Raw genomic sequence first — 144179 nt, forward strand, 5'->3', positions numbered from 1 at the left:
AACTCTTCGTCGTCTGAGTCATCTTCTTCCATCCAGGACCTCTTAGTCTCTTTAGGCTTATTAGAGTCTCTGTCTGTCTTGCAGGTGGCTTTCTTTCCCTGTGTCTCGTCTCCCTGTGTTATTGCTGGGAACAATTTAAGTCCGTCGACTATCCCCCTTCTCCACATTTTGCTCTCATTGTCCCATTTAGCCTCAGCTAAGGTCTTTTCTGACCTTCTCATTCTCCTCTCAAATGTTTGCTGTCTCTGTTTAATAGCCATTAAATCCCAGACTGCTAATGCCTCGTACTGAGCCGGCCTTGGAGGTGGCTTTTGTACACTTAACATCCACCTCAAATTTTCTAAAATCCTTGTATTGAACGTTCCGTGTTCCTGAAACACCAAACATCCCTCCTTTTCTGTTAATTTGCACCACTGTTTCATCCATAAGCAAGGCGCGACTCCCTTTTCCTCCATTACTATGTAAGCTGGAGTGCCCTCGGGCGGTGTAGGCTCCCCTTCACTCGCCAAAAAGTATCCGTCTCCTTTCAGAGCGCTCCTAAAAGCCTTGAGAAAGTTCAACTTTGCGTTTTTACTTTGTTTTGTATTTAATCAGGAAGTGACTTTAATTCCCAGGACACTCTTCACCCACCTTTCTCAACCTATTGCCTCTCACGGACGGCTGCCAATCCGTGCGCGACCCCTCTCGGCTACTGACCTATCTCAGCGCGGCACCACTGACATCACACTCACACACTGCAGCTGACAAAGTCTTGCGGCTTGTCCGCCCCTCACTGGATTCACACCAAACTAATGCAAAATTACTGCGAGCACTTTTATCACAACAACAACTCAAATCTGCCGGTTTACTACAAGAAGGGTACACAATTGCTTCAGAACTTTACAGAGATTTCACTTGAAGCCTCGGCCGCTACTTTCTCCTTGTCAGTTCCCGCATACGCAAGCAGAATTCGACCTGCAAATCCTACTCTCGACTTGTCAACGGTTCGTTCTAGTGCACTATAGAACTTGCCAAATCTCCATTGAAGGTTTCACTCACACATTTAGACTTAAACTCGACTTGTCAACCACGCCCGATTGACCTATTAAACCGCACAAATTACAACATAAACCCAAGTGTCTCCTACACTTCATCAATATACTCCGGAGTCTTAGACCACGACGGGACCGTACATTAACAACCAACCACGTGGATAATTTTTTAGCACAAAGCGCCACACTCACATGAAGTACGCCAACTTCCCTACTCTCATACTGTGGAGTACGCACACTCCTACTAAAACAACATTTACCTGGCCTAAACACACACAATTTCACAAATCACCTGCAAAATGCATAAGCTGAGCAAGTGCAAAGCCTACACCACATATGCTAAGATGCCGAGAACATTCCCAACTCATTTAAGCAGGCTCCGAGATCCCAGGAAAGTCATGGGGAATTTAGAAACACATCATATCTCCAATTTGCATTATCTCAGAAAACAATCTAAACAATAATTCTTCGTCCTAGGGCCCCAAAGGGCCTAACCGTCGCTCTGCTACCAGAACTGATAACGCGTCCCTTCATGATAATTTATTACACATCTGGACTCGTTTTAGGCCAATTAATCTTTTGACCCAGTTGAGAGACACCTTAGGACGAGATAACTAATCAATGTGTCAATCAATACGTCAATAATGTCATCAATATTTATCACAACAATACATTTCACTTTAGTCAAAGACATTAATCAATTCAAGACACCACCGTGACCTGACAGTCATGAATAATCACACCAGTTTAGTAGAATTTTATGAGTTTTATTCCCTATTTGTTACAATTCTAAAAGCAGATGTGTTAATCTGAAAACCAAGAAACACAATAACATAGTCACAATATGGCAACTCTGATAAGATTTCATTAAGGTAAGAATCGCGAACATCAGAACATAACACGGCGTGTACATAAATCAACTTTAGCAGAGTGTCATCAACACGTCAGTTCAACAAAGCATAGATTCAGTCATTTGTCTATTTACGTCAGTTTAGTGAACACCTGTCCTAACCACTGATTAGCATTGGCATGTTGGGCTTCATGCAAAACAATTTAGAACACCAATTTGGAAAACATCTAGCTATGGTCTCTGTCAAAAGTAAGCAGTTGGTACCTAGAAAGGAAAAGCAAACAGACAAATCACAATTTCATTGTCATAGTTACCCTCCAAGGTTGAGGTCAGCACTCAGGGCCGGCCTTCGTCTTCAGGACATCCGTTGATTCGCCATCAGTCAAAATCTCAGCTCCGGGGAAAAAGGGGCACTTCCCTCATAAGGAGGTAAAGTGTAAATGGGCAATCTAAGGAAGAGGATGGTTTTAATAAACCAATCAGTCACCAAACAGAGTGACCGAGTTTCTGGATAAAATCAATAGCATTCCCTAACACCTCCAAATGGCTCCCTGTGTCATGGGGTTTTATCCCTTTTTCGTTGTACATTCCCCTAAAATTTCATTGGTCCATGGTTATACCCCACTATCTTTATCCAGTTAGAAAATAGATTATGTCATTAATCTTTCACCCCATATTAGTTTACAGACATGTTATTGGTCCATATGATTGACGTCTTCAGAGGTAGCACGTCCGGTATGATTTCATCCTTCTGTAATTCTTTGCACATCTTTTGGTCAGTAGCTCCATTGTCTTCACTGGTTCAAACGACCTTGTACATTATGTTAGTCTACACTGTTGCCTTTTGATTAAACATTTCTACAAGCAGTATGAATTTCATGAGAACGGATCCACTATGGTTACATTCAGCTTCTAGTTTGAAGAAAACAAGAGGTCATGTCCTTTTGCGAGTCAGCACACTGCACGTTAGAAAAACACATTTAATATGAAAGTCAGGCAGATAAGCTTCGGCTCATGCTAACTTAAGGCCTACAAGATTTATTTAGCATAACTTTAATAACGTAGGGGGTCATTCTGACCCTGGCGGTAAATACCGCCATGGCGGAGGTTGGCGGTAGCACCGCCAACAGGCTGGCGGTGCTCCGCCGGGCATTCTGACCGCGGCGGTACAGCCGCGGCCAGAAGCGGAAAGCCGGCGGTGTACCGCCGACTTTACGCTGCCCATGGGAATCCGCCATGGCGGCGCAGCTTGCTGCGCCGCCATGGGGATTCTGACACCCCATACCGCCATCCTGTTCCTGGCGGTTCGCCCGCCAGGAACAGGATGGCGGTATGGGGTGTCGTGGGGCCCCTGGGGGCCCCTGCAGTGCCCATGCCAATGGCATGGGCACTGCAGGGGCCCCCGTAAGAGGGCCCCACAAAGAATTTCAGTGTCTGCTTTGCAGACACTGAAATTCGCGACGGGTGCAACTGCACCCGTCGCACCTTCCCACTCCGCCTGCTCCATTCTGAGCCGGCTTCCTCGTGGGAAGGGTGTTTCCCGCTGGGCTGGCGGGCGGACTTTCGGCGGTCGCCCGCCAGCCCAGTGGGAAACCCAGAATGACTGCCGCGGTCTTTTGACCGCGGTACGGTCTTCTGGCGGTTCCCGCTTGGCGGCCGGCTACTGCCGCCCGCCAAGCTTAGAATCAGGGCCATAATCATTAATAATTAGTGCAAATCATTCATTAATTTGAATATTCATAGGCATTAGTCAATTTTTAATAATCAGCGTATACAATGGCGGCCACTCCCCGTGGTCACATTTCAAGTGCACGTTTTAGAAAAACAGGTTAATACAACTTCTATATGGCATTACCACACATTAGTTCATAAACATTTCATGTTAATATAGATTTTATAAGCTACGCTCTCTCAAATATACTTGAGATATGGTAGATTCACAGGCCCATCATCACATTCTAGAGGGGGGCCCCATCATTTTGCGTTACTCCACTGACTGATGTCTCCCCAACAAATTACATTTATATTGGGGAAATACCTATGGAGTTTAGATGTGTTTAACTGCCAGTCATGTACCACTCGCTAGTGAGCTCCTCTTCCTTGTATACTAGTCATGTGCCTTATAATATCTTGCCATGGAATACCACCTGGTTGTCTCCCTAGGATTTCACCTGTGCTGGTATTTTTAATCCATTTTAGCATATTAAAAGTGAAACCACAAGTCCTATGATGCAAACAATGCACCCTCCTGAAGGTGTCACCTATGGTACATGGTAAGTAGGGGCTTGGCCTGGCCAGTGGGTGTTTCTCCTTCAAGCGCCAGCAACCTGAACACAATACAACTTTAGTTTAAAGCAAACTGCAGCTGCAGCTTCTCCACGAGGACTGGGGGGCATTGTACCCACCCCACCGGTGTGAGCCACACGTTAAAAAATAAAATGGCTATTAAATGATTTCATTGTCATTTTATTTTTTACCGATGTGTGCGTCACGGTGCCCCTCGCAACCTCCCCAGCGAAGAAACATGGGGCTTGTCCTCTGTTACAGATGGGCAGCATGCAGGACTAGAGTAGTGGCTGGCCCGACGCTCCAAAGTAAGCATGTCAGTTTGGCCAGCTGTCTTGCGATGGCCAGCCTAACATGCGCACTTTGAAACTCTACATCCTGAGCTGTGTTAGACAACTGGGTGGAGAGCAAGCACAGGCCTCCATGGAGGAACATCCGGCAAACCGGCTCCTGCCAATTTTGACACTTCTCTCAAACTGGTAAATAGAATGAGAGCAGCATCTGGATTGGTTAGGCGAGCTCCACACCAGACTGTAGTTTCTGAACACTGGGGAGGACGGGCTGCAGTGGGTAAGGACCATTTACTTTAATTTTATTTATTTTAAATATTAGTGTAGTTTTATTTTGGGCTTTTGGAAGGAGGGATTTTTATGCGCTTTTGGAACGAGTGGGTGTTTTATTTTGGGCTTTTAGAGGGAAGGGGTGTTTTAATATGGGCTTTTGGAGGGAGAGGGTACTTTATTTTGTTTTTGGAATCGATGTGGCACTTCGCTCACCTCACCATTTTGAAAGGTTACCTGCCAGCCCTTGGCAAACTGTGATATGAGCTCATGTTACTTCGGTTCACCTTTTGAAATGATTAAAAAAAATCTGGGTTTCCCCGAGACCACGTGAGCGAGGTAGGGCGTTATGGTTTGTTTGTAGTTCATGTGGGAAAACGGCTTGTGCGTACACAGCTCACTTTGTGACTCAGGGAATAAATGCAGCATCCGTTGCCTGGGCGAGGTGATGTTTCCCCTCGCATCTTCGATCGCACATAACTCTTCCAAGCGGCCTCTTTACTGTCTCGTGGAAAACTTCCCACAGACAACCGAGACTTAACGCCTGTCTCCGCCATCGCTTGCGGATAATAACTCACTGTGGCAGTCATCCCGAAAGTTTGGAAAGAATGAAAAAACTATTCAAGAAAAACAAAAGCTATGGGACTGCGAGTGAAAACACGAGCCTTCTCATGTCCGCGAAAATGCAAACCACAGATAAAAAGGTGCAGGCAAAACTGAAGCAATGTGGACGCAAAATCGTCAAAACGATATGCCCTGAGAAAATGCGAAGTACTAGACCGCGCAACCCACAGACCCCTCCAGGTAAGGGTGTTAATTGATTGTGCGAAAGTGGGGGCACAGAGGGAAGCTGAGGTGCTTAACTATCTGTAGCTCACATCACTGCAACTCCAATTTCGAAAAATCACTTATTAGAGCATAACTTACAGTTGCCACACGTCTGCCGGCGATTTGTGCGGAGAGGCTAAGGATTGAATGAGTATGTAGTGTGAATGCTTGTAAGACCCGATGACAGTCACTGTGAGAATAGCCAACACTTCAAAGCTCATGTGTGCACATCCTGCGTAACCATCCACAACCTGAGCTCACCTCGACGACAAGGGACGTCCCAGTTCATATTACACACGGATATAAAGAGTCACATGCAAGGTAGAAAAACACTACAAAAACACAGCTTGTTGAAAAGTAAACGAAGGCTCAGGCTGCAGTGCTGACATTGGGTTTACAGTCACTTTTCAAAATATCAGGGCTATGTTGGTTAAATTCCTGCTGCAGTCTGGAATTCAGCACTCCTTTTTATAAGAATTTCATGAGCCCAGAATTAGTTACTCTGCCAGCCAGAGTCAATCCTTCTCTGGCCCTGCTCACACTGTCTGGGGCACTTTAAAATATCAGGTGCACTATGCCTGGGTTACACAAGCAGTGCTGAGATCAAAGTAGAACCCTGCCAAGTGCCACGCATCTCAACTTGAGCACCTTGAGCAATGAAGAAGAGTTAAATATGCGTGACATTGCATTCTAGTGCTGTGATGCGGGGAAACACACTAAAATACGTTATATCACCTGTCAAGTTTCCCAGGTCCATGCGTGAAGTGCTGCTCCAGCCCAGATGTTTTCTTTTGAATTCTGGGACTTGTAGTTCTGTTCTATAATGGACAAACAAGACTCCAAGTCTCAAAATTCAAAGAAAAAACCTGGACTGGAGCAATACATCAGGCATTGATCTGGGAAACATGGAAGGACTGTTAGTCACAGATGTCTGGCACTTGGCAGGGCTGTTGGAGTTGGACTAGCCGCTGAAAGCTCGAGCCGGGCTCGAGCCTAAAGCCTGGCTCTGGCTCAGCTCAAGGCCCTATAGGAACCTCGAGCCCATAATGATCAGAGTTTTCTTTAGGTTCTGCTTGCCACCATCACTCTACCTGGGATGTGGTGTTGCGGCCAGAACTGCCGACTTTAGGGCTGGAAATCATGTTCGAGTCTTGGCTCAACATCTTGTGATTCTAAATAAATCACTTAATCTTCCCAGTACCTAAGAAACAAAATTAATGTGATCTTGTGTAGTGTAACTGGTGTTCATGTGAACCACTCCAATATTTTTGGGTTGAGTCTGCACTATATTTAAACTGTAGAAAAATGCACAAAGAGGTAAAAACAAAGCATTTACAAAGAAATGGAGACATATAGATACCCAGTCAGTGTCTGATTTGTACAAAATTAAACCAGAAAACTTGGATAAGTCACAGTGTCCTGCCTTACATTGTGTGATTTTAAGCAAATATTTTATTTCATCCAAACTCTTTTTCCTTCATAATCGTATGAGGAAGCACTTTCAAATGCATGACTTGAGAATACTAGCTGTACAAAACCCTTTGTGTTTGGTTTAAGAGACTATAATGTTTCTTTATAATAATCTAGGCTACATAAATGGTTCACATGATAATTGTCTTGCCTCTTGGTTCATTAATGGCACTGTTGCTAGTGTGGTGACCGAGGCAGGAATGGTTTTAAGTTCATGGTTAAAAACAATCACATTTAATAAGTACTTCTCAGTGCAGTGCTATAATGTGATATATTAATATCAAAACTTCCACATGTTAAATAAATACACTTTTTGGAATTTTGAAGAGACCTTATCAGATTTGACTTGATATTTGTTGTATGATTTGCATAGGAAATATTTTCAAGACTTGGCTTGTATATCGGCTCTAAGAGCTAAGCTAATTGACTTGGCTCTGACTCAGTTCAGCCTGTTAATATCTTGGCTTGCCCACTTCTACTGTTAATATTTTGCAGCACAGTACCAATAAACACATGGTGTGATAGCAACAAGAACTCATAAAGTGATTTTGAAGTCTAGGTTGCAAGTATGCTTCTGAAAAAGTACCATTCTAGATGTGTTTTCACTGTGATTTCCAGTCAGATTCAAATCATGTTTATAATAGAGAATTTAACAAATTATTACAATATATTTAGTCTGGCTGCAGAGGCTTACTGCAAGATCTCATACCACCAGTTCTTTAAAAAAGTGCAATAAGAAGTGCAGAGAAAGCATGTTTTGAGACAAGCCTATTCAACTATTGCATGCATGTGTTTCTCGTGGTTTGCTATTGTATTATATTGTAACAGTTACATACCATTTACTACCCTGAAGAGGGGTGCTGAAGCACTAACCTACACAAGTAGCATACACTAGAGGTGGGAGAGCAACTGAAAGCTCGAGCAAGATTCGAGTCAGATGCTTGGCTGTGGATAAGCTTGAGGCCCTCTTGGCGCCCACTGAGCTGGAGAGTGGTAAAGTTGTGGTATGTAACCAGTGGCACATTTTGGAGTACACTGTTGCAAATATATTACAAAAACATGGTGGCTTAACACACTGTCATTTACTGACACACAAAAAATTCACACTGATATACAGTTTTACAGATAAAATTATACAGCGCTCAAAAGATAATGGCCCTCATTTTGACATTGGTGGTAAACCCCACTTACCGCCATGCCGACTGCTGCCAACATAACGCCGCTGTGGCGGATATCCGCTAACCATATTATGACACACACATAGCAATCCGTCACTATACAGCCACACACACAAGTCAGCCAGCCCAAAGGTCAGTGAGAAACTGGTGGTATCAAAACCCACACCGTTACGCCAACAGAACTACGCCCACAACATTATGACACACGAATCACCACGGCGGACATTCAATGGCGGTAAACCATTGGCGGTACATACCGCCACGCTCAAAATACACATGCAATAACAAAACAACATCACATTTGACAATTCAAACAACACACACCTGACACCCATACACACACCACACCCACACCACTATAAAACACACACCCACATCACCCACAACCCTTTACGAATACAAACCATTGGCACGAGACAGACACCACGACCACAGACAAGACCAGAGCCACACAGCACCTACACCTATACACCACCCACACACCCCACATCACACACCCCAACACATCACCCTACACACCCTCACCCACATCACTCACACCACACTCATGGCACCACAACGACACCCCAGGTTCTCTGAGGAGGAGCTAAGGGTCATGGTGGAGGAAATCATCTGGGTAGAGACAAAGCTAATTGGATCACAGGTGCAGCAGATATCCATTGTTAAGAAGATGGAGCTATGGCGGAGAATCATGGACAGGGTCAATGCCATGGGACAGCACCCCAGAACAAGGGATGATAATCAGGAAGGCACCAGCTCGCTGTGCAGAGGACTGGCGGTGGACCCCCACCTCCTCCCCCACAACTAACAACATGGGAGGAGCAAGTCTTGGCAATCATGCATCCTGTGGGCCTGGCAGGAGTAGCAGGAGGACTGGACTCTGGTAAGTCAATTCTCTATTACTGTCACCCCCCTACATGCATGCCATCACATACCACGACCCTCACCCTCACTCCCACCACTCCACCACCTCCCACACACCCCACCATCACAAGCCACTCATCCCAATGCCAAGCCCTGCATGCAACACCAATGCATGGACACCCCTCACAGAACTGCATGGACACCTATCACCACAGCATGCACACTAGATAGAATCACCTAGCCCACCAAATAACAACTCACATATGGCAAAGCTACCAGGGCAATAACAACCACAGAGGGCAACACACCCATGCACAATATGTCACACGCAGAAACAATAACACTGCATTTACATCCCCATCGGTAACCCAGCCAATGTCACTGGGAATAGGTGCCAGCAAAATCCACTTCCCCCACCAGAAGAGGCCCACAGTGATGACAGCAGCTCTGCTCGTCTGGATCTGGATGACCAACCTGGCCCATCAAAGACCTCCGGACAGTCGGTTACCCAGGCACACTCTCGCACCACCACAGAGCCTCCCCCCTCAGGAAACACCAACACAGCACCCACCCAGCGGGCTCATACCTCTGTCCCCAGGACACGTCAATCAGCAGTGTATCCATCACTTCAGAGACCCCAGGCCACACCACAAACACAGGACAATCAGGGACCTGGGGTCAGTGGCAGTGGACACACGGTTCAGGGGACAGAGGCACAGGACAACGGGGAAGATGGGAGGACTGCTGTGCGACAGGGGGAGGACAGGCCCAGGGAACTGACCTTCCAGGAGGCACTCACCGTGATCCTGGGAGCATACCAACATTTCCAGGATACGCTTGGTCAGATCATGGACAAGATGCAGGATAATATGTGGCTGCAGGCGGGACAGTACCTGGGGATCAGGGAGGACTTGAAGGCCATTAACACTACCCTGGTCTCCATTGCAAGGGTGCTGGCAGACATGGCCAACAGTATGAGGGAGGCAGTGGCATACCAGCGGGCCCCTGACACTAGCCAGGCTACTGAGCAGCCCTCCACCTCTGCTGCTGCTAGTGGACAGGAGGCCTGCCACACGACCAACAGGCCACCTGCACCCCTCCCCCTGCAGAAGGAGAACCACCCTGCAAACGTTCCCTGCAATTGAGGCAGAAGCCAGAGACTATTGCGAAGACCCGCCAGGAAATAAGACTCTCCTGATTGTCACTTTTGTGTCCCACTCTGTCAACCTGTCCACCTTGAACTGCCATTGCTCCCCTTCCTATGTCCACCCGGACACTGCACCTGTGATACAAATAGACTGGAATCTAACCTGGACTTTCCTCCATCATCACCCCATCCCATTGCACTACCCCCTCTGATTCAGAGCACTGCAATAAGCCCACTTTGATAAAATACAAGTATGTCGAATGTTTTAAAAAAGTATTCGTTTAACCAGGTTCAAACATTGCAATTCAACTGTATAGTAATGTTTACATAGGAAAGACCTGCAGTTGGCTGCACAGAACACACCAGGAGCAATAGTGGGGCACCAACATTTGCAAAAAGAGATGCCAAAGGGTACAGTGAGTGGGCATAGGAGTAGGAATTCACAACCTGCCAGTGACAATGTCACACATCTAACTGTCAATTATATGTGAAATAACACTGTCTTACCTGTGTCTCATTGGAAGTATTGACAAATAACTGCACTTCTGTTGTCCTCATCCTCATCCTCTGCCTCCCTATCTTCACTGTCCACAGGGTCCACTGCTGCCACACCGCCATCTCCAGCCTCCTCGTCCTGCAGAAAAGACACGTGGCGTCGCAAGGCAAGGTTGTGCAACATACAGCATGCCACGATGATCTGGCAGACCATCTTGGGTGAGTAGCACAGGGATCCACCTATTAGATGGAGGCACTGAAACCTGGCCTTCAGGAGGCCGAAGGTCCTTTCTATAATCCTTCTTGTTCGCCCATGTGCCTCATTGTAATGTTCCTCTGCCCTTGTCCTGGCATTCCTCACAGGGGTCAGTAGCCATGAGAGGTTGGGGTAACCACAGTCACCTGCAAATATCGAGGGACAACTGTTAGCCACACACTCACCCTTAGGGCTCACAACATACCCATACACCAACATCCACTGGGTGGTAACCAGGGCTCACCTATTAGCCACACCCTGTGCCTCTGGAGTTGGGCCATCACATTGGGGAATCTGCCATTCCTCAGGATAAAGGAATCATGCTCAGACCCAGGATACTTTGCATTGATGTGGGAGATGTACTGGTCTGCCAGGCACACCATCTGGACATTCGTGGAGTGAAAACTCTTTCGATTTCTGAACACCTGTTCATTTCGCCGGGAGGGGACAAATACAATATGTGTTCCATCAATTGCCCCAATGATTTTGGGGATATGTCCCATTGCATAGAAGTCAGCTTTCACTGTGGCCAAATCCTCCACCTGGGGGAAAACGATGTAGCTGCACATGTGTTTAATCAGGGCAGACAACACTCTGGTCAGCACTATTGAGAACATTGGATGTGACATTCCTGCTGCCAAGCCCACTGTCACTTGGAAAAAACCAGTTGCCAGGAAATGTAGCACCGATAGGACTTGCACAAGAGGGGGGATCTCGGTGTGGTGACGGATACCAGATATTAGGTCAGGCTCCAATTGAGCACACAGCTCAGTGATTGTGGCCCTGTCAAGTCTATAGGTGAGGATAATGTGCCTGTCCTCCATTGTTGCCAAGTCCACCAGTGGTCTGTACACGGGGATGTCTCCATCGCCTATTAATTTGCAGCGGTTGCAATCTATGGGGCAAAAGAGTGAGCAGCTGGTCATTATCTGTACATTCTAACCACTACAGTTCAATGCATGTTGTGACTATAACATTATTTTGGTGGGATATGCCCAAAATGTGAATTTGTGCACTGTGATGCAGTTAGGATCCAAGGCCTGCAACCCCCCCGCTGAAATGACATCCGGCTGTCCTGTATGGAGGGACAGGTGGAAATGAGGTAATTCCGCTGATGTTGTGCGCCATTGCGGGAGGCAGTCGAGAACCGCTGTGCAACTCCTCATTGGTTATCATTGGGCCCTATGGGTTACAGTGGCCAATGGTGATGTATGCCAGCGGTGACGGTACGCACCGCCGCAGACATGACCGCCATTTTCTATCTGTTCACTCACTTACTTCCTGACATTCAATAGGAGAGGACCTACACTGCATGTGCTGCTGTGACCTGTGTCTGGAACCAAGCATGGCTAGTGTTACTAGGGAAAGGGCACCTGCCTTCACCTCAGCGGAGTTGGAGCGGCTGGTGGATGGGGTCCTACCCCAGTACCAACTGCTGTTTGGACCTCCAGACCAACAGGTGAGTACACCGTGAGTACGATGCATGGGGCGTAAAGGCATGGAGTGCTGTGTATGAAGGCCTCATGTAGGGGAGGTTGGTGGATGGGCCCTGGGCAGTGTGCAGCATGTATGCTGGGCCATGTCTGTGCTAATGGGGATGGGAAGGAGCATGGAGGGCCATATGTGTAACAGGCAGGACGGCCGGACTAATACTTTTCCCTGTGTCTATTTCCCTGCAGGTCAGCACCCATCAAAAGAAGGGTATATGGCGTGCCTTTGCCAAGGACATGTGGGCCCTGGGGGTCTACGGCAGGTGGAGCACCCACTGTCGGAAACAGTGGGAGAACCTGAGATGCTGGGCACGGAAGACGGCGGAGGCCCAGCTGGGGATGGCCTCCCACCGAGGAAGGGGTGCCTGTCGAACCCTGACTCCCCTGATAGCCAGCATACTGGCGGTGGCCTATCCTGAGCTAGATGGGCGCTTGGGGGCATCACAGCAGCAACAAGGAAGTGAGTACAGTGCCCTACATTACAACTTACGCCTAGTGGGGTGGTATCCGGGTGGGGGTGTGGGCCCTGTGGGTACCCCTAGGCCAGGCCTGACATTGCAGAGTAGGTCCCATGTTGGGCAGGTTTCTGATGTGAAAGTCCTCCAACCAAGCTAGTAGGCATCCACTGCTGGGCAGGGGTCTATGGGTCTCAGGTATACTGCAATTTGCGTTAGGTGTCCCTATCTATGGGCTGGTGACTAGCATTGTGACTGGTAGTGCATTGCCTAATGCGTAGGCCTGTTCCCTGTGTGTGAGTGTGTTGTGTATGCCAACGGTGGTGTTGGTGCCGCCATTGACCAAGTCTATCCTTGTCTCTTCCCCCCCTTTTTGTTTTGTCACCCTGTCCTTATGTGCAGTAGCATCATCTGGCGGAGTAGCAGAGGCACCGGTGACGAAGGCAGCTGCATCCCACAGGATCCAGGAGGCCGAATCCACCGATGGTGAGGGCACCAGTGGGACGGAGGGTGAGGAGAGCACCACGGCGGAGATAGGAGGGGACAGTACTGACAGCGACTCCTCCTCCGATGGAAGCTCCCTGGCAGTGGAGGACTCCTCTGTGCCCACCCCAACTATAGGTAGAGCCGCCACCCCCGCACCAGCACCACCCTCCCAGCAGCCCCTCAGCGAGTTTCCCCTGCCCGCTCACCCAAGAGGGTGGACATCTCCTTCGCCCCAGGCACAGCAGGCCCTGCCCCAGTTGGCCCTGAGTGAGGAGGCTATTGACCTCCTGAGATCCATCTCTGTGGGGTAGTCAACCATTGTGAATGCCATCCAGGGGCAGGCAGCCCAAATGCAATGCAATCCAATGCATTTCTGGAGGGCATTCACACTGGCTTGGCGGCCCAACAGAGCTCAATCCAGGCTCTGGCCTCCTCTCTGATGGCAGCGATTATCCCTGTTTACACCCTCCCCTCCAATTTCCTCTTCCCAATCCCATTCCCCTCAACCCCAACCTATCCCAAGCACACAGTGAGACGAGCAGACACCCAGAACAACACACAAGAGTGGACATGGCAAACACAAGCACCACACTTCATCCCACAGGCACTCACACAAACACCATCCAGAAGCAGACATAACAACATCCACTGCCTTCACTGTGGCCCCCTCCTCCTCGTCGTCCACCTCCCTCCCAGTAGCATCTCCACTCACACCTGCATTCACTACATCCTCATCCACTTCCAACATCACCAGCACACCTATCAGTACACACCCCTCACTGGCAGTCACCACCCGCACACCCATGCACACGTCCCCTGTGTCCTCTCACACTGTGTCTGTGCCCCCTCCTCCCAAAGTACACAAACGCAAGCACTCAGACACCCAACAGCCATCCACCTCACAACAGCATCCAGCCCATGCACCTGCACCCAAACACAGCAGACTGACACCTCCTACCACCACTCCCTCTTCGTCCACTCCCAAACCATCTCCCTCTTCCCACCCCAATGTCCCTAAGAAGCTTTTACTCGCCACCATTGACTTCTTCCCCAGCCCTCCCCCCGTCCCTCACATCAGGCCAGGGTGGTCAAAACCCAGGCCAGCACCTCTTCCACCCAGTCCACGGGCACAGTAGTGTCCCCAGCAACTCCAGGTGGGAAAGGATCCCGGCCACCAACCAGCCAGACGGAAAGGGTGCCTGCCCCAAGTGCTTCAAGGAAGGGCAAGGAGCCAGCCCCTGCTGCATGAAGGAAGGGCAAGGAGCCAGCCCCAGCTGCAGGAAGGAAGGGCAAAGAGCCAGCCCCAGCTGCAGGAAGGAAGGGCAGGGGGCCTGCAACAGCAGGCAGTAGAGACAAGGGGCCTGGTGCTGGGACTCAGTTGGAGCCACCACCACCAACCATGGTGGTGCAGCTGTCCGAGGCTGCAGGGGATGGGCTTAAGCCTCCCCCACCACTACCAGCTCCACCAGCAGCACCACCACCAGCACCTCCACCTGCCCCAGTGGGCAGCCGTCCAAGGCTGCAGGGGATGGGCTGGAGCCTCCCCCCACCACTATCAGCCCCACCAGCAGCACCGCCAGCAGCAGCCCCAATGGGCAGCCGTCCGAGGCTGCAGGGGATGTGCTGGAGCCTCCCCCCACCACTACCAGCAGCAACAGCAGCACCAATGGGCAGGCGTCCGAGGCTGCAGGGGATGGGCTGGGGCCTCCCCACCACCACTACCAGCAGAAGCAGCAGCACCACCACTGCACAGCTGTCACCGCTGGCGGAAAGTGTGTAGTCATGCATCCATGGGCTGTTGTGCGGCCTGACTCCTGCAAATCCTGTGGGTATGACACCCAGCTGACAGACTGTGACCTTGCACTCCCCAAGATCTGCATCACAGGGCACAATGCCCCCTCCAGAACAAGTGGAGAAGGCATCCACTCACCACATCCTCCACAGGATGAAGCTCACTGGGCACGATGACCCCTCCAGAACCAGTGGAGAAGACATCCACTCATCTCATCCTCCACAGGATGAAGATCTCACGGCACAATGCCCCATCCAGAACCAGTGGAGAAGACATCCACTCACCCCATCCTCCACAGGATGAAGCTCACTGGGCACAATGCCCCCCCCCAGAGCATGTGGGCAAGTCACCCACTTGAGAGACTGTGACCTTACACTCCCCAGGACCAAGCACAGGGCATGTTGCCCCCTCCAGAGAATGTGGGAAAGTTACCCACTTGAAAGACTGTGGCCTAGCACTCCCCAGGACCAAGCACAGGGCACGTTGCCCCCTCCAGAGCATGTGAACAAATCACCCACTTGAGAGACTGTGGCCTTACACTCCCCAGGACCAAGCACAGGGCATGTTGCCCCCTCCAGAGAATGTGGGAAAGTTACCCACTTGAAAGACTGTGGCCTAGCACTCCCCAGGACCAAGCACAGGGCACGTTGCCCCCTCCAGAGCATGTGAACAAATCACCCACTTGAGAGACTGTGGCCTTGCACTCCCCAGGACAGAGTGATGGGCATGTTGCCCCCTCCAGGACCAGTGCGTTGTACCATCTTCCTGCTGAGGTGCCCCCCGTTCCCCATCCCCCTGAGGTGCCTGGCTATTTTGGACCTGATGCCCTTGCAGTGTTCTCTCCGTGTTGTTGCAGGAGTGAGGTGGGGCCTTGGACTTTGTGATGTGGCCCTGTGGCCCACGAACATTGAGGACCGGGCAGTGTCCCTTGATTTGTAAAATGTATATACTTTTTTATTTGGATGCACGTATTACTGCTATATTTATCTTATTACACTCTTTTTACTCTATTGTAGTTGTCCTTGCATTATTCACGAGGGATACGGGGTCAATATGTTATGTTACTGCATCTGCTTGTGTGTATGGTGTTGGGGGTGTTGCATGTTGCGTGTGTGTGTCACTCTCCCCCCACCTCCCCTGTGTGCTAGGTGGCAGTACTCACCATGGTCGTCTTCCCCATTGTTGGTGTTCGTAGTGGAGCAGCACATAGAAGAGCATGGGGAAGACATGCAACTCGCGCTCCATGGCGGCGTGGTTGTTCACTGAGTCTCCATAGGTGAGTCGCTTCCCTTCTGTGCAGTGTTTCCGCCAGGCTTTTGATGTCGTCGGTACCGCCCCGGAAAAGGTGGTGGTTTCCTGTCTCATGATACAGTGGGCGGAACATTGTCTTCCACCTGGCTGTAGGCAGTTACCCCCGTGGTGCCTGTTGATTCTGCACTGGCGGTCGGTGTGTTAAAGTAGCTGTCTGTCTGAGATGTTTCTGCCGTGGTCATAGCGGTCGGTGTGTTAAAGTAGCTGTCTGTTTGAGATGTTTCTGCCGTGGTCATAATTTCGCAGTTAATACCGCCACCTTGTTAGCGGTATTACCACCACTTTATCACTGACTGACAGGGTTGTAATGATGGCCAATGTGTGAAAAATCGTTTTTCTGCAAATATTTATCATTTGCACATCACCAAGTAAAGTGTCTTATATTCTTTTGATCCTCTTGAAATCTTTGTTTCATCACACTTCAGAATTGCAAAAAAAGTCCTTCATTTTTGCCTTCCTAACTACATTTTTGTACAGTTCATTTACAGTTATTAACATTTTGTTGAGCTTTAGAAAAAAGTGACATCCTACAGCATTTCCTCTTACACTTCCTGTGCCCAAGCAAGTTTGTCAGATAGTTCACTTTACAAATTCCTTTAACTTTGCAGTTAGAGAAAGAGAAGTAAACGCTAATCTCCGTGTTAAAAGAATAAGCAGTAATTTGTCAGAAGGTACAGCCTGACATTTGACCTCTGGCTTTAAATGTACAGCAAATGTGGTAAGATAAAAACAAAATTTAAAATAAACCTTTTTGCTCATTCATCTTCTGAACTCCAACACGGTTATTTTGGGGATGTTGCACCACCCTACACCGCTACTTCCAGCAGCTATATATTCTGGCCCCTTTTCTTTACTAATTGCTGGTTTAAAGTTCACCAAGCTGCTATCTTATTAGGCTAGACAGGAATTAGAAGGCGAGTCATTCGTATCAGAGTATATATCTAGTTGGACATGCAGTTTTGGAATGTTAGAGTCCTCAGCTGGCCAGCATTGGTTGGCAATTCTTTCTATAGTATGCCTACTTTGCAGTCAGCTTTTCCAGTTGCTGTAGGGTGATTAGTTGCAGAGGTCTGGAGTATATATAATGGAGCCATTCTGAAAGCATTTCATCTCATGTTTGTCTGTGCTAAAATAAGATTTGGGTTTATCATGAATCCTTACTTGGTTAGAAGCAGCTAAAAGACCCAGTAGTGTTTAACTGGGTAGCAAGCTAGAAGAGGGTTAGATGTTCTGGGGGGAAATGCCCAGAACAACAATTACGTTGTTAACGCAAGCAGAGCCACACTTGCGTTAACAACGACTCCCTTTTTCTCTGCCTTAACCACGCATGTGCTGAACAACGCACATGTGTGGTTAAGGCAGAGAAAAAGGGAGAATGCATCGGGAGATGACGCAGTCAGGTAAGTAAGGCTAGGGCAGGGTTGGAGGGTAGTTTTTAAGGGTGTAGGAGTGGATAAAGGGGTTGGGTAGGGTGTTGGGATAGTATTTTTTTTTAGGGTAGGGGTGGGGGGATCGGAGTAGTTCTGGTTTTTAGGGGTGGGGGATCGGGGCAGTTCTGTTTTTAGGGGGAGGGGTTGGGGTAGTTTTGTTTTGGGGGTTGGGGTACTTTTGTTTTTGGGGGTGGGGCGGGGTAGTTTGTTTTTGGGGGTTAGGGGGAATCAGGGTAGTTAGGTTTTCGGGGTGGGAGGTGGGGGGGTCAGGGTAGCTTGGTTTTTGGGGATGGGGTAGTTTGGTTTTTGGGGTGGGGGATCGGGGTAGTTAGGTTTTTGGGGGTGGATGGGTCGGTGTACTTTTGTTTTTGGGGGTGGGGTCAAGGTAGTTTTGTTTTGGGGTGGGGGGTCTGGGTACTTTTGTGTTTGGGGGTGGGGGCAGGGTAGTTTGTTTTTTGGGGCTGGGGATCTAGGTATATAGGATTTTGGGGGTGGGGGTACGGGGGTCAGGGTAGTTTTGGTTTTGGGGGTGGGGGATTGGGGTAGTTAGGTTTTTAGGTGCGGGTGGGGGGTCAGGTTTGGTTTTTGGGGGTCAGGGTAGTTTGGTTTCTGTGGGGGGTAGTTTGGTTTTTGGGGGTGTGGGTTGGGGGATCGGGGTAGATAGGTTTTTAGGGGCTGGGTGGGGTAAACGGGGTACTTCTGTTAGGGGCGGGGTCGGGGGATTGGGGTAGTTTGTTTTTTGCGGGTGAAGGATCGGGTAGTTTTGTTTTTTGGAGTGGGTGGGGAGGTTGGGGAAGGGTTTAGGGCTCAGGTTGGATGGGATGTATACGGGGTAGTTTTGTTTTAGGGGTGGGGGTCGGGGTAGTTTTAGTATTAGGGGTGGAGTACTTCTGGACCTTAGGGCAGGTGGGGGTCACATGCTACAACCACGCATGCCGTTACCATACATGCTTTTACTAGACATGCTTTTACAATGAAAAATTGTTGTAAAGGCATGCGTGGTAAAGGCATTTGTGGTAACAACGCGGTTGTTATTCCGACCGTGCTGTTCAGGGATGCATGGTTCCAGCATTCGTTGTTCCTTGGTACATTCGTTCTGGGGTGAGCATCCCGTTTTGGGAGGTGAGAAACTTACCTGGTGTTCTGGGGTAGGAGGGGTAAAGTTGCCAACCGTAAGCCACTTTGGGAAATAGCCTTGTCTTCTCCGCCTTTTGATACAATTTTTGAATGAGACCACACAGGGGCACTGTTAAGTACTAGGTTGTGATGGATGCAGGGTGAGGGTTGTGAAAACATAAAATAAGGGGAAAAAGAGGGTAGCAGGAGGGAAGGGATGGCAACCAATCAGACACACTTTCACAAACCAGTGAAACAGCCTGCCTTTATGGTGTAGCTTCAAGATGTGGTAGTCTAGACAAACCATGCAGCACACATTACCAATCACGTTCACTTCCTTGATGAAGTTCTTTCCTCTTGAACCTGCTTTCAATGGCTACTCGTTAAGCAGTGATAACCAGATCGTATCAGTCACATGAGCTCAAGAAGAAGAAGGGGAGACATTTACTACTAAAAACTTCCAGCAAAGGGGCTATAGGCTTTCTGCTAATGCACAAAGTTAAGCTATAAATGAAACCAATAGCACTGGTGAAATCTTTGGGCTGTTTTGTTCTTACAGGAGCCCCAGTTGCCCTTAGCATCAAAACCACCCCCAGATACGAAAGCTCCTGAGTAGAGGAAGCCTGAGTATAGTGGCCTTGGAGATAAACACTTGTTTGTTTCATGGATATGGAGCCATAGACATGATGTAAGTTTCAGAGTAATTGGTGGTTAGGCCCAGAGATTCCATAAAGCTCACAAATTTCTGAAAGAGGGTGTTTAAACTCACATATGTTCTGCCCATTAGGCCAGCGTCATTCGCATAAAGTAATGCAGGGATGTCATAAGGACTCTTGCAAAGTAACAAGACTGCTGGATTTGGGGCTGCAGCACCTCTGGATTGTAGGCGACTGAGTCACTCCTACACCAGATGGCAGCTGCCGGCCCAACCCCCCCGGCTCACTAGCAGTACCTCACCAAAACCCAAACGGTAAAGGTGATTTGTGGCAGCCTTGCATGGACTGCAATGATTAGGACAATGAGGAGTAACAAAATTAGGATTGTGAAAATCAGAGATGTGACTATAAACAACCCCAACATATTTGTAATAACATGAATACACAATTCCTACCTAAAAGCCTAATGTCTAACAGCATGGCGATCTGAGCCAAATCTGCTCGTACAGTGTCTATAAGAAGCACACCTCACCCCCTTACCTTGGTACAAGGTCAGGCTGCCAGTCTCCAAATCAGGATCCATGGAGACACAAAGGCTAAGGTTGGCTGAAAACCGGTATGCAGCATACGTGAAAATTCTGCCTGGAACACCCTCTAATGACATTTGTTCAACAAGATGTTTTATAGGGGACATGTTTATATTCATGCATAGAAGACTGATGCTGGTATGTACTTAAGCACTGGACTGTTTACTCAGTTTTGGGGCCGGCAATACAAAATATTATTCTGTGTGTTTCGCATGTCGGGGACTATGTTTCCCACCCACCATCAGTACATCAACCCCACAGGCGGACAGGGTTTCCTGAAGGGCATTTAAAGGCCTCCTTTTTGCCCTTGTCACCCCCATACTTTTTGACGGATACTGGTGGTTGCTGACTCTGACTGTGCCCTGTGCCCTGGGCACTGCTAACCAGTCCCAGGGCCAGTACTGTGTGTAAAATGGATTATGCAAATTAGGCTAATTATAATTGGCTGTACCAACCTACCTATACAGCCCTAGTATATGGTAGGGCATGTAGGTTCAGAGGCCCCAGTGCAGATAGTACACCCATAGGGGCACTGCTGTGGTACCCAGTGTCATTTTAAAAGCAAGCCTGTCTTGCTGGCTGCTTTTAAAGTAAAGTTAATCCCAAATTCCACTTTGGAATTAAAAGTACTTCCAAAGTCCTAAAATACCTTATTTTTTCACACAAGTCACCCCTAAGGTATGCCATAAGTGCCCCCAGGGTTGGATGCAGTTTAGCTATAAGCAGGAACCTTTTTAAAATCTGTTTTATAAGCCCTGCGGAGGGAAAAATAGCCAAATTAGTTTGTCCCAATTGTAGTGAATGGGCTCCATAGGCTAACATGGAGAGACTTTATTTTAAAATAATAAAGTCTTATTTTCCATAGGAAGGAGCTGCAAATAGTATGTTTGGTATCAAATTAATAGTTATAATAAATCCAACAATTTGCCACTGCTGCATTTAGTATAACTTGAACAGTGAAAGTGTTTCAGAACTCTTGCTAAAAGTTACCAACTTCTGCCCTGTAGTGCCCTTCTCTCATTGGTCAGCCTCTGGCAGCCTAAGCCAGGCTGCCTTAATGAGGTGTGAAGTGGCTTGGGCTGAGACAAAGGAAGCATCTGGTGGGAGGAGAGGGTAGAACAGGATGGGGGGAGAGCAGCCAAACTGGACTTCAAAGGAGGGAAGGACATTTAGAACAGCAACTGGACCTCCCCCATTTCCTGCAGGCCCAGACAACCAGATGCCCTCTGATTAGATTAAGAGAAGGCTGGAAATGGGTGAGTTAATGGAAACTTAGCCACACCAGTGGGTGGGCTCAGTCAGATCTAAACTCTAAGATTGAATTTTTGCCATCTTGGATTTTGGAGGAATGTTGCTCTCCCAAGATTGATTTTTGCCACAATTCCCAGTAAGTGGTCACTCAAGAAAGTGGTGGCCTGCACTTGATTGAACAGGAGCACAGCCTTGCTTGCCACCCCAGGAGCTAGGATAAATATAACAGAGCTGCCGCAAACTTCCGATCCGTACTAAAAAAAGACAAGAAAAAGAAGGACTGCCCTGCTGGACCCCTGGCCTACACCTGGATACTGCACTCAGAAGGACTGCACCAGCTGCACACTTTGGCCTTCATCAAGAAAAGGACTTTGCCTTACTTCTACAACTCCAGGAATGGACACCCTGAGAGCTAGAGGTAGAAAGGAGCTGACCAGAGTCCGCTTCCTCAAGTCCTGCAAAAAAAGCCCAGCTGACCAGTGACCAATGGTCATTTAAGGATTTGGACCAGGTGCATTCTGGGAGTTGAAGTTCTAACCCACAAGGAGCAACTCAGAGCTTCTGGTACCTTGGGGTGAGTTGTGGACACTTGAAGGACTTTTAAAGATACTTCTGGAAGAAAATCCAGAAGTTTTGAGAAGCTCTAAAAGTGGACCAACCCGACAGTGGGAGTAAATCCGGCCAACGTCGACCGCGACCCAGCCTGACTTGCTGGTATATCCAGGTGAAACTCTCCGGAGCCCTAGACTTTCAGGATTTGACTGGGGGCTCGTTGAAAGGCAGTCTGATGACATTGCATTAAAATCTGCTTGCTGAGGAGGGCCGTCAAACGTCGGGGAAGAAAATCTCAAAGAAAGTTTCTAAGTATGAAGGTAAAATCTTGACCAGGGCCTCCTGTGCAGGGTATCCGTGGAGAGCTCCATCGTGGTCAGCCTCAACTTTGAATTTGCCCCAGACAAATTATTTTGTCCTGAGAAGTTTCTAAGTCCAAACATAGAAGACCTGACTGAGGCGTCCTGCGAGGTTGGCCTCAACTTGTGACTTCGCCCCAGTCAGACAGAAATTTTCTAAGTGTGAAAGTAAAACTTTACCCGAGGCCTCCTGCTCAGTGTAGGCAAGCAGGGCTCCATCACATCCTGCCTCAAATTTTCACTTGCCCGTGATCAAGTGCAACAAGATGTCCAGAGCGGCTCTTTTGATTTGTAGGTGCTAATCTTTAAAAATGTGTATCTCCGGTTCCCTATATTGGATTTTTGTCGTCGTGGTGTCATTTTAGAAAATAAGAAAATAAAAATATAACCTATTTTTATAAATTGGTTTTGGATTTCTATTGTGTTTTGTGTTTTACAGATTTACTGTTTTGTTGATAAAAAACTGCTGTACACACCTGTCTCGTAAGTTAAGCCTAACAACTCGTGACCAAGCTACCATGGATTGGCAAGGATTAATTTACTGAGACCTTGACTGAACCTAGTGGTGGTTTATGGCCTATTGCTAAGTGTAAGTACCTACCTTCCCTTACCAATCAGCTACTTTCCAGCAACACTGATATACAGCAGGAAAAGTATGGGGGCCAGTGTGCACCCCTGGCGGATGCCATTGCCAAGTGGAAAGCTCTGGGTACGTTCACCAGTGGGGCTGTACCTAACAGACACTGATAGATCAAAGTAAAGTGCATGCAGGAATTGAACTAGGGTGGGGTCCACCCCCAGATCACTTAGCATGTCCCACAATTTCACACTGTCACAGGAACCAGATAGGTCCATGAAGGCCAGGCAGATGGAACCCTGCTTAGCGATAGTGTACTTGCTAATAAATAGGTGTAAATTAAAACACTGCTCCACTGTGCCCAGCCCCTCATGGAAACAGTACTAAACCTCCAACAGTGTGTTAGACGGCCGAGGACAACAAACGGTCAAATATGACCATCCCAGCAACAAAGAAATTGAACGATAACAGCAGGGGGACTGCGTGTCGCCTTTTTTAAAAAATTGGGACAATGGTGGCCATATGCCATGACTCTGGGTCACCACAATAGGAAAAGGCATTATACCCATTACAGTGTAATGGGGCCCACAGTCCTGGGGCAGATTTATACATGTCCACAGGGACCCCATCTAGGACCTTATTAGAAGGGGACTTAATAATGGCCTCACAAATCTCTTCCAGGCTAAATCTAATTAAAATTGGGTAGGCCACCTCTGCCTCCTGAGAATCCTGTGGCATAGCAGAATGATATGAGGCATGAAAGTGACACTCCCAAGCCTTTGAAGATCCACCAAAAGAACATAGAGTTATTTTTTCCTACAAGACTACACCATCCTCCATTTGTATTTCTTTCCCCTTTTTTACCAAAGCCTTTTTGTACACATCTCTGCATTCTTTACTTTTATGGCTGTCTCTAGGTATTTCCTTTGGGGCTCTATGCAAGATTGTGTAAGCTTTTCCGCAGGAAGAGTCAAACCAATTTGTCTCAGCCGATACCGGCCTGACTGGTTTTAAAAATAGGCTAATAATGGCAGCTCCCAGATGGACAAAAGTATTGCCCATTAGACATGGGTCGCTCGTGTGAGTTAGACAATTGTATAGAATATCAAGATGATTAGTACACAAGTTTTTCAACACCATCCCTTGATCCACATTCCTTCAGACTAAGCAAAGCCCTTGGGACTTAACAGATAAAGAAGAAGAGGGGATACCACCCAGGGGTGTGGAATTTAATAAAATATCTACTTGTCCGTGGGACAGGTTGCTTCTTAAATCTACTTGTCCTGTAAAAAAATGTATTTGTCCCTTTAGTGCTGTGACAAACTATGACAGCAATCTCATTATGTAAGAGCTCTGATAATATGCCAGGGCTTCCACTATAGCAGGGCTTGAATATGTGCAATTTCAATCCCAACTATAGCAATTTCCTTATTTTGCTGCCTTTCTGCAAATCTACATACTGGGGCTGGAGGAAGCATTAAGCAATAATTCCAGGGCTGAAATGCCTTTGAGTCTGCAAACCTACTAACTTGCATGTTTTATAGATTTTCATGAGCTCTTCTCCAATCTTTTCCCATAACGAGAAAGGTTGGAAATTTACTCCTTACAATGGCAAGAGCAGGCGTTCTTCCTGGGTTGAGAAAAAAAGTGATTGGAGGGAAAGTGAACATGTAAACACTCTATAGATTTTCACATGAGCAGATCTACACATGCATATGTAGTTGTGCTAAAATACAGTTCACAAATATTTTCTAGGAGTACGATTTCCTGGTCTACTTATGTAAGTTCTTGGGAATTCATGAAAGCCACTAATTCAAAGACATACTGAGGGTGCACTTTTTTGACTTTCTTTAAGAATTGGGTCGCTAATTAGGTCTGACGTTAACAAAGATATTTTGGTTTTATTAAACTTCTATTTATCTCTCTATCCATTATCTGGCTTTGCTTTGAGTGATCTTATTCTGCTCTTCCACAAGGAGCATATTGGCACACAAAGTAATTTTGTTCAGTGCCAGGAACCACTGTGCCACTCAGTGGTGTAACGAAACTGGAGAATCCCTCCTGCAAAGAACATGGAGCCACTCTACCCCACCAGACTCACTCCGGGTATGTGCTGTGCTGAGGGGACCCCATGGAGGGGAGCTGCGTGGCCTTTGTTATGCCACTGATGGCAATGTGTGCTTTTTGAAACCAAAAATATTTTTTTTTCTTTTTGCAGGTGTTTCTTACCATGGTGAGGGCCTGGCAGCTCCCACAACAATAAAGTGTACAAATGTCACGTCAAAACAAGACAATCATTGACAAAACCAAAAGACTCACAAAAAATGTTGGATCAGTTGGCTTTGCCAGTGCTTGTTTATTTTCATGCTTCCCATAATCTTGTTGAAAATGTTTATACTGATTTTTTATTAGGATTTTTTTGGGGAAATACTAGCATGCATCAACACATTTTCCTAAATGATACTTCAAAGAAATAGCACCTAAAGTTTCATATTAGCTAAACTTTTTTGTCCTACTTGCATTTTTTTTCTGAACTTTTTATTTTGAAAGCAAATAATCATCACTCTTGCTTACAAGCTTCTGCAAACATTTGCATCTAATCAGAGAGCATTCTGGGAGCATTATACTTAGCCTCATATTGATAAACCTTTCAAACATATGTGCACACTTTATTTTTTTACTGGAACCACTGTTCAGTGTGCACTTAAAATGTTTATTTACATCACTCACTCTAATAATGAAGGCTTTTCATAAATAAACCATCAATACAAGTTTGAAAAACGTTAACTTTTGGACACTCATATTACCTCAACTGCAGACAGTTTCCTTCTTTGGAAAATGGCAACCAAAGGGTTTGTGGTGCAGAGGGTAGGGCCTACTCGTCCTAAAGATGAAATAAACATGAAAACTTGTTTCCCTTGACCCCAAACAAAACCTTGCCATTGGGGATTGTAATAATTCTAAGCAGTGATAATAACCTCCCACATATGATTCAATTCCTGTGGAACCTAGAAGCAAAGACATAATCAATAATGGATCCATAACCACCCCTAACAAAGGTAGCTTTTGAACGCTGGGTTGAGTCAATGGATTCACAAGCATTGATGAAGTCAAACCTGTTTGGAACTTCCAAAAGAGCTCTAGCTTTAGGGTCCCCCAACTCAAGAGCACCCTTCATGAAAGCTGTGTTCTAGAGGCTGTCTCATCGCCTGAGATGAGTAATCAAGCTTGGTGTTAAAATCCCCCCCAAACACGATATGGAACCCTGAATTCCAGTGTGCTAGCTTCAATTCGAGCCCCAAAATAAAGCTTAACATCTTATAGATCTTATGACATGCCTCAACTCCAAAGAGACCATTATAAAAATTATTAACAACCAAGTGGATACCATTAGGCCAAGTAACTAAAGGGCTTTGATAGCAGGGCATTTACAGTGAAGTGGACAGATTTTACAGCCCAGAGTAAATTTGCCATCAAGCCACCCTTGGCCCACCCAGCAGGTGATGGGATTGCTAGTACCATATAGGCATCAAACCTGTCTATACTAATGAGATCTAAAGACCACGTTTATTGTAAGAAAATCAGGTCATGGCTGGCAATGAAAGCAGTCCAATTATCATCTTCAATTTTATTATGTAAACCTGCAATATTCCAAAATAGTATTTTAACTGGGCGGTGGGATCATCCAGCACCATGGGAGGTGGGGAATCTAACACAATCAACCCCTGGAGAAGAGCAATAGGGAGCCACAGAGGGCATAGAAACAAAGGGTATATTAGGATGACCCCCTACCAAGCCCAGTAGGTTGTCTGCCCAAATCTAAACCTTCCTCTAAAGGTGAGCTTACGCTACTAGTATACTCATACCTCAGTCAATCCACATCGGTCAAGCTCCCAGGGGCCCAAAACTATTCTGCACACTAATACTGTGAGAGTGGGGGTGAGTTTGCACAGGGCCTTGACCACATTCCAAGGTGACAGAAAGGGTCCATGGGTGGGTGTTAGCCTTTTAAAAAACAAAAGGGTGGTAACAGTTTAATTTTGCAGGGCTGCTTGTGCCAACCTTGAGAAAAAAGCCCTAAACAAATTCCCTACTATTCTGGGATTTTGGAACAAAATGGTGACACACACCCCTGTACATGCCTTTTGTGACTTCCCCACCCATCTCACCCTTCTGGCCATTAAAGCTTCATTGGAAAAACAGGGATTGAATCCACAGGGTTGATGGTAGTAAGAGACTGTTTATGGGAAGAAGATGGTTCCACTTGGAGGTTCTTGGCCTGAGTTGCTGAAACAGTATGGGCAATTGGGCAGGATACAACAAATACCGTTGTGGCAGCTCTCTACCATGAGCCCTGTCCATCCCTTGTGTTCACAGCGTATGGCTGGCTGAATTCTTGTTGGCCCCTGACAGTGTCGTTAAGAGGGGATGTAGAAGCCAGGCTGGAGTGCCCAGATGAAATAGAATCTTAGATAGGAAGTATCTTAGATAGTTTTGCCTCAATGGATTCAAGGTGTGCAATCAGGGTTTTCAACTTGTCATCCAAGATTGATTCAAACATTTTGCCCATGCTAGGCGACCACGCCTCAAGACAATCAACTGGGAGCCCAATAGGGGGCCCATCAGAGTTAGCAGAGACATGTCCCTTGTGGCCCTGGTGGGACATGGGGTTGCGGGATTTATGATTATTTGCCTTTTTTGATTTGATGCTTGGCAGCTTGGATGATCTGAATGCAAAATTAATTGTCGGAGCAATGCCAGAGGAAGATAAAACCACAGGTGAGGGAGCTAAGAAGCATTGCTGAACTCCCATGTTTATATCCATGTTCTAAACAGTGTCAGTTGCTAACTGTGATATGATCTAAGGAGGACAGTCATGTAAGGAGACCAGTTCACTGCAGTTAGCGGTAGAAACAGTAGAAAGCCTTCTTTCCACCAAAAGTATTTGCTTGTCGATTTTTCCCACAACCTTTTCAACGTAACTATCCAATGTAGAGGTCTTTATTTTAGCCAATGGTCCCCCCTCTCTTGGCACTAATTTTGATTTCAAAATATTCCAAAGTGGTCTGCTGCTCAGTGAAGGACTACAGGGGCTCCACAGAAATTGATATAAAGTCCAGCACACAGCCAACAATCAAACAGTGCCCTAAAGGAGGGATCCTGCTCCCTCAGCTAGAGGCCTGTAAACAAGAGGAACATATGAGTGGAGGGGTATGAAACAGAAGATGAAAAGTCTTACCTCGAGAAGCAGGAGTCAGTGGAGTGGCCCAGCCCAGCCTCAACCGGCTGCGGACAGGCAAAGACGGGGCCACCCTTGGACTGGGAGTGGCCCGGGCTGCGAGATGACTCAGAGCGCTATATAGCGCTAACGGTGAAGCTGGCGGGAATGCGGCAAGACCCTCCTCCTGGGGCAAAGTGGTCAGGCCTAGGAGTCCCTTCAGGCCCCCACAGTAACAGGAATGGTGTCCTGCTCCGCTGAATTACTGAGAGCGATGTATGGCACTATCGGCGACACTGGTGGAAATGCGGCGAGCTCCTCCTCTTGGGGAAAAGCAGTCTGGGCCTTGTAATCCCTTTAGGTCTCAACAGCAACAGGAATGGGGTCCTGCACAGCGGGATGACTCAATGCTATATTGTGCTAACGGCGACACTGGTGGGAATGCGGCAAGCCCCTCCTACTGGAGCAAAGTGGTGTGGCCGTTGAGGTCCCTACAGTCCTCAACAGCAACAGGAACACAGACATATTGATTTTGCATCACTGATAGGGCTTGACTTATAGCTTGGCCAGAGGAGTACCATTCCAGCATGCAGTGGATTACCACTTCAGTCATGGCAGTGGTGGAATTTCAGCCCTGTTTAAAGTTCACCACCACTACGGCGTAGCAGAGAAAAAACTATTGGCAGTGGTTCCTGAAAAATGGCTGATTTAGCCAATAGGTTTACAGCCAATGCACATATCTTATAGTAGATTTAGGGAATGTCTGATGCTGCTGATGGAATTGCTGACAAGATGTGTCAAGTCTGGAAATGTACCCTAAAGAGGCGGTACATAGTCAGCTCCCACATTCCACATCCCATGGACATGTGATAAAGCCTATTTGTGATACATTTCTCATACTTACCTTTTGAAGCACTTCTCATTATCATTTATGGTTCCGTTTTTTCACTCTAAATATAGCAAATTCAGCTCCACGGTTGTTGTTAATATGGTAGTAATGTACTAGAATATTGTGGCCTATTGTCTGACAAAAATATTGTGTCCCAAATGTTGTATACAAAAATATTGGCCTGTTGCAGTTAATTATAGAAAATCTATACCCAATGGAGTGGTATTTTTGCTAACAATATTGAGGCCACAATTTTTATGCCAGACATTATTTTTATTATCACATTCTGCTCTAGCACCAGCAAGATACATTTGCAGCCAATTAACAAAACTCTAAACTGACATTAAATTATTCTTTCAGCAATAATACCATATCAACCAATTTTGGTGGATTTTCCATTGTCAGCCTCTTCTAAATCAGAAACTTTATTCTCATTTTTGAATTTTGGACACTGCAGCAAGTTTTCCCTTTTATTTTATGCATACAAAGCAAAAATATTGTGACATATGTTTGCTCATTGTATTGCACTGGTGAAATGTTTTAGAGCAAATTACTCTTTACTGCAGGCTTTAGAACGCCCTTGCTAAATCGCACATAATAGACACCATTTAGCTGTATGTAAGTGGAAGCCTCTTGTCGACAACACTAAAAATGTACAGTGGGATTATAGCCTGTCCATTGCTTGCCATTGGCTGGCTTTATTGTCACTTTTATTTGCCTGTCTCTTATTTGTTGGCTTGCCTTCCTGTTCTTTTGTTTTCTTCTCCCATTTAGTTTGGCTGCCTTGTATCTTTCCATTGCTCACATTTAATGGACTATTTATTTTCTTTTTCATTAAGCACTCAGTGAGAATGCATGTGTTTTCTTGCCTCCAGTACCCACCTCTATTTTCTCCCCTTCACCTGCCCTAACGTTCACCATCATTGAAAAAAATAGTTTCATTTTTAATGTATTTTTTTTTTTTTTGCAGGGTCAGGCAGCTGCCATTTTTTAGCTGGGCCATCACACATTATAAGGTTTCTGGGTATGTCTCTTGGTACTTCACCCCTGTCCAATCCCCATTGCTGTAGAGTATTTTACCAATCTACAGGAGCCGCTCATTTATCATTCACTGCTCTGTGCAAGGAGTGGCCCATAATGCCCTGCAAGGGAATTTTTAAGTTATATTTTTTCCTCCTGCCGGTGCCCCAAGAAGGAGCAGGGGCACAACCGACCATATTTTAATGTTGTGGATGGAGGCAGCATCACCAGCAACATTAAAACAAAAACACAGTAAGTCTTGTGGGTCATTGAATCCATGACCCTAGGAGAGCTTAACATATTTTTCTATTGCACTCCACGATGGAGCTGTATGCTCTTCAGCTGAAGTGCTGGGATCCCTTGTGGTTGGTTCTGTGACTGTATTTTTTGGCCTGATTAATTAACAGAAAAGATTGAAAACATTTAATTTTTTTAATGCTTTATTAAAAACATTTTGAGACAATTGTTATTATTAAACATTGCAGAGTGTGAATTTATAAAATATACATTTGGTTATAGTTATTGGTAACTTTTTGACAAAGCCAGGAGGTCTGATTTATATATGTTAATGTGCTGACCAATAATAATGCCAGTAGGTCCAGCCACTTTTTATATTTTGGTATTTCAAGCTTTTAACAAGGCTAGTAGGTCTGCCTTAATTAAAATATCTCCGTTTATATTGTTACATGATAGCTGTACGCGGCAGCAAGGGGTCGTAGCAACTTCGGACTTGCGTAGGACTTGCTTTGCAGGCCGTGGTTGTAGTGTGCAGCGAAGTCCATGGAGCGGGAGCAGGCTGTGGCATCGCTGAAGTTGTTCCAGAGTTGCTGGAGTCGGGTACTAGCAAAAAGCTAATAGTTGAAGTCCTTGCTGTCTCTGAGACTTCAGAACAGGAGGCAAGCTCAATCCAAGCCATTGGAGAGCACTTTTGGGGGAAGTCCTTCTAGCACAGTCAGAAGCCCGCAGGGCAGCAGGGCAACAGCAGGGGAGCAGTCCTTTTCAGCAAAGCAGTCCTGCGAGTCCTTTTGGCAGCCAGGCAGGTCTTCTGACAGAATTCAGGTGCAGGTCCAGAAGTGTCTGATGTGGTGGGGTGAGAGGCCCAGTTTATATACCCAAAAATGCCTTTGAAGTGGGGGAGACTTCAAAGATTAGTTTTGAAGTGCACAAGTTCCCCTTTCAGCCCAGTCCTGTCTGCCAGGGTCCCAGTGGGGAGGTTATCAGTCCTTTGTGTGAGGGAAGGCCACTACCTTTGAAATGTAAGTGTCAGGCCCTACAACCTCCCGGCCCAGGAAGACCCATTCAGTATGCAGATGAATGCAGATGTGACTGAGTTTCCTGTGTTTGTGGTTGTCTGGGTGAAATGCACAAGAGAGCTGTCAACCAGCACAGACCAGACGTTGATTGGAGACAGGCTGTAAGGTACAGATGGTTTTAAGTGCAGAGAAATGCTCACTTTCTAAAAGTGTTATTTCTAAAATAGTAATATAGGATTCAGCCTCACCAATAAGCAAGATTTTTTATTACCATTCTGGCCATACTAAATGTGATCTGGTTACCCTTTTGAGATCAGAATCTACCACTCAAAAAGTATATGAGGGCAGTCCTAATGCAGGAGCAGGCATCACAGTAGTGGAAAACGAATTTAGGAGTTTTTCGCTACCAGCACATATAAAACACATATGTACATATCCTGCCTTTTAACTACATAGCACCCTGCCCTATGGGTTACCTAGGACTTTCCTTATGGATGACTCCTATGTAAAAAAAGGGGAGTTTAAGGCTTGGCTAGTACTTTTAGATGTCAAGTTGAAGTGGCAACGGCATGCGTGAGACATGCCTTTGAGACTTATGTGGGTGGCACAATCAGTGCTGCAGGCCCACTAATAGCATTTAATTTACAGGCCCTGGGCACATGGAGTGCATTGTACTAGGGACTTACAAGTACATTTAATATGCCAATTGGGTATGAGCCAATGTCACCAAGTTTAAGGGAGAGAGCATATGCACTTTAGCACTAATTAACAGTGGAAAAGTGTGCAGAGTCTTAAAACCAGCAAAAACAGTGTCAGAAAAGTGAAGGGAGGCAGACAAAAAGTTGGGGGATGACCACCCTAAGGCTGTCAAGTCTAACACTTAGGCCAGATCTCTTGGAAAGAATTCATTGTTAGGTTTCTTTAGTTAAACCTCTTTTAGAACACCCCCCTCGTCTTATCCCACTTAAAGCCCTGGTTAGGCCCATCGTGACCTTGCTAAGACAATGATTAAAAAACAGGCAGAGGGCACACAGTGATGTTCTGCTATGGCAGTGTGCCCTGTCACCAGCTTTTCAGAGTTTGGCAATAAATTAATGCCTGCGTGTTATTTTATTGATAAATTGCATCAGAAAAGGATTGGGAGGACTACTTTATGCTTTATCCAGCAAGGACATCTGTCATGCTTTTACAACTTTACTAGAAGTGGGTGACCAACATAAAGCTAGAGACCAAGGTTCTGGTTCAGTTTGAGGTCCTCGTGGAACCTCAAGCCCAAAATGAGCTGCATTGACCTGTGGCTTCTGCACAGTTCAACGCAGCTTCTTAACTCAAGGTCGATTCTGGCACTTCTTACCCTGCCCTTGGTTTCTCTTTAAAACTGTTTCCAGACATCAGTGGGGCTGACAGAGAGACACTTTCCCAAACCACCTTCCATGGCACAGTCCATCTGCTCCTTCGTACAGCCACATGGGAATGACAGAGGTTTCACAGAACCTGATGTAGGACAGATATATAGGAAATGTGGTTTTGAAACTTAACTTTACTGGGCAGTTTTAAGGAGCACAAATTGTTTTCATAAGTGCAGCACCCCATTCTCTATTTCGTTTGGATGAAGCTTCTTTCTTGCACTTAAAGCAGCACATGTAAAACACAAACGGTCTCCAGAAGGAGAAAATTAAACATAGTTACTTATTTAAGGGGTGCTATAAAAGTATCCAATTGTTGTTTGATCTGTAATTGAGGACTTTGTTTTAATCCTTCGTCTTGGTCCTGTTTGCTGTGATAATATTGTGGTCTAATATACTGATGGGTTCCAATCCCAGACCTACATTGGGATTTGTTTATTGTTGCATTGTATATAAAGGCTTTTCTGTACATATGAAAAGCTTAACAGTTTGTCCTGAGGATGGCTTCAAGTACTTGTTAGATGCCTGGAAACTAAAACGTCAATGGATTGACTATCACACTTGCCAATTGAAAGAACTTTCAAATCTCTTCTCAAGAAAATATTCATGTAAAGATGGTCACAAAAGGAGAACAGAGCGGAGTGGGTTGGGTTGGGTGTTCCCCAGTCTTTCACGTATCAGTACTTGGACTATAGCAAAACTTTGGTGATCTTGGCTTGACAGCGGAACACCGTGATTTTTCTCAACCCTTTTTGATCTATTAAATAATAATTTGTGACTTTATTGCAAGAAGTACACCTACTATAATTTATGTGTTTTGCAGAATCTGTTTGATGGTGTTTAGCTACTTTGAGTATTTTATATTTTGGAGTGAATACTTTTACCACATCTCCTTAATTAAGCAACTAAGTGAAACCTTCTCCTTCAGGAGGCAATTTGTATTGTGTGTGTTTGTACCCTGTATTTTGTGGGATTATTGGGTTGCCTTATCGTGTTGTACTCAAACAGCACAGCTAGCATGTACAGGCCAGGCAGTAGAAGGTGGTTGACGGCTCATAGGAAGGAATAAAAACTACGCCCCCCTGGGAGGCTGTCCTGGCCTATTAAGGGGCTTTTGTAATGAGGCAACACTTTTGTGCTTGATCTGGTGGTTCACGGATCCTCTCATCCCCTTCAGCCACTAAAAGCACAAGAAACACTGATCAAGAAACTCTCTACTAGCATTTAGGCGGTCATTACAACATTGGCGGTAAAAGCCGCTTACTGCCGTGCAGAAGACCGCCACCACACCGTCGCGGCCGTGGAAATCTGCCACAGCTATCATGACCCACAGCACAGAATCTGCCAAAATTCAGACCCCCACACAAGTCCACCACACCAAAGGTCAGTGATAAACTGGTGAAAACAAAACCTCCACCGTCACGCCAACAGAAATACGCCCACACAATTACGACCCACAAATCCACGCGGCGGTCTTTCAACCGCAGTATTCCATTGGCGGTACACACCGCCGCGCTCAAAATACACACACATATACAAAACACAGCCACATTGGACAATTCGAAATACACACACCTGATACACATACACACACTACTCCCACACACCCATTACAATATAAAACACACACCCACATCACCCACAAACCCCTACGACAACAATTACTGAGAGAAGGACAGAGAGAGACACCACCATCAACAATACTAGCATTCACAGGCACACAACACCATCACCATCACCCACATAACTTCTACGCACCTCACACTACACACCACTACATATCAGCACACTTAGCACCCCACACATCACCTACACCACCCCATGGCACGTCAAAGACACCCCACCTTCTCGGAGGAGGAGCTCAGGGTCATGGTGGAGGAAATCGTCCGGGTAGAGCCACAGCTATTCGGATCACAGGTGCAGCACACCTCAATTGCAAGGAAGATGGAGCTATGGCGAAGAATAGTGGACAGGGTCAACACAGTGGGACAGCACCCAAGAAATCAGGATGACATCAGGAAGAGGTGGAATGACCTACGGGGGAAGGTGCGTTCCGTGGTCTCAAGACACCACCTGGCGGTTCAGCGGACTGGCGGCGGACCCCCACCTCCTCCCCCACAACTAACAACGTGGGAGGAGCAGGTATTGGCGATTCTGCATCCTGAGGGCCTCGCAGGAGTAGCTGGAGGAATGGACTCTGGTAAGTCAAATCTTAACTATTACATCCCCCACCCTACCTGCATGCCAGCACATACCCCCACCCTCACCCTCACCCCCATCATTCTAACTCCTCACAAATGTTACACTATCACAAACCACACATCCTAACACCAAGCCCTGCATGCAACAACAAAGCATGGACACCCATCACTAAAGCATGCTCACTGCACATACCCACACACCCCCCTAAACCACCACCACACAAGGACCCACACAGGAATGCAAGCACTGGGGTACACGGTCACCCACCCATTGCACACAATGCCACACACAGATGTAATAAACATCCTTTTATACCCCTGCAGGACCCCTACCCAACATCACCGGACAGGAGGGTCCAGACATGTCCCCACCACCAACAGAAGAGGCCCACAGTGATGACAGCACCTCTGTCCAACTGGATCTAGATGACCAGCCCGGCCCATCGGGGACCTCTGGACAGTCGGTTCCCCTCACACAGTCACAGGCCACCACAGACCTTCCCCCCTCTGGAAACACCAGCACAGCACCCACCCAGCGGGCCCATACCTCCGTCCCCAGGACACGTCAATCAGCAGTGTGTCCACCTCTACAGAGAACCCAGGATAACCCACCACCCCAACAACAACAGGGACCTGGGGGCAGTGGCAGTGGGCACACGGTCCAGGGGACGGAGGCCCAGGTACACAAGGGAACTGGGAGGGCTGCTGTGCGACAGGGGGAGGACAGGCCCAGGGAACCCACTCTCCACGAGGCCCTCTCCTCCATCATGGGAGCCTACCACTACTCCCAGGAGACGATGGCAACGGTACAGGCCAACTTTCAGGAGACCCAGTGCCTGCAGGAGGAACAGTATTTGGGCTTCAGGGAGGAACTCAGAGCCATCAATTCCACCCTGGGCACCATCGTAGGGGTGCTGAAGGAAGTACTCAACACCAGGAGGGACACTGTGGCACTACAAGGGGCCCCTGACACTAGCCTGGACGATGAACTGCCCACCACCTCCGCCGGCGCTAGTGGACAGGAGGCACCCCTACAGGACCACCACACCAGCACCCCACCCCCTGCAGAGGGTGAACCACCCCACAAACGGTCCCTGAGATCCAGGACAAAGACAGAGAACGATGCCAAGACCCCCGCTAAGAAATGAGACCACCCTGATTTGTCATCCTACTGTCCCACTTTGCCACCCTGTCCATCCTTAACCTGCTCCAGCTCCACTTCCTATGCCCATTAGGGTAATGCACCTGTGTGACTAATAGACTGGACTCTGCCATGGACATTCCTCCACCATCAACCCTCACCATTTTGCTACCCCCTCCAATATTGAGCACTTAAATAAACACCCTGAAAGCACAAAACAATCTGGAGTCAGTCTGTGATTTCGGAATACTGTATTAGCAGTCACTGTTGCAAAAAGCTCTTTCATTCGTAATGCCAACATACCTATGTCACACAGCTCTAGTCCATGTGGAATCAAAGCAGATGTCACACTGTGGGACCCACATCTGTGAAATCGTAAGGGAAAGTGACAACTCAGTGACCATACACTGGGTGAAAACGACAGACAGTAGAGAGGTAGTAGTGTTTAAATACATGTAGTAGGCAGGTTTGTATTCTTACCTGTGTTTCACTGGAAATATTGCTGGATCATTGAGTCCCTGTTGTCCATGTCTTCTTCTTCTGCTTCCTCGTCTTCACTGTCCACAGGCTCCACAGCTGCAACAACACCGCCATCTGGATCATCCTCCTGCAAAAAGGCACCTGTCGTCGCAAAGCCAAGTTGTGAAGCATACAGCAGGCCACGATGATCTGGCACACCTTCTTTGGTGAGTAAAATAGGGATCCACCTGTCATATGGAGGCACCTGAACCTGGCCTTCAGGAGCCCGAAGGTCAGCTCGATCACCCTCCTAGTTCACCCATGGGCCTCATTGTAGCGTTCCTCTGCCCTTGTCCTGGGATTCCTCACTGGGGTCAGTAGCCATGACAGTTAAGGGTTACCAGAGTCACCTGCAAATGGCGAGGGACAACTGTTGGACACACACTAACCTGTAGGGATATCCCCAGACCCACATAACCATTCCCACTGACTTGCTTCCAGGTGCTCACCTAATAGCCACACACGGTGCCTCTGGAGTTGACCCATCACATAAGGGATGCTGCTATTATGCAGGATGTAGGCGTCATGCACTGAGCCAGGGAACTTGGCATTCACATGTGAGATGTACTGGTCTGCCAAACATACCATCTGTACATTAATAGAATGATAACTCTTCCGGTTTCTGTACACCTGTTCACTCCTGTGGGGGGGGTCTAAAGCCACATGTGTCCCATCAATGGCACCTATGATGTTGGGGATATGTCCCAGGGCATAGAAATCACCTTTCACTGTAGGCAAATCCTCCACCTGAGGGAAAACGATGTAGCTCGGCATGTGTTTCAGCAGGGCAGACAACACTCTGGACAACACGTTGGAAAACATAGGCTGGGACGTCCCTGATGCTCTGGCCACTATTGTTTGAAATGACCCACTTGCTAGGAAATGGAGCACTGACAGCACCTGCACTTGAGGGGGGATTCCTGTGGGATGACGGACAGCTGACATCAGGTCTGTCTCCAACTGGGTACACAGTTCCTGGATTGTGGCACGGTCAAGCCTGCATGTGATGATCACATGTCTTTCCTCCATTGTCGACAGGTCCACCAACGGTCGGTACACCGGAGGATGCCGCCATCTCCTCACATGTGCCAGCGGACGTGCCTATGAAGGACAACAGCGAGCACAGAGTCAAACAACTCAGAGGTACGTCCCCACAGCTTACAAAGAACATGGATCCTAATCCGAAAAGTGGTCTTTATGTGTGTTGAGGCTAGGCCTAGGTATGTGTGACGCAGTTAAAAATTAAGCCATGTGGGCCCCTGAAATGGCGTCTGCCTGACCTCTAAAGTGGGACAATGGGGTGTGAGGTAACTGCGCTGACGTTATACACCATCGCGGTAGGCGGTCGAAGACCGCGGCGCAATGCTGCATTGGTTAACATTGGACCCTATGGGTCCCAGGAGCCAATGACGATGTACGCCGGCTGTGACGGTATGCACCACCGCGGACGTGACCGTCATTTTCTATCTGTTCAATCACTCGCTACCTGATCTTCGACAGGACCTACACTGCAAGTGCTGCTGTGACCTCCGTCTGGAAGAGACAATGGCTCGAGTGTCTCGGGAAAGGGCCCCTGCCTTCACATCGGAGGAGTTGGAGAAACTTGTGGATGGGGTCCTCCCCCAGTACACGCTACTCTACGGTCCTCCAGACAAACAGGTAAGTACACTGGGAGCATGCTGTATGGGCTATGCCTGTGTGGAGAGGTGTGGATGTAAGAAGGAAGGGGGGAGAGTGCGGCGTGCATGAACCGACGGTGAGTGCATGTGCCACATGGCAAGGGTAGGGATGGGGGCCAATGACTGTGATGGTGCAGTTGGTAATAAGTTTCTCTTCCCCCTGTACAATTCATGTAGGTCAGCGCCCACCAGAAAAAATATATTTGGTGTGCCATCGGCAAGGACGTCCGGACCCTGGGGGTCTACCACAGACGGAGCACCCACTGCTGGAAAAGATGGGAGGACATTCGCCGCTGGAGCAAGAAGACAGCTGAGGCTCAGCTGGAGATGGCCTCCCAACGTGGGAGGGGTACCCGTCGCACCATGACCCCCCTGATCAGGATCCTGGAGGTGGCGTACCCGGAGTTGGATGGGCGCTTGAGGGCATCACAGCAGCCACAAGGGGGTGAGTACACTGTCATTCTGCTGATTTTGCGCGCAGTGGAGGTGTCTGGGTGGGGGAGGTGGGCTGTGGGTTTCCCTAGGCCAGGTCGAGTTCCGTAGGCAAGTTCCCTCCGTAAGGCAGGCCATGTGGCACCCCACCCCACCTCTGTAGAGTGCCAAGTACACCTAGTCATGCCTCTGTGCCATCCATGTGTGCAGATGTCGTCCACAGCCTAGTAGGCTATTTCCCAGGAATTGAACAATGGAGCCCAAGAGCGCGGCGTAGTGCAGGGGGCTTGTGTGTCTGTCGTGTCCGCCAACGGTAGCTGTAATGCATGCACTCAACATGTCTTTCTTCTGTCGTCGTCCCCCTTTTTGTGGTTTCCCTGTTCTTGTGTGCATTAGCATCATCAGGCGGAGGAGCAGTGGCACCGGAGCACGAGGGGGCTGCATCCCACATGGCCATGGAGGGCCACACTACGGAATCGGACTTCACCAGTGGGACAGAGGGCGAGGGGAGCTCCATGGCGGGGACAGGAGCTGAGACCAGCGACACGGACTCGTCCTCTGATGGGAGCTCCCTTGTGGTGGCGGCAACATCTGTGCCCCCCCATCTACAGGTACAGCCACCACCCCCCCTTCCAGCACCGCCCTCCCAGCAGCCCCTCACCCCTTGCCCTGTGCCCGCTCACCTGGGAGGGTGGTCATCACCTTCGCCCCAGGCACCTCAGGCCCTGCCCCAGTCACCCCTGCTGCCCTCAGTGAGGAGGCCATTGACCTCCTCAGGTCCCTCACTGTTGGGCAGTCTACCATTTTGAATGCCATCCAGGGTGTAGAAAGGCAGTTGCAACAAATAAATGCATTCCTGGAGGGCATTCATTCTGGTCAGGCGGCCCTTCAGCAAGCTTTTCAGACTCTGGCCTCAGCACTGATGGCAGCCATTGTCCCTGTGTCTTGCCTCCCCCCTCCAACTTCCTCCAACCAGACCCAATCCCCTGTACCCCAGCCTCTCCCAAGCACATCTCTAGACCAGCATGCACACACGTCAACACACAAGGGAAGCTCAGGCAAACATAAGCACCACATATCCCACAGGCACTCACGCAAGCATTACACACATGCAGACACACCAACATCCACTGCCTCCACTGTGTCCCCCTCCTCCTCATCTCCCTCCTCCCTCCCAGTCTCGTCTACACTCACACCTGCATGCACTACCTCTACAGCCACTACTACCATCACCAGCTCACCCACCACCACACCCCGCTCACGTGCAGTCACCACCCCCACTACCATTCACACGTCCCCTGTGTCCTCTCCCAGTGTGTCTGTGACTCCCCCTTCCAAGATACACAAACGCAGGCACACACCCACCCAACAGCCATCCACCTCACGACAGCCTCCAGCGCATGCAACTTCACCCAAAGTCACCAAACGAACACCTCCTACAACCACAACCTCTTCCTCCACTCCCAAACCCCCTCTAGCTACCCATCCCAGTGTCTCCAAAATACTTTTTCTGTCCAACCTTGACCTCTTTCCCACACCTCAACCACCCCGTCCGTCTCCTAGGTCCTGAACTAGCACCTCAGCCACAACATCTCCGGGACCAGTGTTGCCTGTTAGTCACCGGAATCTGGAGTGCACCGGCCACCAGGGCAGCCAGTGTGGCACAGAGCCACGGCACAGACAGTCCCCCACCTGTAAAGCATCAGAAGTTGGCCAGTGGCCGGTGGGAGAGGGGGAAGACTCCAGCAGCCAAAGCCGCTCTCAGGGGTCCCGGTGGGAGTGTGGAGTCAGCTGCGACACCTTCCAAGGTGGGGAAGGGCCACAAGAAACCAGGAAAGTCTGGGAAGAACAGCATGGCGGAGGAGACCACCATCATCCCCATTGCCCAGGAGGCCACAGCCGTCATCCCCGCTGACCAGGAGGCCACAGCCGTCATCCCCACTGACCAGGAGGCCACAGCCGCGATCTCCGCTGACACAGAGAGGACCACCAGCACAAGCCCCGCTGGGATAGAGAGAACCGCCAGCACAAGCCCCGCTGGGCTAGAGAGGACCGCCAGCACAAGCCCCGCTGGGACAGAGAGGACCACCAGCACAAGCCCCGCTGGGCTAGAGAGGACCGCCAGCACAAGCCCCGCTGGGACAGAGAGGACCGCCAGCACAACCCCCGCTGGCCCATGAAGGACCGCTAGCAGCTGAGTCACTGCAAAGGAGGCCGCCACTCTAAGCACCGCTGAACAGTGCACCGCCGTCTCAAGCACCGCTGAACATGGCACCACCGTCTCAAGCACCGCTGGACAGTGCACCGCCGTCTCAAGCACCGCTGAACAGGGCACCGCCGTCTCAAGCACCGCTGAACAGGGCACCGCCGTCTCAATCACCGCTGAACAGGGCACCGCCGTCTCAAGCACCGCTGAACAGGGCCCCGCCGTCTCAAGCAACGCTGGCCCATGAGCGCCAAGGGCACTGACGCTACTGAGTCCGTCACGGGCAGAAAGAAGCACTCTGGGCACCATGCCCCCTCCAGAACCAGTGGAGAGATCCATCCACTACCTCTGTCCTTAGCAGGATGAAGCACTCTAGGCACAATGCCCCCTGCAGAACCAGTGGAGACTGTTATCCACTTGAGAGACTGTGGCTTTGCACTCCCCAGTATGGAACAGTGGGCAAACCACCCACTTGTTAGACTTGAGAGCCTGTGGCTTTGCACTCCCCAGGATGGAACAGTGGGCAAACCACCCACTGTAGACACTTGAGAGACTGTGGCTTTGCACTCCCCAGGATTGAACGGTGGGCAACCCACCCACTGTAGAGACTTGAGAGACTGTGGCTTTGCACTCCCCAGGACTGAACTGTGGGCATGTGGCCCTCTCGTGGATTTGGCATTGTGCACTCAACCGGCTGAGGTGCCCCCCCTTTCCCTCCCTCTGAGGTGCCTGTTTAGTTGCTGTCTGATGCCCCTGCAGTGTCCTCTCCATCATGGTCAGGGATCTTGTGTGGGCCTCGCCTATACCGTTTGGGCCCAGTGTTCCACTGACTTAATTGGAGCACTACCTGGACTACTATGCTTTGTGTATATTTTGTTAATGCTGTATATATATTTGCCTACTGGATTTTAATATATTACAATGGTTCCACTCATTTTCTTTTGTCTTTGCATTCTTCCAGGGGGGTTGGAGGGGTGTTACTATAATTTATCATGCTGTATTAGTGTGTGTGTTGTCGTGGGTGAGGATAGGGGTGGGGGTGGGGGTGTTGCGTGTATGTGTCCCTGTTTTTTCCCTCCCCTGTGCCGTAGATGCAGTACTCACCGTGGTCTTCACCACTGGCGTTCGTGCTACTGATAGAGGAGCAGGAAGACTATTGCAGGGAGAATTTGGAGTTCCGGCTCCATGGTGTCCTAGTTCCTCGTGGGGTGTTTAGAGGTGAGCGTTTTCCCTTCAGAATCCTGTTTCCGCCGTGTTTTTATCCGCAGTGAATCCGCCCCGGAAAAGGTGGCGATTGGTAGGTTGTTGTTAGACATGACAGCCTTAGGGTAGTCACCCCTAACTTTTTGCCTGCCTCCCTCCACTTTATGGACACTGTTTTCACCGGCTTTTAGACTCTGCGCACTTTACCACTGCTAACCAGTGCTAAAGTGCATATGCTCTCTCCCTTTAAACATGGTAACCTTGGATCATACCTGATTGGACTATTTAATCTACTTATAAGTCCCTAGTAATGTGCACTATATGTGGCCCAGGGCCTGTAGATTAAATGCTACTAGTGGGCCTGCAGCACTGGTTGTGCCACCCACTTAAGTAGCCCCTTTACCTTGTCTCAGGCCTGCCATTGCAAGGCCTGTGTGTAGAGTTTCACTGTCACCTCGACTTGGCATTTAAAAGTACTTGCCAAGCCTAAACCTCCCCTTTCTCTACATATAAGTCACCTCTAATGTGTGCCCTAGGTAACCCCTAGAGCAAGGTGCGGTGTGTGTGAAAGGCAGGACATGTACCTGTGTAGTTTACATGTCCTGGTAGTGTAAAACTCCTAAATTCGTTGTTACACTACTGTGAGGCATGCTCCCTTCATAGGCTAACATTGGGGCTGCCCTCATACAGTATTGCAGTGGTAACTGCTGATCTGAAAGGAGTAGGAAGGTCATATTTAGAATGGCCAGAATGGTAATACAAAATCCTGCTGACTGGTGAAGTTGGATTTAATATTACTATTCTAGAAATGCCACTTTTAGAAAGTGAGCATTTCTTTGCACTTAAATCTTTCTGTGCCTTACAATCCACGTCTGGCTGGGTTTAGCTGACAGCTCCTTGTGCATTCACTCAGACACACCCCAAACACAGGGTACTCAGCCTCACTTGCTTACATCTGCATTTTGAATGTGTCTTCCTGGGCTGGGAGGGTGGAGGGCCTGCTCTCACACAAAGGACTGCCACACCCCCTACTGGGACCCTGGCAGACAGGATTGAACTGAAAGGGGACCTGATGCACTTCTTAGCCACTCTTTGAAGTCTCCCCCACTTCAAAGGCACATTTGGGTATAAAACAGGGCCTCTGCCCTACCTCATCAGACACTTGCTGGAGAAGAAACCTGAACCAGAACCTGCATCCTGCCAAGAAGAACTGCCTGGCTGCCTAAAGGACTCACCTGACTGCTTTCTACAAAGGACTACTGCCTTGCTGTTGCCCTGCTGCCTTGCTGAGCTCTTGCCTTGCTGCTTAAGTGCTCTCTAGGGGCTTGGATAGAGCTTGCCTCCAGTTCCCTGAAGTCTCAGGACCAAAAAGACTTCTCTTTTTCATTGTGCGCCCAAAGTTACGACGCACAGCTTGCTCTGCGGAGAAAAATTCACTGCACGCCGATCCGGAAAGACGCTGCTCGACACGACGCCTGCGGTGCGAACGGAACTTCGACGCGCGGCCTCGCCTGGACAACGCCGCTTGACTCCAGAAAGGAAATCGACGCGACGCCTGCCGTGAGGGAGAAGATTCCATGCACAGCCCACCGGAACGACGAGCAGCCGGAAAACAAGCCTACGATTCCACGCACAGACCCCGGGATATCTGGTAATCCTGTGAACCACAGAAGGAGACTGTCCGCGCACCGGAAAATGACGCACGACTTCCCGCGTGAAAAATAACGACGCAAGTCCGTGTGTGAAAGGGCGAAACCGACGCACACACCATTTTTCCACGTATCTCCTCCTCTGCGGCCCTTTGCAGAGATCTTCCACTTTGTAGGAGGCTGGACTGGCTTGTAGTGAGTACCAAGGGGTACTTGCACCTTGCACCAGGCCCAGTTATCCCTTATTAGTGTATAGGGTGTCTAGCAGCTTAGGCTGATAGATAATGGTAGCTTAGCAGAGCAGCTTAGGCTGAACTAGGAGACGTGTGAAGCTACTACAGTACCACTTAGTGTCATATGCACAATATCATAAGAAAACACAATACACAGTTATACTAAAAATAAAGGTACTTTATTTTTATGACAATATGCCAAAGTATCTTAGAGTGTACCCTCAGTGGGAGGATAGGAAATATACACAAGATATATATACACAATAGCAAAAATATGCAGTATAGTCTTAGAAAACAGTGCAAACAATGTATAGTTACAATAGGATGCAATGGGGAAACATAGGGATAGGGGCAACACAAACCATATACTCCAGAAGTGGAATGCGAACCACGAATGGACCCCAAACCTATGTGACCTTGTAGAGGGTCGCTGGGACTATTAGAAAATAGTGAGAGTTAGGAAAATAACCCTCCCCAAGACCCTGAAAAGTGAGTGCAAAGTGCACTAAAGTTCCCCTAAGGACAAAAGAGTCGTGTTAGAGGAATAATGCAGGAAAGATACAAACCAGCAATGCAACAACTAGGGTACCTGTGGAACAAGGGGACCAAGTCCAAAAGTCACAAGCAAGTCGGAGATGGGCAGATGCCCAGGAAATGCCAGCTGCGGGTGCAAAGAAGCTTCGACTGGACAGAAGAAGCTGAGGTTTCTGCAGGAACGAAAAGGGCTAGAGACTTCCCCTTTGGTGGACGGATCCCTCTCGCCTTGGAGAGTCGTGCAGAAGTATTTTCCCGCCGGAAGGACGCCAACAAGCCTTGCTACACGCAAATCGTGCGTTTGGCGTTTTTGGACGCTGCTGGGGCCCAGGAGGGACCAGGAGGTCGCAAATTGGACCTGAAGAGAGAGGGGACGTCGAGCAAGACAAAGAGCCCTCACTGAAGCAGGTAGCACCTGGAAAAGTGCCAGAAACAGGCACTACGAGGATGCGTGAAACGGTGCTCGCCGAAGTTGCACAAAGGAGTCCCACGTCGCCGGAGACCAACTTAGAAAGTCGTGCAATGCAGGTTAGAGTGCCGTGGACCCAGGCTTGGCTGTGCACAAAGGATTTCCGCCGGAAGTGCACAGGGGCCGGAGTAGCTGCAAAGTCGCGGTTCCCAGCAATGCAGCCCAGCGAGGTGAGGCAAGGACTTACCTCCACCAAACTTGGGCTGAAGAGTCACTGGACTGTGGGGGTCACTTGGTCAGCGTCGCTGGATTCGAGGGACCTCGCTCGTCGTGCTGAGAGGAGACCCAAGGGACCGGTAATGCAGCTTTTTGGTGCCTGCGGTTGCAGGGGGAAGATTCCGTCGACCCACGGGAGATTTCTTCGGAGCTTCTGGTGCAGAGAGGAGGCAGACTACCCCCACAGCATGCACAAGCAGGAAAACAGTCGAGAAGGCGGCAGGATCAGCGTTACAGAGTTGCAGTAGTCGTCTTTGCTACTATGTTGCAGGTTTGCAGGCTTCCAGCGCGGTCAGCGGTCGATTCCTTATCAGAAGGTGAAGAGGGAGATGCAGAGGAACTCGGCTGAGCTCATGCATTCGTTATCTAAAGTTTCCCCAGAGACAGAGACCCTAAATAGCCAGAAAAGAGGGTTTGGCTACCTAGGAGAGAGGAAAGGCTACTAACACCTGAAGGAGCCTATCAGCAGGAGTCTCTGACGTCACCTGGTGGCACTGGCCACTCAGAGCAGTCCAGTGTGCCAGCAGCACCTCTGTTTCCAAGATGGCAGAGGTCTGGAGCACACTGGAGGAGCTCTGGACACCTCCCAGGGGAGGTGCAGGTCAGGGGAGTGGTCACTCCCCTTTCCTTTGTCCAGTTTCGCGCCAGAGCAGGGGCTAAGGGGTCCCTGAACCGGTGTAGACTGGCTTATGCAGAATTGGGCACATCTGTGCCCAACAAAGCATTTCCAGAGGCTGGGGGAGGCTACTCCTCCCCTGCCTTCACACCATTTTCCAAAGGGAGAGGGTGTCACACCCTCTCTCAGAGGAAGTTCTTTGTTCTGCCATCCTGGGCCAGGCCTGGCTGGACCCCAGGAGGGCAGCTGCCTGTCTGAGGGGTTGGCAGCAGCAGCAGCTGCAGTGAAACCCCAGGAAGGGCAGTCTGGCAGTACCAGGGTCTGTGCTACAGACCACTGGGATCATGGAATTGTACCAACAATGCCAGGATGGCATAGAGGGGGCAATTCCATGATCAAAGACATGTTACATGGCCATATTCGGAGTTACCATGGTGAAGCTACATATAGGTAGTGACCTATATGTAGTGCACGCGTGTAATGGTGTCCCCGCACTCACAAAGTTCAGTGAATTGGCTCTGAACAATGTGGGGGCACCTTGGCTAGTGCCAGGGTGCCCTCACACTAAGTAACTTTGCACCTAACCTTTACCAGGTAAAGGTTAGACATATAGGTGACTTATAAGTTACTTAAGTGCAGTGTAAAATGGCTGTGAAATAACGTGGACGTTATTTCACTCAGGCTGCAGTGGCAGGCCTGTGTAAGAATTGTCAGAGCTCCCTATGGGTGGCAAAAGAAATGCTGCAGCCCATAGGGACCTCCTGGAACCCCAATACCCTGGGTACCTCAGTACCATATACTAGGGAATTATAAGGGTGTTCCAGTAAGCCAATGTAAATTGGTAAAAATGGACACTAGCCTGTTAGTGACAAAATTGAAAGTAATGAGAGAGCATAACCACTGAGGTTCTGGTTAGCAGAGCCTCAGTGAGACAGTTAGGCACCACACAGGGAACATATACATGCACACCTATGAGCACTGGGGCCCTGTGTGACAGGGTCCCAGTGACACATACATATAGGCCACAAACCTATGAGCACTGGGGTCCTGACTAGCAGGATCCCAGTGACACATAACAACCATACTGAAAACATAGTGTTTTCACTATGAGCACTGAGGCCTGGCTATCAGGATCCCAGTGAGACAGTGAAAACAGTGACAAACACCCTGACATACACTCACAAACAGGCCAAAAGTGGGGGTAACAAGGCTAGAAAGAGGCTACCTTCTCACACACTTTAAACCAGGTACTTTGTGCTTGAAAGAGACTTTGTTTACTTTTTAAAGACTTAAGACACTTCATATCACTTTTTAGTGATATCTTTACAAATTCATATTGCATCTTTATTTGTTTTGACCTACAAATATCCAGATAAATATATATTTTTCTAAACACTGTGTGGTGTATTTTTGTGGTGCTATATTGTGTTATTGTATGATTTATTGCACAAATACTCTACACATTGCCTTCTAAGTTAAGCCTGACTGCTCGTGCCAAGCTACCAGAGGATGGGCACAGGATAATTTGGATTGTGTGTGACTTACCCTGACTAGAGTGAGGGTTCTTGCTTGGACAGAGGGTAACCTGACTGCCAACCAAAAACCCCATTTCTAACAGTTGTGTACTGTGGGCGGTACTTTGTCCTCCGCCTGTCTGTTGGCGGTGACCGCTGCGCTGTTTGTTTGTACTGCCGTGGGGGTCGGAGTGTTAAAGTGGCTGTCTTTGTTGGTGGTTTCCGCCACGGTCGTAATTGCAAAATTGTTACCGCCGGCCTGTTGGCGGTCTTACCGCTGCTTTAACACCGACCGCCAGGGTTGTAATTACCACTTTATTAGTTTGGCAAGGTTAACATTTTCTTCCCTCCTTTGAAGACTCATCAGACAATTGATTCCGGAACAAGACCTCAAAACAGTGATGTAGTCTCTTCTTCGCTCTAAACTAGACTATGAGCTGGCCCTTTTCTCAGGCATTCCCAAAGTTCACCTAGGCCCACTGAGAGCAAACCTATATGCTGAGGCAGGCTTCGTATTAGCTCTCAAGAAATCTGACCACATTCATCCTGTTCTGCTAAACCTCCAATGGCTCCCCATTGAAGCGTGGGCCTCATTTAAAATCACTAGCATTACACACAGAGTGTTGCACTCCTCTTTTCCCTACTATCTAAACGAGAAACTGAAAATCTCTGGTGCAAATAGAGGTTCCAGAAATGCCCAGTCTTTGCTCCTGGAAAGCCCTCCTTCATTTGAGAGCGATACATTAACCAGTCCTTCTCCGGTAGCACCACTAGAAACTGGAACTCTCTGCCTCCTTCCCTCTGTCTGGCCTCCTGCCTAGCAAGCTTCAAAAAGGATCTCAAGTTCCTTCTATTTGACAGACATCTTGTTAATTCACCCCTGACCAGACTTATTTACTTCCTACTCTGCCTTAGTTCAACTGTTCATATCCTCTGTCCTTTTGTTGTAACTGTTTCTTGTGTTAACTCCTGCATTCATGCACTGATGTAAACGTCCGAACTTAACTACTATTAAAGTAACCCTCTGTAACCCTGCATCCTGTGTGTTGCACATAAACAATTAAGACTCAACACAGTTCCATTCGTAACAGCCCGAGTCACATGACGTTTCTTGCACGATTTACTTGCTAAACATTTTGATGAGTTCAGCTCCTGCACAGGCTCTTGGAGCTGGAGCTGTCCATTGGCTCAGCTCAACCTCTTTCTTTGCTGCTCATCTACCTCTAAAGTTTGCCTAAACAAACCACACCCCCTCTCTTTGCCTAGAGGATGTTGGTGGACTTTGACAGAACGGCAGGCCTCACTTCCCCTTATCCACACCTACTAAACTTTGGAAAACAAAAAGGGAGTCGAACATCCCACAAACTCAAAGCTGAAATACCGGCGAGCAACACAGAATTGAACTGTGTGATCAGAGGTAGGGAGGAGCTATTATTGTTCAGATAAATCTTGCAGGACTCTCTGGTGGTTTATGCCACTCTTACCTCTTAGGGTTCCTGAACTAAGCATGTGGAAAGAACATTGCTGCTAAACGACTACTGGTGCAATTATTAACAAGTGTGAAAATGTAGTCTTGCCTTTATTGATTTAATTTTTTTCCCCTTTGCCGTGCTTGTAGTGATACTAGCTGTCATTGTCTCAAATGCTAGTACATTAGGTACAAAAAATAAGAATCACACTTCGGCTTCAGTTCCTTGCTGTGGTCAATTAAGAAGCGAAACACACTTCTGGCTCTTTCCAAAAATTGGTTACATATTTTCAGGAAGAATACTTAATATAAATATAAGTTATGGGGAGCAGAGAGAGGAATGACTTGCCAAGTCAAGGTAGGCACCATTGTCACCAAGGGACTCATTACAAGTTGCTCGTTTTGCGTGTGTTGCTACAAAGCCTATTTTTGCAACCTGTTGTATTATTTAACAACACTGAGTCCTGATGATGGTCTGACGGACCTCTGACTGCCACTACGGGCTGAAACATCGACGTTACCTTCTCATTTGACAAGCTGAATTGAAAGTCCATGATATTGCTTGAACTGGGACTGAAAACCAGGCAATTATTGTGCTGAACTCATGAGGAGGGTTATAACCCCCTTCCTGGATCTGCAGTTGGGATTCAATCTTATGATCTAGAGGGGTTATATACAGTGTTGTTGTTTATGAAACGGACATTTGTTGGAATTATTGTACATTTTTTGAACTTCTTGAATTCTATTGAGTATTGGATTTTAACATTACGAAGTTTTCTTATTCATTAATTGAAGACTGGATCATATGTACGCATACTATATCTATATAATTCCTCTAGGAGCATTTTTAAGTGAGTAAATTTCATTGTGTCATGTTTTTTGGGCCGCCCTGTGGGGAAACGCTGCACTTCCATACATTATGCCTAACGGAGGCATAATGTGGCGCAAGGGTTTACAAAGTGGCTCAATGCCTGCATGGCACCACTTTGTAAATATGGTGCGGGGACATTGCCTCCTTAATGCCACAGTAGTGTAAAATAATGACACTAGTGTGGCTCAAGGAGGCATAAGGGGCTTGTAAATATGCCCCTAAGTATTTCTATACTTAGGGAGACCATATAACAAAGTATGTTCTTATTTCTAAAACACTGGTCTCAGACATTTTTCCAGTCTTTAGAGGTGGAGGGGTATGTCGTGTTGTTGACCCTATTGGTACTTATCTCTAAAAGTGTTTATTCTATCCCTAAGTTTACATATCTCATACAGGGTGATTTTACTCTTAGGTTCATACCCCTTCTATCATTAAGTACATTGGCAAAGAACTGGGTATTTCAATATTTGGGTGCTCATGGGATGTTTCTAATTTTAAAGGCAGACTGGTGCAAGTTGTTTATATTTCTCTAACTACAGGTCTCATACAGTATGTTACCACCCTGATGGCTACACACCTCGTACAAAGAGTTTTTATCCTTGCTGGGCAAATATCTGATATGGGGGATGTTCTTTTTTAGAGCAGAAGGTTCAAACAAGGGGTGCCGATCCATGGAGGCAGATACCTCATAAAAGGTGTCACTATCCCTAAGGAAACATAGGACTCTTACTGGGTGTTACCATCCATAGGGACATAGGCCTTGTATAGAGTATGAATCTATCTCTAGGGGACAGAGGCCTCACACAGTGTTTTTTTTTGCAACAGTGAGATGCCCATTAACAAGAAGCATTGGGAAATCCAATAGATCTGGAGCTAACTGCCAGTAGCTTAGTATTTCAATGCTTTTTTGTCATCTGTTTTATAAAATGTTATTGTTGGATAAACTGCTAGGCCCTCACCAATATATATTTAAACAACATTTTTGCTATAACAAAACAATTATTTGGTCTTGTAAAGCCCACTTTGCCATAGTAGTTCCTAGCACTGAAGAACACTATTTTGTGTGTGTGTGTTTGTGCTTCTTGTGAAAGCGCTGAACGTCGTCACTCACAGTGAAGTTAGCCAATGGCAGAAGTGGGCTGGGCCACTGCCCCATACTGTAAGCTGTAATGGGCAGAGGAAAACTGGGAATGACACAACAAAGGACCAATGGCTGAAGAGTGCTTGCTGAAAGACCTTATAAGGGTACTCTATCTCTAATTTTAGTAGAATTGGGAGGTCTTGGCTAGAGCCAGACCTAAAAAGAATTAACACAAACACTGACAAGACATACAGACCAGATTCAGAGAATGACCATTCAGTTTTCCAGGTGGCTTCACCAGACTGACAACATATGGTTCTCGAAATTCTCACCCCATGGGATGAGAATATTGCAAAGCATTGAAACGTGGTCTGGTGGGCCCAGATGACTCACTCGCTGTATGACCGAATAGCCTAAGGGCCTCAAGGACTGATACCGGACCACACCTAACAATTTCATGCATCTGCTGACTGGTTGGTCTCAGAAAAAGAAAGGCCTGGAGGGCACTTCCTGCAAATAAGAGGCAAAGTGAAATCCACAGAACTCTGTAGTTGCCTTTGCAACCACACTTGCCTTCTTTTGACATAAAAAGAAATAGCCCTGTCTACATAACTTCCCAATACATGGCATGCTGGACTGTTTTTTATTTCTGGGACTATTATCTGAACTATCAGAACTACACAGTCAGTCTTTCTAAAATAATATGGGCCCCCCAGGTTTGTTCGTATTGGCAGAAACACAGTCTGCTGTATACTTTTATGCACAGTTACCTTACCTCCAAACAGCTCAGCAAAATTCTCCCAACTAAAACATATATATGTTATGGTAGCTCCACATTTAAAATGTAAATACATTTTGTACACATTATTTCCACCAAATGACTGCAGAGCATGCTGCGTCGGAACATGGCTGTTAACCTCTTTTTTCTGATATATGCAATTGACTAAAGTAGAATGAGTTTCCCCTGAGAAATGCTCTCTGAGGCCCTGATTTATAATAGTAATAGCATGGTAAATGTGGTGGGTATGACGATAACAGTAAAATTATTACCAGCAGGCAATACTGATGCACTTAGGTGACTCCTGAAAAGGTGGGGCATACCTTGTGGCAACAGTGTGTATGATTATCATTTCTACTTCTCCATCCCTGCACTTAAAGAAAGCCAAACGCATTACCATGCAAGTTTAGGAGCTATGGAGTTATAACTGCTGCACTTGCCAGTAATTTGCACCATTGGCGCTTGTTTTGATCGTGCTAGCAACCGTGTGGAGCTTAAAAAAGTGTTTGATAATTGAGTCACTGGACATACAACCTTCAGTATATAACCGCAAAACAATCAAAGATTCACTCTCTCTATAGTCTGACTTCCTCTTTAACAAGTAGGAATAGACACACCACAAGTGCTTTGTAAACTAAAATTAAAAGAAAGCAGTAGAAGTTATTCTATTCTGTCTAATGTTTATAAACAGTTGTGAGGCAAACGTTCTTTTTGTGGTAAAATAACATTTGAAGTTCTTATTAGTTTTTAGCATCTGGCAAAAGTCAGCTTTAGCGGTTGTAACGTTCTAATGTTAATACAGGGACATGGCATATTGCATGTGGTTACACAATGGGCAAGTAATTCCTAAAGTAATTCTCTAGTTCATAATTTCACGTGCATGGACTAATTACAATCACAAATTAGAGTGTAAACTAGATATATTATCATTGCCAATCTTGTTGATAACTGATTTCAGTTACATTGCAGAAAAGTGGAGCAGCTCTCATATTCTCGTCAATGACTATGAATTATTATGCGTATTAAAATGGAACCCAGTTTGCATTGCGGACCTGCATTTGGTCATAGCGTAATACAATAATTCAATTATTATTAGAGGTGGACCAGGCAAGTCACATAAATGAGATGCATAATTTTAGTTTCTCCCAGTATCACAGAGACTGCCGGAATAAAAAACTTACGCCCCTCTGTGCTGTCATTTATCCTGTCTACTTTGCTGTGCTGTTTATTTATTAACAGTGTAGGGTAACATGTACTGTGAGTTGCAGGGTGTGTGCTTGCAACTGTTGGCAGATAAGGCTTCTTCGTATTCAGGAGTACACCCTGCGCTGGAATAAGTATTAAAAGGAGCCATAGGAAATGGCAGTCGTGTTTGGGGTAGATCTCCATGCGTTCTTATTTTAAGTGAGGCCAGATAATTTCATTGAGTAGACAATTGCTCATAAATATTGGCTAAACAGCATTACATAGGAAACAGAATTGATTCCAGTACTTTAGGGTCTGGCAAGATAATAATTTCTGCTCAGCAGCCACAATTTACAGGTGTGCCTGCTTTTGGGGTTCACAGTCCACAAGTCGTGAGGTCCTCAGCTTTTCAGCTATAAAAGAAGCCCACTGTTCCCCAGGACACCCAAGGTTATACCTGATCCATCCCTGGCCAGATGAAGCCACCAGATGTGTTGTTCCATCTGTACGGTAGGCACTCCCAGAGTAACCAACTTTTGAACGTTTTTCTGACCACTATGATAAAATATGCTTACAAATATTGTTATATTGGTTTTGATTGCAATATTGATCAGATCTTTACTGAAAGTACCTTTGGACACTGCCTTTGAGCCATACTGCCATAATGCACCTTTTCCAGGACAGAAGGCCCCATGACTATTTGTCTAACAAATACATCATAAGAGCCACTTTGCTTATCCAATATGTCCCTATATTCTTGATTGTCTGATTCAGTGATATGGAACACCAGTCTTTTCACCTGTCTAGCAGGTCATAAGAACTTCTGGTTTATGTTTTATCAAACCTGTTTAGCATGCCTCCTTTTAAAATTATAATCTGATTAAATTGTACTATACTTTCCCCTTACCCGACCAATTGCACCTGGTTTGCACCAACAAAAAACGGAGCCACTTTAGGTGACTTCAAAAGTGTTGCTTTCTCAGCTCAGGCTGGGTCACACAAAAAGGGGAAATAAAGCCCAGCTCATTATCTCAAAACCTGCTTATGATGTGTAGGGCATGGTTTGTTAATCAGTATTATTTCAAATTATCAGGGATTGATGTTACATTTCACTTATAATCGGATACAAGTATATGTTTCTTAAATGTTTGTAACTATGGGCCTGAATTAGGTATTAGCAGAAGGGTTACTCCATCACAGCGGTGAAGGGTATCCCGTCCGCCAAAATCAAATCCCATAGGATAAAATGGGATTTAGATTTCGGCAGATGGGATATGTTTCACTGTTGTGACGGAGTAACCCCTCTGCCAGTATCTAAATCAGGCCCTATGTGTGTAGGTGCATACTAAGCACTAGTTGCAGCCTGTCTAGGGCAAGCAGTAAGCAGGAATATAGAGCAAGTAAACACCAAAGGTGGTAAAATTGAAGGCCGAATGTGAACTATAGTATAAGAGGAAGACCTGAAATAACTCTCTTTCTAGATGCCTGTTTACTCGTGTGCTAGATCTTAATACTAACTCTGGCTCTATTGACTCAGAACTACCATTTACTATGGCTGGCTCTAAGGTGGCTGGGGTGGCAGATCTGTTTTATCCTGGAAGTATTTTTCCTATGTGAATGTGTACAAATCTGTATTTTACTTACCCCGTTCTTCACATTTTCCATTGGAGTCTTTCCCGCCCAACTGAATATGGTCCACTGCAAAAAAAAACAACTAATGCCAATTGGACATTTTTTTCTGGATCTGACTCGAAGTTATAAAAAGTCTTTTTACAACTTGAACCTGTGCAGCAATGTCGAAGAAAGAATTTCCTAAAGGTTGGGAGCACCAGGGAAGAAGGTAGAGAATTTTTCCTGAAAGTTTAGTTACTGCGCTGTAAAGATAAACTCGCTTGCAAATTTGCTGTGTGGCAAATCCACCCCAATACTGTGAAACTCGTAATGAGGGCCTAAGTTTATATTGGAAGAGGTCAAAAGAGCAGTGCCCGGGGATACTCTAATTCATAGATATGATAAGGAAAAGGCTAACTGAATATTGCAAATAAAACTGTTGCTCCATGTAAATCGGAATTTTTCGTTATGATATCAATCCAGAGTTACAATGGATGACAAGTACTTTGCTAAGGCAGGCAAAATGTTCTTTTCCGCGATGTTTCCCTAAGGATGTTTCCCTAAGGATGTTTCCCTAAGAGATGGATGAAGGGCTGTGAGTCAACAGTGTGGGAAGAGTGGGTTCCACAACTGGGCATACGGTGGTTGTAGTAAAGGAGAACTTTGGAAGGCCCTATTGCAAGTTTAGCAATGTAGTATAAATGACTGTTCAGAATAAAAAGCTGGAGCAACATATCGAGACGAAAGAACTTGGTAAACCAGGTCTCCAGTAATGTTTCACAACTAGAATGGTGACAAATTTTAGAGAAAGGCCTCTAATATTTAATCACCATGCATGTGTAGTCGCCAACTCTTACGAGCCACCAGTGTGAAATGAGTGAACATTAAAAAAGCAGGAATAAAATCAAAATCGTTTAATGTAGTAAAACAAACAAATCCGTAGTCAAACCGATTGCTTCAATTTCTTCTGAATTTCAAAGACTAACCCATTGGTCAAGTAATCGTTTTCTCAGCACCTCAGCTTACCTCTTCCTTCCACTTACCACACCCTACAAGAGCTTTACTATTAATACGTTTAAGGTTAGGAACGCTGAAACAGGAGCAGCCGGCTCTTTCACGTTTTGGGTTAGTTCAGTTTTACTACATGTATGTGATATTCTGTCCTGTAGAGTGGACTGCTTCTGACCACATGGTATTCAATGAACTTTTACATTCTAATATTTATAGACAGAAATTCAAGATAACAAAACTGAACTTGCCTACAAAACATGTCAAAATTTTACAAGATGATGGAACCAGTCAAGGCAAGTCGGGCAAGCGGGAGTCTGTTACGCCTGGCTTGACGGACTTACCAAGGAGTGAATTTTCCCAATGCCTTTAGAGGCTGTCAGCAAGATATTTTCATTTGCATCGTTTCAGTTTGGGTAAAAGACAGGAGATGGTGGTTCCTCCTTCTGCTACTGTATAAGTTTTAATTCACAACATAGTAGTTAAATACATACTGATTTAGTGTGAGTTACTCTTCACACTTTTTAGACATGGCAGCGGCTAAACCACTCTTCAGAGCTTTACCGTTGTCAGAGCTACTAGGATTATCAGTCGTGGAGAACCAAATTATGCAACAAAGTTACCTAGGTTTTACTAAAAAGAAGCAGTACATTCTCTGGTAGTGCTTTATTCCTCCATTTTAGCTAGGAACAACCTTGAGAAATCTTCAAACTGTGTTTTTGTTAGATTTACAAATCAGTCCGCTTTTTCTCTATGCCTGTGTGTGCTTGTTGTGTGCATGCGTGCGTGCGTGTTTGTGTGTGAATTTAGCGATAGACAGATCCCATCAAAGTGGTGTGTGTGTGAGAGGAGGGGAGATGGAAGGAGAGACTGAGAGTGAGAGAGAGACCCTATTGTATGACTTTAGGAAGAAGAGATAAGCCTGGGAGAGAGGAGAGCTAAAGGCAAAAAAGTACGAAGAGTAGAATATGGAGCCTAAAAGTGAAGGAGAGGATGTGTGGCGTGAGAGCAGAAAACAGAATTTAACAATATATGAAGTGGATGGAAGGAGCAGAGGAACAGCGACCTTATTGAGGTGATTAACCTGGCCTGGTGCTTATATATCTCTGCCAGGCAGAGCTGCATTCATAAGCTATATGGCCATTACTAAGGTGTTTGATATTGCACGCTGCTGATGGTAGTTTGTCTGCAAAATGTCCTTGAAAAGCCTGTATTTTGTATTGTATTTGTATTATATTTATATACAGTGTCGAATAACGCTGTTCTGTGCTGTAGGACTGTGGATTACTTGCACTACATTTTACTGAAACACATAATTTGGCACATACTGTAGTGCATTTGCTTGCTGAAACAGTAATAGCTACAACAACAATTCTGCAATTTCACACATATGCTGTATATTGTCTGAATGGTTCTGACATACCATAAATATATCTTTAAAATGTGTCCTGTCCTTACCTTCAATGTAGCTTTCTGAAGAAGGGCGGAAGGGACCAGAAGGTTTTGTATAGTGCGTTCTCTGTTCTACAGCATGCCTGTACGATTGAGTTGCCTGTATTTATTAAGTAGGTACCCTAAGAGGTTGATTAAACTCAAACTTTTAGAGCTACAATAATGCATATGTCATAAGTGGGAACTGCAACGAAAACATTTGCAATACAATTATTTACTTATTTTCCTTGAACCCTTGACTACAAACACTGTCGCACACTCTATTCCAGTGGTTCCTAACATTTTCACTTCTAGGGATCCCCACTTAACCATTACTGGAATCCGGGGACCCCCACTGAATCATTACTGGAATCCTGGGACCTCGAAACCCGACCTAAGCTTTTCAGTGATTTGAACCATAAAAAAATATACAAAAGTACAGGCACACACATTCTTTAAACAAACAAGTGTGTGGAATTCCTATAACCTGACACCCAGGACATGTTGTTTGAGGTCAAGATCAACACCTTTTCATGTTTATTTTGTCCTTCAAAGAAGTGGGCACAGCCCCCTGAAGCACAGACCCTTTGGCTGTCAATTTACAGGGAACATAACTGTCTGCAGTTGAGCTAATATCTGTGTCCATATGGTAAAGCTATTCGAACTTTATTTATGGTTCATTAAAGCAAAGCCTTTATTATTAGGGTGAGCACTCTAAATAAATGTTGTAAGTTCACACTGCACTATTGACAGTGGTTCCAGTAAAAAAATGCATGTACACGGGTTTGCTACCAGAGTGCTCTTTGATTAGATGCAAATGTTTGCAGAAGCTTGTAAGCAAGATTAATGATTCTTTGTTGGAAAAATATGGTTTGCTAAATTACTGTGAAACGTAAGGCACTATTTCTTTGAAGCATCATTTAGTAAACTGTGTTGTTGCATGCTAGTATTTCCAAAAAATATACATAATGATAAATTATTGTAACCGTTTTCAACAAGATTATGGGAAATATGAAAATAAACAAGCACTGGCAAAGTCAACTGATCTGATATCAGTGACCAGTATTTTGGTTTTGTCAATGGCTGTCTTGTTTTCACATGGCTTTTGTAACACTTTATTATTGCGGGAACTGGCAGGCCCTCACCATTGTAATAATCATGGGCAAAAAGGTAATAAAATTTGGTCTCAAAAAGCACACATTGCCACACTAGTTCTAGTTAACTTTCCCTCTTCCCACTTTTTTCCTCACCCCTGGAAGAACGTCTAATTCTGCCCTTGTCAGGAGTAAATTTCTAACGTTTCTCAGTATGGGAAAAAATGAGAGAAGAGGTGCTGAAAATCCTTAAAACGTGCATTTTGTAGGTTTGCACACACTCAAAGGCATTCCAACCTTAGAACTACTGCCTACTGCTTCCTCCAGCCCCAGTATGGAGATCTGCGGAAGGGTGGCAAAATAAGGAAATTGCTATAGTAGGGCTTAACTAGCTAGTATTCAAGCCCTACTTTAGTATTAGTCCTGGCATAATCAGAGAGTCTATTATCAGAGCTCTTACATAATGAGATTGCTGCCATAATTTGTTGCTGCATTATATGGCACAGAAGGGACAAGTAGATTTTTTTTACAGGACAAGTATATTTATGAAGCAACCTGTCCAATGGACAAGTAGATATTTTTTTTAATTACACACCCTTGACAAATGATTAAACACTTTATATATTTCACAAATATATATAAAAACATCTACATTTTAATATTAATGGGAAGTTTGGCGCTTTACTAAATTCAATTGAGTCCACTCATCGTCCATGCTGTATTCTATTTTATGCACTTCTACTGCTCCCACGAATCAATCTGAACATACTAATTTAATTTTTAGCCTCGAATTTCAGATTCCATCACATTTGCAGAACGTTTTAAAAATTTCAGTTGTACATTTTGCTTCTTTATTTATATAGACTTTATTAGTCTGTTAATGTAGCTGTATAGTCCATCATAGCAGGATATACCGGCCACTAAAGTCTCTCTCTAGCATTAAAGGGCGGAGCCCAAGGCAAGGGCCTTTCACAAGGGAGCGGGCCTTTAATGGCCGATATAGCCCTACTGTGGCTGGATACAGGGTTCTTCGAACATCCCGCCTCTAGAGGGCAGAAGTTTCTAATTAGTAAAACAAAGGCCTCTTGGAGTCTGAGGTGTTGAAATCTCCTTGGGCTCCATGAGACCTTTGTTCATAGCAAGAGCTGTGAAAGATAAACGTTGGACTGTTGATGCTCTGGGCTCCTTCCAGCCATTAGAAGCCTGGAGCACTCCATTGTCTTCAATGGAGCGCTCAACATTCTAATGTTCTCATAATATTTATTTTCTAAGCATTTGCAGACCCCATGAGTAATATTTGTGGACCCTCGGGGGTCCTGTGAACACAGGTTAAGATGATAGATGACAATGATAACTCAGTAAGGGTAAACTTATATACATATCGAACAACTTGAGACCGAGGTCACGATTTGGAGTGATGGGTTTGTGATAGATGTCATTGCACAAGACCTACATTAATCATGCCAGATTTGGACATGATTTGAGCATAAAGTGCATGAATATTGATGGGGCTTAGGGTATATGGGTAGAAATATGATAGTATGAGGGAGCGTGAAGCACGGTGTGGATTAAGCAGGTTCCATGCAAACATTTTAAATGTGTGCCTTTATATTGCCTTGTAGGCAATCTTGAGTGTGTGTACTAGAAGACAGGGGTACAATTGAATCCAAAGGCATATTTTGTCACACTTTGAATGCACTACAGGTAGGGTATGAAATTTGAATGAAAGGGGATCGATGGTCCTGACGAAGGTCGAGCGACCCTTGGGGTAATGGAGATGGCCGAAACATTTTGACCTTGGAATGGCTATAAGGGGTGTAGGGGTGATCATGCCCCGATTTCACCACCCATTGTTGACTTCCTTTTAATCCTATCCAGTGAACCTTGGAATAAAAGATTGAGTAGGGTATCACCTGAGATAGTTTTAACTGTGCGTATGAGGTGTTTTGTGTGTGTTTGATCTCCGTTGTTGGTCTACGTCATTTGTTTTCCCTCCCTTTTGCTCCATTCCTTACGTTGGCTAGTGTGGGAATGTGTTAGCATTGCCCTATGATGAAGCATGCCACTACTAGTGGGTGAGGGCAGTTTTTTCAAAACTAAAATGCTGTGCCGCTAGCCGTTGGGCCTGTGTTTGGGGTCTCAACTTTTATTCCTTGTTCTCCATGTGTGAGTGGTTCATTGATTGGGTGGTTGGACAAGGGTTTTTCCTCTCACCCCTCAGGTGTGTGTTTTTAGTGTAACACAGGTTAAGAACCACCGCTCTATGCGCTTGAATATTTTTTTTTTGTAGTTTGGAATGTATATATCAGTCTCATAATGAAATGTGGTACACGTTATAGTAATGTACAACATATGTGTACTTGTTCATAAATAGCTGTGATATAGAAACACGGGCATCAATGTCTAAAAATACCAAGATCTGATAATGAATAGTAAATCATTATATTGCAAATGTTTTTGTTGCAGTTTAAATTTAAATTGCATTTATGTAGTGCTTAGTGTCCCTGACCAGGCAGTGCCCAGCAATGACATGTATTGTTGTAGCAATAAAAGTTCAAATTTATTCCATCCCCTAGGGAGCTACTTTAATATGTATACATGTATGAACCAAGGTTTCAGAGGGTTTTGCGGCTTTCCCTTATAGTCTCTGGTACTTTTGAGCTGCAGCTGCTGTTGCAGGTATGTAGTGCATGCGCTCACTCCGCCCACTTCAATCACTTCCTGGTTTGTGAGTAGGACGAGAGTGACACCTTTTTTATTCGACTCACTTTCCTTCATGTGACAAGGTTACTTGATTTCTTTTTTGCTTCACACTGATTTCTTTGAACTGCTTTAACATAAGATGTCGCCGAAAATATTAATACACTCACCTGATGAGTCATTTCATTTTATCTGAAGATTAATGCGCGCCGTGGAGGTTAACGGGGTCCACAGCGGATTTCCCCTTATGCACAGAAACACTGCCTCCCACCGCTCTTCTTTTACTTATTAACTATAGACAGCCCTTTGGAGGGGTGGGTCGTTTAAGACAGTTTTAGGAGGATCACGGATTTCATCTTTCCTTGGAGGGTAGCAAAGCGTCTTCCACCGTTTGTTGTTCAGGCATGACTGAAAATGTGGGTCCGAATGAAATCAAAGCCATTTGTGTTTCTTTTCCAAGCTTACAAGTGCAGTGGCATCATTTATGGGGCATATTCACGTTTTGTGTTCACAAAATAGTATTAACATGTGCCATTAATACGCTCTTACGCGAAAAATATTTCCTCTGTGGTGAAAAAAAATATTAAAAGTGCTTTGCAGCAATGTGAGACTTTTTTTGCATGGGCAAATGTAAACTATGTAGAAATTATGGACCTGATTACGACCTTGGTGGATGGGATACTTCATCACAAACGTGACAGATATCCCACCCGCGGTTTTACAAGTTCCATAGGATGTAATGGAACTTGTAACATGGCGGATGGGATACTTCGTCACAAACCGGCGGATGGGATATCCGTCCCATTTGTGACTGAGTATCCCATCCGCAAGGGTCGTAATCAGGCCCTTTGTTTTTTTTTTTTGTTACACATTGCCATGCTACCAATTAGATGTGGGCTGGTCACTGAAGGAGCGAGCCAGATGCCAGGTTCTAGCTCAGCTCAAGGTACTTTTGAACCTTAAAGCCCCAGGCAAGTCCAGCCACCCCACTATGCATCATGAGGTAATGGTCAGTCCAGTTCAGCCATTGGCTGTCTTCCGTGTCAGTTGTGGTATGCTGCCCTTTCGCAAGGAGCAGATCCCACACAAAGCTGTTCCCTTCAATCCCAGGGATTACTGCAGTAACGTGTACTTATTTGAACCCAAATAAATATTTTTCCCTTCAGACGTTTTTTTTAAGCCTGATGAGAGCCCAGTAGCTTCCCCAACAATAAAGCTATGCAAAAACCATGAGCGAACAAAATAGGAATTACCAAAATGGGTGGGGGCTAACACCAGACCTGTTGAATTTGCCAAACCTTGTTTGAATTTCTGCACCCAATTGTAGATGTAATCCCATTGGTGTAGATTTTACAATATTGGTACAATTTTGACCCCTAATGTTCAATTTGCATACCAAGCCATTTGCATTTGAAGATGGGTCAGTTAAGGATCTTCATTCAGGTTTATGGGGAAGTTTGAGTCACACATTCCATGGCTGCAGACGTAAGTCATTCTTTCTTTCTGATTGCTCTCAGTAGCTGGCAGGATTTTTTAGAGAGTTAAAAGCTTGTTGCTGACTAATGCAGCAAGTGCAAAATCCCAACATGACCCACACAGCATTTCATGCTTATCACTCTGAGTGCCAATAAATGTAGTTCTTGTAGCACCTGTTATTTGTGGTGTTTAGAAACGGCTGAAATGCTGTATAAGGCACAATATAAAAAAAAACAAATATTGTGCATAGGTGATGTACAAAAACACTTTAGCAGAAACTGTGTGTGTTGAACAATATTCTTACCTTGACCCGATTCCATCTAATGCCAGTGTGCTGTATACAACAAAACACCGATTTTTTTTAAAGATAATGATATATTCATTAATCACCTATATTGTTATTATATGTCCTTTATATGGCACATAAGCATTGAAGTTTAAGACTGTCCATCTGTTCCTACATCTCTTCATTGTTGCTAGCCATCATCAGGGGACACAAAATCAAAGGTCCAGACTCGCCACACACACCCTTGTTTTACTGCCGCACGGTGCAACTCCCAGCTATTTTGTAAATGTGGCTCTCTTGTCAGAGTTGCTTGATTTCACAACAAAGCCCAGTGACTGCTAAGGCTTTCTTCAATTAATTGGTGCCACACCCGGTTGACATTGCTCCAGTATATTATTTCAGGTGCTCCCACACACAGTAATTATGTTGAAGGTCACAGACTGCCATGTGCTCGCAAAACAACCTGGCAGGCTTTAGTGAAAAGTGACACAACTGGTTAGGCAAACTAGGTCAACTATTGTCTTGTTCCTGAAATGTATATCCCAAAACCAAACAGTCCTAATAAAAGCATCTGAAAAACATGTGACTAGAACAAAGCTGAGTTCTGAATTATGGTAACTGTAGTATTGCTAGGGAACATACACTGTCGTTGGAGAGGACTGAGACACTTACTTAAAGAAAGGTTTTTTTTAAGCTTTCGTGTTCTCTCCAAATTTTTAGTGATTGAACATAAGTAGGACAAATTAATTGGGCGACATCACGTTGCAGGACAAATGACTAGCAATTTCCAGAAAAATAGAGGGCAAGGATGATATTACGAAGAAAAGGTTTATGCACCTGCTACTGACGCAAATTGTGGACAGGGATTGTAAAAATTCAGAACAAAGGGTCAAACTCCAGAATAAAATTTCAGGACAAAAGGTGCATTATCTGAACCCATCTGCAGGTGTCAAGCAATAATTTATATATAAGTAAATAGATGAATGACACCAGTACAAGTTAAAATAGGTTTATGCTGTTTGGTTTTTACAAAACCTAGCAGTACTGGCCAAACACATGTAACTGGCTTGCTTAAAGATGAAAAACCTAGCACACGTGCATATACCCCTCATCCTTGTTTCCCAGATCCACTCTCTTTTATGAACATTTAATCGAGGGCTACACACACCTGGCATAAACTTGGGTGCTAGGGATTAGAAGGTTCTCCCTCCCCATGGTAACCTGCCAGAGCAAGCACAGAGCAAGTAAGCTCCATCAATGAAATGATCAGGTAGCCACAACAACGGGTAACTGCTAACCAGGAAACCTGAGCCAGATAGCTTACTAACAGAAAAAGGTGCAGAAGTTGACTCACCAACAATCGAACATATCTAGATAATAGCCAACTGGGATATACAGACCAGGCCCCACCTATGTTAAATTCAATATAGGGAAACCACCAATGAAAAAATGCATATCAGGTATCCCACCAAAAGTAAAACACATCCCAGAAACCAGCCAACAGCGAGGCATATGCCAGAGACCTTTTCAACGGGTTAATACATGCGAGGAAAACTTATTCAGAGAAGAAGCTCATGGTAGCCAACCAGGAAGGAAATGTGTGCTGGGAAGCTCTCCCCCAGGGTCACAAGTGATGTGCCACCTGTGCATAACACATAGAACACACACTATAACTCCCACCACGCTCAAAATAGCCGTTTGGAAGAGATACAGAAGTCCAACAAAGGTTACATTACACTCATGAATTCTATTGCAGAATGCATGTAAGTCTGCATATACCTAGCATTTCCACTTGAAAATGGTGAATAGCAAAAAAAGAAGAGTTACACCTAGGTGTAGAACTAGATTTACATGTCAGTAAATCTGCACATGTATATTTACCTTTGTGAATGTGCCTGTTCTTGTAGGTACTTTAATAAACATTCTTCACATTCGTTTCAGACAACTTTTAGCATAATTTTAGTGCAACAATGAAATAATCATTGGTTCGTTCACCAATGTCCTATGATGGAAGGGTGAACCTACAGTATTGTTCCTACATCTAACATCAGTGTCTTTTGAGTATCTGGTCTCTACAAAAACAAGAAGATGGCATGCAGTAAGTAGTATCTGGAAGCCCAAATCTTAAGCTGGGAACCCTTAATTTTTGTGAAAAAAATAATGTTTGATTTTCAAGAAACAACGGGAACTAATACATTAATTTAAAACATTTTATGCTGACCTATAAATATAATTCTGTATTTTAGGTAAAGATCTGAAGGCACTATTGGATGGAAACAAGTTTCTTGAAGCATGCAAACATGTAAATGAGCAGGAGAAAAGCAATTCCGTTGATGCAGAATCATGTTACAAAGAAATAGCGAACTGTATGTGGAAAGTAGTTGAAGTGTTCCTTTCTGACAGTCTCCATTCGCAGGATGCCTTAAAACAGGTGGCTGAAGCTGTGAAGTGGGGGACAAACATGCACAGAGATTCTCTGGAAAAGAGCTTTGACTCCGAATGTACCGTGAGGTGGAGTCACAAAGAATGGGAAGCGCAACTGGAGAGCTGCCTCATAAAAGCAATGAAAACAGCCATTCCTTCATTTCCTTCAGGTGACAGAACACTGAGTGAACATTTAAGTGACCTTGAAATCATCATTAATTCCAAAGTTGGGGAACATGGACCTTTCCTCAAAGAAGTCGGACTTCTCGTAATCTACATAAAATGCTTTGATCTTTGCATTCTTGATCATCTTGAAGCTGTTCTAAAAGATTGCCATGAGTATGAAAAATGTGCTTTACTTTACCTATGGGTTACCAAACATTACAAAAGGTAAGTCCTACTGAATAGAACTGATAGACTGATTGTTCAGTTCACTATGTTTGCATCCCTGCAGTTGCGCTCCTACATAAAAGGAGATATATGGTGAGATGGCACTGCAGAGAGATTTTAAGCCCAGGGCTCCCGCCTCCCAACAGGCCTCCTGGGAATGTGATATTTCTCTCTCTCTAGTTCACTTCTCTCTAGTTCTCTATCATAAACTCTCCTCCTCCCTCTGCCTACCTACAATCCTGACCGACTCTCTCTATTCACTATCTCATTGCGGATTTATGGAGCCCTGGGCAATTTCTCTTTCAGCTGTTTTTGTGCGGCATTGTTTCTACAAGTTTAATTTATAATTCCGTATAATTTGGCATCATAGGGGCTTGAATTAACACAAAATGGGCAAAATGGGTAATGAAATTCATTTGTTTCTGAACCTGGGCCCCAAAATCAGTCCTGCATTGAGCCACAAAAAAACTTAAGATCAGACTATGCTAAGGAATGTATTTTTACAAAAAAAGTGGTGGATTTTGCTTTTCTTTTTTGAATTTTGCTTGTTAATGAAAAGAGCATAGTATATGAAAGTTTGTGCTGTAGTTGGGACAAAATCAGTGGAAACTCAGAGATAACGTGTCAGAGCCCATAGACAGTCTCTTCTGACACCTACAACCATGTTACATTTTATGAACTGTGATGATATAAAAAAACACACTTTCTTCACAACAACCGGAATGAATGTTCTGACTTTCAATCTAAAATATTCTATGTAGCTTGGATTCCATTGTTTTAAATGTTTGTAGTGTCTTTTACTTGACAGTAACTGCAATTCAAGGACGTAGGTTTTACTCACAAAAACATTTTTGAGTATGTAAAGTTGTACTCTTGTAGTACTTCTGTAGGTACTCTTACACGTCTTTCTGAATTAACTCCAAAACGTCTAAAATGGGAATAAAATGGGGCTATTCATTCACATTTAGTGCAATTAGAACAGGCTGTGCATTATGTGGGCTTTATTTAATAGAGAGTTGGACATTTTGGGGCCAAGTCTAAAGGCAAAAAAGAAAGTATTTCTGCAGTACTGCTTGCTGTAATCATAAATGCTTTTGGAAATTAGCTCATACTTTTAATTAAATGATTCTAAAATTCTGGATAGCTATAAAACTGTGCATATAAATCAGTAAAAGGTAGCCTCACCTGTCACTATTTTAGAGTTACATTCAGCGCATAACCCTCCTGTCAAGTACACTCTACATTCAGGGGCTCATTTGGAAGTAGGTAGCGATGGTGAGAGTGGTATGAATATCTAGTCATTTGACGATCGGTTGGGTTTCTTTGATACGAAAATAATAAAATGATGATACTGGAAGGAGGCATTATGTGACTCAACACCTCCCAGTGATTATCAGAGGTGTTCTTTGCAGCATTTTGCTTCGGGATAAAGACTGCAAAAACATCAGCAGTAGCAGTATTACTGGTATTATTTCCAAATTAGAAGCTGGAGGTCCTTAAAACGGAGAAAATGGCTACCAGTAATGGTGTTTCTGCTATATTTACTGGACCATATTTTAATCAGAGTTGCTTGTCCAATCATGAATTCTAGAGAGCAGGTTACGTAAACCAGCACTAAGATTAATATTAAGCTTAATATTATTGTGATGCATCATATAATGTGTCCAGTGCAGTACTGTAATTTGGTCTATATTACCTCATTTGTGGGTTGGTGGTGCCCCTATGCACACACTTATATCTTTTGCTTCTAATTACATTAGTGCTTCTCTGTCAAGTCATCTATTTTGGTCGACTCATCCTCCCCACCAGCCAAAAAAGGATCAACTGTGAGCTGGACGGTTCTCTCTTTGGCTGGTGCTGTGGCACCAGGTGGCAACATTTTGATGTGGATGGTGAGGCCTCTCTTGACCCATTAAATTGATGGAACTGTGATTTATAGCCCACGTTGGGAGAAGAAGTACAGTAGTGCTGGGTCCGTTTTCAGAGAGGGTACTGGTCACTGCAATTAGTTTACTAAAACCACAGTATTCTGGAATGAGTGGGTATAGGATATTATAAAAAAGCCTAAAGTGGAAGAGTCGATTAAAATACCCATGCACGTGGTGTGCAGAATGTAATTACTGTCAGTTAGTCATTAAGTCAGTCAGTGGGTGCGGAGGTGGTCTCTTTGACATGTTTTGTAATAATGGCCTGAATTCGTGTATATTCAGTACACATCTTACAAACTATACTGTAAAAAGTGTTGTATTATTAGCCATGCTAATGCAGGTCATTTAAAATTAGCACATTTTCCATTCATATGGCACCCCAGAGCTAGGTCTTAATTGTTTTCCACAGTTTTTAATGGTCTCCTGTATTGTCAGCTCAGCTAAGGATCTCATTTAGTCATCCAATTCTCAGCACTATAAATAGTTTCCTTCCTGCATTGTTCCTTTTTCCTTCAGAGACAAATGACTCAACCTTTGCTTTAAAATTTTAACCTGACATTTTTAGTAATAAACTCTTTTTCTACAAACATTTTGGAGCAATTTTCCAAAAATAATACGTTTTCCCCTAAAGGTTTCTCGTTTTTTTAATTACATGCATTAATTTTATCCAAACTCCAAACTTTAGCTTGTGATCTTGTAGCTGAAAATTGACAGCTATAGCTCTTCAATGCCAACTGTTTATTTTTTGTAAATACGGTATTTGCCCACCCAAAAATCATCTTTCTTTAACCTGAAACCTACACAAGTCATATAATGAGTCAATTATAGGATTCAAGATTCCCCTTTTGGATGGAGGTGCTACATAGTATAGGTGTACATCTCCCTTACAATTGAAAATGGCTTTCTATACGAGAAAGCATTCTGGAATTACTTAACATGGGTGAGAGTGTAGCACATCTCCATGTGGGGTAAACGTAGCCACCAGGCAACCATGACAGCATGTGCTCTCAATTTACGTCAGGTCCCATCCCAAATTAATGTTTTAATCTGTAACATGCAGAATATCATTGGGACCTATTTACAAGGATGCAGTACCAGTGGTTGGCCATGTGTGGTGCTAGATTTACTCTGTGCCTGGAGTACATTGACTACTGTTTTCAGTCATTTTTTCTGTAGTTTGTGACTAGGGATAGGATTAGTTTTCTGCGGGTGAGTGTTTGTATTTGGATGCCCTTCCCAAACCATCCCTTAACCAGGCCACTTAGGTGTAAGTATTCCCCATTTTTCGACCACTCTCCTATCCCTCCCACATATACTGTTAAAATTTAGACCTACAAGTACAGATATCTCCACACACATGGCAGATACATATGTGTAGAAAAGATAGATGTTTGTGAATAACAACGTGTAAAAAAGTCCTTCTTTTTTGCCCTGGTCACCCCCCAAACATTTTAGACAGATACTGGTGGTAACTGACTCTTGGCTGTGCCCAAGGTACTTCTTACCAGTCCCAGGGCCAGTGCTCTGTGTAAAGTGGATATGCAAATTAGGCCAATTATAATTGGTAGTATCAACCTACCTATAAGTCCCTAGTATATGGTAGAGCATGTAGGGTTAGGGACCCCAGCATAGATAGTGCACCCATAAGTGCACTGCTGAGGTGCCCAGTGTCATTTTAAAGGCAGGCCTGCCTTGCTGGCTGCGTTTATACTAAAGTTATATGCAAATTCCACTTTGGAATTAAAAGTACTTCCAAATTCTTAAACTACCTTATTTTTACATATAAATCACCCCTAAGGTGTGCCCTAAGTGCCCCTAGGGCTGGGTGCTATGTAACTATAAGCAGGGATCTTATAACAATTGTTTTATAAACCATGGTGAGATAAAATGGGCAAATTCGTTTTTCCCTCACTGTAGTGAATAGGCTCAGTAGGCTAAAATGGGGAGACTTTATTTTACTTAATAGAGTCCCAAATAGGAGCCAGATAATTTAAGTAAACTGATTATTATATCTGACTGTTATAATAAATCCTACACCTTGTCATTGCTGGATTTAATATAACTAGTTCACAGAAAGAGGTTTAGAACTATACATGAAAGTTGCCAACTTCAGCTTTGTAGTGCCCTTCTCTGATTGGCCAGCCTCTGGCAGCCTGGCCACGCTGCATTGATGAGGTGTGAAGTGGCCTGGGCTGAACACAAAGAAAGTGCCTGAGGGAGAAGATTTGCCTCAGCAGATGATGAAACAGGATGGGCGGAGAGCAGCCAAACTGGCTTCAAAGGAGGGATGGACATTTGGAGTAGCTCAGGCCCTCCCCCATTTACTGCAACCCCGGACAACCAAGTGGCCTCTTGATTAGATTAGGAGAGGGCAGGAGAGGGGTGTGTTAAGGATTTGTAGCCACACCAGGGCTCAGCCAGACCTAGCCTCCAAAATTCAGTTTCAACCATGTTGGATTTTCAAAGAGTGCTGCACCTTGATTTTTGCCACACTTCCCAGGAAGTGGTCATCCAAAGGGGTAGTGGCCTGCATATGATTGGACAGTTGCCCCCCTTGCTTTTCACCTCAGGAGCAAGGATAAATATGGGCAAGCTGCAGCCACACTTCAAATCCCTACAAGGAACAACATCAGAAGAAGAAGGACTGCCCTGCTGGACCCCTGACCTGCACTTGGACACTGCACTCTGTAGGACTGCACCACCAGCTGCAAACTTGGGCTTCACCACAAACATGACTGTATCTGGCTTCAAAGGGTTCAAGAAGGGGCTCCCTGCTGGCTACAGGTAATAGATAGCTAACCAGAGTCCCCTGCATCAAATCCTGAAGAAACTGACCAGCTGACCATTGTCCAGTGTTCATTTTGGAATTTGAGCCAGGTGCATTCTGGGAGTTGGAACCCTCCCCTCAAGGAGCAACTCAGAGCTTCTGGATCCTTGGGGTGAGCTGTGGACTCCTAAAGGGCCTTCAAATACCTTCTGGAAGAAGGGCCTGAAGTTTGGAGAAAATTGGAGAACTTTTGGTAAAAAGCTCCATAAAGGGACTGACCCGCTGTTGTGAGTCAAACTGGCTTATATCGAACGGGTCCTGGCATAACTTACAGGTTTGTCCCGCTGAAAAGCTCCGGAGCCCCAGACTTCTAGGATTTCCTAGAAAGGTAATACGATGATATGATGAAAAATCAGCTTGCTGTGGTGGGTCGTCCGACGTTGGAGAAACAAAGCTCCAAAAAAGTGACAAAGTCTGTACGTAAAAAGATGACTGGGAATTCCCGTGCAGCGTATCTAAGGATGGCTCCAGGGACTTCTGATCAAGATTCAGCTTTGGCCCGGATGAAGATTTCCCTCCTGAAAAATTGTCTAAGTCTGAAGGTACAATTCTTCACCGAGGTCTCCTGCGATGCGTATCCGAAGAGTGCTCGAGAGAGGTCAGATCGGATTGGTGACTTCGTCCCCCTGAAGAATATCTTCAAGAAAAAGACTAAGGGGGTCATTCGGACGGGCCAACGACCGCGGGAGCACCACCAACTGGCTGGCGGTGCTCCCATGGGCATTCTGACCGCGGCGGTACAGCCGCGGTCAGAAACGGAAAACCGGCGGTGTCCCGCCGGTTTCCCGCTGCCCTGGGGAATCCTCCATGGCGGCGCTGCAGGCAGCACCGCCATGGGGATTCCGACCCCCTTACCGCCAGCCTGGCTCTGGCGGTCTTGACCGCCAGAACCTGGCTGGCAGTAACGGGTGTCGCGGGGCCCCTGGGGCCCCTTGCAGTGCCCATGCCACTGGCATGGGCACTGCAGGGGCCCCCTAACAGGGCCCCACTAAGATTTTCAGTGTCTGCATAGCAGACACTGAAAATCGCGACGGGTGCAACTGCACCCGTCGCACCCTTCCCACTCCGCCGGCTCCATTCGGAGCCGGTTTCCTTGTGGGAAGGGGTTTCCCGCTGGGCGGGCGGCCTTCTGGCAGTCGCCCGCCAGCCCAGCCGGAAACTCAGAATAACCGCGGAGGTCTTTTGACCGTGCAGCGGTATTCTGGCGGTTCCCGTTTCTCAGAATGACCCCCTAAGTCCGAAGGTAAACTTTTGACCGAGGCCTCACGCATGCTGTAGCCGAGCAGGGCTCCATCACTGTCAGCCTTAAACTTTGACTTTACCCCGGTCGAGGTGCGACCAGATATCACGAATGGCTCTTTTAGTTTCTAAGCACTAAAAACATTAATTCTTTAAAAAATCATTTCCCCAGTTCCCCTTATCCAATTTTATTCGTTTTGGTGTCAAATTAAAGATAAAAAATATTTCCTATTTCTATAAATTGGTTTGTAATACTTGAAGACTTTACACACTTAGGGGGTCATTACAACCCCACGGTGGCGGTCGGACCACCGCCAATGTGGTGGTCCAGCTGCCACATTACGACTGTGGCGGTAGTACCACGGTCGGACCACAAGCACTGCCAAATGATGAGTTTTCGGCGGCCTGGCGGTGCTGGCGGTCCTGATCCGCCAGGGCAGCGCCGCAAGCAGAGCTGCCCTGGGGATTATGAGTCCCTTCTCCGCCAACGATCACATGGCAGTAGCACCACCATGTAAAGGATGGCAGAGACGTGGTGCAGGGGCACCCCCTTGCCAGCCCTGTCGCAATGTTCACTGTCTACTTTGCAGACAGTGAATATCGCAATGGATGCTGAGCCACCCTACGCACTACAGCATTGCCGCCGGCTCTATTAGAGCTAGAGAAAATGCTGTAGGCCGTTTCCCGCTGTGCCCGCGGGCGGAAATACCATTTATGCCGCCTGCTGACCCAGCGGGAAACTGTTAATGGGGCCTGCAGAAAGGCGCCCACACTTGTGGCAACCTGTCTGTCGGGACTATGGCGGACAGACTTTTCTATCTGCTGAAGTCATAATGACCTCCTTTGTCCACTAAGATAAATCTTGTTGCTCGTTGCAAATCTACTAAGGGTAGAGCTGGGTTTAATTTATTGAGACCCAACTGGACCTACGTGAGGGTTAGTGGCCTATTGCTAGGTGTAGGTATTTACCTGCCCTTACCAGTAGTCCACTTTCCAACACAAAGGGCTTACTGTTTCTTGGTGTGTGCACGTACCAACCGAAACCCCTTCCTTACCTTACCTTACCCTAACCCCTTCAAACTCCTTTCTAGACCCATCCCATGTAGTAGTAAGTATTCCCAATTTTCCAGCGACTTCCATGTCCCTCCCACATTTACTACTAAAACACAGCCATATGTATGTGCATTACTGCTAAACATAGCACAAAATGCAGTTTGTGAAAAGGCTCCAGTGTTTTTGCACAGGAGATTGTAGGAGGCTGGACTGGTTTGTAGTGGGTACCAAAGGTTCTTACACCTTATACCTTGTCCAGTTATCACTTATTAGTGAAATGTAGACAGTGTCTAGAAGCCAGGTTATCTAAGGGTAGTGTGGATGAGCAGCCAAGGCCTAATCAGGAGACATGCAAAGCTCATGCAATACCACTGTAGTCACACAGTACTCACACACATGAAAGAAACTACTCAGTGTTACAAAAATAAAGGTAGTTTATTTTGGTGACACAAATGCCAAAAATACTATAGAGACTATACTCCTCTAGGAGGTAAGTAATACACAAATTAAATACACTAGTATGCAGAAATAGCTGTAAAAACAGTTACAAAACAGTGCAAATAATGACAATCACAATAGTTAGAAATGTGCCAGGGGAACACAAACCATATACTAAAAAAGTGGGATATGAAAGTCGGTTTCCCACGTAGGCAAGTGTAGTGTGTAGACGGGCGCTGGGAGTATTATAAAACACTAAAGGTAAGTAATAGAACCCACCCAATAGCCCAGGAAAGCAGGAGTAAATCACAATCACTTTCCTAGAACACACAAGAACACGAGAAAGAAGAATATGCAAGAACCAGAAGAGGCTGCAAGACACCAATGACGGATTCCTGGACCTGAAGACCTGTGGAAGAAGGGGACCAAGTCCAGGAAGCACTGAATAGTCCAGGGAGAACAGGAGCCCCTGCTATCCCGGATGAAGGTGCAAAAGAAGAACCACCGGTTGAAGAACAACAGTCAGTACTGCACCCACGAAAAGGGAGGGAAGATGGATACAGGATCCTGGTTGGTGCAGATGATGTCCCACGCCGGATGTATGATTGCAGTCTGGTTTGCGTCGCTGGATTTTTCCAACAAGCCTTAGCACACAACCATAGCTCGTGTTACCGGAAAATGTCGCTGCCCGGGACCAGGATGGGCCTGCAGGACTCTACCCAGGAGAGGGAGTCAGAGGGGGCCCTCACTAACTCAGAGAGTCCTCAGAAGACCAGGCAGCATGCACAAGAGTCCCACATCATAGGGACAAACAATGTGCAAAAGGAGGCCCTCGCAGCACTACACACAAGGATCCCACGCCGCCGGAGAACCACTTAGGAAGCTGTGAGTTGCAGGAAGGAGTGCTGGGGGCCAGAGCTGCATGGTGCATGAAGAACTTCATGGAAGGATGCCAACAAGCCTTGGCAACTGCAAAACATGTGGTGCACGGGGGTACTGTCTTGGGTGGGGAGGCAAGCTCTTACCTCCAACAAAGTTGGACAGTTGGATGTCAGGACCATCAGGACTACTTCCATCCACCACCCGTGATGCTGGTTCCACGCACTTTGCCAGGAGAGGGGACCCAAGCCACTGGTCATCGCTGCAGAGCAGAGAGGTGCCTGCTGAAGCAGGGAAGTGACTCCTTCACTTCAAGGGTGATTCCTTCGTTCTTCTGGTGCAGGCTGAACACAGTCAATCCCTGGAGGATGCGTGACCTGGAAACAGATGCAGTTGCTGGCAGGAGCTGAAGATACAATGTTGCAGAAGTCATATTTGCTTCTTTGTTGCAGTTTGCAGAGTTCCTGGAGGGTCCAGATGCAGGTTCTTCGGTAACAAGTTGAAGTAAAGGATGCAGAGGGTTCCGGCTGGAGTCTTGTAATCCGAATCTGAAGAACCAACCAAGAGAGAGACCCTAAATAGCCATGGAAGGGGGATTGGTCAGCCTCACAGGTAAGCACCTATCAGGGGAAGGTTCTGAGATCACCTGCTGGCACTAGCCACTCAGATGCTCCCAGAGTTCCCTGCCAACTTGGAATTCAAGATGGCAACACCCAGGGACCCTCTGGAGGAGCTCTGAGCACCACCCCTGGAATGGTGATGGACAAGGGAGTGGTTATTCCCCTTTCCTTTTTCCAGTTTTGTGCCAGAGCAGGGACAGGGGGTCCCTGAGCTGGCATAGACTGGTTTATGCAAGGAGAGCACCATCTATGCCCCTCAAAGCATTTCCAGAGGCTCTGGTAGGCTACCCCTCCCAAGCCTGTAACATCTATATCCAAAGGGAGAGGGTGTAACACCCCTCTCCCAAAGGAAATCCTTTGTTCTGCCTTGCTGGGCTTGAGCTGCTCAAGCAACAAGAGGGAAGAAACCTGTCTGAGAGGTGGCAGCAGCTGGAGCTGCCTGGCAAACCCCAGAAGGCTAGAATGGCAATGCTGGGGGTCCTCTAAGGAGCCCCCAGAGTGCTTGGAATCATACAACCAATGCTTGCAAAAGCACTTGGGTATGATTCCAACATGTTTGATACTAAACATGGCCATATTCAGAGTTACCATTGTGAATCTGGACATAGGGAGTGACCTAAGTCCAGTGCACAAGTAAAATGGTGTCCCTGCACTCACGAAGTCTGGGAAAGTGGTCCTGGAGGTTTTGGGGGCACCTCTGATAGTGCCGGGGTGCCCTTACACAGGTACTCTCCACTCTGCCTTCAGGGCTGGAAGGCCTGCAATAGGGGTGACATATAAGTGACCTGGTGCAGTGTAAATGGCAGTGAAAGTATGCATGTGCCATTTCACACAGGCTGCAATGGCAGTCATGTAGAAGCCTTTGCATGGGCTCCCCATGGGTGGCACAAGAAATGCTGCAGCCCATAGGGATTTCCCTAGGTCCCTGGGTACCTAGGTACCATACACTAGGTACTTATAAGGGGGCACCAGTATGCCAATTACCTGGTTAGCAGGATCCCAGTGAACACAGTCACATGGCAAAAAGTGGGTAGTTTCCTACAGAGATCATTGCAGATATCTAATTAGAGTGTTCATTAATTAACATTTCTCACAATGGCTCCAAATCATCTTTCGTCATGTTATCTAAAACTATGTCAATCAGGAAACCCAAAACTTAGCAGAAGGAAGACAGTGATCAAAGAGACACTCCTAAAAGCCCTAAAGGGCTCTGAGCAATGAGCCGTCTTTGGTATACAATCTTACCTTTTGTTCTTGCGCTTGTGTGGTTATTCCCAGAATAGCATTGTTTTGACACACTGCTGCTCCTAGGTGCTTTGATACTAGCAGGAACAGCAACGGAGAGAATGGACAGCCCTCCCTCAAGCTTCTTGATAACCCAAAGGGACAAAACAAGAAACACATTTGACCACTATTGGATGGCCCTGATTTAACCAGTCCTGTTCTCTGATAATATCAGCTTCTGATCCCAACTGTTCTAATAACCTAGACAGATAGCCCCATTCCACCCAATCACAGGCCTTTTGGTGTCTAGGTAAACTGCTACGTTATTATCAAGATAATCTTTCACCTGCCACATAACAGAAAAGATGTTTCGCAAATACATGCTGAAAATTTAATTAAATAAACCAGTATAAAACATGCATTTGAACTGCATTTTAATAATGTTTATAAAGCTACTCTGTCAAAGAAAATCCTTGTACTTGCCAATTGAATTTTGGAAGGGTCTATTAACAAAAGAAAAATTATCTGTGAATCATAGATTCAGTAGGCCAGTGGGTCCCCAAGCAACCATAAAATAAATGAGCTCTTTAAATAAAAAAGAAGCCAAAAATGTAGGGTTTCAGATACAGGCGTTTAATGAGAATCACAGAACATTGTAAAGGAACGGGAGTGCACAAGTGCTGGGGTCCTAGATAAGGAGAAAGGAGGAGGACGACCTTTAAATGTAACAAGAATTTAACATTTTCTGGTTGAGTGAACTGATCAGTACTTTCTAGTCTCAGGAACCAAGATGTGAAAGAGAGGCTCCAGCCGTTATAGATAGGCACTATATATAGGCACAGTTAGTGTTAGCAAGTAAAAATGGCTGCAAGGATTACAGATACACTAATGTGGATCAACATTTATCATTCACAATTTGATTTTCTCCCGTGTACGATAATGATAATGCCAGCTCACCTTTAATTTCTCTTCTTCTGCACATAACAGATGGTTCAAAGTATCAACGACTCCATCAATCAATCAAATCAATCCCAAAAAAATTGTAGAGCGCGCTACTCACCCATGAGGGTCTCAAGGCGCTAGGGGGGGGGAAGTCAAGGGGGGCAGGGAGGGTCACTGATCGAAAAACCATGTCTTGAGGTTCTTTCTGAAGAGCAGGAGGTCTTTGGTTTTGCGAAGGTTGGTGGGGAGGGAATTCCAGGTTTTGGGGGCGAGGTAGGAGAAGGACCAGCCTCCTATGGTGGTGCGTTGGATGCGGGGGACTGTGGCTAGGGCTATTCGGAGGTTGCGTGTGGGAGTGTGGAAGTTCACTTTTTCATTGAGGTAGGTTGGGCCGGTGTTGTGGATGGATTTGTGTGCGTGGATGAGGATCTTGAATGTGATTCTCTTATCTATGGGGAGCCAGTGAAGGGATTTGAGGTGTGGTGAGATTCGTTCGTGGCGGGGGAGGCCAAGGACGAGGCGTGCGGCTGTGTTCTGGATTCTCTGGAGTTTGCGTTTGAGTTTGAGTGTGGTGCCGGCGTAGAGGGTGTTACCGTAGTCCAGTCTGCTGCTGATGAGTGCGTGGATGACTGTCTTCCTGGTCTCTGGGGAAGGCTTTTTTTAGAGTGTGGAGTGTGTGGAAGCAGGAGGAGGTTAGAGCATTGATTTGCTGTGTCATGGAGAGGGAGGGGTCCAGGATGATGCCGAGGTTGCGTGCGTGGTTTGCGGGGTGGGTGTGGGGCCTAGGGTGGTGGGCCACCAGGAGTCGTCCCATGTGGTTTTGTTTGGGCCGAAGATGATGATCTCGGTTTTGTTGGAGTTGAGCTTGAGGTGGATAGTGGTCATCCGGTTGGCGGTGTCGAGGATAGCAGCGTGTAGGTTGGTTTTGGCGGTGGTGGGGTTGCGGGTGAGGGAGAGGATGAGTTGGGTGTCATCTGCATAGGAGAGGATAGTGATTCCGTGTGCACGGAGGATGTTGGCTAGGGGGATCATGTAGATGTTGAAGAGTGTGGGGCTGAGGGAGGACCCTTGGGGGACTCTGCAGGTGATCTTGGTAGTGTTGGAGTGGAAGGGTGGAAGGAGGACTCTGTGTCTGGTCAGTGAGGAAGGAGGTGAGCCAGTCTAAGGCTTTGTGGTGAATTCCTATGTTGTGGAGGAGTGTGCGGAGTGTGTGGGGGCAGACGGTGTCAAAGGCTGCAGAGAGGTCTAGGAGGATGAGTGCGACGGTCCCGCCTTTGTCGACTTTGGTCCTGATGTCGTCAGTGCAGGCAATGAGGGCGGTTTCCGTGGTGTGGTTCTTGCGGAACCCGGATTGTGAGGGGTCAAGAGTGTTGTTTGCTTCGAGGAAGTGGGATAGGCGGGCGTTGACTAATTTCTCGGCAACCTTGGCAGGGAAAGGGAGGAGGGAGTTGGGGCGGTAGTTGGAGAGGATCTCCAGGTCGGCTTGGTTTTTTTTTAGGAGAGCAGTGATTTCCGAGTGCTTCCAGGGGTCTGGGTAGGTGGCGGAGTCGAAAGAGGAGTTGATTATGTTGCAGAGTATGGGGGCGATGGTTGGGCTGGCTTTGTTGTAGATGCAATGTGGGCAGGGGTCGGAGGGGGATCCGGAGTGGATGGAGTTCATGTTTTTTTGTGTGTGTGTGGTGGGGGTCCAGGTGGAGAGTGTGGCGGGGGGGTCAAGAGTGGGGGTTGGGGTGGGTGAGGGGTGTGTGTGGTGGGTGTGTGGGGTATGAAGCTGTTGTGTATGTCTAGGATTTTGTGGTGGAAGTGGTTGGAAAGCGCGTCACATAGGTGCTGTGTGTGAGGGGTCTATGTTGCTGGCTTTGGGATTGGCAAGTTCATTAATGATGGTGAAGAGTTCTTTGCTGTTTTGAGAGTTGTTGTCAAGGTGTGTCTTGTAGTGATCTCTTTTGGCGGTGTGTATGAGTTGGTGATGGGTGCAAATGGTGGTTTTGAGGGTGGAGAAGTTGGTTGTAGAGGGTTCTAGACGCCAAATGTTCTCAGCTTGGCGGCATTTGCGCTTGGAGTCTTGGAGTTTAGAGGTGAACCATGGGGCGTTCTTGATGTTGCGGGTGGCGATGTGTTTTCTGAGGGGGGCTAGTGTGTCTGCGCAGGTGGTGATCCATTTGGAGAGGTTGTGTGCTCCGGTGTTGAGGTCGTTGGCGTGAGGGGGTGTTATGGGCCAGTTGGGAGTTTAGTCGTTCTGTGGGGATCTTGTCCCACATGCAGTAGGGTGTGATGTGTTGATGGTAGTGTGTGGTTGGTTTGGTGAAGGAGAAGTGGATGCAGTGGTGGTCAGTCCAGAGGAGTTCGGTGGTGTGGTTGTAGACTATGTGTTGGCTTGCGGTGAAAATTGCGTCAAGCGTGTGTCCTGCTGAGTGGGTGGGTGCGGTGACCAGTTGTTTGAGTCCGAGATTGGTGGCGTTGTCTATGAGGGAGGTAGAGTTGTGGTCTTGTAGGTTTTCTAAGTGAAAGTTGAAATCACTGAGGAGGATGTAGTCTGTGGAGGTGAGGGCGTGCGAGCTGATGGTGTCGGCGATGGTGTCGCAGAAGGCGGGGCGTGGTCCTGGTGGTCTGTAGATAAATGTACCTCTGAGGGTAGAGTTGTTGTTGATGTGGATCAGGAAATGCATGTGTTCTGTGTTGTTGATAATGTCTTGGGAGCTGGTGGTGACTTTGATGGTGTCCCTGTGTAGGCTGGCGATGCCACCACCTGGCCTGTTGAGGCGGTCTTTGCGTTGGAGTTTGTATCCCTTGGGGGTGGCGATGGCTATGTCGGGTTCCGAGGAGGGGTTGGTCCAGGTTTCTGTGAGGAAGGCGATGTCAGGTGAGTGTGATGTGATGAGGTCCCAGAGTTCTATGGCATGTTTGTGAAGGGAGCGGGTGTTGAGGAGCAGGCAGTTGAGGAGGTTGTGGTGGGTGGTGTTGGTGTGGTGCGTGAGGGTGTTGTTGCGGGGTGTGTTCTGGTTGTGGGCTGGTGTGCAGCGGTGTTGGTTGGTGGGGGCAGAGCGGGTGAGTCCTGCGTTGGGGGTGTTGTGTTTGTTGAGGGTGGGGTTGCTATGGTTGGTGTGTGGTGTGAGGGATGAGGAGCAGGAGAAATGACAGGTGTGGCAGGTGAAGGGGATATGAGTGTGTGTGTGGGGCTAGATGGGGTGCACGTGGGGCAGGGGCCTGGGTTGAGAGAGTGGAAGGTGAGGGGGGAGTAGGTGCGTCTGAGAGGGCCAGGGGGACTGGCGCTGGGTGCGGTCTTGACGCAGAGGGGCGCAGACGGGCTTGCCTTTGGCGCGAGCGGCATGCCCACTGCGCGGCCGAGAGAGTGGGAGTGGCAGCTGGGAGGAGGGAGGGCTTGTCGAATGGGAAGGCTGGGGGGTGGGGCTGCAGGGGAAGGCAGCGGCGGGAAAAGGAATTAAAAATACAGAGTGGAGGTGGGGGGAGGCGGAAGGGGCCGCAGGGGACGCAGCGGCGGGAAAAAGGAAGACTAAGACGGTGAGGAGGTGGGGGGAGGCGGGAGGGGCCGCAGGGGACGTAGCGGCGGGAAAAAGGAAGACTAAGACGGTGAGGAGGTGGGGGGAGGCGGGAGGGGCCGCAGGGGCCGCAGCAGCGGGAAAAGGAATAGAAAATACGGAGTGGAGGTGACGCGGATGGCGGAGTGGGGAGCGACCTGCCTGCAGAAGCAGGGTCAAGGGTTGCTCCCTTGTTACTGCGCCACGGCTGCCATAAGAGGAGGGGAGGGTGGGAGTGGCTGCTGGGAGGAGGGAGGGCTTGTCGAATGGGAAGGCTGGGGGATGGGGCCGCAGGGGAAGGCAGCGGCAGGAAAAGGAATAGAAAATACAGAGTGGAGGTGGGGGGAGGCGGGAGGGGCCGCAGGGGACGCAGCGGTGGGAAAAAGGAAGACTAAGACGGTGAGGAGGTGGGGGAGGCGGGAGGGGCCGCAGGGGACGCAGCGGCGGGAAAAGGAATAGAAAATAAGGGGTGGAGGTGGCGCGGATGGCGGAGCGGGGAGCGACCTGCCTGCAGAAGCAGGGTCAAGGGTTGCACCCTGTTGCCACGCCGCGGCTGCCATAAGAGGAGGGGAGGGCGGGAGTGGCAGCTGGGAGGAGGGAGGGCTTGTCGAATGGGAAGGTTGGGACCACAGGGGAAGGCAGCGGCGGGAAAAGGAATAGAAAATACGGAGTGGAGGTGGGAGGGGCCACAGGGGACGCAGCGGCGGGAAAAAGGAAGACTAAGACGGTGAGGAGGTGGGAGGAGTAGGCGTGAGGGGCCGCAGGGGACGCAGCGGTGGGAAAAAGGAAGACTAAGACGGTGAGGAAGTGGGGGGAGGCGGGACGGGCCACAGGGGACGCAGCTGCGGGAAAAGGAATAGAAAATATGGAGTGGAGGTGGCGGGGATGGCGGAGCGGGGAGCGACCTGCCTGCAGAAGCAGGGTCAAGGGTTGCACCCTGTTACCACGCCGCGGCTGCCATAAGAGGAGGGGAGGGTGGGAGTGGCAGCTGGGAGGAGGGAGGACTTGTCGAATGGGAAGGCTGGGGCCACAGGGGAAGGCAGCGGCGGGAAAAGGAATCGAAAATACGGAGTGGAGGTGGGGGGAGGTGGGAGGGGCCACAGGGGACGCAGCGGCGGGAAAAAGGAAGATTAAGGCGGTGAGGAGGTGGGAGGAGTAGGCGTGAGGGGCCGCAGGGGACGCAGCGGCGGGAAAAAGGAAGACTAAGACGGTGAGGAGGTGGGGGAGGAGGGAGAGGCCGCAGAGGACGCAGCGGCAGGAAAAGGAATAGAAAATATGGAGTGGAGGTGGCGCGGATGGCGGAGCGGGGAGTGACCTGCCTGCAGAAGCAGGGTCAAGGGTTGCTCCCTGTTACCGTGCCGCGGCTGCCATAAGAGGAGGGGAGAGTAGGAGTGGCAGCTGGGAGGAGTGAGGGCTTGTTGAATGGGAAGGCTGGGGGTGGTGCCGCAGGGGAAGGTAGCGGTGGGAAAATGAATAGAAAATACGGAGTGGAGGTGAGGGGAGGCGGGAGGGGCTGCAGGGGACGCAGCGGTGGGAAAAAGGAAGACTAAGACGGTGAGGAGGTGGGGGGAGGTGGGAGGGGCCGCAGGGGACACATGGGCGGGAAACAGGAAGTCTAAGACGGTGAGGAGGTGAGGGGAGGCGGGAGGGGCCGCAGGGGATGCAGCAGTGGGAAAAAGAATAGAAAATACGGAGTGGAGGTGGGGGGAGGTGGGAGGGGCCGCAGGGGACGCAGCGGCGGGAAAAAGGAAGACTAAGACGGTGAGGAGGTGGGGGGAGGCGGGAGGGGCCGCAGGGGACGTAGCGGCGGGAAAAAGGAAGACTAAGACGGTGAGGAGGTGGGGGGAGGCGGGAGGGGCCGCAGGGGCCGCAGCAGCGGGAAAAGGAATAGAAAATACGGAGTGGAGGTGACGCGGATGGCGGAGTGGGGAGCGACCTGCCTGTAGAAGCAGGGTCAAGGGTTGCTCCCTGTTACCGCGCCGTGGCTGCCATAAGAGGAGGGGAGGGTGGGAGTGGCAGCTGGGAGGAGGGAGGGCTTGTCAAATGGGAAGGCTGGGGGGTGGGGCCTGCAGGGGAAGGTAGCGGCGGGAAAAGGAATAGAAAATACGGAGTGGAGGTGGGGGGAGGGGGAGGGGTCGCAGGGGACGCAGCAGCGGGAAAAAGGAAGACTAAGATGGTGAGGAGGTGGGGGAGTAGGCGTGAGGGGCCGCAGGGGACGCAGCAGCGGGAAAAAGGAAGACTAAGACGGTGAGGAGGTGGGGGGAGGCGGGAGGGGCCGCAGGGGACACAGCGGCACGAAAAGGAATAGAAAATACGGAGTGGAGGTGGCGTGGATGGCGGAGCGGGGAGTGACCTGCCTGCAGAAGCAGGGTCAAGGGTTGCTCCCTGTTACTGCACCGCGTCTGCCACAAGAGGAGGGGAGGGTAGGAATGGCAGCTGGGAGGAGGGAGGGCTTGTCGAATGGAAAGGCTGGGGGGGTGGGGCCGCAGGGGAAGTTAGCGGCGGGAAAAGGAATAGAAAATACGGAGTGGAGGTGGCGTGGATGGAGGAGCGGGGAGCGACCTGCCTGCAGAAGCAGGGTCAAGGGTTGCTCCCTGTTACCGCGCCGTGGCTGCCATAAGAGGAGGGGAGGGTAGGAGTGGCAGCTGGGATGAGGGAGGGCTTGTCGAAAGGGAAGGCTGGGGCAGTGGGCTGCAGGGGAAGGCAGAGGAGGGAAAAGGAATAGAAAATACGGAGTGGAGGTGGGGGGAGGCAGGAGGGGCCGCAGGCGATGCAGCGGCGGGAAAAAGAAAGACTAAGACGGTGAGGAGGTGGGGGGAGGTGGGAGGGGCCGCAGGGGACCCAGCAGCGGGAAAAGGAGTAGATAATACGGAGTGGAGGTGGGGCGGATGGCAAAGCGGGGAGCGACCTGCCTGCAGAAGCAGGGTCAAGGGTTGCTCCCTGTTACCGCGCCGCGGCTGCCATAAGAGGAGGGGAGGGTGGGAGTGGCAGCTGGGAGGAGGGAGGGCTTGTCGAATGGGAAGGCTGGGGCGGTGGGGCCGAAGGGGAAGGCAGTGGCGGGAAAAGGAATAGAAAATATGGAGTGGAGGTGGGGGGAGGCGGGAGGGGTACCGCAGGGGCGCAGCGGGGGAAAAAGGAAGACTAAGACGGTGAGGAGGCGGGAGGGGCAGCAGGGGACGCAGCGGCAGGAAAAAGGAATAGAAAATACAGAGTGGAGGTGGCGCGTATGGCGGAGCAGGGAGCGACCTGCCTGCAAGATAAATTAACTTGCAATATGCTTGATAAGAAGTATATTGGACTTGCAAGATGCATATTTGGTTATAGGGAACAAGTAGAAATAAATGGTAAGCAGGTCATGACAACAGGAATTAGTGCAAGCTGTGACGTTCCACTTCAAAAAACCTAACGTTCGAGAATTTGGCTCTATGTAAATCACATTCTTCAGGAATTCATGGATCAACATGAATTGAAACGTATGTAAATTAAAGTTACCAAACTTCATGCACCTATACCCAAGTTTACATTATTCTCTAGTCATATTTACACCATTGGAAGCTCATTTGCAGTGGCCACTGGTCTTGGTGCAGGAAGGGCTGGAATTTGAGAGAGGGTGCATTGATAACTCAATTTATGGGATTGGTGGTCCTAATGAGAGATTTTGCCACTTTGTACATTCTCCTTTTTTGGCTTTTGTTGTTCATTATAGATATCTGCAAGTAAGGTCTGAACTGGAGATCTATGTAAGACCCTTGGGCTTTAGCTGCAACTTTCTCGATTTTGAGATCACACTTAACTTCGATGGAACTGGTATCAACACTGACTGGCACCATCGGAACTACAGGATCCATACGAGTACTGCAGAGCTGTTTTCTTTCACCAGGAGATTTCGACTGGGGAAAGTGACTAAAATCTTTTGGGCCTGATTCCACTGTAATTCCTGAAGTCTAAAGGGACCCTTGGCTCATACTTGTGATCCTTTGGTATATTCCCCCAACCCCCATAGAGTTGCTAGAACCCCTATTATTGGTAAATTTGTGGTAGACCGAGTTTCCAGGCGGACTGTTAAGGCATACAGTTGAAGCCCTTAATTATGTCATTCTAGGCACTGTGGCTGCAAGGTCCCCTTGTGGGGGTGTTCTCATCATTCAAGTGTTATGTGATGACAATATTTGCTTGAGATGATTGCGTCCCAGAATTGCATTACTCTAACGGACCACTAGATGGCAAGGTTAGGCAGGATTTGAATGCAAGTCTCAGATGAGTATGTGCTCAACAGGTTCATTGGCTTGTGTTTTTAGAAGAGGGCACGCCACTTCTACGGAATGAGTATTAGACAGTGCATTTGGCAGTGAATGGATATGCTTCCCATTCTCACTATCCTAAGTGAGAATTATTTTGTGAAGTTGAATCAGAGCATAATCATAACTCAGAGAATTCTTTGCATCTGTTCCAAGTTTTTTGGTGAAAAAGAACTAAGGTCGCTGCCTGTGCTGGAAAAAATCGATTGTTTATTACTGTATATGTCGACATGTCTCATCTCACCTTCCACCTTGGAAACTCTGCTGGCAGACACTGTTAATCTTCAGGTGACAACGGTGGCCATGTGTCCGAAATGAACTGCTTTCCTCAGCCACTGTTTTTGTAAAAAGGTTGCATACCTCAGCAGTATACTAGAACCAGGTCGAAAGTGTGAGGGGGGGGGGGGGGGGTGAGGAAGCAAGAACAGAGAAAACTGATTGCTATCTTTCTAACCCAGCCCCCCACCTCCCGAAAAAGTAGGAGCATCAAACAAAAGGCTGTAAATCAGGAGGTATGATGATAACCTAAGGAACAAATGTATATTTTCCTCTGTGTTCCCGAATCAAAATACTTGCTGGAACTTTTAGGCCTTCATTACAAGATTGCCAACATTTTGTGCAGGTCTACTCGAGGGGTGGGGATGGGGGCGGAATCAAATTCGAGCCATCACAAGTCTTCTCCCTGGAATGAAGAATAACTATGGACCCAGAAGTACAGTATCCTTTTAAGTGCATTTCCCCACATTTCAGGAAGAAAACCAATTTTGTTTTGTACCAGCGGAGAGCTGGTGATGGGTGGGAGGATGGGGTAGGTGCTCTAGTTAAGGTAGGATTTAGCCTATTTGGGGACCACTGCCTTCTTACCGTGCTGTGGTAGTGTTCCGTGCTGTCGTCTGCAGTGTCTGTCCCTGCAGGAGTGAAGACAGGTCCAGTGTCACTGACTCTGGCCTCGGAAATATTGGGGCACAGGTTTATCAAAGGATTTTGTTGCCCTTGCATCACCTTTAAATTAGATTTAACAAGCCATGGAAGGCCAACCTGTGTGGCCCTGCATAGCTTGGTAAGTCTGGAGAAATACAAGGCACCGCAACATGGGTGGATAGTGGGTGTTCCCACGCATCCACCCTTGTTTTTGGCACATTCCCAGATTTACCAAGGCTAGTAAAGCTGTAAATGCATCAACATTGTACGCCTTACCAATAGAGGTTACATTGAGGATAAATGTCTTTATTTCTCCTCGTAGTTTCCTCTTTCTAAGTATGTGTCATATGTTGGTAAATATGGCGCATTCTTGCCCACTCCTTTCGAAGAAGTGCAGAAAGTTGTTTTGCTGCATTGCTCTGCATCAAATAATGATAAATCTGGTCCCACATCTGGAGTTTGCAGACTTGATGATTCATGGACCCATAAACACTTGTAATTGAAGGTGGCGTAATTGCACCGGAAGTTATCACTCCAGGTGAACTTGCACCACTCATCATGTCCAACCTTCTATCATCTTCACTCCATGACATGATGTCCTGTGGCAGCATCAGGCAGAATCCATATTCGTTTCTGGCTGTGATTGGCTGGTATTCAAACTGGCAGCTTTGGACCCTCATGACCTGAGAATAAGGCAAAGGTGCAATGACATCCTGGGTTTTTAGGGACAGACCACAGTAGATGGGGAACCCTGTCTTCCTGGTTGACGCCCTTCAAGCTATTTGTGCATAGTCAGCAAAGGAAGAACTGAGGCTCAGTTATGCTATGCGTTTGCTCGTGCTTTTGCATGAGGCACAGCAGTTCTACCCAACACATAACAGTGCAAACAGTACTGTTGATCAATTTTCATGTGTAAAATATATTTTGTGCTAAATAGTTAATGCCGGTGCAACACCAAATTGTTTTCAAAATGCCAGTCCACTGATAATGCAAAAAGAGCATAAGGAGCTTGGAAAATAGTAAATACCCATAGGATTTAATTCAGATGCTAGCTACAAGAGTAGCACAACCAAAGTTTGTGTGAACTCCCAGAGCTAACGAAAACCAGACGTAAGCAATTGGCAGGCATAATGTTTCATGCTACTGATATGCATAAAGTGTAATTTCTGGAAAATTACATGTTTGACTGTGCATGCCATTGTGCGGTTGTCATTGTGTAGATATGTGTATTAGCCGATGTACCTCTAGCACAATGCAGTGCACTCAAACTTGCTATTGCTTCTTGGTGCAACACTTGGGCCCATATTTATACTTTTTTAGCGCCGCATTTGCATTGTTTTTTGATGCAAAATCGGCACAAACAAAAAATGACGCAAATGCAGTGCTAAAAAAGTATAACTTTGGGCCTTGGTGTCATGCTAAAATGAATGGGTGCGGCAGAAAACATAATGGTCATGCACCTCTTTTCTAAATATTTCACTATTTGCGTAATGAAGCACTACAGAATTTCTTGCCTCATTATGCTGACCAACCTATTAGTAAATCTAAGCACAAGTTTCGTGAGAGCATGTCTGTGCTGACAGCAAAGGGCCAGAGGGTAAGGACTGAGACAATGGATTATTGCTGCAGGATCCGATTGTGTCTGACTGAAAGCTTCTGGTTTGTCCCTTTCAGGTCCTCACCTACACCCCTCATTGGATGGCTACTGGTGACTGTGAGGCCTACCGATTCATTGAAGGGATAAGGTGCTGCCTCTTTCCTTTATTGGATAGTTGCAGCTTGTATGTGAAGAAGAGCCATTCATTGAAGGGATGAGCTTAGGATCTAGGAAGGTTGCACTCAATCTCAGGGCATGGACATCCGATTCACAAAAAAGTGAAAAAGTTTAGAGATTTACATTTGCGCTTGAAAACACTTTTCTTAATTTACAAAACTTTAGAGGATTGGGCTTTGTCAGACACAGCTTTTCAGGCATTATGCTGGGAAATACATATGACTTTTTCAGGTAAATGCATTTTCTCTATGTGGAATTTTACGCACAGTATCATGTCCAATTGGGAAAAGCAATCTGAATATGTACTGGATATTTTATTATTTTTGAGTTTTTTTCTCCTTGGTAAAAATAACTTTCCCTGTGGAGAAATCCACTGCCTTACCGCAAATCTGGGGGTGTTCCATTCCCCTTCCCACTATGGAAAGTGATTAAGGGCCTTATTTAGGGGAAGCATCCCGAACAACGAGTCCTGAACAACGAAGTAGTAGAACAACGCTTTCGTTTTCCACGACTTCCTTGTTCAGGGCCTTAACCACGCATGTGCTGAACCATGTACATGCGTGGTTAAGGCATAGAAGAAGGGAGTCGGCTGAGGAGGATGACGCGATCAAGGAGGAGGTAAGTTGGGCTGGGACTGGGGCTGTTTTAAGGGCAGGGGGGTCGGGGTATTTTTAGTTTTAGGGGTGGGGTGGGGAGGCGGGTATTTTTAGGGGCGGGGATGGGGTGGGGGTTCAGGGTGATTAAGGTTTAGGGGCGGGTGGGGGGGTCAGGGTTTAGGTTTTAGGGGTGGGGTGGGGGGTTGGGGTGCTTCATGTTTTAATGGCGGGGGTGGGGAGTCGGGTATTTTTAGTTTCTGGGGTGGAGTGGGGGCTCGGGGTGATTAGGTTTAGGGGCGGGGAGGGGGGTCAGGGTTTAGGTATTAGGGGTGGGGTTGGGGTGCTTTAGGTTTTAGGGGAGGGGGATGGAGTTGCGGTAATTTTGGGAGTGGGGGTTGGGGTGGTTGTGGGGGTGGGGGGGTTGCAGTCATTTTTAGGGGTGGGGAGCCAGGGGGGACGCATGCTGGAACCATGCATGCCATTCAGTAATGCCTTTACCAGGAATGCCTTTACAACGAAAAATCGTTGTTAAGGCATTCGTGGTAAAGGCATTAGTGTTAACAACGAGGTCGTTGTTCGGACCTCGTTGCTCAGGCATGGGTGGTTGGAGCATTCGTTGTTCCGACATATTACCCTTATTTAGAGTTTGGCGGAGGGGTTACCACATCACAAGGATGACGGATATTCTGTCCGCCGAAATCTGAATCCAATGATATCCTATGGGATTTAGATTTTGGCGGACAGGATATCCGTCACCGTTGTGACGGAGTAACCCTCTGTCAAACTCTAAATCAGTCCCTTAGTGCTTTCAGTGGCAGTAGGGAATCCCTGACCATTTTCATAGTGGGAAAGTCTTACGGTGGAGTTTGTTAATGCTGCCAAACTGATGTTTGTGAGTCTTTCAGAACTTTCAATTCTAGCCTTGTCTTTTCATGCGCACCACCCTCCAGTTCATGGGGTTTACAGTTATGACTTACAATTACTTGGGAGGAAATGGATTTACATCTGCTAGACAACTTTTAACGAATACCCAGCAGGCAGAAATCCAGTCATTTCAACCATACACGTGTTTTACATATGCAAATGCCTTCCTAACTGAGACCCCAAGTGTTCTCAGTGCAGGAAAAACTCCTGTGCCTGAATTAAATGTACACTGAGTATCTTGCAAATGAGTCTGCAGCTTTGTAAGACCCTCAGCTAGACATGCGCAATGCCCTTGCAAAAGGCAGTAGATAAGCTGATGGCCTAGACTTATTTCTGACCATCCCTGTCACAACGGTGGCTGTCAGAAGTGTTGGAGAGTTGCTTCTCATATGCTAATTGGTCAGCCTCCACTACCTGGTGGCCCAGCATGCCAGTTTCCTGCACCTGGCACAGCACTATACTGTTTACTGCACACGTACTTTAATTCATACGAATAAGGCAAATTTGGACGAGTTTTCCTTTGTTTAAAAAATGTTCAACAATGACATGTAATGAATATTTAGGAATGTAAATTGACTGCTTGATACAAATGTACTAAACTTAAGTTAAAAGCATACTACTAACATGTTGTATTTGCCCATGAATTAATTACATATGAGCCACCTGCCCATGTGTAAATCGCCTACCACGTGCTATTTATGCACAAGTTTCCAGCTGGCAAGACCTGCTGGGAATCTTGTTGGCAAATTGAAGACCTTATGCTTACTGCAAGTCGCAGACATCGCAATTTCGCACTACCTGGTGAAACCTCTGGCAAATAGCATGGGGAGATTCCGTTTGTTTATTGTCAATTTACACTTGAGCAGTTAGTTCTTGATCAAACATCCCAAGACTTGGGAGTTTGCACCTGAAACTGAATTAGCATCAGAGTTTCAGTTCGTACCTGTTTTTAGTGCATCTGGTATTAAAAAAGGATGCACTTCTTAAAATAATCTGCATACATTTCTGTTGTGGAGAGCCAAGAATTATAATTTTATATTTCAAACAAGTGTAAACACATTTTGTATTTGTCTTAGGAAAATTATGGGATTCTCTGATTTCCATGTCGAGATTCTGGAAGCTCAAGATCCGTTACTACATAGCACCTGGACTTTGAAGGCTGAGGAAAAATTCTTTAAGTGTGTAACGGTAAGTCATAATAATATTATACCATGTGCTAAAGGCGAATTGTCACACCTTTATCAAAATCTACGTCTCAACCGCTACTGTACTTGAAATGAGAGTGCCTAGGGGCCTGATTTAGATATTGCCGAAGGGGTTACTCCGTCACAATGGTGACGGTCATCCCATCTGCTGAAATTTATCAGGCCTTGTAAACCACAGAGGGTTACCCATACACCCAAAGGGGCTGGGTGGAAACTGAATATCAAAGACTACAATGCCCCGAAAGGAGAACAACAATTATTTACAAACATTATAAGCAGCATAGGTGCAAGATGCGTTAAGAGTAATCTTTTATTTGTTCACATATAAACATTAGAATCCTATTTTTATAATTATTCAGTAGGAACAGCCCATCATAAAACCAAAAACGGAAGGACAAACCAGTGCAAAAAATAAACGAAAAGTGCTTGTGTGTAACAATAAAGAAAAAGAATAATCAATATCCCAATGATCCACAAACTGTATAAAGATAAAAAGGGCAGTCAGTTGGTTACTCTTTCACTGCATTGACTCAATCTCGAATTTTTGGATATATAAATCTACTTATTGAGTCCTTCTTTGATATACTAAGCAAAAACCAATCCAGGCTGAAATATTAACATCGACATTTCAACCCCTTTCTGTCCTGGGCCAATTCACCGCTCCACAACGGGTCTTCTTCAGGACTGACTGATGGGAGTCTCCTATCTTCTAAAATCTTATGGACACCTCTTTCTTCCTAGAATTTAAACTTGCCAACCGACTGAATGAGTTATATTTGCAAGCAAACAGCTACTTCTCGAGGGAGCAGCCGACCCTGGGGGATAGCGGTCCACAAGGCCATTAAAACTGCTCCTGCTTGCTGGGAGCTGAGTTTTCATCTCTTTCCTTGCCCACTGTCACGCGGGCAGGGAAAGAGATGAAAACATTCCTCACGCACGCAGGAAGCTGCATTTTAAGCAGCTCCCTGCATGGAGTTGCAATACAGACTCCTGCAAGAGTCAGGAGCCGGCAGGGACCATGGGCACCCAGTGCAATGTGTCTGGGCCCGGGAGATGGGGTTCCCTGGGCTGAAATCAGCACTGGGACTGGGAAGCCGTGTGGCCCGCCCTCCCATTTTATATAATAAAAATGGGCCCAGGGAGGTGGTGTTCCCTGGGGCCTGGGGTGGGGAACTGTGTGGCCCCAAAATATTTTTAGTATGTGGCCCTGGGGAGGTGGTGGCCTCAGGGCCTGGGAGTCCACGTGGCACCCCTTATATTTAATGTAGCCCAGGGTAGGTGGTGACCCATGGAGCCCAGGGGGGTCCACATGGCCCCGTCACAATTTTTATAATGTAGCTGTGGGGAGTTGGTGGTCCCTGGGGCAAAGAGGGGGTCTGTACAGCCCCCCCATACATTTTTTAAATGTTGTCCTGGGGAAATGCTGGTCCCCGGGACCTGTGGGGGGGCGCGTGGCCCCCCTAACTTTATTAAATGTGCAGTCCTGGGGAGGTGGTGCCCCCCAGGGCCTTAGAGGAGATCTGTGTGGCCCCTCTAAAAAATTATGTAGCCCCGGAGAGTGGTCTACAGGGCCCGGGGGAGGATCTGCGTGCCCCCCCCCTAACTATTTTTCATTTGTTGCCCCTGGGAGATGGTGGTCCCCGAGGCCCAGGGTGGCACATGTGATGCCCACAACAATTTTTGTTTTGTAGCCCCGGGGAGGTGGAGGCCTGTGTGCCCCCCCCTAAATTTATATATATAATGTTGCCCTCTTTAAGCTCCAAACCCCTTTGGCTGTGCATAGCGTGGGGTTCGTTGCTTATATGGGGTGGGCTGCAGGCCCCGCCCTGTAGCCAGCCTGTGCTGTGCATGGGAAAAGGCTGTGTGTGGCACATGGTTTGGAGCTTAAAGGGGGTTGACCGCAGGACCTGTGAATGAAAGAATGAGCTTAGTTCCTCGAGAGGTTACATATGATCAGGGGAAGTGGCGTGTGCTACTCTAGCTGTCTCCTTAATTTCTTTCAACAAAAGTTTGTACATTGATCGGTTGTTAATGGGGACTCAAAATATTAATTCTGTTGAAAGATAATTTAAAGTTAACATCTAATACTAAGAAAATTAAATTAAATAATCACATAACTAGTGCTGATAAAATAATGGAAACATGGTACCCCTCTTACAGATTAAAGGCCTGATTTAGAGTTTTGTGGATGGTGTTAGAAATGGGGTTTTTGGTTGGCAGTCAGGTTACCCCCTGTCCAAGCAAAAGCCCTCACTCTAGTCAGGGTAAGTCACACACAATCCATGATTATCCTGTGCCCACCCTCTGGTAGCTTGGCACGAGCAGTCAGGCTTAACTTAGAAGGCAATGTGTAAAGTATTTGTGCAATAAATCATACAATATCACCATATAGCACCACAAAAATACACCACACAGTGTTTAGAAAAATATATAATATTTATCAGGATAATTGTAGGTCAAAAAGAATAAAGTTGCAATGGGAAATTGTAGAGATATCACTGAAAAGTGATATAAAGGGGGTGATTCTAACCCTGGCGGTCGGTGATAAAGCGGCGGCCAACCCGCCAACAGGCCGGCGGTCCAAAAAATGGAATTCTGACCCTGGCGGGAACCGCCAACACAGCCCGCCACATTAGCACTCCGACCGCCACAGCGGGACCGACAAACAGCGCGGCGGTCACCGCCAACAGACAGGCGGCAGACAATGTACCGCCCACACTATTATGACCGGCCAATCCGCCACCTTTTCCGGGGCGGGAGCACCGCCGATAAAAACACGGCGGAAACAGACTACGAACGGGAAAACGTGCACCTCTACGCACTCCACGAGGAAGGAGGACAGCATGGAACCCGAATTAAACATCCTACCTGCTCTCGTCTACCTGCTCATCTACCACGAGTACGAACGCCGGCGCAGACGACAACGGTGAGTACTGCACCTACGACACAGGGGACGGGGGAGGACGAAAGGTTACGTGCACACACATACGCGATACACCCACCCCCCCAAACCATGTACACACCAATGCAGAGCAACAAGTCACAGTGACACCACCCAAACCCACCGTAAAAAAAGCAAGGACATAATTAAATTGTGACTCAAAATTTATGGGAAATAAAAACCACTGATAAGTCACGGTCAAATAGCAATAACAATTCAAAAAAATCCATTCAATATCCAGTGCATACGATAAACCGAGGCAATAAGTCCTGCACATCTAACGATATTCCAAGTGTCCGTGGGCCAAAGTGTATCAACACAAGGGCAAAGCCCACACAGGAGACCTGAGTCCTTTGGAGAGAACACTGCAGGGGCATCTGATGAAAAAACTACAGGCACCTCAGGGGGAAGGGAAGGGGGGGGGCACCACAGCCACATGAGTCCACGACGCCAGATCCACGAAGGGGCCACCATGCCCACTGTGCCATCCTGGGGAGTGCAAAGCCACAGTCTCTCAAGTCTCTACAGTGGGTGGCTTGCCCACTCTGCCATCCTGGGGAGTGCAAAGCCACAGTCCATCAGGTGGATAACAGTCTCCACCGGTCAAGGAGGAGGCATGGTGGGCACAGTGAACCGTGAACAGTAGCTCGAGACAGATCCGGCACTGTCATTGTGCCAGTGGTGCTTGAGACGGCGGGGCCCAGCGGAGCGGTGCTTGACAGGAAGGGCCCAGCGGAGCGGTGCTTGACAGGAAGGGCCCAGCGGAGCGGTGCTTGAGACGGCGGGGCCCAGCGGAGCGGTGCTTGACAGGAAGGGCCCAGCGGAGCGGTGCTTGACAGGAAGGGCCCAGCGGAGCGGTGCTTGAGACGGCGGGGCCCAGCGGAGCGGTGCTTGACAGGAAGGGCCCAGCGGAGCGGTACTTGAGACGGCGGGGCCCAGCAGAGCGGTGCTTGACAGGAAGGGCCCGCGGAGCGGTGCTTGAGACGGCGGGGCCCAGCGGAGCGGTGCTTGACAGGAAGGGCCCAGCGGAGCGGTGCTTGAGACGGCGGGGCCCAGCGGAGCGGTGCTTGACAGGAAGGGCCCAGCGGAGCGGTGCTTGAGACGGCGGGGCCCAGCGGAGCGGTGCTTGAGACGGCGGGGCCCAGCGGAACGGTGCTTGACACGGCGGGGCCCAGCGGAGCGGTGCTTGACAGGAAGGGCCCAGCGGAGCGGTGCTTGAGACGGCGGGGCCCAGCGGAGCGGTGCTTGAGACGGCGGGGCCCAGCGGAGCGGTGCTTGACAGGAAGGGCCCAGCGGAGCGGTGCTTGAGACGGCGGGGCCTTCTTCAGCGGTGCTCTTCTGCACGGCGGGGCCCTCTTCAGCGGTGCTCTTCTGCACGGCGGGGCCCTCTTCAGCGGTGCTCTTCTGCACGGCGGGGCCCTGTTCAGTGGTGCTCTTCTGCACGGCGGGGCCCTCTTCAGCGGTGCTCTTCTGCACGGCGGGGCCCTGTTCAGCGGTGCTCTTCTGCACGGCGGGGCCCTCTTCAGCGGTGCTCTTCTGCACGGCGGGGCCCTGTTCAGCGGTGCTCTTCTGCACGGCGGGGCCCTCTTCAGCGGTGCTCTTCTGCACGGCAGGGCCCTGTTCAGCGGTGCTCTTCTGCACGGCGGGGCCCTCTTCAGCGGTGCTCGTCCAGTAGGTCAAGGGAGCCAGACCTGGCCTGGACTCCCTGCTCAGTCGCCCTCCGACCGTGCTGTTGCTGGACCCTTCGGTGACGGAGTCCTGGGCCCTTTGGTGTTCTTCCTAACACCCGGGATGGGGCTTGTGGGCCCCTCCTGCTCCGCGCTCCTGCTGGCTGACTTCTCCGCCCTGCTGCCCTTTCACTCCTTAGATGGGGCTCTCGGGCCCTTGCCTCCCCTAGATGTTGTGGCTGGTGAAGTGGGCGAACTTTGCTCCTTGGGGGCAGCCGTGTCAGTCCTCTCACGGCGGCCCTTTAGCTTCCTGGTCCTCTTGCCTGGTGGGGGGCTGGCTGTCCCCTTGCTGCTGATTGAAGTCACTGCTGGCAAAGGGTGGGCTCCAGAACCCATGCACCACAGTGACACTCAAAGCTGGGCTGGTGGTGGCTGAGGTGCTCTTGGGACTCTTTGCAGATGGAGGGGGTGGGTCAGTGGAGGGAAAGAGGTCAAGATTAGCAAGGAAAACTACTTTCTTAGGACCAAGGTAAAAGGTAGAAGAAGTGGTGATGGGAGTGGAGGAAGAGGATGTGGTTGTAGGAGAGTCAGGTGTGCTGTCTTTGGGTGCAGGTGCTTGTGCTGGAGGCTGTCGTGAGGTGGATGGCTGTTGGGTGGGTGTCTGCCTGCGTTTGTGTGTCTTGGAAGAGGGGGTGACAGACACAGTGGGAGAGGACACAGGGGACGTGTAAATGGTAGTGGGGGTGGTGACTGCACGTGTGCGGACTGGACTGGAGGGTGTGCTGGTGATGGAAGCACTGGCTGATGTTGGTGTGCATGCAGGTGTGAGTGTAGACGTCACAGGGAGGGAGGAGGGAGACGAGGAGGAGGGGGACCCAGAGGTGGTAGTGACTGTTGGAATGTCTGCATCTGGGTGTTGCTTGCGTGAATGCTTGTGGGTTCTGTGGTGCTTGTGTCTGGATGAGCTGCCCTTGGGTGTTGAGGTGTGTGCAGGCTGGTCTGATGGTGTGGATGGGATAGGCTGAGGAACAGGAGACAGAGACAGGGTGGAGGCAGTCAGAAGAGGGAGGCTGGAAACAGGGACAATGGCTGCCGTCAGTGCTGAGGCCAGAGCATTGAACGATCGTTGATGGGCAGCCTGACCCGAATGAATGCCCTCCAGGTAGGCATTGCTCCGATGCACCTCCCTTTCTACCCCCTGGATGGCATTCAAAAGGGTAGTCTGCCCAACAATGATGGTCTGAAGGAGGTCAATGACCTCCTCACTGAGGGCAGCAGGGGTAACAGGGGCAGGGGCTGAGGTGCCTGAGGCGAAGGAGACGCCCGCCTTCCTGGGCGAGCGGGCACGGAGCGTAGGCTGAGGGGCTGCTGGGAGGGCGGGGCTGGTGCGCTGGGTGGCGGCTGTACCTGGAGAGGCGGGGGGCCCGGATGTTGCCGCCACCGCTAGGGAGCTCCCATCCGAGGACGTGTCGCTGTCGCTGGTGTCACCACCGGTCCCCGTTGTGGTGCTCCCCTCGCCCTCCGGATCACTGGTGCCCTCGGTGTCTGTTCCTGGTCCCACCGGGGCCTTGTGACTTGCAGCTCCCTCGTGCTCCGATGCCAATTCTCCTCCGCCTGATGATGCTAATGCACACATGCGCAAGAAGATGAAGAAGAAGGGTGGGGGGAGAAAAACGAAGACCAGGTTGAGTGCATGCAATGTCAACACCGTTGGCGGAGAGGACAGACACAGGAGCCTCATGCACTAAGTCGCGCATTCGGGGTACACTACTCAGTACTTCTGACTAGGACAACAGGTCTAGAGACGACAAACGCGCACATGTGTGATGCTGGACCATCGATAGCTGTACTTGTCACCCTACAGAGGTGGGGGCTGGGAGCACAGGGCCATGCCTAAAGGAGAGGACTACACTACAGAAAGCGCCCTGGCCTAATGTCACCCACAACCCTCCTCCCCCACCCAGACGCCTCCACTGCGCAGAGAGATAGCAGAATGTGCTGATACTCACCCCGTTGTGTCTGCTGTGATGTCCTCAAGCGCCCATCCACATCAGGGTAGGCCACCGCCAGGATCCGGGACATCAGGGGGGTCAGGGTACGACTGGCACCCCTCCTAGGTTGGGAGGCCATCCCCAGCAGTGACTCAGCGGTCTTCCTGGTCCCGCGGCGGATGTCCTCCCACCTCTTGCGGCAGTGGGTGCCCCGTCTTGTGTGGACCCCCAGGGCCTGGACTTCCTTGGCGATGGCACGCCAAATGTCCACTTTCTGATGGGCGCTGACCTATTTGACATGTACAGGGTGGGAAGAAAAGATTCATCATTTTTCTGCATGTTAGATGCGATTGGCCCCCCCTCCCCAACCTTGCCATATGGCACATGCTCTCATCTGTCGTGCGTTGCACTCCTCATTCGCCCCCCACCCCACCAACTTACATCCACCCCACTCCACACAGGCATAGCCCATTCAATGTGCACCCAGTGTACTTACCTGTTGGTCTGGAGGACCGTAGAGTAACGCATACTGGGGGAGGACCCCATCCACAAGTTTCTCCAACTCCTCAGACGTGAAGGCAGGGGCCCTTTCCCCAGTCGCAGCAGCCATTGTCACTTCCAGACCGAGGTCACAGCAGCACTTGCAGTATAGGTCCTCTCCTGTGGATGATCAGGTCTCGAGTGATTAAGCAGATAGAAAATGGCGGTCACGCCCGTGGCGGTGCATACTGCGACCGCCGGCGCACCTCGTCATTGGCTCCTGAAACCCATAGGCTTCAATGTTAGCCAATGCGGCTTCGTATAGCGGTCTTCGACCGCCTACCGCCACGGTGTGCCACGCCAGCGCATTGACCTCACATCCCATTGTCCCACTTCACAGGTCAGGCAGCCGCCATTTCAAGGGCCCACATGGCATAATTTGTACTGCGTCACACAGGCCTAGGCCTTGCATTGCCACACATACACGCCTTTCAATACCTAGATAATCGTGTGCTATGCATGCTGTGGTGAACGTACCTGTGATTTGCTTGACTCTGTGCTCCATGTTGTCCTTCCTAGGCACCGTCCGCTGGGACTTGCGAGGAGACGGATGAATCCTCGCGTGTACCGACCGCTGGTGGACCTGTCGACAATGGAAGAACGCCATATCATACTACGATACCGACTTGACCGAGCCACTATACATGAACTGTGTGCCCAGCTGGAGCCAGCCCTGATGTCCCCCATCCGCCAACCCACAGGAATTCCCCCTCTAGTGCAGGTTCTGTCAGTCCTCCATTTTTTGGCAAGTGGCTCATTCCAGACAACAGTGGCCATGTCATCTGGAATGTCTCAGCCTATGTTTTCAAAAATCTTGTCTAGAGTGTTATCTGCCCTGACGAAACACATGCGGAGCTACATTGTATTCCCTGAGGAGGTTGATTTGGCCACTGTGAAGGGTGATTTTTATGCCCTTGGACATATCCCCAACATAATTGGTGCCATTGATGGGACCCATGTGGCTTTAGTACCCCCAAAAGACGATGAGCAGGTGTACAGAAACAGGAAAAGTTACCATTCGATGAACGTCCAGGTGGTCTGTTTGGCTGACCAGTACATCTCCCATGTGAATGCCAAGTTCCCTAGGTCAGTGCATGACGCGTATGTGATGCGGAATAGCAGCATCCCTTATGTGATGGAACAGCTACAGAGACACCGTGTGTGGCTAATTGGTGACTCTGGTTACCCCAACCTGCCTTGGCTATTGACCCCAGTGAGGAATCCCCGGACCAGGGCAGAGGAACGGTACAATGAGGCCCATGGGCGAACTAGGAGGATCATAGAAAGAACCTTTGGCCTCCTGAAGGCCAGGTTTAGGTGCCTGCATATGACAGGGGGATCCCTGATGTACTCACCAAAGAAGGTGTGCCAGATCATCGTGGCCTGCTGTATGCTTCACAATCTGGCATTGCGACGTCAGGTGCCTTTCCTGCAGGAGGTTGGTCCAGATGGTGTTGTTGAAGGAGCTGTGGAGCCTGCGGAGAGTGAAGAGGAGGAATACGAAGAGGACGACCCAGACAACAGGGACAGAGTTATCCAACAGTATTTCCAGTAGCACACAGGTAAGAATCACCCACGCCATTTAACATTTACTGAAAGCCCCCTGCATCTTTACTTTGTGTATTTCCCCCAGTTCCTTTAAACTGATGTTTGATTTTCCCTTCCCTTTTCAGTGCTGTATGACCCACTGCGTGACTTCTGCTTGGTTAGCCCATGGACTAATGCTTATTGACACTGGTATGTTGTCATCACAAAAATAACAGAACATTATTGATCAGTAATGTGTTATACATTTGTAAATAATACAGGCTGACTCCTGAATGATTTCAGTGCAATGAGTGATTTATTTTTAGTGCTAGATATTGGTACATGATATTAAAACGGTGATGGGTGAGGGTGGAGTTATGTCCATGGCAGAGTCCAGTTCTTGGTCGCACAGGTGCATTGTCCATATGCCTGTGGAAGGATGGAGCAGGGGCAGTTCAAGGTTGGACAGGGTGACACTGTGGGACAGTGGAATGACATCCGGGGGGATATTAGGCTGGCGGGGGTCTTGGCATCCTACTCTGTCTTCCTTTGAGATCTCAGGTTCCTCTTGCGGGGTGGTTGTTCTTCAGCAGGAGGTGGGGTTCTGGTGGCCCGTCGTTCTGTGGGGGCCTCCTGACCACTAGCGCCGGCGGAGGTGGTAGGCTGTTCCTGGCTAGTGACAGGGGCCCTTTGCGGTGCCACATGGTCCCACAATGTGGTTTCTATCCGGTTGAGGGCCTGGACTATGGTCCCCATAGCGGTAGCGATGTTCCTGAGTTCATTGCTGAACCCCATGTACCGTTCCTCCTGCTGTGCCTGGATCTCGGTGAACCTGGCCAGTACCGTCGCCATCGTCTCCTGGGAGTGATGGTATGCTCCCATGATGGTGGTGAGGGCCTCTTGGAGAGTCGGTTCCCTGGGCCTGTCCTCCCCCCCTGTCGCACAGCAGCCCTCCCAGTTGCCCTGTTTCCCCGGGCCTCTGTCCCCTGGACGGTGTGCCCACTACCACTGCCCCCAGGTCCCTGTTGTTGTTGGGGTGTTGGGTCAGCCTGGGTGCCCTGTAGTGGCGGACACACCGCTGATTGACGCGTCCGCGAGACAGAGGCATGGGCCCGCTGGGTGGGAGCTGTGCTGGTGTTCCCAGAGGGGTTTGGGTCTGCTGTGGCCTGTGTCTGTGTGTGGGGAACCGACTGTCCAGAGGTCCCCGATGGTCCGGGCTGGTCGTCAGGTTCTAGGTCGACAGAGCTGCTGTCCTCGCTGGGGGCCTGTTCTGGGGGTGGGATGGACAAATCTGGACCCTCCGTGGCGGTGTGTTGGCGTTCGGGCCCTGCAGGGGTAAAGGATTATGGTTATTGTTTCTGTGTTTGCCATGGCGTGCATTTTGAGTGCCCTTGTCCCCCAGTGCTGGCATTCCCTTGTGGGAGGTGTTGTGAGGGTGGTGGGGGGGTGTATGGGTATGTGCAATGGTCATGCTTTGGTGGTGGCTGTCTATGGTTTGTGTTGGCATTCAGGGGTTGGTGTTGTTTAGGGTGGGTTGTGCTGGTGAGACATTGGCAGGAAGGTTGTGTGCTGGGGGGTTGGGATTGGGGGTGAGGGGGGGGGGGTTGGCATGCGGGTGATTGGGGGGGTGAAGTAGTTGAGATTCGACTTACCAGAGTCCATTCTTCCGCCTACTCCAGCGAGGCCATCAGGATGCAGGATGTTTACCACCTCTTGCTCCCATGCTGTGAATTGGGGTGGAGTGGGTGGGGGTCCGCCGCCAGTCTTCTGCACAGCGATGTTGTGCCTGGAGATCATCGAGCGCACCTTCCCCCGTAGGTCGTTCCATCGCTTTCTGATATCTTCCCGATTTCTGGGATGCTGTCCCACAGCGTTGACCCTGTCTACGATCCTTTGCCATAGTTCAGCCTTCCTTGCTATGGTGGTGTGCTGCACCTGTGTGCCGAAGAGCTGGGGCTCAACCCTCATAATTTCCTCCACCATGACCCGGAGTTCTTGGTCAGAAAACCTTGGGTGTCTTTGGGGTGCCATGGGGTGGTGTGGATGAGGTGTGGGGTGGGGTTTGTGGTGATGTGCGTGGTGATATGTGGTGATGTGTGAGTAGATGTGGTGTGGGTGATGAAGTGGGGTTCCTGTGTGTGTTGGGGTTTTCTATTGCTGTGCTCGCTCTCTCTATCTCTGTCTGTATCGCCTTCGCTCCGATTTCCAACTAGTGGGGGTTTGTGGGTGATGTGGGTGTGTGTTTTATAGTTGATTGGATGTGTGGGAGTGTTGTTTGTATGTGTCTCAGGTGTGCGTATTTCAAATTGTCCAATGTGGCTGTGTTTTGGTGCTGTGTGTGTATTTTGAGCGCGGCGGTGTGTACCGCCAATGGAATACCGCGGTTGAAAGACCGCCGCGTGGATTCGTGGGTCAGAATGGCATGGGTGTGTTTGTGTTGGCGTGACGGTGGAGGTTTGGTCATCTCCAGTTTTCCGCGGCCCGCTGATGCGGCGGCCTTCCTTGGATGTCGGATTGTTGGCGGTTTCACAGTTGGTGGTCAGAATGACCGTGGCGGTTTACCGTGGCCGCGGCGGTAGAATGGCAGACTTCTGACCGGCGGTAAGGGCCTTTTACCGCCGAGGTCAGAATGACCCCCAAAGTGTCTTAAGTCTTTAGAATATAAACAAAGGGGGTCATTCCGACCCCGGCGGGCGGCGTAAGCCGCCCGCCTGGCGGGAACCGCCAAAAGACCGTACCGCGGTCAAATGACCTCGGCGGTCATTCTGACTTTCCCGCTGGGCCGGCGGGCGACCGCCAGAAGGCCGCCCGCCGGCCCAGCGGGAAAGCCCCTTCAACAATGAATCCGGCTCTGAATGGAGCCGGCGGAGTTGAAGGGGTGCGACGGGTGCAGTGGCACCCGTCGCGATTTTCAGTGTCTGCACAGCAGAAACTGAAAATCTTTATGGGGCCCTGTTAGGGGTACCCTGCACTGCCCATGCCTGTGGCATGGGCAGTGCAGGGGCCCCCAGAGGCCCCACGACACCCGTTCCCACCATCCTGTTCCTGGCGGTATTTACCGCCAGGACCAGGATGGCGGGAAGGGGGTCGGAATCCCCATGGCGGTGCTGCAAGCAGCGCCGCCATGGTGGATTCCTTGGGCCAGGGGTAAACCGGCGGAAAACCGCTGGTTGCCCTTTTCTGACCGCGGCTTTACCGCCGCGGTCAGAATGGCCCTGGAAGCACCGCCAGCCTGTTGCCGGTGCTTCCGCGGTCCCCGGCACCGCCAGGGTCGGAATGACCCCCAAAGTCTCTTTCAAGCACAAGTACCTGGTTTAGAGTGGAAAAATCTCCTCAAAGGGCCACAAAAGGAGAGGTGCGTGGAAAAAGAGTGTGTGCGTCGATTTCTCCCCAGCACACACGGACTTGCGTCGTTATTTTCCACGCGGGGAAGTCGGGCGTCGTTTTCCGGCGCGCGGACAGTCTCTTTCTGTGGATCGCAGGGATTACCAGATGTCCCGGGTCTGTGCGTGGATTTTCCTGCTTGTTTTCCAGCTGCCCGTCGTTCTGCGGGGCTGAGCGTTGAAATTACGATCTCACAACAGGCGTCGCGTCGATTTCTCCTCTAGAGGTCGGGCGGCATTGTCCTTGCGAAGCCGTGCGTCGGATTTTCGGTCGTCCCCGAGCGTCGCGTTGCTCAGCGTCGTTGTGCAGCGTTTTTCTCGCAGCGGAACAAGCTGTGCGTCTACATTTTCGGCGCACGGAGCGTCCAAGTGAAAAAGGGAAGTCTTTTTGGTCCTGAGACTTCAGGGAACATGAGGCAAGCTCTATCCAAGCCCTTGGAGAGCACTTTCACAGCCAGACAAGAGTTCAGCAAGGCAGCAGGCCAACAGCAAGGCAGCAGTCCTTTGTAGAAAGCAGACAGGTGAGTCCTTTGAGCAGCCAGGCAGTTCTTCTTGGCAGGATGTAGTTTCTGGTTCAGGTTTCTTCTCCAGCAAGTGTCTGATGAGGTAGGGCAGAGGCCCTGTTTTATACCCAAATGTGCCTTTGAAGTGGGGGAGACTTCAAAGAGTGCCTAAGAAGTGCACCAGGTCCCCTTTCAGTTCAATCCTGTCTGCCAGGGTCCCAGTAGGGGGTGTGGCAGTCCTTTGTGTGAGAGCAGGCCCTCCACCCTCCCAGCCCAGGAAGACCCATTCAAAATGCAGATGTATGCAAGTGAGGCTGAGTACCCTGTGTTTGGGGTGTGTCTGAGTGAATGCACAAGGAGCTGTCAACCAAGCCCAGCCAGACGTGGATTGTAAGGCACAGAAAGATTTAAGTGCAAAGAAATGCTCACTTTCTAAAAGTGACATTTCTAGAATAGTAATATTAAATCCGACTTCACCAGTCAGCAGGATTTTGTATTACCATTCTGGCCATACTAAATATGACTTTCCTGCTCCTTTCAGATCAGCAGCTGCCACTTCAACAATGTATGAGGGCAGCCCCTATGTTAGCCTATGAAGGGAGCAGGCCTCACAGTGGTGTAAAAACGAATTTAGGAGTTTTACACTACCAGGACATATAATTACACAGGTACATGTCCTGCCTTTTACCTACACAGCACCCTGCTCTAGGGGTTACCTAGGGCACACATTAAGGGTGACTTATAAGTAGAAAAAGGGGAGTTCTAGGCTTGGCAAGTACTTTTAAATGCCAAGTCGAGGTGGCAGTGAAACTGCACACACAGGCCTTACAATGGCAAGCCTGAGACAAGGTTAAGGGGGCTACTTAAGTGGGTGGCACAACCAGTGCTGCAGGTCCACTAGTAGTATTTAATCTACAGGCCCTAGGCACATGTAGTGCACATTACTAGGGACTTATAAGTTGATTAAATAGTTCAATCAGGTATGATCCAAAGTTACCATGTCTTAAAAAGGAAGAGAGCATATGCACTTTAGCACTGGTTAGCAGTGGTAAAGTGCGCAGAGTCTAAAAGCCAGCAAAACAGGGTCCAAAAAGTGGAGGGAGGCAGGCAAAAAGTTAGGGGTGACCACCCTAAGGCATGTCACGTCTAACATGTGTCCCCCCCAGCTGAAAGTGGGGAGAGCTACCCGACCTCCTGGGAGCTCTCATCGCTAAGGCGGAAGTATCTGGAGAGACCATCAGCATTGGTTTGGTCAACCCCTGGGCGATGCTCCACCGTAAAGTCCATCCCCTGTAGGGAAATGGACCATCTCAAGAGTTTTGGATTCTCACCCCTCATCTGCATGAGCCATCTGAGGGGCCTGTGGTCTGTCTGAACCCGGAAGTGAGTCCCAAACAGGTAGGGTCTTAGCTTCTTCAGTGCCCAGACCACAGCAAATGCTTCTCTTTCAATAGCACTCCACCTTTGTTCCCGTGGTAATAGTTTTCTGCTAATAAAGACTACTGGTAGGTCTGAGCCCTCCTCATTCAGCTGTGCTAGAACAGCCCCTATGCCATGCTCTGAAGCGTCTGTCTGAACAATAAATTCCTGGGAGTAGTCAGGGGCCTTGAGCACGGGGGCCGTGCACATGGCTCCCTTCAGAGAATCAAAGGCTTTCTGACAGGCCTCTGTCCAATTCACCAACCTAGGTTGTTTCTTGGAAGTGAGTTCAGTCAAGGGGGACACAATGGTACCATAGCCCTTGACGAACCTGCGGTAGTATCCAGTGAGGCCCAAAAAGGCTCTCACCTCAGTCTGTGCTCTAGGTGGTTGCCAGGCCTTGATAGTTTCAATCTTGGCCTGGAGCGGCTGCACCCTTCCACCACCTACGAGGTGTCCCAAGTACACCACGGAACCCTGCCCAATCTGGCACTTACTAGCCTTGATAGTCAGGCCTGCCTGTTGCAGGGCCTGAAGCACCTCCTTGAGGTGGAGCAGGTGTTCCTCCCAGCTGGAACTGTAGACAGTTATGTCGTCTAGGTAAGCTGCACAGAAGGCATCTTTACCAGCTAGGACCCCGCTAACCAACCGTTGGAAGGTAGCGGGGGCATTTTTCAGCCCAAATGGCATCACCCGGAATTGGTAATGGCCATCAGGGGTGGAAAAAGCAGATCTTTCTTTAGCCCCCTCAGTCAGGCCAATCTGCCAGTACCCGGAAGTAAGATCGAACGTACTCAGGAACTTGGCAGTGCCTAGTCTGTCAACGAGCTCATCAGCTCGGGGGATGGGGTGAGCATCAGTCCGGGTGACTGAATTGAGACCCCGGTAATCCACACAGAATCGGAGTTCTGGTTTCGCACCTGGGGCAGTAGCCTTGGGAACCAATACCACAGGGCTGTCCCAGGGACTACTGGATTTCTCAATAACCCCCAAAGTCAACATCTTGGAGACCTCCTCCTTGATGCTGGCCTTCACCTTATCTGACAACCTGTAAATTTTGTTCTTTACAGGAGCACTGTCACTTGTGTCAATGTCATGCACACAGAGGTGGGTTAGTCCAGGTGTAAGGGAGAACAGGGAGGAGAACTGCTCTAACAGCTCATAGCAGTCCCCTCTCTGTGTTGGAGTCAGGGAGTCAGAGAGAATGACACCACCTACTGACCCATCCCCTTCTTTGACAGCGAGGAGGTCGGGGAGAGGTTCACTCTCCTCTTCCATGCCCTCATCGGTGACTAGGAGCATACTGACCTCAGACCACTCAAAGTGAGGTTTGAGCCGGTTGTGATGGAGGACCCTTAGGGGTTGCCTAGGGGTCTTGAGGTCCACTAGGTAAGTGGCCTCCCCTTTACGCTCCTTGATCTCAAAGGGGCCAGTCCAGCGGTCCTGGAGAGCCCTGGGCTCTACTGGCTCCATCACCCAAACTTTGTCTCCAGGTGAGAACTCAACTAGAGTGGCCTTTTGGTCGTACCACTCCTTCATCACCTCTTAACTGGCCTCGAGGTTACTCTGGGCCTCCTTCCAGAAGCGTTGGGTTTGTTTGCGGAGGGCCAGCATGTAGCTGACCACATCCTGGGGAGGGGCCTGGGGAGCTCTCTCCCAGCCCTCCTTAACGATGCTTAGGGGTCCCCTGACAGGGTGACCATAGAGAAGCTCAAAGGGGCTGAACCCCACCCCTTTCTGGGGCACCTCTCTATAAGCAAACAACAGGCAGGGTAAGAGGACGTCCCACTTACGCCTCATGGCCTCAGTCAGGCCACCAATCATGCCTTTCAGGGTCTGGTTGAATCTCTCAACCAGCCTATTGGTTTGAGGATGATAAGGGGTGGTAAACCGGTAGGTCACCCCACACTCATCCCACAGGGTCTTCATGTATGCAGACATGAAGTTTGTGCCCCTGTCAGACACGACCTCCTTAGGGAATCCCACACGGGTAAATATTCCCATCAGGGCTCTGGTCACCACCTTTGCAGTCACTGTTCTCAGAGAGATTGCCTCTGGATAGCGGGTGGCATGGTCCACCAAAACCAGGATAAACCTGTTGCCCAGGGCAGTTTTGGGGTCCAAGGGACCAACAATGTCGATGCCCACCCTTTCAAAGGGGGTGCCAACGACTGGGAGTGGGATCAGGGTAGCTTTAAGCCGTTTCCCTGCCTTCCCACTAGCCTGGCAGGTGGGCAAGCTCTGCAGAAGTTATCTGAGGCTTTCCTCATTCTGGGCCAATGAAAGTGGGTGTTAGGCCTGTCAAAGGTCTTGTCTTGGCCCAGGTGTCCTGCCAGGGGAATGTCGTGAGCCAGTCCTAGTAGGAATTTCCAGTAACACTGGGGGACCACCAGCACACAGTGTGGCCCAGGACCTGGAATTCTACGCTCACTGTAAAGGAGATCATTCTTCCAGTAAATATGGTGAGCGCCAGAGGCGTCACCTGCTGCGTGGTCTGTGGCTTGCTTCCTCAGACCCTCAAGGGTGGGGCATTCTCTCTGCGCCTTGCAGAATGCTTCCCTGGTTGGTCCCCCCTCTACTTGCCAGCCAGCAAGTTCAGGTAGGTTACCCAGGGCAGCTATGTCCTCCCCGGTTGGCTCAGGGGCCTCCTCTTCCTCAGGGACCTCGTCTACCACCGTGGGAGCATTGGAGGCGGGTTTCCCGCGCCCCTGGCCCCCATCTTGGATGGCAGTCTGGGCCATTTTTCCAGGCTCCAGACGCCCTTGACTCCCTTCCCGGGCAGCCATGGACCTGGTGGTCATGCAGACCCACTCAGGTAACCCTAACATCTCCAGGTGAGATCTGAGCTCTACTTCTTTCCAAGCAGTGTGCTCAAGATCATTGCCTAACAGACAATCTACAGGCATGGCAGGACTCACAGCTACTTTCAGAGTACCAGAGACCCCCCCCACTCAAAGGGAACCAGAGCCACCGGTAGGTGACTCTCACGATTGTCAGCGACTATGACCTGGTGGAATGTATTAGGGACTATCTGCTCTGTGGACACCACCTGACTCTGGATAGTAGTCATACTGGCTCCTGTGTCACGCAGAGCCTCCACCTTCTGCCCATTAATGGTGACCCACTGCCTGTACTTGGAAGTATTTCGGGGCATGTGGGCTTTGGGCACCATTTCTCTTTCTCCCAGGGACACTAGGGAAATCTCTACTTGCTCCCCAAAGCTATCTGGGTCCATCTCCCCTCCAAGCGCTACATTAGTTAGCCCAGGTGTCTGTCCGGTAGTGGACGGTGTCCTTTTGGAGCACTGGGGGTCGCCTTTATAGTGACCATACTGGTAACACTCCATACATTTGGGGTTGGATTTCCCTGACTTATCAAATGTCCCTGGCTTCTTCCCAAATCTAGAGAAGGAATGGATGCCACCCCCTCCCTGGGAATTCTTTTGGGGGCCTTTTGAGAGTTCCTTATCTGTAAGTTTATCTCCCCCCTCTTTCTTCTGTTGGGAACCCTGACCACCTTTGTGGGAGTCCCCCCCAGGTACCTTTTTGGACACTCTGGTGCTAACCCAGAGGTCCGCCTCCTCAGCAAGCTTCCTGGGATCAGTCAGCTTACTATCTACCAAGTGATGGCGCAACTCTATGGCACATAACCCCACATAGCTACCCCCCATTGCCCTTCAGGAACCTCATGAGCCCTTAGTGCAACTTCATAAGCAGCTAACCATTTATCTATGTCATCTCCCACCACAAAACTGGGCACCACATTTTTGGGTATACGAACCTTCTTTTCTCCAGCAGGTCCTGTCTGTATGCTGCCACCATTATTGCTGGATTCGGACTGTCTCGCCTTGATCTCCAGCTCCTTGAGACTCAGTTCATGAGCAAACAATAGTTTCTTTTCAGCCAAAGCTCTTTCAGCTTCCACCTGTTTGGCTGCTCTTTCAGCTTCCGCTTGTTTGACTGCCCTTTCAGCTTCTGCTTGAATCTGTTTGGCTGTTCTTTCAACTTCAATCTGTTTGGCTGCTCTTTCAGCCTCAGCTTGTTTGGCTTCTCTCTCTGCCCTTCTCTCCTCCTGTTGAGCCTCAATTTTCAGTTTTGCCATTTGCAATTGGAACTCCCTTTCCTCTCTCCTTTCCTCTGCGGTCAGGCTTTGCATGGAGACACTGCTCCCTGGTCTGGAAGGGGGCACAATTGCATTGGTAACACCATCCACAGATAGTGAAAATTCCTCTGAGGTGCCATTTTCTGGCTCCTCTTCCTCATCATCCTCTAAATGGGCTTCTGCCCAGGCCCTCAGCGCCACTTGAAAGTCCTCCTTTCTGGAGGCCCCTTGGGTGGGTACCCTCAATGCCCTGCAGAATCCTCTTAGTTGTTTGACCGTATATGTATCCAACTGGACTAGGTCAAAGTCCCCTGTCTGAGACCCAGTCAGAGACATGTTGAGTGAGGATTTAGTTTTTGAAAATTGTCAGACAGAAAAAAAACGGATTTGCAAAAAGAGATAAAAAGCCAAGTTGACCTTCAACTGTGGGTAGGTAGTGAAATACTTAGCTACTGTATGTCACTGCACAAATACAAGTCCTATCCTCACCGCTGATCACCAATGTTAGAAATGGGGTTTTTGGTTGGCAGTCAGGGTACCCCCTGTCCAAGCAAAAGCCCTCACTCTAGTCAGGGTAAGTCACACACAATCCAAGATTATCCTGTGCCCACCCTCTGGTAGCTTGGCACGAGCAGTCAGGCTTAACTTAGAAGGCAATGTGTAAAGTATTTGTGCAATAAATCATACAATATCACCATATAGCACCACAAAAAGACACCACACAGTGTTTAGAAAAATATATAATATTTATCAGGATAATTGTAGGTCAAAAAGAATAAAGTTGCAATGGGAAATTGTAGAGATATCATTGAAAAGTGATATAAAGTGTCTTAAGTCTTTAGAATATAAACAAAGTCTCTTTCAAGCACAAGTACCTGGTTTAAAATGGAAAAATCTCCTCAGAGGGCCACAAAAGGAGAGGTGCGTGGAAAAAGAGTGTGTGCGTCGATTTCTCCCCAGCACACACGGACTTGTGTTGTTATTTTCCACGCGGGGAAGTCGGGCGTCGTTTTCTGGCGCGCGGACAGTCTCTTTCTGTGGATCGCGGGGATTACCAGATGTCCCGGGTCTGTGCTTGGATTTTCCTGCTTGTTTTCCGGCTGCGTGTCGTTCTGCGGGGCTGCGCGTTGAAATTACGATCTCACGGCAGGCGTCGCGCCGATTTCTCCTCTAGAGGTCGGGCGGCGTTGTCCTTGCGAAGCAGTGCGTCGGATTTTCGGTCATCCCCCGAGCGTCGCGTTGCTCAGCGTCGATGTGCGGCGTTTTTCTCGCAGCGGAACAAGCTGTGCGTCTACATTTTCGGCACACGGAGCGTCCAAGTGAAAAAGGGAAGTCTTTTTGGTCCTGAGACTTCAGGGAACAGGAGGCAAGCTCTATCCAAGCCCTTGGAGAGCACTTTCACAGCCAGACAAGAGTTCAGCAAGGCAGCAGGCCAACAGCAAGGCAGCAGTCCTTTGTAGAAAGCAGACAGGTGAGTCCTTTGAGCAGCCAGGCAGTTCTTCTTGGCAGGATGTAGTTTCTGGTTCAGGTTTCTTCTCCAGCAAGTGTCTGATGAGGTAGGGCAGAGGCCCTGTTTTATACCCAAATGTACCTTTGAAGTGGGGGAGACTTCAAAGAGTGGCTAAGAAGTGCACCAGGTCCCCTTTCAGTTCAATCCTGTCTGCCAGGGTCCCAGTAGGGGGTGTGGCAGTCCTTTGTGTGAGAGCAGGCCCTCCACCCTCCCAGCCCAGGAAGACCCATTCAAAATGCAGATGTATGCAAGTGAGGCTGAGTACCCTGTGTTTGGGGTGTGTCTGAGTGAATGCACAAGGAGCTGTCAACCAAGCCCAGCCAGACGTGGATTGTAAGGCACAGAAAGATTTAAGTGCAAAGAAATGCTCACTTTCTAAAAGTGGCATTTCTAGAATAGTAATATTAAATCCGACTTCACCAGTCAGCAGGATTTTGTATTACCATTCTGGCCATACTAAATATGACTTTCCTGCTCCTTTCAGATCAGCAGCTGCCACTTCAACAATGTATGAGGGCAGCCCCAATGTTAGCCTATGAAGGGAGCAGGCCTCACAGTAGTGTAAAAACGAATTTAGGAGTTTTACACTACCAGGACATATAATTACACAGGTACATGTCTTGCCTTTTACCTACACAGCACCCTGCTCTAGGGGTTACCTAGGGCACACATTAAGGGTGACTTATAAGTAGTAAAAGGGGAGTTCTAGGCTTGGCAAGTACTTTTAAATGCCAAGTCGAGGTGGCAGTGAAACTGCACACACAGGCCTTACAATGGCAAGCCTGAGACAAGGTTAAGGGGGCTACTTAAGTGGGTGGCACAACCAGTGCTGCAGGTCCACTAGTAGCATTTAATCTACAGGCCCTAGGCACATGTAGTGCACATTACTAGGGACTTATAAGTAGATTAAATAGTCCAATCAGGTATGATCCAAAGTTACCATGTTTTAAAAAGGAAGAGAGCATATGCACTTTAGCACTGGTTAGCAGTGGTAAAGTGCGCAGAGTCTAAAAGCCAGCAAAACAGGGTCCAAAAAGTGGAGGGAGGCAGGCAAAAAGTTAGGGGTGACCACCCTAAGGCATGTCAGGTCTAACAGATGGGATTACTCCATCACATACGTGATGGATATCCCATCCGCCGTATTAGGATCCCATTATTTCCTGTGGGAATCGTAATACGGTGGACGGGATATCTGTCACGTTTGTGACACAGTAACCCATCCACCAAACTCTAAATCAGGCCCTAAATCAAGCTGCCTATTTTGTTAGGAAATGTACAGGCATGGGCAGAAGGGGTTAAAAAACGATACCAGCATCTCCGCTTCTGTCAGTATTATTTGTCTGTCATTATTGTAAGTTCTTCCAATCAGAGAGTGATTTTGGGTGAGAGTGTTAGTACGATTCCGAAGGAGGGGTGCGAAGGTCTGAGGGTGTGGCATGCTCCATTCCATCATCATGAAAGCTTCTCCAATTGGAAACTTCATGCGATTAGAACCCTAATAACACTATTGTTTTCTATGTTTTGTACCCAGGACTGTAGAAGAGATCGGTTGAACAGAGTAATCAGTAGCGAGTTAAGTAGATTGCATCAACCAACATTTGGAAAAGGCTGTGAAACCTTTCTGGAGATTTTTCAGGTAGAGTCATTCTTTACTTTTTAAAAGGTAACTATTAAAACCATTTTTGTTTAGTTTTCTAAAAAGACCACCATAAAGATTTTTTTTACTACTAAATAGGATACAAAGTATGCGCCACCGACTCATCAAGTCTATGCTTCCAAGTAATGTTCTTTTTCTCAGATATGATATAGCACAGATTCCATATGTGGCTTTCTCACAATATAGTTTCCTATGGACACTCTATCAGCGCTCTGATTAATTGTGAAAATCGGCAGTGTGCCACGATGTGGCGACGGACCAAATTGCTGCACGTAAACAGGCTTTGGTCCAACTGAAAAAGGGATCCCCTTCACAGATAAAGCTAAAACTCCCAGTACCAAGATGGTGGAGGTCTGATGCTCGAGTCCTGTGACTTTAGTGAGGGTACAACGGATGGGGGACGCGCTTGATGCTCATGTACAAAAATGTCTATTTGCCAGACGTTATTAATTATCTTCATGTTTTGAGTAGGCAACGCACACATTTTGGAGCTTGTTGACAAAAACATTTCTGAGTATGAGAGGCAGTGCTACAGGAGTACTCTTTTAGGTATTGTCACACGATTTTGTTAATCAGGCCTGAACCGTCCAACTCTCTATTAACAAAAGTGAATGGAAGGCACAGTTATTTTTATTTCTACTAGTTGTAGATGAACATTAAAAAAAAATCCATTTTATTACCATCTCAACTGTTTTGATGCCAAGACACCTAGGCTGGCTGGTACAGACAAGAGGTATTATGGGAATGAAACCACTTTATAACTCCGCCCTAAGGCCTGCAAGGGGAGGATAGACTGTTAAAACTATTATGGCATCTGATCACCTGTCCGTCCTCTTCAGGAGTACAAGATCTGAAGTAATACTGCATGCGCATATGTATTTTTTAACACACCGTTCCTGTTATTAAAATTAAACTGAAAGCAGAAGCAGCATAAAGCCCAAAAATGATAGTGAGTAAAACAATAAAAAAAAACATATTTACTTGCAAATTGGCAAGAAAACTCATATTTACTTGCAAATTTGCATCGCACAGTGTAGTGATATGCAATCTGACTACCTTTGAAACATATGAGTACATTTCGAAAGTAAAATAATATCACCACTAGTAGTAAGATGATTTACTGGACACATCTGTGCACAGAACATATGTAACATGTGCCAAGAGAATTTGTTGGCATGTGTTTTTTTGGAGAAGTTTGAGTTTTATTGATTGTATTTTATACTGTATCTGCTTAGCATGCACATTCTCCGCCATTATGTTTTTAGGGTTGGTGAAGAAAGCTTTGGGAATCTGAGGTAGAGCTAATGAAACAAATCAGAGATTAGGAGACCTTCGTTAGCAGAATAGCTTTTATTTGCATACAACATCAATCATATTCGTGGAGCTACTGGACCAAAGTCTAATGCATAATTTGTGATAATGTTGTCTAAGGCTATGTGCTTTCCTGCAACTAGCCTGTGTTTGGTCTAGAAAACCGGGAAACGATAATCTTCCGCATGAATGATATTTTGCACCTACATCAAATAAAAACAAATCTTAATTAAGAGAAGTGAATCTTACTAGGTAAGTAAGCTACTACGTGAGGAAAATACGGCATGATTAAAAAACACTGGAACCAGGCGAAAACCAACATAATTATGTTTAGTACATTATGCCAAACAAACACATACAGTAAATCACGTCTGCAGAACAAATGAGTTTAACGTCAAGTGGCACACTCATTGCACTATGGACCAAGTAGCTGCACAAGTCCTGGCCCTAGCTGAGATACCCCCACTAACTATTATTTTGAATAGGCAACTTTAGGAATAGCAACAGCAATCCTGCAAAGTTTACAGGAGGTGAATGGCCCAATCCAGAGGAACAAGATTGTAAACTCTGACTTTGAGTGCTGAACGTACAGATTAAATATGTAGATCATTCACTACATGCTCTTATTAATTGAAGTAAAATGTATCCCCCACAATCACTGCAGGCTACAGCTCCACCTATGTTGAAGTTCATCTCTGTACAGCACTTATGCACCACTGCATGATTCCAGAATGCTGTGGCACTTCAATATGGTTTCGTGCAGCCACATGCCTCACACAGTGTATCACACGATAGATATCCTGTTACACATATGTCAAACTTGCTGTATTTCACAGAAGACAACAGTTAACGGTTAGCTGCAGTTTTTACACCTTTGAACAAATTCCCAGTGTAACACGTGGATTATGCAGTACCCAAGTTCAAATTGTACCAGTGAAGACAAGAGAACATACATATAATTAGAAAGTCGATGACTTAATCATTGTAGAAGAAAACTCCGCAGCTGATCTTTTGCATATACGTGTCTTTGCCGGTTTCCCAGGAAGAGCTTATGATTCTGGCATGTATTACCACAGTCACATTCTTGAGGTAATGAGGAGGCTGTGGACCCCCAGGGTCTGCGCCTTTTGGGCGATGGCCCTCCAAGTCCCTTTCTCCTGATGGGTGTTGACCTGAATGGATGCAAAAGACAAATGGAAAAGTAACAATTCAATTTCTTTGCCCAACTGGCTATGTTGCACACATTTTAGAAACACCAGGCACAAAAATGTTGTAATTGTCAACACACCACAAGTGTAAAGCACACATGATGATAAGGACAGGGACAGAAATGTACACTTTTGGAGCTATCTGAAGAGTAAATCAGTACCTTGCTCATGGTCTACACTAACTAAGCAAGCCCACTGACATCAGGTAGCCCAGGCTCAAGCAACATGTACTGTGATGTGAGCCACAGTGAAACACAACAAACCTTTGTGACCTTCTGAAGGGTAAACTCCTTTGGCCTGACTGGATAGACTCATTTACATACAGCCACATTGACTGAATGCATACAGTCCCTATAGGCAACTACCATAGTACAGGATAAACCCTAAGACTTAAGTGACAATGAAAGGGTTGCCATGGGTGGCAAGGAAAGTCTCTTCCCTGTGCATGTGTGGACATGTTGCCTACCCAATGTAATCTCATACCACTTCAGATTGGGTTTGTCTGGTATGTACTTGTAGCACATAACACACCTTTTACCAAAAGTGGCAATCCTACAGAGATGGCATCCAACATACTAAGGTATGTTTGGTCTGATTAGTTGCAGGTAACCAAGCTAATGAGTCACATGCCATGCTGTCCCCTGAATCAACCAGCTATCTGCACTGTAAGTTTGTCACTTGTGCAATACAGCTGCACTGTACAAATATGACACATGTAAAGATGACAACAGAGCTGTGGGAGTAAGGGACCTGTCATAAGTCAATGACACACATTGCCAATGAGGGTCAATGCAAATATGTATTAGGTCAGTGGGTTGCATCAGTACACATTCCTAATGTAGTCAATGAATAAGGCCTTCAGGCAAAGCTTTGCCACTGATGACTCATTTTGGCCACATCCAAGGATCTTCAGGTCTACAGTGAGTGGGACTGGTGCCACAGTTGCATAGCCACAGTAACTCTACCCCAGCCTGGTCTATGTTCCAAACTTAGGGAAGCTTTTGACAGGCCTTGGTCTCTGCAGGCTGAGCATACAAAACCTACCATAACACCCACATTTCCATCACTTCCATGTATGACAGTATATCCTGTTTCTATCCTCTATGTGGGTTGAGGGTTGTGTGGCACTCTAAAGGGCACAGTGAGTTTTACATGGTTCTCATACAGCAGTTTGGCAAGGCCAGATGTGAGCTGAGTGATTTGTGGGGATATATAGATTGCTAACAAGATCCTAAAATGACTCAAAGAGTATACATACATAGCTCATTTTGTAATGCACATACATGTTGTTTTACATTTACAAATATCATATCCAAAGATATATCATATTATGGCTTTAAAGTCTCCTTGCCTAGGTATCTGAATGCAACAGAAGAAGGATCTAGGGATCATCAGACATCACGCAACACAATGGAAGTGTGAACTACATAGAGTGTACTTGTCTCCACTATCAGCACCATGTACATCCCATGTATCAAACACAAAATGTGACAAGAGGCACCTGAAAAGTCTCACTGGTGCTCAGAGGAACATTGTAGCCCATGCAACCGTCACAGTCACCAATGTTAGCCTATGGCTGTGTCCGCCGTGGTTGAAACCGCCCACCCTGCAGTCAGTGTCTGCTGGCGGAAACGGGCAGTACCTAATGTCCAGTGAACTAGGTCGGGCATCCGCCATTTTGACCATTGTAACTACATTGTTGGGCCCTGTTAAATGCGTCACAACATCAATAACTGTGTCTGATCATCTCAAACAATGTAAATCAACCTTGTTGTGTGGGTTCTCCTACACATCACAAGTATAGTGTGTTGCTGGTCACAGATGGGATATTATGGCGGTGCACTGTCCACCACCAGGTGACGGTATTTTTGATGGTCGTAACAGACAGTCAAATTTTGAGGGGCACATGAGGAGCAGATAGTTGGGTAACCATGTTTTAGACACATATAGACAACCAGTGGGGCTCATATTTGGTCCTTGAGTAGTAGAAAAATTTGATGTGTAATGGGTGTAATGTTTTTCCAGTCAGTAATGCTTTATCACATGATTGAGGTCCTATTCATCATGAAAGTTGGACACAGTGGACTAATGCTGTAACTCATTTATTTTCACAAATTAGTACCCTGGGAGAGCGAGGAGGCGACAAGCTCTAGTGTACCGCCCATTGCCAGACATTCAAACACTAGAAGAGCACCACATCACCAAACAGTTCGTCTGAATAGGCAAACTATTGTAGATTTATGTTGGAGCCAGATCTGATGCCTGAAAATACAAATCCAACATGCATAGCACTCATTGTTAAACTCATGGCAGTGTTACACTTCCTAGTCACAGGGTCCTTCCTATATACTGTGGCCATATCTGGTGGTATGTCCCAACCCATGTTCAGGGGTGTGTCAAGAAACGTGCTATCAGCTATGATCAAGCACATTGACAGCTATATCATGTTCACCAGACGTGAGGCTATAGCCAATGTGTAGGCTGACTTCTGTGATTTTGGTCGACTCCCACAAGTGGTGGGAGCAATTGATGGCACACATATTGCCCTGGTGCCATCACAGGTCAGTGAACAAGTCTATCACAACAAAAAGCACTCCCATTCTATGTATGTGCAATTTGAGTGCTTGTTACCTCTCTACATCTCAAACGTCTGTGACCGGTTTCCAGGTTCAGCCCATGATTCCTTTTTAATGCGAAACAGCACCATACCACAGCTGATATCACAACTGCGACCAGGGAGAGCCTTGCTGGTTGGTAAATCACATCTGTCCTGATTTTGTGTGTGCAATGTCAGGTGCTGCAATCATGAAGTGAATGACTCATTGTAGCACTTATGTCTCATTCAAAAACAGGAGTCTCAGCATCTTCAAACCGTCCTTGGTTGTTGACACCGCTGAGGAATCCAACTATGCCAGTGGAAGTCCGCTTCAATTAGGTTTATGCAAGAGCACGGCGGGCAGTGTAGCGGGCTTTTGGGGTGCAGAAATTCAGATTTCGCTGTCTGGACAAGACTGGGAGAGCCTTACCCTCCCCCAGGATCCCTCAGATCACCGTTGCATGCTGCATGCTCCATAACATCACCCTGCGGAGGAATATCCCTTACATCCCAGAGGTGGGGGAGCCTGCGTTGCCACAGGTTGTGAGAATCCTGAAATGCCAAATGAAGATGATAGTGGTGAAGAGGAACGAGCTGACTCAGACAAGATCTCAATGACAGCTTCTTCTATTTCTATTTCTATTTAGCATTTATAGAGCACATCTGTCACTCCGAAGGGAGCATCCTGGTGCTAATGCGAATCAAGGTGAAAAAGTCTGTTTGAGAGAGAGACACAGTTATCATAAGCCTAATGCTCAATTCAATTTCAATTTTTATTATCATGATTTGGAACTCCAAAGAGATCCACATGAATAACGATACAGAACCATATAAATACATCATAAATGAATACACTTTGTAAAAAAAGAATAAAACTCCAAACCTCAGTTCATTCTTTCACACATTACAAAATGATACCAATACAAGGCAATATTCAATCTAAAATAGCATAAATTGAGCCTCCCACTATGGACACCAATCCTTAAATTCAAAGAGTCTTTGCCCAACAAAATTGAGGGACATACCCCTCCCATCCTTAAAATTTCTCATTAAATCATGATGATCCCAATGGTCCCTGCGGTATTTTATTTTTTCTACGCCAGGGGCCGGACGGCTTTCTAATCACAGATGATCAATATATCTGCAGGAAGGTTTGAAAAAATTAGAAAATCCTATAACACAACCTTTCATTAGGAGGGGTGTAACATAAATCTAGGGCCTCTCTATAAGATCTTATATTTAGCTGCAAATAGAGGGGTTTCAACCAAAATTTCCTTTGTGCGGCTAAAGCTTGACAGACAAATAGAATGTGTTTGATATTCTGTACCCCACCTTGATACAAGTCACAGGAATTAGTAGAGCCATTCCATTTGGAGGTTAGATCCCTCAGAGGTGTTCCATCAAGTCTGATCAGTATAAAAAAATCGCCTCACACCATGTGGTAGATTCCAAGTCAGGTAAGGTTGCACCACTTTCATAGATACAGAATTAACTTCTCCAGACCTCTTCTATGGCGACACGCATCAAGATCCATTGAAAAGCCTTTGGACCATGTAACTTCCTTCAAGATTTGTTTTAGACTTATGAAGGGTATTGAAGGAGTGAGGTCCGGGTCCAGCTCTAAGAACCAAATAGCATGGATGTAATTTCTGAAAAACCTGGATTTTTCTCTCAAATTATTAAAAAGTTAGTTGAAAGCCAGGTTTCTCAGAGTAAATTCCGTGCTATGGATAAGGCAATGTGCCCTTCTAATCACAGCTGCAAGGCCTTGCACGAAGATATTCTTAATGCCAAATTCAAGTCTTAGCGCTGCCCCTGAAGCTGAGTGATTACAAGAAGCCATGCGTCTTAGGATTCGGCCTTCTGTCTTGTCAAGGAAATCCCATTTATTTATGTCTATACATTCTATTGCATAGAGAAGAGTAGCTGGTATCTTAACCTGATAGGCAGACAATAAATGCGAAAAGTGGTGTTTACCATTTGCATTGTAGAAAGCCGCCAATCCTTGAGCATGTGAAATAGCCTTACTAATATTATTGCAAAAATGCTCTTGCTCATTTATTGAGGTGGAAAAGATCTTACCCAAAAACTGATATGCATCTATCCGCTCCAAATTATGTTGACCCAAAACCCATGAGGAACACATTTTCCTTCTGTTTTTTTTCCTGGTGAAACATACAATTTGAGACTTCGATGTATTAATTCTTAAGTAGTGCTTCTGAGAGTAAAGATTTAGAGCGGCCAGACATTGATTTAGGCCTTTTGGGGTGAGATCGAACACAACTATGTCATCTGCGTATAGCAAGCAGATGATTGGCCGACCACCCACCAAGGGGACATAGCCAATAGTACTCCTAAGGATTTTGGGGAGGTCATGGATGCAAAGGGATAAAAGCAGTGAGGCCAATAAACAGCCCTGTTTCAGGCCATTTTTGTTTAAAAAGTTTGAAAATAATCCCTGCTCTCCGCCCATGAGGATTTTACACCAAGTCGAAGAGTGCAGGGCAATCACCAATCACAGGAGGCAAGGCGGGACCCCTAATTCCTGAAGTTTCCTCCACAGGATTTTCCTATCCACTCTGTCAAATGCTGTGGAGTAATCAATAAATGCGGCTACAATAGTCCCCCCTAGTCTGGACATAATTGTCAATTATGGTTTGCATTATAAGAATGCAAGCAGGAGTAGCTGGTGCAACGCTGTTGGCTGAATGCAGTATCCATTTATTAAAGGATGCAATATTATCAGAAGGACAACCAAGTAGAATGGGGATAGAGTCAAGTAACCAATTTGCGAATCTCAGGTCCTTTGATAATTTGCCCCACATAAGGGTGGCAGAGGTATCTGGCTAGAGGGGCAAAAACTGAGAGTGGTCACGCCCCTGCTTAATATTAAATGGAATAAGCGAATAGTCAGACCTGCTCAGCCGAACGGGAGACTACACATAGATTGGGATTGTTGGAACAGATACAATCAAGGGTGTGGCCTCCCTCATCAGTCAGTCCTACTACATCTTCAAGAAGTCCTAAGGAACTTAAGGTGTCAGAAAAGTTCATTACCTCAGGTTTATTTTCAAGCTCCAGATGTAAATTAAAGTTTCCCATGGATGATGGTGAAGTTGGAATATCGAAGCACCAGGGGAACTAGTGCTTCTCCCAGGGAAGCTAGGAAGGCAGCTCCTTGACCAGGAGGACGGTAAATCAGAACTCTGGCAAAAGATTGAGAGGGGCTGTGCCTGAAACAGAACCCTAGGCATTCTGCCCCTTTTAGAGTACTAAGGTTGAAAGTTTCAACCTGAAGTGAACTTCTAAAGATGACGGCGAGGCCTCCCCCAAAGATCGGGTCTGTCTTGCCTGTAGATGCTATACCTCTCGGGCAGTGCAAGGGCGATTTCCGGGTTACACCACTCTTTTCTCCAGGATTCTGTAATGAATAAAAAAGCAAACTGACAGTCACCAATGAGGTCATGAACTTCCTTGAAGTGTTTACTGAGGGACCGGGCATTAATCAAACAGCAATCTTGTCTCTGAGTGTACATATGTAATGTGATGACTTTGACTGTACAATGAACTGTAGTTGTGATAATGTGTGGAGTATATTTTTGGAAATAGGGAGCTGATGCTCAGGCAAAATCCGCCAAGGGGGTTTGATGAGGAAGCTTTTGACACAATCCCATTTTGATGATGTTATTTTGTTTGTGTCAGATTTTTCTAATAGACTTTGTTCTCCAGACTTTTGCTATATGACTTGTGTCATTTGTATGGTTTCATAACTATACTCCTTGTTTTGTTCTTTGTTGGGGTACTTTTACCATGAGATATTCATTTTGGCATTTCTGAGTTGTGACATTGGCAGGTATATCATGCTGTTGGGACATACCAAGCAGACATGGATTGTTCCTGGGGATGCATTTCACAGATTTTGGGTGTAGAAGACTTGTGTCAAGGCAGCTTGCACAGAGATAGGATGGTAGTGCAGAAGACTCTTTTGGACTTGTTTGTTGTTGTGTGGTGGCCATGATGCATCATTTGTGCCATCATGTGGTCAGTAAAAATATTGTTATAGGCCAAGTTCATGTCTGTTCCCCTTCACATTGGTTAAACACTCTTTTTGTCTGAGCTGTTTGTAGTTGTTAATGTGTTTCATCATTGTAGGCCAAAGTGCCTGTGGTACATCAATTACATTTGTTTGTGTCCTACCACCAGGTGCAGTACCACTGGATTGTAATGACCCTGTGATCAGGGACAGTTGTACTGCCATCTGTCTTGGTATTGCATTTTGTGAGGTTGGATTCCTTTTGAGATTCAGGGGATATGGCTGCAGCTGAGGACATCAACCATATCCATGTTTGCCTATTTAACGGGACAATGTCTAATATGTCGATTTCTACAATGTTCTGGTAGTCTCTACCAGCATATCTGGTGGCCTACACAGTATGATATGGTCATGTCTGAATGTCTATGTTTCTGACATCCTGACAGCCTATGTGCTAACAATGTAATAAAATCTCTTCTGAAACAGGGTACTTGTATGTGTGTGTTGGTGATCCTGATCTGGACCCTGTGTACATGCAACATATCCCTGCTTGTACAAGTAGATTGTATCTTCATTGTATGGTTCAAATAGGCTTGCATATCTACGTAGCTAAATGTGAATTTTAAGACAGCAGATAATGAGTTAGTGAAGGGTGCATTTATTACAATGCTAATACAGAAAATACATTTGGGACAGAAGGAAACAAAAATGTAAAGTGAAGGGGTCAGTAATGGTGAATACAATCATCGGAGTAGATGCCACACCATTGGAAGTCCAAAGTCCAGAGTACTCCTCCCATTGGAACTGGAATGTGGCTCAGGATCAGTCCACTGACTGTATGTGTGACACACAAAGGAGGACATTAAGGAAGAGGTTTCTTAATGGCAGTAGTGGGTGTCTTGCTTTCTGCAACTCCTGGATTTTTGCATGGTCATCCCTGCTTGCATGGAGGGGGTGAGGGGGGATCAGCTGCTGCAGAGGCAGGGGTGTTTGAGGGTGGGTGTGCCTCTGGCAGGGCCTCCCTTCCTGTGGCTGCTGCAGATGTACTTGGGCTTGAATATTTTGGCCCTCAGGAAAGGGTGTATGGTGGTGGAAAAGCACTTTTCAGGGCTGTGTGGAAGTCGCTCAGCACCCCTGTTAGAGTGCCTATGTTGGGAATGTGGTTATCCATTTTTTGGATCATGTTCCTCTGCAGCTGCTTCATTTCCCAGAGTTCAGTTAACACCTGGCCCATCAAGACTTGGGACTCCTGATAGACCCCCAATATGTTGCTGATGGTATCCTGGTTGACAGCAGCCCCAGTGGCCTCACTCCACTGGCCCACAGCATCCATCCACTGCACTCTCCCCCTACAACCTTGTGCCTGTTCAACTGAGTCCTGGACCCTCAGTGTCAGGAGTTTTGGGTTGCACCTCAGGATCCAGGACTGGGGGGCACAAGATGGTTGAAACTGTGCTAGGTGTTGTTGCCTGTGATATTGACGCCACAGGGCTGGGAGGTGTTGCTGTGGGCACAGTGAGACTCACTGTTGCCATATGACCAGGTTGCCCAGATGTGCCAGGGCTGTCCTCCATGTCCACAATTCTAGGACTGTCGTCATCACTGAGGGCTTCATCTGGGGGTGGAGTGTGAGTCTGGTTGGTGGACGAGGTCTGCCTAAGGGCTGTGCCAGCTCGACCTGTCGAGTAAGAGAGTACATTGTTATTGGTTTAAGTGTGACATCTACCTCCAAACGGTTAGTGTTACAGTAAGTAGAGACATGGGACATTTTTAAGTGATAGGTTAGCCTATTGTGCCATGTTACCATGGTATTGGAGTATTCAACATGACATGTGTGAAGCTTGCCTAAACTATTAGACTGAAGCAGGTCATTAGATGTGCTGACCAGTTACACTTTGGACGAGGGAATGAAAATGACATCTTACCAACAGGAAAGCCAACACAGTGGAGAAGCCACATGTACAGTTGACCATTCAAAGGTTTAGTTGAGTGTGAGACAGGCAGACACACAACTTTGTTGTATCTGTATCTACATTCATGTGCATAGTGCTGTGTCAGTGTGTTTGCTGCTGCTACCAATCTGCTGATGCAGCTTATGCCCTTAAGAATACTTGGTGTACACACCTGGTAAAGTGTCATTCCTGTCCTCAATGGCTTAAACTTGGGATACAAGGTGAAAATGGAGCTAGGTAGGCAGACAAGTCTCTGAGTTGAGCATGATCTGTATATTGCTCATTCCCAGGTGTATAAACTTCATTTGGGAGTTAACTAACAGGTGTATTTAGGCAAGTGAACACTGGGCTGGTGTTTGGAGTTACAGAAACCGGACCCATTGGGCTTTGCAGTCAGGCCACTCCCTCCAGTTCGCAGCACTTGACAAATGGTATACTCCCAAGTGAGTTAACTTCATTTGAAATTTCCCAAAAAGGTGTATTTGGGCAAATTAATGCTGGGTTGCTGGTTGGAGTTACAGAAACAGGGCTTCCTGGGAGTTGCAGTCAGGCCACTCCCTCTACTTCACATACTAGACAAATGTTAGATATTTTATATCTGTTGCCAGACTGCATTTATGTCGGGGCATACATTTACATGTTGAGAAATACCATGAGTCCTGGGATGATTTTTTGATATTGAAACACATGCATCATTCCAACTAATGGCATGTGATGGGCCCTGATAGCTGTGATGTTAGGACCAACAATACACATTGACAGTCTTACATGTCAGAAATTGAATGTTGTTAAAGTCAATAAACAACACAGTGGCAAAAGGTGAGATGTGAGCATGCATGACATTGTAGTTTTGTGGCAGTTTTTGTGTTGTAACTTACCAGACTTTGCTCCCCTAGGCATTCCTGTCAAGCCCTTAGGATGCAGGATCGCCAAGACCTTCTCCTTCCAGGGAAAGAGTTGTAATGGGGCACTGGGAGGGCCACCGTCAGTCTTGTTGGCCTCATCTGTTGGCTGAAGGTAAGGAACAGCACCTTGCCCCTTAGGTCATTCCACTTCCTCCTAATGTCCTTTGTGTGCAGGGTGGTGCCTATGGCAGTCACCCTGTCGATGATCCTTTGCCACATTTACATTTTCCTTCTGAGCTCCAAACAGTTGAGGTTCTACTCCCATGATTTTATCCATCATTACTCTCAAATGATCCTCTGAGAAGCTGGGATTTTTGAGATGTGACATGGTGGGGAATTAAAGTGGGTGACAGGGAATTACTTACAAAAAGAGTGATGTGGGGAGTAAATGGAGACAAGTGTGTGAAAGAGGATTTAGGGGTAGTGAAAAAAGGGGTGCCTTATCTCTCTGAAGAAAATCAAATCTTGATTGCAGTGGAGATGCAAAGGATCACGGTCTGTGAAAAGGTGTGTTCTATAGTGTATTTCGCAGGTGTGACCTCTGGGCCCATGATTGTCAGCTGTGTTGTTTTTGAATTAATCTAATGGGTACTTGTCTGTTGCTTTGCTGAACGCATACCATGGTGGTTGACGGCCATTGGCTATCCACCACAAGGGGACTGCCACCTGGATTGTGTGTTTGTAATTGGTTCGGCAGTTGGCCGCAGCACTTGGCTACGGCACTGATGGCGCCGGAGTACTGACCGACATAATAACAGACTGCCCCTGGAGGTCAGCACGTTGGCTTGGCAGGTGGCAGTTCTGCTTTGATACATCATAATACAGAGGTCTTTTTGGAACTGCTGCCATGGAGGTCTGGCTTTCTGACCGCAAAACTTGTAATCAGGCCATATATTTCACAAATATAGTATACTACGGTGCATTTTTTATGTATTTGTTCCTTTAATTCCTTCTATAAAAGTGTACAGAGTACTGCAGTAATACCAAGAAATTACTGTGCAGCTTAAAAACAATTAAAAAAATATAAATTTCTTTAAAAAGTGGTATTTTATAGGTACTAGAGTGGTACTCCATGAACGTTTTAAAAAAATATAGAAAAATCTAAATTAATTTCCCTACCTATTAACACTTTAATAAAGTGGTAATAGATAGGGAGTAATAATTAAAACTACTTCCTACATGTAATTAAGGGGCTTACTCTGAACACAGATAAAGTGTATTAAGAAAATATGCCTGCCTTTTAGTTTTATAAAGGCAGAAATTAGCCAATTATGTACTGCTTTGTCATCTGCATGTACCGCTGGATACTGTAAAGTTTACAACGGTGTACCAAAGCACAATGTGTAACCAAGGGCCAGATGTATTATTGTATTTTGTTACCCTTGCATCCGGAATGATCCTGCAGTACTTAAGTCACATTTACAAAGCAATTCAAGGCCACTATTGTTTGGTAAATATGGAGAAACGCAAGGTTGTGCAAGTCGCTGTCTTTCATTATTCTGCACACCATATTGTACATTCCTGACAAATGTAATCTACAGCCGTATGACCCTCCACTCTACATCAGACCACAGTACTCCAGTCCAGTCTTCCCAAATCCAGTCTGACACTCCATTGTACGCCACTCTGCTGTATGCCACTCCATTCAATGCTATTTCACCCTATGCCACTCCACTGTATGCCACTCTACTCTACTCCTCTCTATGACACTCCACTGCAAGCCACTCTACTCTATGCCAGTGGTTCCCAACCTTTTGACTTCTGTGTATGCCCACTTTATCATTACTGGTACCCGGGGACCCCCACTGAATCATTATTGGAATCAGGGGACACCCCCCACTGAGTCATTACTGAAAGCTGGGGATCTAATTTGTTAATATTATTTAATTTTCTAAGCAGTCGTGAACCCCCTGAGGAGGCTTTGCAGACCCCCAGTGGTCCCCGGACCACAGGTTGAGAACCATTGCTCTACACTGTTCCATTGCACAGCACTCCAGTGTACACTACTCCACTGTACGCCACTCGACTCTATGGCACTCCACTCTACGACACTCTACTGTACAAATTAAACACTCTACATTATTCCAGTGTACACTACTACACTGTACACCACTCCATTGTAAGCTAATCCACTCTATCCCACTTCACTGTACTGCACTTGACTCTACACCACTCCACTGTACATTATTCCACTGTACTCCACTGTACTGTACGTCACTCCACTTTATACCGCTTCACTCTACACTATTCTACTGTATCCAGCTCCACCCTACTTTACTCCACTCAGTGCTATTCCACTCTGTCCAGTGTTTGCCACTCAACTGAGCACAACTCCACTTTATGCTATTCCACTCTACGCCACTGTGCTGTACGCCACTTCCCTGCTACTTCACTGTATGCTGCTTCACTCTGTGCTATTCACTCCAGGCCATTCCACTGTATGTCGCTGCACTCTATGCTATACTATTGCATGCCACTCCACTCTACGTCACTCCACTTTATGCTATTCCACTGAGTGCCAAACCACTGTACGCTACTCCAGTGTATGCCACTTCAGTGCACATTACTGTACTCTACAGCATTCTACGCCAATCCACTGTACCCCATTCCACTGTACGCAACTACACTCTATGCCAAATCACTACATCCTATTTCACTCTACCCCACTCCCCTGCATGCCACTACGCCACTCCACTGTATGGCTTTCCACTTCAACATTACTCCACTCTACGCTATTCCACTGTGTTCCTCTATATGCCATTCCACTCTACAACACTCCACTTTAAGCTATTCCACTCAATGCCATTCCACTCTGCCACTCCACTCTACGTTATTCCACTGTATGCCACGCCACTGAATGCAACCGCATGCGACACCACTCCACTCTATGCAACTCCACTCTACACCAATCTACTCTATGCTATTCCACTGTATGCAACTCCACTCTCCACTGATCCATTCTATGCTATTTACTGTACGCCATTCTAGTGTATGCAACTACACCGTACTCCACTCCACTCTATGCTATTCCAGTCAATGCCACTGCACTGTACACCACTCCAATCTATGCTATTCCAATGTATGCCATTCCACTGTATGCCATTCAACTCTACGCTATTCCACTGTGTGGCACTCCTCTACACGCTAGTCCACTGTACCCCACTCCAGTGTATGCTATTCCCCTCTACCCAAACTCCACTGTTTGCCACCCCAGTCTACCACACTCCATTATATGCTTATCCACTGTGTACTACTGCACTCTATGCTGTTCCTCTGTATGCTCCTCCACTGTATGCCATTCCACTCTACACTATTCCACTATTTGCAACTCCACTGTATTGTGCTCCACTCTACATGACTCCAGTATATGCCACTCCACTTGACACCAATCCACCTGTACTCTATTCCATTGGAGGCCCTCCACTCTACACCACTCAACTGAACTCTATTCCACTGCAAGCCACTCCACTGTACTTCCCTGAACTGTATCAGCTTCCACAATACATTATTCCACTCTATGCTACTCTACTCTACACCTATCCAGTGTTTGCCACAGCACTCTACACCACAACACTCCACCCCAAGATACTGTACTCCACGATACTCTACAATACAACACTCTACGATGTAACATTATATGACACTTCACTCTGCAGCACTCTAGTTTATGCCACTCAAGTTTACTTCACTCTATGAACCTCCATTCCATTGTAGGACACTCTGTGCACCTGCATTATACCAAACTCTATGCCACTCTATATTTCTTCTGTGTACGGTTCACTGACATACTACTGACACAACAAATATCGACCTGCAGAATTATCGAAACATTATTATCATTAACAAAAATATCAAGAGCCTATACTAAATTTAAAAAGTCACTAATATTGTACACAAAAGTATCGACTGCAAAAATATGTAATCTAACTTTTATCGAAAACAAAAATATCGGAAACAAAAATATTGTGACTTGGAACTAACTATAGAATGTGTCAAAAATGTTGAAATCAACAATATCAACAACAACAATATCATTAAAACAATTAATAAGTAGCAGTTTAAAATACGAAAAACACAATATTTAAACAAACAAACAAAATATATCCCACAATAAAAACTTACATTTATAATTTAAAATTATTTTACTTATACATTTCAAATATATTAACATAAAACTCATCTAAACTATAAATTAACCATATTTACATCCCACTTATGTACAAATATTTATTTTTATAAACAATATTTTTATTTACTAAAAATAATTACATATAATATTAAATAAAATAAGTTATATCGAATTCGAGCATAAAAAACATTAATTGGCGTTTTCCAAATAAGGACATAACTGAAATAATTATTGAAAGGAAGCTAAAACAACTAATAATATAAACATATGGAAAAGTATAACCAACAAAATGGCTTGACAAATTAAACAATAGAAAAGCCACAGTAATTTAACCAAAAAATTGCTCCAAAAATGCCAAACCTTTGAAGAGGAGGAAACTCTGTTGGATTTTCCCTGCAAAGGAGAAGCCTTCAACATATGCAACCAAACACCCACTTGCCCAGGTAAGTAACAATTATACTTAAAATAGCTGCTTAAATAATTTTACCTTTAAAAATAAATCAATTACTAACACAATTTTTAACAGGTATCCTTTTCTACAGATTACTCATCCTTCAACTACAATCTATCAACAGGTACACCTCAAAGACCACAAAAAAAAGTAAGTATTTCTAATAAATGACTTTAAATGTACTAAAACAACAGCTACAAGTCTGAATAAGCTAAACATCCTTAAACACCAAAAATATATTATGTACAAAAAATAAAACTACAATTTCTCTTGCAACAGAAAAAACACCTGTTTCAAGAAGAAGCTTGCTGAAGAAAAAGTTTCCAAGATGACAAAACTTCAGTAAACAAAATACAAATAAGTTTAAAACAAATGTCTAATCAACTGTATATTAACTAAAAACATTATTACTAGCTATTTTTATATATTCATATTATTTCAGTAAGTAAAGACATATGGCCTGATTATGAGTTTGGCGGTCTGAGGACTGCTAAACTTGAGGTGGTGGTCAGACTGCCGCACTCCTGGCGGTCCAACCACCAGATTATGATACTGGCGGTCAGACCGCCAGGAGACCACCGCCTCCATCAGGATCAGGGATCCTGACACGTTGGTGGCGGTCCGAGTTGTGGTCAGCCACGGCAGTGCTGAGTTCAGCAACTCCACCATAATCTGAGGACGCTAAAGTCGCTGTGGCGGTCTGAATAGTAGTCGGCCACAGTGGTGCCAAGTTCAGCACAGCCGTGCTGATCATGACTCCGCTCTCCGCCAGCCTTTCTATGGTGGTTTCACCACCATGGAAAGACTGGCAGAAAGCCAGTACTGGGCCCCCCGCCAGCTCATAACTAACACTAAAAACACTCTCATTACCACAACATATAATAAAACTACGCAACACCGTATAGCATTCAAAACAACAATAAGGGTCTGATTATAACTTTAGCGGTCTGACCATCGGACCTCCAAAGCTGCAGAGATGAGGCCTCCATCAAATTGGCTGCGTCACCCTGTGTCATATTTTGATGATTCCACAGAGCTGACAGGTGGAAACGTCATATTACAACATTTATGCTGGTCAGTCCGGTTGAAACAGTGTGGCTGCATTGGCCTTGGCTTCCTTAGTGAGCCGAGACCAATGCTGTCGCACACAAGCACCCTTGGAATGCGCAGTCTGCAGATTAGCCATGGAAAGGCTTGCAGAAAGTGGAGTTGTGATCAGCATGGCGGTGGCAAACTCTGCACCACTATGGCTGACCACTACTTCGACCACCGCCAACCCATCGGGATCCCGACGGAGATGGCGGTCTCCTGGCGGTCTGACCGCCAGAATCATAATCTGGAGGTCGGACCACCAGGAGTGCGACAGTCTGACCTCCACCAGTCCTTAGACTGCAAACTTGTAATCAGCCCAAAAATCACACAATAATGTCACCAGTAACACCACATATATCACATACACAACTGTCCTACCGCCCCCTGCCTTAGAAATGCCTTAAAAGTAGGTAGAAATTAACTTAGCTTTACTGATGAAAAGCAGCACCCAACCATGACCTCTCTATTCCTAGAACAACCCAGCAGTAGACTACTAAATTTAATTACCGCAAAAAATAATTGTCCTCCTAATAAAAGTGAAAAAAAAAAAAGACTCAGCCTCCTTATGAGGCTGGCGGTCCTAGGTACTCCAGCCTCGCAGTGGCAGTCGACCACCAACTCCAGGAGACCCAAGCGCCAAATTACAACCTTGACGAGTGGACCGGCCTAAAGACCGCTGTGCCTGCCAGCAACATCATTTCTGAAATGGTAACAGTGGGCGGGGTTGTAACTAGCCAGGGTGGCACTGAACTCAGTGCCACCTTACTGATTACAACCCCACTTTCCACCCCTGCCCAGCACGGTGGGAATCCACACTTTCTGCCTTGCAGACAGTGCAAATTCCAAAATTGCTGGTCGGCCCCCACTGGTCGGCTTAAGGGAGCTGAGTCCTATATCGTAGCACTGTTCCTGACGGACTGCCCAGTGGGAATGCATTTTACAGAGTTCCCTCTGGTCAACCCAGCGGGAACATTATAATACGCTTGGGGAGATGTCACTGTGGTCATGGCGGTGGTGTCCTCCCCGTGACTTTGGTGGTCCCACTGTGGGACCGCCAAACCCATAATAAGGCCCTATCACCCCATAGGAATCAATGGGAAAAATAACAGAAATATTAGTAGAATGTTTATTAAAATGTTTAAAAGTGTTAAAACATATAACACATGGATAACACTGTTCCAAAAATTATTACAAAATGTGTACACTATATTAACTAACTTAATAACATATATAAAATTATTTAATATCTATTACAATATTTATAATAAATACCATCATAAAAATATATGTAAAATATGTTTCTAAAAAATATTTGAAAATGTAATAGGTTTAAAAAATATGAAAATGTATATAACAGAAAATGTATTCAGAAACATTTGTTCTGTATTTGTTTAACACATATTAAAGCATGTATTGTACATTAAATAATTTGGTAACATATATAAAAATATTTAGTATATATTAAAAATATTTATGTTAAATAACAATGTGAAAATGTATGTAAAGTATGTTTCAAAAAACATTTTAAAATGTACAATGTGTTTAAAAAAAATTAAAATATATATATTACTGAAAACGTATTCTAAAACATTTCTTCTGTTTTTCTTTAACTACTAATAATAAATATGTCAAATATTAACCCCTTTGCTGCTAAGCCTTTTCCCCCGCCTGTGCTAAGCTTTTTTTGGCTATTTGGGGTAATTCGCCCTTAGGCCCCCAATAACTTTTTGTCCACATAAGCTATCCACGCCAACCTTACATCCTTTTTTTCCCAACATCCTGGGGATTCTAAAGGTACCCAGGGATTGTGGATTCCCCTGGAGGGGGCTGGGAAATTAGGCAAAATACAGCTAAAATGTATGTTATTTGGGAAAATGGGAAAAAGTGCTGCAGAAGTAAGCATCTGTGGTTTTCCCTGCAAATGACATCAGTGAAGGGTTTATGGTGCTAAAATCACCATCTTCCCAGCTTTCAGGAACAGGCAGACTTGAATCAGAAAAGCAAATTTTGCAACACAGTTTTGTCATTTTACTGGGACATTGCTCGTTTTTCCTACTTTTTGTGCTTTCAACCTTCTTCCAGGTAGTGGTAGAAATAAGTGTGAAACCAATGGTGGATCCCGGAAAAGCTATACATTTCAGAAAAATAGACAAATTTCTAAATTCATAAGGGGCATTTGTGTTTATCCTTCAAGGTTTCCCTATAGAGAGTAACAGTTCAAATAAAAAATATTGAAGTTGAAAAAAACAGCTATTTGTGTCTATGTTTTCATCTGTAACTTCTTCTAGCTATGCCAGATTTTCAACAGCAAAATACTGTTGCGTCCGCTTGACCCTTCTGTTATGGGGATACATAGGGATTGTAGGTTCACCAAGATCCTTATGTTCCCAGAGCCAATAACTGAGCTGCACCTTGCAATTGAATTTTATTGTGTACTAGGCATACAATAATTCATTTGGTAAAACAGCAAGAGTGGAAAATAGGTGTCAAGGAAACCTATGTATTTCTGAAATGGGCACATGATATGGAATTTAGAAGCAGTGGTTATTTGCACATCTCTGAATTTGGGAGTACCCATTCTTGCATGTGAATTACAGAGCATTTCTCAAAAATGACTTATTTCTTACATACTGTATTACATTTGGGAGGTGTAAATGCAGACAAAGGCAATAGGTAGTGACACTTGATCTGCTATTCTGCATTCCCTCAAGTCTCCTGATAAAAATGGCACCCCACTTGTATGGGTAGGCCTAGTGTCTGCGTCAGGAAATGCCCCAAAACGCAACATGGACACATCACATTTTTCTACTGAAAACAGACTTGTTTTTTGCAAAGTGCCCAGCTATGCATTTTGGGCTCTATCTTAGCCAGCACCTAGGGAAACCTAACAAACCTGTACTTTTTTGAAAACTAGATGTAGGAGGCTGGCCTGGTTTATAGTGGGTACCTTGTGGTGCTTACACCCTATGCCAGGTCCAGTTATCCCTTATTAGTAGAATAGAGGTGTTTCTAGCAGCTTAGGCTGATAGAAGGTAGCTATGGCAAAGCAGCTTAGGCTGTACTAGGAGACATGCAAAGCTCTTTCTATACCACTTTTATCATATAGCACAATATCATCAGAAAACACAATACTCAGAGTTACTAAAAAGAAAGGTACGTTATTTTAGTGACGATATGCCAAAAGTATCTCAGAGAATACCCTCACTTAGGAGGTAAGTAACATACACAAGTTATATGCAAACAAACCCAAAACAGGTAAGTAACAGTAAGAAAAGTAGTGCAAACAATGTAGAATCACAATGGGCTGCAATAGGCGAACATAGGTCTAGGGGCAACACAGACCATATACTCCAAAAGTGGAATGCGAATCACGAATGGACCCCAGACCTATGGGAGCTTGTAGAGGGTCGCTGGGACTGTAAGAAAACAGTCAGGGTGTCCAAGATACCCCACCCCAAGACCCTGAAAAGTAGGAGTAAGTAAAGTACCCCTACTACACCAAAAGGACACAATAGTCGTGATAGGGGGATTCTGCAAGAACCACAAACACCAGAAAAGCACTGAAGATGGATTCCTGGACCTGAGGACCTGCAAGGCAGGGGGAGCAAGTCCAAGAGTTGCGATTGTGTCCGGGGGGGGGCAGGAGCCCAGGAAACCCCGGATGAAGGTGCAAGAAGGCTGCCTCCGGGTGGGAAAAGCCTAGGATTCTGCAACAACGAAGAGAGCTAGGAACTTCTCCTTTGGATGCAAGATGTCCCACGGTGTGCTGGAGGTTGCAGAAGTGTTTCCACGCAGAAATACTGCAAACAAGCCTTGCTAGCTGCAAGGGTTGTGGTAGAGGTTTTTGGGTGCTGCTGGGGACCAAGAAGGACCAGGATGTTACCCCTCAGAGGAGGAGACAGAGGGGGCAGTCAGCAACTCAGAGAGCCCCCACAGAAGCAGGCAGCACCCGCAGAAGTACCGGAGCAGGCACAGAATTTGGTGTAACCGGAGTCACAAAAGGAGGGTCCCACGATGTCGGAGTCCAACTCAGAGGGTTGAGCACTGCAGGACGGAGTGCTAGGGACCCAGGCTAGGCTGTGCACAAAGGAATCCTTGGAGAAGTGCACAGAAGCCGAAGCAGCTGAGCCGAAGCAGCTGCAAATCACGCAGTACACAGGTTTGCAGTCTAGCATGGGGAGGCAAGGACTTACCTCCACCAAACTTGGATTGAAGGATCACTGGACTGTGGGGGTCACTTGGATATAGCTCCTGTGTTCCAGGGACCACGCTTGTCAGGATGAGAGGGGACCCAGAGGACCGGTGATGCAGTCTTTTGGTGCCTGCGTTAGCAGAAGGAAGATTCTGTCGACCCACTGTAGATTTCTTCTTGGCCACAGTGCAGGGTGAAGGCAGACAACCCCCAGAGCATGCACCACCAGGAAATAGTCGAGAAAGCCGGCAGGATGAGGCTGTACAATGTTGCTGGTAGTCGTCTTGCTACTTTGTTGCAGTTTTGCAGGCATCCTGGAGCAGTCAGCGGTGGATCCCTGGCAGAAGTCAAAGAGGGAAGTGCAGAGGAACTCTGGTGAGCTCTTGCATTCGTTACCTGAGGAATAGCCCAGAGGAGAGACCCTAAATAGCCAGAAAAGGAGGTTTGGCTACCAAGAAAGGAGGTAAGAACCTATCAGCAGGGGTCTCTGACGTCACCTGCTGGCACTGGCCACTCAGAGCAGTCCAGTGTGCCCCCAACACCTCTGAATCCAAGATGGCAGAGGTCTGGGACACACTGGAGGAGCTCTGGGCATCTCACCTGGGAGGTACTGGTCAGGGGAGTGGTCACTCCCCCTTCCTTTGTCCAGTTACATGCCAGAGCAGGGCTGGGGGATCCCTGAACCGGTGTAGACTGGCTTATGCAGAGACGGGCACCATATGTGCCCATCAAAGCATTTCCAGAGGCTGGGGGAGGCTACTCCTCCCGAGCCCTTCACACCTATTTCCAAAGGGAGAGGGTGTAACACCCTCTCTCAGAGGAAGTCCTTTGTTCTGCCTTCCTGGGCTGGGGCTGCCCAGACCCCAGGAGGGCAGAATCCTGTCTGAGGGGTTGGCAGCAGCAGCTGCAGTGGAAACCCCGGAAAGGCAGTTTGGCAGCACCCGGGTTCTGTGCTAGAGACCCGGGGGATCATGGAATTGTCCCCCCAATACCAGAATGGTATTGGGGTGACAATTCCATGATCTTAGACATGCTACATGGCCATGTTCGGAGTTACCATTGTGACACTGTACATAGGTAGTGACCTATGTATAGTGCACGCGTGTAATGGTGTCCCGCACTCACAAAGTTTGGGGAATTTGCCCTGAACAATGTTGGGGCACCATGGCTAGTGCAAGGTGCCCACACACTAAGTAACTTGGCACCCAACCTTCACCAAGTGAGGTTTAGACATATAGGTGACTTATAAGTTACTTATGTGCAGTGAAAAGTGGCTGTGAAATAACGTGGACGTGTAAGAATTGTCTGAGCTCCTTATGGGTGGCAAAAGAAATGCTGCAGCCCATAGGGATCTCCTGGAACCCCAATACCCTGGGTACCTAAGTACCATATACAAGGGGAAAATATGGGTGTACCAGTGTGCCAATGAGAATTGGTAAATTTAGTTACTAGCCTGCAGTGACAAATTTAGAAACCAGAAAGAGCATAAACACTGAGGTTCTGGTTAGCAGAGCCCCAGTGATACAGTTAGGCACCACACAGGGAAGACATACAGGGCACCTACTATGAGCACTGGGGTCCTGCCTGGCAGGATCCCAGTGACACAGGGGCTAAAACACACATACATACAGTGAAAATGGGGGTAACATGCCAGGCAAGATGGTACTTTCCTACACTAGGGACCTAAGGGAAGCCAGAATGTGGTGACTTGTGGGGCTCTCACCAGGTTCTGTCACCCAGAATCCTTTGAAACCTCAAAGTTTGTCTGAAAAAGCACAGTTTACTAATCTTTCTGTGATGCAAAGTTCTGGAATCTGAGGTGAGCCACAAACTTTCTTCCACCCAGCATTTCCTCAAGTCTCCCCATAAAAGTGGTACCTCACTTGTGTGGGTAGGCCTAGTGCCCACAACAGGAAATGACCCAAAATGCAACGTGGACACATCACATTTTTTCCACTGAAAACCGACTCTTTTTTGCAATGTGTCTAGCTCTGGATTTTGGGCTCTAGCTTAGCCGGCACTTAGGGAAACCCAGCCAACCTGTACATTTTTTAATACTAGACACGTAAGTAGGGGTATCCAATATGGGCTGACATTTGTGGCTTTCCAAGTTTTGTTTACCCAAAATCCTTTGCTAACCTCAAACAGTGAGAATAAAACACATTTCCTCACATTTCTGTGATGGAAAGTTCTGGAAGCTATGGGAGCCACAAAATTCCTTCCACCCAGCACTCCCCCAAGTCTTCTGATAAAAATGGTATCTGACTTGTGTGGGTAGATGCTGTTCCTACAGCAGGAAACTGGCCACAACACAACATGTATGCAGCAAATTTTTCCACCTAAAACTAACCCTCTTTTTCCAATGTGGGTAGCTCTAGATTTTGAGCCCTACCTAAGACGGCACCTAGGGAAACCTAGCCAACCTGTACATTTTTAAAATCTAGACACCTAGGGGAATCCAGGGAAGTGTGACTTGCGTGGATCCCATTAGGTTTTCTGACCCACAATGCCCTGCAAACCTCACACTTTTCCTAAAATCGCTAATTGTCCTTACAGTTCTTTGATGATATCTTCTGGAATCTTCAGGAATACACAACATTCCTGCCACCCAGCATTGCCCCACCTGTGCAAATAAAAATGCTGCCCCACCTGTGTGGCGGGGCGGAGTACACCACAGGAATGGATCAAACCAAGGACAATGGGAGTGCTTGCGTGGAGACACCTATTGACCTTGGTTGGATCTGTTCCTGTTGCTAGTAGTTTTTCCAGGCAGCAGCCTACCAAAGCTCACAAGTGCAGCCACTCACCATTGCAAGTGGGACAATATTGGGAGTTAGCCAAGCTCTGCTGGCCCATACATGAAATCAGCACCCAAAAGAGTCAAATCTCCTTTTCCTTGCCATTGGGATGAGTTGCTTTAGTCAGCAGGGTGGGCAGAAAGACTGTGCCCATGTTGAGTGTTAGGGTGCATTTCTTTACCCTTTCTGGGCAGTCCTGGGGGGTAAATGAGGGGCTATCACCCCCATCTGCCCCCTGATGGGGGCAGGACAACTGTGCCCATTTTCTTTTAGAGTGGGTGAATTGTCATGCCCATACTGGGCAGCCTCCACCCCAACATTAATAAAAAGAAATCCCTAGTGTCTAGTGGGCTTTCTGACCCCTGGGGGGCAGATAAGAGGCTATTGCCCCCAAGAGGTTGCAGAAAAACAGTGCCCATTTTTTGGGGGTGGGGACATTGTCAGGGCCATCAAAGCCAGCTCCCACCCCTACACTATTAATTAAAAAAAAATCCCTTGTGTGCTAGTGGGCTTTCTGCCCCCGGGGGTGGGGTGCAGATCAGGGGCTATTGTGCGACTGGCTTACCACCTACTTGAAGTAGGTGGTAAACTGCGATTGTTTTGCGACAGCATTCCGGTCACAGAAACAATTGTACATCCCCCTGCAACTCGCTATTAGGAAGGGACGCCCTTGGCACTCTTCCTAATAGTGACTCGCAAACCCTATTTTACGAGTTGGTAACAGGTTACTGACTCGCAAAATAGGGTTTATACATGTTGTAACCCTTTTTAGCAGTCACAAACAAGCTGAATCTCTGTTTGTGACCGCTAAAAATGGTCATACATCTGGACTTATGCCACTATATGACACTTTATTCCTCTATACCCATCCACTCTATGCCACTGTACTACACTGTATGAAACTCTAGCACATGCCACTCCACTCCTCTCTATGACATGCAACTCCACCATATGACACTGCACTCCAATCTACGACCCTTTCCTTCTTTGTACGACACTGTACCACTGTCCACTGCACGACACACCACTCTACAAAAACTCAAGTGTAGTACACTACACTGTATGCTACTCTATGCCACTCTGCTGGTTGACACTCTACTCCACCACACTCCACCACACTGCAGTGGATGACACTCAACTGTATGACACTCAACTGAACTGTGTGACACCCCATTCCACTTTACACCATGCTGCTCCACAGTTAACACTTTCCTCCACTGTATGCACCACCACTCTACTCTACTCCACTTCACTCTATTGTACTCTATAACAATTGAGTCTATGACACTAGACAATGGGCCTTATTGCGAGTTTGGCAGTCTGACTACCAGACCGCTGCGGTGGTGGCTGCCAAAAGACAGAATGTTGGCGGTCATACAGACTGCCGTATTGCAAGTTACACATCCAGGCACGCCAAAAGACAGCCAAAATCCTGACACCTTCAGGACCCTGGAGGGCAGGAAGGAGGCGGTCTTATCACTGTCACTGCCAGCCCGTCAACCAACCACGAACCTATTACAAGTCAATAATCCAATCGCGATGTGAACTGCGGTGGTCTGTGGTCCCCACTGTAACACACCACACCACATTAGATAGATTTGAAAACAACACAGCTCACACACATACATACACTTGATGCACCTACCAGCAACACTATAAATCACATCCCTCCACACACCACAATCCTTTGCATCTCCCATGCCAAACACAGAAGCCAGAGCAACATCGGAGAAAACCAAACCATAGATTAGGCACCCCACCATCTCTCACAAAGCACATATCACACACCCTCACAACACCCCCAACACACATATATTTGCACCCTATCACACAATTTACTCCTGTCACTCCCTCATCACACAGCACCTACAATTATTTGTTTATCACTTTTTTACCACCACTATGTCACCACAAAAACATCCCTGTTTCACAGATGACAATTTAAGAGTCATGGTGGATGAAATCATTAGAGTAGAGCCACGGCTATTGGGAGCCCAAGTCCAGCAGACTACTATCACTAGGAAAATGGAAAATTGGCAAAGGATAGTTGACAGAGTGAATTCTGTAGGCAGCTACCTGCGCACAAGGGACAACATAAGGAAGAGGTGGAATGACCTCAGGGGGAAGGTACGTTCCATGTCCGCCAGTCACCAGCTGGTGGTCCACAAGACAGACGGTGCTCCTCCACCTACTCCCCCACAGTTCACATCGTGGGAGGAAAAGGCCTTGACCATTCTACATCCTGAGGGCTTGACAGGAATACCTGGGGGAGGCGAGTCAGGTCAGTCTCATCAACAAACTTTGCCCACCAAAATGTATTGGCATGTATGCCCACCTACAACGTCACACCTCTCATCAGTCCAGTGTCCACCTGTCCATAAACCTCTGTCTGGCCTCTACATTCCAATCACACCCACCTGGTAAAACAACATCTCTGTATAGTGGGTGTAGTACAGGGATTGACAGCACTACAACTCCCAGCAGGCACTGTTCTACTAGCACTAACACCAGAATAGTGTTGCTCAATCCAAAGTGCCTCCTTTGTCAACTCCACATTGGAGTGTACCCACCTGATGGGATTTAAACTGTACAGTGTGTGGGAGGAGCCAGTGGTAGGGGCCAAATTGTGCCAAGGGCGCAGGCACATGGGGATAGTGTGAGTGGGAGGAATGGTGGGGGCAGCCAGCAGCATGAAGCTGCTGGGGATTGGTCTGGCCAGGACACCATCACCCAAATTTTGGAAGACTACAACAATCCCAAACGATGATGGGCCAGGTACTCACTGAACTCAAGGAGATCAAGCAGCTGCAGATGGATTACCACCATTAAATATTGCAACAGTGGGAGGCCCACAATGCCACCTTGGCCTCCCTAACGGATGCTGAGGGACATGAACACCAACCTGAGCAGGGATCGAGAACAACACCAGACCCCTTACATTGGCCTAGTAACATCTGCCCCTTCAACCTCTGTGGCAGCCAGTGGAAGGGAGTCCCTGCCAGGAGAACGACCTGTCTCAGACACCTCTGCCTCTGTACCTGAAGTACGCCCACAAGCGGGGACATCCAACCAAACATCCAGGAGGTGCAGATGCCAAGGCCTCAATGACTGCCAGGATTTGACCACTGCCTGATGAAGCCCCTTTGTGTGCCACAGAATTACTGGGTTGACTGTTCTTCAAACACTATCCATTTTGCAGGACAGTAGGGCACTGGACTTTGGACTTCAAATGTTGTGGCAGCTACTCCAGTGATTACATCCACCATGACTGATCCCTTCACTATTTGACTTTTTAAAATTAATTTCCACTTTTATGTTCAGAGCACATGTGAATAAACACAACTAGCACACAATCAATGCCCAATAGTGATTTATTATCATTGTGGGATGTACAATGTGAAATTCATGTGATGCAAATGAGGTACTCTTAAGATGATAAAGTAAGGAGGGATATGTCACAGGCAGTGTCAGACTGAGGATTGCTAGCAACAGAACAACAGTAGTTGTCACTCACACCAAAGTTTTTATTTACACTGTACAGCCCATTGGCTGCAAATATGTCTTGGCTGTCATTGCCAAGATTAAGTAAACATTGTTGCTTCGGCTAGATATCTGAAAGTACCATCCACCTGGCCACAGAAGAAAGGGCTAGCCAGACCCTGTACTGTAGTATAGGCAAACAGATTGGTGGATGTTGTCACCAGCTTCACCCTTATCACATACCAAAACCAGGTCTATCCCACTTAACATACCCCATAACACAGAGGACAGTTCAACAGTCCCTGGTAAGAGGCGCATCCCATTACAATGGTTAGTCATCTAGTGGCATGTTACATACCTATGTCAGTGTTGTGGCACAGGCACTATTGCCTGCAGTGAGGAAACACATCAACATCTACATACAGGGCATACAGGATCATTATCAACACAATGTGAAGGGAGAATGGATGGATTGCACAGGATGACGTGTTACAAGCACACATGATCACACACATGAAACCATAGGGCCAACATACTAGGGCAAACAGGTTGTTAGACCCGACAGCCTTAGGGTGGTCATCCCCCAACTTTTTGCCTGCATCCCTTCATTTTTCTGACCCTGTTTGTGCTGGTTGTAGGACTCTGCACACTTTACCACTGCTATCCAGTGCTAAAGTCCATATGCTCTCTTCCCTAAACATGTTAACATTGGTTCCTACCCAAATGGCATATTTAATTTACCTGTAAGTCCCTAGTCAAGTGCACTACATGTACCCAGGGCCTGTAAATTAAATGCCACTAGTAGGCCTGCGGCCCTGATTGTGCCACCCACATAGGTAGCCCCTTAACCATGTCTCAGGCCTGACATTGGAAGATCTTTGTTGTGTACTTTCACTGCCACTTTGACATGGCATTTAAAACTACTTGCCAAGCCATAAACTCCCCTTTCTCTACATATAAGTCATCCCTAAGGTAGGCCCTAGGAGCCTAGGGTGCTATGTAGGTAACATGCACTTATGTGTTTTACATGTCCTGGTAGTGAAAAATCCATACATTCGTTTTCCACTTCTGTGAGGCTTGCTTCTCTCACAGGCTAGCATTAGAGCTGCCCTCATATACTTTTGAGTGGTAGATTCTGATCTGGAAGGAGTGGCCCTGTCATGTTTGGTATGGCCAGACTGGTAATAGAAAAACCTGCTCACTGGCAAAGTTGGATTTAATATTACTATTTGAGAAATGCCATTTTTAGAAAGTGGGCATTTCTCTTCAGTTACTGCCATCTGTGCCTTACAGCCTGTTTCCAATCCATGTCTGCTCTGTGCTGATAGACAGCTCCCCTTGTGCATTCTACCCAGGCAGGCATAAACACAGGACACTCAGTCACTTCTGCATCCACCTGCATACTGAATCGGTCTCCCTGGGAAGGAAGGATGGAGGGGCTCCCTCTTACATTTCAAAGGCCAGTGGCCTGCCCTCACACAAAGGACTAATAACCCCCCACAGGGATCCTGGCAGACAGGGCTGGGCTGAAAGAGGAACTTGTGCACTTCAAAACCACTCTTTCAAGTTTCCCCTACTTCAAAGGCTTTTTTGGGTATATAAACTGGGTCTGTGATCCCACCAAACCAGACACTTCTGGATCTACACCTGACCTCTGTCAGATGAACTGCCTTGCTGCCCAAAGGACTAATCTGGACTTCTTTGCTGAGAAGGACTGCTGCCCTGCTTGTTTCCCTGCTGACCTTTGACTGTGCTGGAACGACTCTGCCTTCCCAAAAAGTGCTCTCCAAGGGCATGGATTGAGCTTGCCTCCTGTTCTGAAGTCTCAGGGTCAACAAAGAGTTACTCTACCAGCCTTTAGCCAGTTCACCGATACAGCAATGACAGTTTCAATTTCAATGTCACCAGCACCTATGCCGCAGCTGCTCCCGCCCTGTGTACCTCGCTGCACGCAATGACTGAGGCCTGCAACGGAAGTCCAAGGTTGCTGCAACGCCACTGACATCACGTAGTGTGATCGCGACACTGCAAAACCACGTCTCATCACGTCTTGACCGACTGGATTCATTGACCCTGCTGGGTCACAAGGAACCAACGCTTGTCACCGATGTCGCACCAGCTCCCACTGGCTCCAGTGACGCTTCATCTCCACGACTCCGTGTGACACCCTTGTTTCTTCGTTTTCAAAGTTACTGTGCCTGGGGGTCCCTGAGACTCAGTTACCGGCGCCTGTGGTGTTGGATTATTGAGAACGACTCCGTTAATGACGCCATGATAGCCCCATTGGAGCTATTGAGTTTCTAAGTACTTTAGTGGGATTTAATCTTTAAAATACATAACTTTGCTTGTATACATTGGATTTTCATCATTTTGACCTTATTTTATTCAGATAAATATAATTTATTTTTCTAAACTTGTGTGGTGTATTTTTGTGGTGTTTACACCATGTTAGTGTATGAGTTATTGCACAAATACTTTACACATTACCTTCTAAGTTACACCTGCTTGCTCCGTGCCAAGCTACCCATGGAGCATGCAGCAGGTCACAATGATCTTACAAACTTTAGTGGGTGAATAGACGAGTGCTCCACCTGATTTTTCTATGCTGCAGAATCTTGCCTTCAGGACCCCAAAAGCCTCCTCCACAACACATCGTGTTCTCCCATGTGCTGTGTTAAAGTGGACTTCTCCTAGGCATAGGTAGGCATAATCCCCTGTAACGAAATGCGACATGCATGCAACCATCAGTCCAGAGCAACGTCTCACTAGCAGCAGACTTAGGGCCTATTTATACTTATTTAGAACCGCATTTGCATCATTTTTTGATGCAAAAATGGCGCAAACGTACAAAATATAATTGAATTTTGTAAGTTTGCCCCGCTTTTGTGTAAAAAAATGATGCAAATGATGTGCTAAAAAAGTATAAATCATGCCCTTGGTATGAAGACACACATGGCATATGTTACTTACCAACCAGCCAGGCCCTCTCTGGGTACAGTCATGTCATCAGCTGGGGAATTGCGCTGTTCCGCATGATGAAGGCATCATGGACTGAAACCCTGGTATCGGGCACAGACTTGAGAAATGTAGATGTCCGCTAAACACACTACTTGGACATTGATGGAGTGGAAGTTCTTCCTGTTCCGATGGAGCTGTTCATTGCCATGGGGTGGAACCAGGGTTACAGGGGTACCATTAATGGCTCCCACAACATGTGGGATATGTGCCAAACCATAGAACTCTGCTTTCACATGGGTAAAATTCTCTGGTTGAGGATAACAAATGTATCTATCAAGGTGTCAACACTGCTGAGAGAGCATCCTTCAACACCAAACTAAACTTAGTCTGTGACATCCCAGCAGATACAGACTTTGTGTTTTGGAAGGACCCTGTGGCCAGGAAAAGCAACAGTTACATGACTTGTACCATGGGTGGTATGGTATTTGGATGACTTATGGCTGGCATCAGATCTGGCTCCAACTGATGACAGAGATCCATGATTGTCTGCCTATTCAGGTGGTAAATCTAAATGACATGTCTGTTCTCCATGGTCTGCTAGTGAACGATACCCATGAGGGTGTCTGATCCTTCTCCTTCCAGGTAACTATGTGGACAAAAAATAAAAAAAGGCAGTCACTCAATATGTCCCTAGCAATTTACATAATACGTCACATATGAAATGTGTCATGTCATGTGAGTCACTGTAAACACGATACACAACACACACCAGGGCTAGCACTTGCCCATTTGTGAAACATTAACACCTTGCTGATCTACATATGTGTACAAAACCTCTATCTGGACAGCTACCTCATGACCAAATTAAAATTACTCTATAAACTGCCTGTGATTCAATGCCCCAAATCCTGGATTGCACTTGGGAGAAAGGGTGGTGGCTGTAACCCCAATAATTTTGTCACATCTGGAGGACCACATACCTACATGATAACGGAAACAATTTACCTACATGACAGGACAAGGCCAGCACTCAGTATTCACCAGGACATAATTTTTATTTGTGTGACGCATCAAAATATATTGTGTAATAGTATTGTATGCCTCTAAAATGCCAGCTGCCTGACCTACTTCACTGGAGATTAGGAACCGGCGGAAGTCGTCATGGCGGTAGGCAGATACTACCGGGTGGCCTCTGCCATAGGATAACATTGCTGCCTATGACGGTCTTGGGCCAATGGCAGTGTCGGCCGGCTGTGACGGTTGCATACATGGTGGACGTGACCACCATTTTCTACTGATTCTCTCACTTGACTCCTGACACTGCTGCCAGAAAGACCTCCATGGCCTGTGCTGCTGTGTACTGCCTCTGGGAGCAATTATGCTGTGTCCTACTGGTGATAGGGCCCCTGCCTTCTCACCAGAAGAGCTGGAGAAGTTTGTGGAGGAGGTCCTACCCCCCCTGTATGGACAACTCTATGGTGCACCAGAGGAGGGGGTGAGTGCACCATGTGCACACTTTTCTCTGTACCTCTACTTATATTAGCTTTAATCATCCTAGGCTTAAGACCACTTTGTATGATTTTATCTGCAAAGCCCTGCAGGTGCCGGCAGTGTGCATTAATGGTTGAGTATATATCTATGTCAATTGACAGGTTTGTAGTCCTGAGACAATGTGATGAGTGTGCATTGAGTTTTCCCAGGACCAACTTGCGTTTGATGCACATTGGTAGGTTAGGTGTTATGACAGCCATCTCAGCATAATCTTGCCACAAGATGTTTGTAATGTGTAGTCACATGTGGTTGCATGACAGCAGTAGGGTTGAATGCATGTTGTATTTGTTGGTACCCCTGGGCAGCATCTGATGGTGCCAAATCATGCCTCACTGCAATATGAAGCTTCATGAGGCCATGTCCCCTAATTTGTATTGGAATTGCATTGGGGGCAGGGTCATAATCTGTGATTATGAAGCGGAACATGTACAACTGAGGGCCAGGTTTCTCTTCCAGTACTATAGGTTTTGTGAACACACATGTGTGGATGTGTGTACCTTAATGTTGATGTGACACACAGACCACCACCACCATCAGAAGTAGCAGGTGCCTGCATTTGTATCTGCACATGTCCACACATGGACAGGCTTGCCTCTCTGTGTGCTCATCATGTCACTCCCTTCAATGTAGTCGAATCACAATGGGTCTG

At 47.2% G+C, this 144179-nt stretch overlaps 1 protein-coding gene across 1 annotated transcript; it reads left to right on the plus strand.

Annotated features, from left to right (window-relative positions):
* Window positions 1-5410: 5410 nt before the first annotated feature.
* On the plus strand, window positions 5411-112148 carry LOC138259689 (uncharacterized). Its single transcript, XM_069207578.1, has 5 exons — window positions 5411-5531; window positions 64661-65228; window positions 89507-89618; window positions 110749-110853; window positions 112140-112148. The coding sequence occupies exons 1-5, from the start codon at window positions 5411-5413 to the stop codon at window positions 112146-112148; spliced, it is 915 nt and encodes a 304-aa protein (XP_069063679.1).
* The last annotated feature ends 32031 nt before the right edge of the window (window positions 112149-144179 follow it).

This window comes from Pleurodeles waltl, chromosome 9 (assembly GCF_031143425.1).
Source record: "Pleurodeles waltl isolate 20211129_DDA chromosome 9, aPleWal1.hap1.20221129, whole genome shotgun sequence".
NCBI lineage: Eukaryota > Metazoa > Chordata > Amphibia > Caudata > Salamandridae > Pleurodeles > Pleurodeles waltl.

Coding starts and splice junctions, on each gene's coding strand:
- LOC138259689 (XM_069207578.1), top strand. CDS start 5,411: ATGCAAACCACAGATAAAAAGGTGCAGGCAAAACTGAAGCAATGTGGA. Junction 5,532..64,660: donor CAACCCACAGACCCCTCCAG/GTAAGGGTGTTA, acceptor TCTGTATTTTAG/GTAAAGATCTGAAGGCACTA. Junction 89,619..110,748: donor AATTCTTTAAGTGTGTAACG/GTAAGTCATAAT, acceptor TTTTGTACCCAG/GACTGTAGAAGAGATCGGTT.